The sequence below is a fragment of the Cervus canadensis genome, chromosome 1 (genome assembly GCF_019320065.1).
Source record: "Cervus canadensis isolate Bull #8, Minnesota chromosome 1, ASM1932006v1, whole genome shotgun sequence".
Taxonomy (NCBI): domain Eukaryota; kingdom Metazoa; phylum Chordata; class Mammalia; order Artiodactyla; family Cervidae; genus Cervus; species Cervus canadensis.
Genome location: NC_057386.1, coordinates 19,855,963 through 19,970,480, shown reverse-complemented (window position 1 = coordinate 19,970,480; position 114,518 = coordinate 19,855,963). Strand labels below are relative to the sequence as shown.

General features: G+C 45.3%; 4 protein-coding genes and 1 non-coding gene across 14 annotated transcripts in view; 4 read left to right on the top strand and 1 right to left on the bottom strand.

Moving 5' to 3' along the window:
* The window catches only part of CAVIN1 (caveolae associated protein 1), a 13,776-nt gene extending 6,723 nt beyond the window's left edge, over positions 1–7,053 (bottom strand). Inside the window, exon 1 of the mRNA XM_043468398.1 lies at positions 6,174–7,053. Coding sequence (XP_043324333.1) covers positions 6,174–6,842 — 669 coding nt within the window. The 5' untranslated portion in view covers positions 6,843–7,053. The remainder of the gene's footprint in view (positions 1–6,173) is intronic.
* A 35,198-nt stretch (positions 7,054–42,251) lies between these two features.
* ATP6V0A1 (ATPase H+ transporting V0 subunit a1) lies at positions 42,252–95,289 on the top strand. Of its 9 annotated transcripts, XM_043468357.1 has the most exons (23): positions 42,252–42,376; positions 44,308–44,471; positions 54,708–54,786; positions 56,230–56,327; positions 57,318–57,446; positions 63,091–63,194; positions 63,514–63,640; positions 65,495–65,577; positions 66,190–66,283; positions 68,464–68,676; positions 70,974–71,124; positions 71,993–72,132; positions 72,943–73,100; positions 73,546–73,636; positions 76,160–76,278; positions 77,070–77,286; positions 77,653–77,760; positions 78,570–78,644; positions 82,353–82,460; positions 83,425–83,442; positions 87,696–87,813; positions 88,102–88,273; positions 93,759–95,289. In XM_043468357.1, exons 2-23 carry the CDS (start codon positions 44,355–44,357, stop codon positions 93,850–93,852), a joined length of 2,613 nt encoding a protein of 870 aa, XP_043324292.1. In that variant the 5' UTR covers positions 42,252–42,376; positions 44,308–44,354; the 3' UTR covers positions 93,853–95,289. The 9 variants fall into 9 exon arrangements, with proteins under 9 accessions (XP_043324292.1, XP_043324256.1, XP_043324234.1 ...); XM_043468321.1 differs by lacking the exon at positions 78,570–78,644 and having other exon boundaries at positions 63,112–63,194; XM_043468299.1 differs by lacking the exon at positions 78,570–78,644.
* Positions 70,081–70,215, top strand: LOC122425508. The gene has a single exon (XR_006264885.1). It is a non-coding gene; the product is annotated as a small nucleolar RNA SNORA31 (small nucleolar RNA).
* A 6,791-nt stretch (positions 95,290–102,080) lies between the features above and the next one.
* On the top strand, positions 102,081–109,083 carry NAGLU (N-acetyl-alpha-glucosaminidase). Its single transcript, XM_043468369.1, has 6 exons — positions 102,081–102,543; positions 103,357–103,504; positions 104,742–104,888; positions 105,039–105,124; positions 106,230–106,486; positions 107,649–109,083. Exons 1-6 carry the CDS (start codon positions 102,158–102,160, stop codon positions 108,851–108,853), a joined length of 2,229 nt encoding a protein of 742 aa, XP_043324304.1. The 5' UTR covers positions 102,081–102,157; the 3' UTR covers positions 108,854–109,083.
* Positions 109,084–109,238: 155 nt separating this feature from the next.
* Positions 109,239–114,153, top strand: HSD17B1 (hydroxysteroid 17-beta dehydrogenase 1). Of its 2 annotated transcripts, XM_043468389.1 has the most exons (6): positions 109,239–112,336; positions 112,450–112,617; positions 112,759–112,938; positions 113,120–113,213; positions 113,637–113,814; positions 113,903–114,153. In XM_043468389.1, the coding sequence occupies exons 1-6, from the start codon at positions 112,240–112,242 to the stop codon at positions 114,137–114,139; spliced, it is 954 nt and encodes a 317-aa protein (XP_043324324.1). In that variant the 5' UTR covers positions 109,239–112,239; the 3' UTR covers positions 114,140–114,153. The 2 variants fall into 2 exon arrangements, with proteins under 2 accessions (XP_043324324.1, XP_043324314.1); XM_043468379.1 differs by having other exon boundaries at positions 113,637–114,153.
* Positions 114,154–114,518: the final 365 nt, after the last annotated feature.

Genomic DNA, 114,518 nt, shown 5'->3' with positions numbered 1-114,518 from the left:
TATTAAGATGGAAGCCAAGCAGTAGAGGAGCGCCCTTTCCCGTGACCTCCCACCCGATTGCCTGAACATTCCATAATGTGAGTGTTTGCACAGTACCCGTCACCCACTCACAAGGGGCAGTGGCTTAGAAGAGACTGGCCACTCCAGACTGGCCACTGCTAAGCAGTGAGCTGGTGGTGGACTGGATTCATGACATGCCACGCCCACGGCCCCATGTGAGCCAGGAGACCCTAAGCACCCCCACCGGCTGTCGGCTCCTCAGGGGTGGGCAGAGGCCCAGTGGGCTCTGGGTAATAGGGCAGGGTCCTAGGCGTCTGGTCAAAGGGTGGGAGCTCAGGCACTGTCTCAGGCTTCAGGTCAAAAGGCTCAGTCTCAGGCAGAAGATCAAAAGGCACGATCTTGGGTGTGGCCCGGTCTGAGGGTGCATTCAGCTTCTTCTTGGGCTAAGATGAGGAAAAGGGGTTTAAGTGGAGCTTGGGGTGGGTGCGGACAGGTGTGGGAGGAGGAGGCGTTGGTAGGCATGCAGAACTGGGGCTGGTGAGTAGAGGGGAGGGGAGCACACAAATATTAGGATGGAAAGACACCACACTTTCAAGGCTTCATCAAGAGGGCCCTGGAGTGGAAACAGGGGGGACAAACCCAGGCCCGTGAATTAATAAGCACCCAGTCCCATTCTCCCTCTAGAATCTTCCCCAGTCCCATCCTTGGTCTCCTGCCTGCTACCCCGACCCAGCCGTGGTCGTAGAAGGATGCTATGAGGAGTTGGAGTGATGGAGGCAAGAGGCTGCTGGGGGCAGGGAAGTTTTCTAAGAGGCCACTTGTTAGACTCCATCTGAGGAGTCTCCAAGGAGGAAAAGAGAAGGCAAACAACTTCACTGTCTTGAGTCAGAGGCAGCTGATCCCAGTTATTCCCTCAGGCAGGGTGGGCACGGGTGCCGCCCCGGATGAGAGGGCGAGGCATGGAAGAGGGACATCCTGGCTATTTCCCTTTGGCCTAATCCCCACCTCCTGCCTCCCTTCTACCCATCCCCCCCACCCACTCATGGGCTATCAGACACCCAGATGCACAGAGAAATCAGAATCAAAAACCAAGCTAATTTTGGGCATTCCCTAGCAGTCCAGTGGTTAGGGCTTCTCGCTTCCACTGAAAGGGGCACAGGTTCGATCCCTGGTTGGGGAATTAAGATCCCGCATGCCGTGTGGCAAGGCCGAAAAAAAAAAAAAACAACCAAGCCGTTTTAATGACCCATGAGCCTAGGTCCTGAGGCAAGTGCCCACCTTCCCTGTAGGATTCAGGGAGAAGAGAGGAGTGGCAGGGAGGCTGAAGAGAAAGGAGCCAATGTGGTCTCCTCCTGGCCAGAGAGCTCCACTCCGTACACCCTGCACCCCTCCCCTCCACGGCCACTGGGCCCACACATTGCCTCTGCTTCAGCACTATGAGGCTGAGCAGCTATGGCCACCCACCTTAGCCCCTCAGCTAACACTGTACACACACACCCTCACACACACACATTCCCTCATATACACCCTCAACACACATACTCTCACACAGACACACCCTCACACACAAGCCCTCTCACACACACACTGTCACACACCCCCAAACATACCCCCAACACACACACCCTCATACACACACCTTCACACACACTCTCATATGCACACACTCACACACACACCTTCAGGCACACACATCCTCACAAACACACATGCCCCCCCCTCCACACACAAATCTGTCCCAGTGCCAGAACTGTGCAGCTATCTCCCTCAGAGAATGAATAAGCCAGGACTGTTCTTGCTTAGGGCTAGCCTCCCCCCACTCCAATTTCTGCTGCATAGCCCAGGAAAAGAAGGAGGAAGCAAGGAGCAGAGAATATAGCAGAAGAAGGGGGTACACCTGGGCCCTTGCCTCAGCTTTGACCCCCAAGTGCTTGAGTAGCAATAGGTAAGTGACTTCCCCTCTTGGGACCTCAGCTTCCTTCACTACAAAATGAAACAGCTGAAGTTGACTATCTCCAAAGCATCTTCCAGCTCAAAAAGTCTACAGTGACAGAATGATGAACTATTCACAATGGTAGTTCAAAATAATGGAACAAACCACCACTCATCTTTGTGGTTGGTTGCCTAGCAACAATATTCCTTCTCCCTATCAATTGCCCATCTCAGACTTCACTTAAAAAAATCAGAGGTAGGAGTATGATTTCCTTTGGTCTTTAGGAATACCTCCCCATAAGAATATGCTCCCTGTTTTGGATCCACTGGTAGATTTTTGGATTCTCTGGTGGTTCAGACAGTAAAGAATCTGCCCACAATGCGGGAGACTCTGGTTCGATCCCTGGGTCAGGAAGATCCCCTGGAGAAGGGAATGGCAACCAACTCCAGTATTCTTGCCTGGAGAATTCAGTGGACAGAAGAGCCTGGCGGGCTACAGTCCATGGGGTTGCAAAGAGTCAGACACAACTGAGCAACTAACACTTGTATCCAGTGACCAGGAAAAACAACCCAAATTTAGCTTTTTGGAGGAAGCGTATGGAAAACACTCTCCACTAGGCCACCAGGGGGTGAGAGGGACCAGAGCCCCAAGTTGGGATGATTTTTTTGGACAAAAGTGTGGGGTTCTTCTGGAACCAGGTAGCCCTGATTTGCTTTGAGTCCAGGGAGGAGCTATAGTCTGGTTTAGGATTTGAGGAGGAGAAGCCAGCAGGCCCTCACGCCAGCCCTGGTGTCCACCCCTTTAATGCTCATGCTCCACATAAGCCCTTAAATGCGTCTGGTCCTGCCCTCAAGACCTTGGAGCAGGTCTGATGGGTCCAAATGTAGGTCACTAACTGCTTCATCAAACCTACTTCAGAACACGTGTATTTCCATTTTAGCCTCCCTTTCTGGATTCTACAATAACTCTAATAACATCCAAACTAGGATTGGATACTAGGATTAGGAGAATTGGCTTGGGAGAATTGGCTCCTTAATGAGCACTGTTGCTGCTGCTGTTTGGTCACTGAGCTGTGTCCAACTGTTTGCGACTCTTTGGTCTATTGCCCATATTGCTCCTCTGTCCATGCAAATTTCCAGGCAAGAGTACTAGCTAGCTAGTGAAGTCACTCAGTCATGTCCGACTCTTTGCGACCCCATGGACTGTAGCCTGCCAGGCTCCTCCGTCCATGGGATTTTCCAAGCAAGAATACTGGAGTGGGTTGACATTTCTTTCCTGACCCAGGGATCGAACCAGAGTCTCCTGCTTGGCAGGCGGATTGTTTACTGCTGAGCCATCTGGGAACCCCTCCTTACTGAGCACAGACGCTCCTATTTGCATGGGGCCGTAGTTGGCCTGGTCTTCCTGGCAGTTCTTGGTCCACTGACCCCTGGGCTACTAGGATTCACTTCTCTCCCTCACTGGCTGTTGCCTAGTGAGGTGTTGCCTGACAGGATGGGATGCCAAACTGCTGTTTTTGTTTGGGAGACAAGGAGGGAAATGCCAAAGAAGGACAATAATGACTCAGAAGTGAGTTCAAGGTGAGGGCTCTGATATCCTGTGATGGGAGGGGCTGAATTTCATGTGTGTGTGTGGGTGTGGGTGTGGGTGTGGGTGTGTGAAGGGGAGGGATGTCAAATGCAAACTTAACCTGTGAAATCGTTATGCCTAGCAGTTCCCTGAATTTGGGTGGGACCACACAAGGGATTCCCTCTGTTATCCAGCAGGAAAAAGGTGTGGGAAACCAAATGGCCTGATCCCACAGCTGGGGCCTTCCCACCCCTTCACGCTCCCTCCACATCCCCCTTTTGCCACATCATCACCTCCCGCCTCTGCAGTGGGGAACACCACATCCCCTCACCAACTGGAAAACTCACATCATCCCAGGGCAGCCTTTCCCCAGATCTCTCTGCCTGGCCACCCAAACATCCTACCCCCTCAGCCCAACTTTATCATAAATGTTGCTGCCCCCAAGCTTCCCTATTAGGTCTGCCAAGGCATGAGGCTATTTTTACCTCATTCTCTTCCCAGGCCTGCAGGCCTCAGGGAGAAGCAGCCTCTGCTTTCCTCCAACAGCTGAGTACCCCACCCCCTCACCCCCACCTGGAACATCTGCTCTGCAACTCAGGGAAGTTCCGCTGCCTTGGGCCCCACCCCTGTTGCTGGAATTTTTTCCCCCAGAGCTTCACCATGGGTTGGGATCACTTTAGGTATTAGTTATTTCCCCTGTGATTTGGGGGCTCAAGGTCTCGAACTTGAGTCATTCCTCTACCTCAACCCTCTGTCCCCCACTAGCCTTGATGCAATCAAAGCCACCCTGTGATTAAGACCCCCTCCCCACCGTGGATACACAATACACAGACACATAATCTGTGCCAACTGGCTACAGGCAGTAACAGACACGCCGTTGGGCTCTGCACAGAAGTCTCTCAGAATCTCCATCTTTGACACTCCAGTCCTGTGGTCTGGGACATTTTGAATGAGAAGGGTCAACCATCCAAGCCCTTCATGGCTCCCCTCTCCCACACCAGGCTCTGGAAAGAAGATAGAGGGGGCCCACTGTCCCAGAGCCCTGCCCTCTTCTCCTTCCTTTGATGCACCCCAGTGCTAGGCAGTTCTCTTAAAAAATCTCACCCACCCCCTCACCCCCCATTCTGCTTCCACGGAGCAGTTAAATTAAGTAGAAACAATTCTGGGCAAATGTTTTCTATCAGTTAGTGCTATATTGGGCAGGGGGGAAGTAAACTGTTTAAAGGTCGAGTACCTCTTGGGAGGAGTTCCTGGGGGGAGGAGAAAGCGGGGAGCAACCTTGCAGCCTCCTCCCAGCACCTTCTTCTCAGATGAGTGCTAGCTCACTTAAATCTACTGCTCCAGAACTTGCTTGTTTCAATCTGCATTTCTCTTAGCTCCACCACACATCCCTGACGGTCACTCAGAACACAGCTAGGGAGGGCCTCTGAGCTGTCAGTTGAAACCACATCTCTGGGACAGAGGCCCTCTCCCTCGGGGGATGTGGGAAATCGGGCCTTCTTTTTTTTTTCACATTCCCTTCGGTGCGGGGAGGGGAGAGAGGGGACATAGACTAACCCCTCGGCCCCCAGGATCTCACCTCCTTGGGATGGGAACATCAACCAGGACCGAGGGAAGCAGAAACACGAGGCTGGGCACGTTCCCACCCCGCCCAAGATCACCGAGCCCTCGGCTCAGACCCGCCCCTAATGGAATTTGGGCCGCAGAGTGGAGAAGAGCAGCGATCCTGAGATGCCTTGGTTTAGTTGGGGTTAGGATACAAAAACTCCCATTTTTTCTCCAGGCGGGAAGAACCCGGAGAGGTGCAAAGGAAGCAACAAGCTGACTGGGCGGAGCCTGCGGCGCGCCAGCCTCCGGCAGCTTGTCCTCCCGCTCCTCGGCCGCCCCCGCAGGCATGCGGGGTGATTCACCGCGCCCAGACCGCCGGGCCAAGGTGGGGGGTGCTGTCCCCTCCCCTCCACCAGCCCCTTCAGGACACCTCACGCCGCGGGCCACCACCCTCGCGCGGCTGCTTCCAACAGGCCGAGGGGTAGGGGCGCGCCGCGGGCTAGGGTGTCCCCAAAGGCCGAAAATGCCGGGAGGCGGGAGAGGATCGCAGCGAGGGGCGGCGTGGGCGGCCGAGGCCGTTGCGGGGTCCGCGGGGGCGTGCTGGCAGGCGCGTCCCTAGCCTGGCGCAGCCCCCGCGATGCGTGCCTGAGCCCTGAATCACCCGCTATATCTGGCGGGCAGCGCCGGAGGCCCCAAACCCGGGCCGCGCCGCCCGTGTCCGCTTACAGCGGGCCCCAGTGGTCGCCGGACACCCCGGCTCTCCCCAAAACTTTCTCCAAGTAGTAAGACTTTTGACAAGCCAGGTTGGGAACGACCTGCGGGGCGCAGTGTCCCTGAGTCCAGCCCCCTAACTAGGTTCCGCTACGCGTTGGACACCGGAGGTAGCGTCTGGGTGAAGAGCCGCGGTGTGCACCGCGCGCCCCTCTGAGCGCCCCAGGAGCCCTACCCCAACCCACCCCACCCCACTCCTCCCCACCCCACCCCAGCAGCGCTCGTGGAAAGAGGGCGGATCCCCCGAGCCGGGTCAGGCTGCCGCAAGAGCCGCGCCGCGGGCAGGTCTCCCCACCCTGAGCCCCGGGCGGGGGACGCCGGACCTCTGGGCGCGGTCCGCCCGCCGACTCACCTGGTAGATCATGACTTTAAAGTTGCGGCGCCGCAGCAGCTCGGCCTCGTTGACCTCCAGCTTCTTGATCTGGCCGGCCTGGCGCTCCAGGCTGCCGCGCACGGTCTTCACGTTGACGCTGACCTTGCGCACCTTCTCCAGCAACTTGCTCACGGTGTTGCTCGTGGTGGCGTGCGCCTTGCCCAGCTTGCTCAGCTCACCTTGGATGCTCTGCACGGCTCCCTCCATCTCCGCCTGCCGCTCCTCCAGCTGGGCTTGGGTCAGTTGGATCTGGTCGACGGCGCCGATGATTTTGTCCAGAAGGCTCAGTACCAGCACGCCGTTCACCTGGTCTGATTTGATCAGCTCCTCAGAGCCGGCCCCCGACGGCTCCTCGGCCGCCGGAGCCCCCATGGTGGAGGACCCCTGGTCCCCGGCGTCGGGGTACCCGGAAAGCGGCTGCTCGATGATGTGGAGCTGGGTGTCCTCCATGGCTGCCCGGAGCCGTGCGGGGCCGGCCGGGTGGAGCTGAAGCGGGAGCGGGAGACCCGGAGAAGAGGAAGAGCGAGAGAGAGCGCGGAGGAAACTCGAGCCACGTCCGTGCGCACCGGGATGGTGGCCAGAACTCTGGGGCGGGGGATCGGTGAGTTCCCCGAATCCCAGGCCAAACCCAGGAGTCTCGTCGCCCATTGGCTGGCCCGACCCCAGAAAGGGAGGGACCGGGGCAGAAGGGGAGACCGATGCTGGAGAAGGAGGGGCAGCCCAGGGGGACCCAAGAGCCGAGCGCCCCACCCTTCCTAGGATGGTTGGAATAGTTGGAACGGGAGACCAGGGCCTCCGCTGGCAGTGGAGGCGGCGGGAGCGGGACTGGGGCAGAGGAATGTGCGCTTGGGAAGGGAAGCAGGTCCTGGAGTGTTGCTCTGCTTTTCCCTCCCGCTCTTTTGTCTCACCCCGCAAACCCACCTCCGCCTTTTAAGTTCCAGAGCAGGTCGTCAGGTGGGACAGGATATCCTGAAATTACGTGCAAACTATTGTGTTTGCCGGTGTCCCGTTTTAGAGAGGGAAAGGATCTATGGCTTCCACAGCCTTTTCTAAGGGACCTCTGACTATCCACCCCATCAAGTTACCCAGCAGTGTTCGAAAAAGCTTGAGGGGTCCTTTGCCAAGGGAGGGAAGAACTTACACGTTAGAGCCACAGTGTTGGTGAGGGGTCTCCAAGCTCCTCAGATCCCTCTTAGAATTATCCTAACAGAGGAGGGTAAAGATGGGCAATAAAATAGAAACTAGAGGTTTTTGCTCACCTCTCTCTAAAAACCACCTTTCCCCGTGTTTCCGCCTGCCCCAGAGGCCTGGCTGACACCGAGTTGAGTGCAGGACAGGGAGTTCACCCATCTCTCTGGAGCCCAGAGACTGTGGCGCTTTACAGAGATATCAGATCCCACCTCCTCACTTGACAGACTGGAAACAGAGGGTCTGGAAAGAGCAAATGACTTGCCAGGAGGTTTGCCAGCAAGTTCACATTAGCTTGGAGCTCAAACCAGGTGTCAGGACCCCTCTCTGGCACTTTGCATCTTAGCAGGCTGTATCTTTCACCAGCACAGGGAGGGGCAGATGCTGCCACCCATGTATGCCGCCAGCCTGTCGACCTACAAATATATTTCCCACTATGATGGGTACCAAGAAGCAGGCAGTTCTGAACAGGATCAAGAAGTCCAGGAGAGAATGCCGATTCTCCCCAGTTTTACTCTTTAGCACAGCACTGGAGCAGTACCAGCCCCTTTCCCCCAGAAAAGCTGCAAACCTTTTCCCTGGTTAGGAAACCAACCTTGGGTTTCCCCAGCTGGATCGATGATCATCTTGGCAAAAGGTCACTTCTCATCTGGCATGCATTATCATTAGGAAGCGTAAAAAATTGCAAGGCCCTATTAATCCAGTCAGAGAAGCCACCAACCCAGAAAGAAGCTGAGGAACTCACTGTCTGGGATAGCCTGGAATCATCTGGAATAGTCCCAACAGCTATTGAACAAAATATTTCCCCTGACACTTCAATTGCTGTTTCCACAGAAACAAGTGGCTTTCTTGTCTGAGATTCAAATAGAATGAACTGGTATATAAAATCACATGTATTTATATACTAGAACTGACAAGAGTACCTGTTTATTTTAGAATTTGATAAAAAATGTGTTATAACAGTTTGAGTTCCTTCCACTGAGGATTGACAAGACTTCTGGAGAGAAAGAAGAGTGACAGTAAGGAAACTAACGGGACCTTCATCAGGTTCTTTCTTTTAGAAAATTGATTAGCTTTCATAGATGACACATAAGATGCAAATTGCAAATAGTGCACAAAGAAATATAGTGAAAAGAAGTTTTCTTTCTATCCCTATCTGAAGCAAACTTAATTTCTGGTTCAGGGGACAACAATTATTATTTTCTTGTGGAATCTTCTCTAGGAAGTCTTTGCACACCTACAAAAACTGATATATATATATATGTATATATGTATATATATATATATATATATATATCAGCACTTTGGTTTTTGTCAGTTACTAATGTAAAGGTCCATCTAGTCAAGGCTATGGTTTTTCCAGTGGTCTTGCATGGAAGTAAGAGTTGGACTGTGAAGAAGGCTGAGCGCTGAAGAATTGATGCTTCCGAACTGCGGGGTTGGAGAAGACTCTTGACAGTCCCTTGGACTGCAAGGAGATCCAACCAGTCCATCCTAAAGGAGATCAGTCCTGAGTGTTCACTGGAAGGACTGATGCTGAAGCTGAAACTCCAATACTTTGGCCACCTGATGCGAAGAGCTGACTCATTGGAAAAGACCCTCATGCTGGGAGGGATTGGGGGCAGAAGGAGAAGGGGACAACGGAGGATGAGATGGCTGAATGGCATCACTGACTCGATGGACATGAGTTTGGATAAGCTCGGGGAGTTGGTGATGGACAGGGAGGCCTGGCGTGCTGTGATTCACGGGGTCGCAAAGAGTCGGACATGACTAAGCGACTGAACTGAACTGAACTGAATATATATCTTGGAGATTGTTCATATCAGTACAAGAGAGGTCTTATTTTCCAATGTGCATGTGTGTGGTTAGTCGGTAAATCGTGTCTAATTCCTTGTGATCCCATGTACCGTAGTCCACCAGGCTCCTCTGTCCATGGGATTTTCTAGGCCAGAATATTGGAGTGGGTTGCCATTTCCTTTTCCAGGGGATCTTCCCGACCCAGGGATCGAACTCATTGGCAGGTGGATTCTTTACCACTGAGTCACCTGGGAAGGGTGTACTATACTTATTTTACCAGTTGTCTCTCAGTGGACATATACAGATTACATTGGGGGGTCCTGAAGATAAGTTTTGGGGGTTGATTTGTTTTTGTGGTTGCATGCATAAAAAGAATCAAGTCCATGCCATTCTGACTCTCCCATCAGGAAGGGATTTCTGGTCTTCAAAAAAGAATGTCCATATTTTTGGATGAATCAAATTATATCCCAGGGATAGTCTAGTGAATATGCTCTGACTCATTTGATGGCTCTTTGAGAATTTCACAGAAAGAGCCCTTTCGCTGCTTGCCTGTGTCCAACAAGTATTTGCATCAGACAGGATGCTCTCCTGTTCCTCTTGTTACTAAATGTCAGCTAAATCCAACAGAGGGCGTGCTGAGCCTGGGTGCAGCAGTTTTATCAACACCAGCACTCAGAATGGGAGCCAAATAATCCTTCCCAGAGGACTTCAGTCCGTTTCAGTGAAAATAAGCAGTTTCTCTTCATTTGGAATCGCGTCCAGCCTGCCACAGCTTGCATTCAGGGTTGATGCTTTGCATTTTCCATTGCTCACTCTATTTGCTGAAAGGCACACTGTTCCATTGTGTGCTTTCAGCTGGTGAGGCAGTCTGGAAAAGGGATAGAGAGGTGGAAACAAACAACCCTTTGGCCCAGAAAAAGAACACCAGGATGCAAACTGTCAGCAGCTGGATTCTCACAGCTCACTCTTGTGTTCCTCTATCCATCCTTCTGTTCAGCAAAGTGTGAGTACTTGCCAGGAGCCAGCTACCGGCCTGGGGACTTCAAAAAAGCCCAGTCCCTCCTGTTGAGAAGCTCATAGGGTAGCAGGGGTGACAGATGCATAAATAGTTTCTGATACAAAGTGGAAGATGCTCCAGGCAGCTCAGGGAAGGTTGTCCCCACTTCCCAGGAAGAGTAGGGAAGGATTTACAGGGTACAGCCTTCCATCCCTGTCCACCCCTCCCCTTTCTGCAGGGACGTGAGGTGGGGGCTGGGGGAGTAGCCAGGCATTCTCTTATCGAGGTTCAGCCTTAAATCTTACCAGCTTACCTTGAGGGAGCACCAATGAGGTGTGAGGGGTGCAGTGTATTCCCTTCCATTTTGGATATGTGCTGGAGAGTCCTAGGGAGACAATGTGTTTCGTTAATAATAAATGATTGGGATGAATGGTGTACCTTCACATCAGAGAAACCATCTCGAATGGAAAACCAGTCCTCAGCAGCTGGCTCACAGTCAGCAGTAATGTTTTTCTCCCTAGATTTATAGGCACAATTCTTGCCCCTCTGACGTATATGAAAAAGTGCCTGTAATATTTACATATTTTTCTCTTCTTCAAAAATGCCTGAGACTTCCTTGGTGGTCCAGTGGTTAAGACTTGGCCTTCCAAGGCAAGGGGTGTGGATTTGATCCCTAGTCAGGGAGCTAAAATCCCACATGCCTCGAGGCCAAAATAAAAACATAAAACAGGAGCAATATTGTAACAGATGCAATGACTTTAAAAATGGTCCACATAAAAAAAGAAAATCTTTAAAAAAAATCCATTCTTTCTTTTCCTTCAAACTTTAATGTATAGGATAGGTTTCCTGAGCCAGAAAGCAATTAAAATTATTAATTAATTAATTATTATTTATTTTATCCTCTCTACCTTCAGCACGCACCGGTCTCTTAACCTAAAAATAAAAAAACAAACACAGACAAACCAACACTGCAGTCTTAATTGGTTTTACCTCCCTGACCTTACAAGGCTGGGTCTGTACATTTTCTCCTGTTCAGAGTTCATTGTTTTCTAAAACTGCTTATCCCTTACTCCCAATTCAGTCCTTAAATTTCTTCAGTTAATCCAAAAAGGTGGCTTCCTTTCTACTAAAAGAGCACTTAAAAATCACTAATAAACTCCATATTCTACCAATGATCTCTTTTCTAATTTTATTTGAACTCTCCACAACATTTAGCACTAGTGACCAATTTGCCATTAAGACTGTTCCCTCTTGACCTTTGTGAAGCTGTATTATTATTTTTTTATAATTATACTATTTATTTATTTTAAAATTTTATTTATTTATTTTTTGGCCATTCTGGGTCTTCATTGCTGCTCAGGCTTTTCCTAGTTGTGGCAAGTAGAGGCTACTGTAGTTGTAGCCTCTTGTACAGGCTTCTCATTGCAGTGGCTTCTCTTGTTGTGGAGCATGGGCTCTAGGGCGCATGAGCTTCAACAATTGTGGTGAATGGGCTTAGTTGCTCTGCAGCATGTGGAATCGTCCCAAACCCAGGATCAAACCTGTGTCCCCTGCATTGGCAGATGGATTCTTAACCACTGGACCACCAGGGAAGTCCCTATTGTTTTTATTCACGGTATTTCTTGTCCTGTTTGCTAACTTTTTTTTTTTCTTTCTCTCATAGTCTTAAAAAAAAATAGCTTTTAAAACCAATTAAAAAATAAAAAAACAACAACCCCTAGCTTTATTGAGATATAGCTCACAGACCATGCAATTCACCTACTGAAAGTGTACAGTTTCAGTGGTTTTTAGTACATTCACAAACGTGGTAACCATAATCAATTTTAGAATAGTTTCATCACCACTAAAATAATATGTCACTTAAAAAACAAATCCGTACTATATAGAAAATAGAAAACTAATAGCACAAGGAACTCTACTTAATGCACGGTGACCTGAATGTGAAGGAAGTCCAAAAGAGAGGGACATTTGTGTATGTATGGCTGATTCCCTCTGCTGTCTTAATTCTATCACAACACTGTAAAGCAAATATGCTCCAATAAAAATTTTTTAAAATCCAGAGTTAGTAAAGAGAGACTTTATTAGGAAGGATTTTTACAGGGGAGGAAAGGGATTACAGCAGTCAGGGGTAGGGAGTCTATTGTAATAAAGAGAATGCCATGACTGTAAGATCAGCAAGTGTCTCGAGAGGTAGAGAGGGGAGTCAATAAGGCTGGAAAGAACCAGGATCAGGGGATGGGCTGGAAAGGTGGCATGATGAGAGAGCGAGCAGAGAATGCTTTTTCCTGAAGCCAGCCAGCCAGCCTCTCCTCAGGCCAGGTTGTATGTTGGTTCAGGCTGAGAGTGGGCCAAAAGTCAAGGGACTGGGAGGAGAGACGTTTAAGCAGAGTTTTGTTAATAAGCATTTTGTTCCGAGTGATCCGTGGGGACAAGCGGTTCGTTTTATTTATTTATTTGGCTGTACCAAATCTTTGTTGCAGCATGTGGGATTTAGTTCCCTGACCAGGGATCAGACTCCGGTTCCCTGCATTGGGAGCTCAGAATCTTAACAACTGGACCACCAGGGAAGTCCCACCCGTGGTTCAGTTTAATTATTTATACGGCAAAGATGGGAACGTGGAAGGTCTTGTTCTTGTCGCAAATAAACAAGAGGGTCATCAGTGAGTCAGAGGGAGAAGGGTGGTTCTTTGCAGACCACAAAAAGGGAGGCAGATTCCTTTAAGCCTCAGTGTTTTCCAGGCTCACAGGACTCGGATAAAATTAAACTTAGTCACCCCAGATCCACGAGCTGTCGCTCCCTAGGCCCTGACAGTCTATTTTCTATTTAAAGATTTGCCTATTCTGGACACATATAAATGGAATCATAGAATACATAGCCCTTTGTGTCTGGCTTCTTTCTTTTATAACATTTTCAAGCTTGACCCTTGTTGTATCAACACTACATTCCTTTCAATGGCTAAATCAAATCCTATTGTATAGATATGCTACATGTTTGTGTGGATGTTTGGACTGTTTCCGGTTTTTTTTGGCTGTTATGAATAATTCTATGAAAATTCATGCTATTTTCTTTTCTATTTTTATTGTTATGTTGTTCTTCGTTGTTGTTAAGTTGCTAGGCTGTGTCCAATTTTTTGTGACCCCATGGACTGCAGGACACCAGGCTTTCCTGTCCTTCACCATCTCCCGGAGTTTGCTCAAACTCATGTCCATTATTGTTATACTATTTTCTTAATGTAGATCTTTTTTCCTTTTTTAAAAATATTTATTTATTTGGCTGCACTGGGTCTTAGTTTTGTGGCATGCAAACTCTTATTTGCAGCAATGTGGGACCTAGTTCCCTGACCAGGGATTAAACCCAGGCCCCCTGCATTTGCAGGGCAGAGTCTTAGCCACTGGACAACCAGGGAAGTCCCTTAATGAAGATATTTAATGTGGAGTCTGCCTTCAGCCCTCTGTGCTGTCCCAGTCACTTTCCCTTTTTCCTTTTCATCTTCCTCTATGGCATCTTCTTTGTTATGACTCTAAAATCAGTGGTCCTGAAATGGGGAGATAATAATAATATTTAAAGCCAGTGGCAGAGACCTCAACTCATCAAGATGGATGCTGTCATCTATTGTGTTAAAACAGTTGTGGCCCCTGATATGCCAGGCATCACCAGGGGTCCTAAATGTGTTGCTGAATCCCTTGAGGCCAGGCAGAGCAGTGGTTATTTTCCAGTATGTATAAAACTATTTCAATATTTTAACAGTTGTCCTTGGGTTCTGACCTCTCTCCTAAATGCCAAGCTCTCATCTTACACTGCTTACAGCCCTGTTTGGGTATGCCACCATCATCCCAACTCAACACTTATAAACTACAGTTAGTATCTTTCCTCAAAAATCAGAATCCCTCATGATGTTCTGACTTCTGTCCATGTTACCATCATCCTCTCAATCACCAGAGTCTAAGACCTTGGAATTATGTTTAACTTCTCTCTCTCCTTCACCTCCCAAGCCAACTGAAATCCCAAATCCTGCTTGTCCCTTCCCCATAACTGTTTTCCTATCCTTCCCATTATCTGTCACGTCCAACTCTTTGTGACCCTATGGACTATAGCCCACCAGGCTCCTGTGTCCAAGGGATTGTCCAAGCAAGAATACTGGAGTGGGTTGCCATTTCCTTCTCCAGGGAATATTCCCAACCCAGAGACAGAACTGAGTCTCTTGTGTTTCCTGCATTGGTAGGTGGATTATTTACCCCTAAACCACCTGGGAGGCCCTGTATAGATGTAGTACACCTTTATCCGTTCCTGTCAATGGACATTTAGGTGGCTTGCATGTCTCGGGTATTGTAAACAGCGCTGTGATGAACATCAGCATGTATTCTTTCAAACTATGTTTTTCTCCTGGTATATACTCATCAGTGGGATTGCTGGATCATATGGTAGCTCTATTTTTAATTTTTTTTCAGTTTGGATATCATTAGTTTATTATTAAAGAGAAACATCTCTTATTATTAAAGAGAAAATTATTTACATGATGAAAGATTTCAGAACTTCAGTGGAATGGGCAGCTTCACGTGATGCCATTTCAATAGTGACTTATTTCAGTCGACATATTTCCCAAGAATGTCACCATCTCTAAATAAGAAATAATTCTTGTCATCTAGAACTACTTTGGTGCTTCCATATTCTGGGAGAGAACTTTATCTCTAACTGATTGAATCGCTTCCCCCTTTCCTTGAGAGCTGGGTCCAACAGCTCCTACTGTTGCTTGCAATCCTTTTCCTTGTGATTTTTCTGGAAGCATAATGCCTCCCAGGTGGCACTAGTTGTAAAGAACCCACCTGCCAATGCAGGAAACACAAGAGATGCAGGTTTAATCCCTGGGTTGGGAAGAGCTCCTGGAGTAGGAAATGGCAACCTGCTCCAGTATTCTTGCCTGGAACATTCCATGAACAGAGGAGCCTGGTGGACTACAGTCCATGGGGTCGAAAAGAGTCGGACATGATTGAGTGCATGCGTGCACGCACGCACACACACACACACACACACGTGCGTGCACACACACACACACACACACATATGAGTTTAATCTGAGCTCCCAGCAAGTTAAAGAAAATAAAGCACCCTGACCAAGGTAACAGCAAAACCTTATCCCAGTTCAAGCTGAATTATAATACAGTCCACTTATCCAAAAAATATAGAGTAGGACTCCTGTTAATTTGATATTTGGTTAATTCTAATCTGATTAGAATAGTTTACACATAATCTATTAGACTAGGAGAAATCCCTTTTACACTAAACATCTGATGAACAGTATATTTATTCACAACTCTGTTTCCAAATTGGTATGTGATTTCAAGTGAATGACTTTCCTTCTCTCAGCTCTTCACCTCTCTCTTAGTTCTTAGCGTCTTCATCTGAAAATGAAAAAAATAGGAGTAGATAAAAAAAAATAGGAGTAGATGATTTCTAAGATTCCTTCCATTTCTGACATTCTATGACTGTAAATTCTAATCTCTGATCACTCACAGACAACCTTTTGGGATCTTATAGTACTTTTAAATAAGTTTATTTTGAAAAATTTTTTTTTTTTTTTTGCTACTCCTGGTGGCATTCAGGATGTTAGTTCACCAACCAGGGATCAAACCTGCACGCCCTGCAGGGGAAGCAGAGTCTTAACTACCGGACCACCAGGGAAGCCCCTGAACATCATTAATTCAGGCAAACATTTAGCAGTACCAAGTGCCTATAAGCTGCTAGTTCCGGTGCTAGCAGTTGGGGAACTGAAGATGGAAAGACATGGTCCCTGCTATCCAGAGTTTACAGTGCAATATGGGAGCTAGATATGTACCCCAACAATTACAATTTAGTGGAATAACTACTGTAAAAGGCAACATATGCAAGAGTAATGAGCTCACAGGGGGAAAAGTGCTAACATTTACATAAGGGACACAGGAGATGTTTCAGAGGAGTTGAGCTGTGACTTGAAGAAGAAATAGACATTGGCCAAGCAGAAAAAGGTAGGTGGGGGTTGGGATTCTAAGTCAGAGGAAAGATCTTGGTAAAGGCATGAGCTTATGGAAAAATAGCTTATTAAGGCTGAAGGCTAAGGTATTTAGAGGTCTCAGAGAGGCTAACGTGGGCTAAGCAGGAAACATTGTTCAATCACAGAGCATCCTGAAATCATGCTAAGATGTTTGGACTTTATCCTAAAGCTTATCAGACACTATTTAAGGACTTTAATCTAAAGAGGGAGAGGAACTGATTTGTATTTTAGAAAGAAAATTGATTTGAGGAAATGTAATTGATAGGACTGGGAAAGGTCAGTTTTCATTCCAATCCCAAATAAGGGCAATGCCAAAGAATGTTCAAACTACTGCATGATTACACTCATTTCACATGCTAGCAAGATAATGCTCAAAATCCTTCAAGCTAGGCTTCAACAGTATGTGAACCAAGAACTTCCAGTTGTACAAGCTGGATTTAGAAAAGACAAAGGATCCAGAGATCAAATTGCCAACATCTGTTGGATCATAGAAAAAGTAAGAGAATTCCAGAAAAACATCTGCTTCATTGACTGTCTAGGTTTGACTTTGACTGTGTAGATCACAACAAACTGTGGAAAATTCTTAAAGAGATGGGAATACCAGACCACCTAACCTGCCTCCTGAGAAACCTGTATGCAGGTCAAGAAGCAACAGTTAGAACCAGACATGGAACAATGGACTGGTTCAAAATTGGGAAAGGATTTTGTCAAGGCTATTGTCAGGATATTGTCACCCTGCTTATTTAACTTCTATGCAGAGTACATCATGAAAAATGCTGGACTGAATGAATCCCAAGCTGACTGGAATCAAGATTGCCAGGAGAAATATTAATAACATCAGGTATGCAGATGACACCAGCCTAATGGCAGAAAGTGAAGGGTAACTAAAGAGCTTCTTGATGATGGTGAAAGAGGAGAGTGAAAAGGGAGGCTTAAAACTCAACATTCAAAAAACTAAGATCATGGGTTCTGGTCCCATCACTTCATGGCAAATATATGGGGAGAAAATGGAAATAGTGACAGATTTTATTTTCCTGGGCTTCAAAATCACTGCAGACAGTGACTGCAGCCATGCATGAAATGAAAAGACACTTACTCCTTGGAAGAAAAGCTATGACAAACCTAGACAGCATATTAAAAAGCAGAGACATTACCTTTGTTGACAAAGGTCTGTCTAGTCAAAGGTCCATCTGGCTTTTCCAGTAATCATGTATGGATATGAGAGTTGGGCCATAAAGAAGGCTGAGCACTGAAGAATTGATGCTTTCAAACTGTGGTGCTGGAGAAGACTTTTGAGGGTCCCTTGAACTGCAACGAGATCAAACCAGTCATTCCTAAAGGAAATCAGTCCTGAATATTCATTGGAAGGACTGATGCTGAAGCTGAAGCTCCAACTTTTACCACCTGATGGGAAGAGCTGACTCAGTGGAAAAGACCCTGATTTTGGGAAGGATTGAGGGCAGGAGGAGAAGGGATTGACAGAGGATTGGATGGTTCGATGGCATTGTCAACTCAATGGACTTGAGTCTGAGCAAACTCCAGGAGATAGTGAAGGACAGGGAAGCCTAGTGTGCTGCAGTCCATGGGGTCCCAAAGAGTCAACACAACTGAGCAACTGAACAGCAACAGTTGATAGTTTGGAAGAGCCTGAGGGTAGAAGCAGGGAGACCTATCAGGAGGCTACTGTAAGAGTCCCAGCAAGAGAAGATGATCATCTGAACTAAAGCAGTACAAGTACACAGAGGAAGAGAGCTGATGGGAGAACTCTGTAGGAGAGAAAATCAGCAGGGCTTGGTGTCTGATTGCATGGAGAAAATGAGGGGAAGGGAGGAATCTAAAATATTACAATTTTCATTATCTAGAGTACAGATGTATAAACTATAGAAGATTGGATTATATATGTACTAATCCTATTCTATTCCCTGGAAATCCACTTGTTTTTAAATTGAAATATAGTTGTTTATTGTTCATATTGTTCATGGGGTTCTCAAGGCAGGAATACTGAAGTGGTTTGCCATTCCCTTCTCCAGTGGACCACATTTTGAACAGTATGAAAAGGCAAAAAGATAGAACACTGAAAGATGAACTCCCCAGGCCAGTAGGTGCCCAATATGCTCCTAAAGATCAGTGGAGAAATAACTCCAGGAAGAATGAAGAGATGGAGCCAAAGCAAAAACAACACCCAGTTGTGGATGTGACTGGTGATGGAAGCAAGGTCTGATGCTGTAAATAGCAATATTGCATAGGAACCTGGAATGTTAGGTCCATGAATCAAGGCAAATTGGAAGTGATCAAACAGGAGATGGCAAGAGTGAACATTGATGTTTTAGGAATCAGCAAACTAAAATGGACTGGAATGGGTGAATTTAATTCAGAGACCATTATATCTACTACTGTGGGCAAGAATCCCTTAGAAGAAATGGAGTAGCCATCATAGTCAACAAAAGAGTCTGAAATGAAGTACTTGGATGCAGCCTCAAAAATTACAGAATGATCTCTGTTCATTTCCAAGGCAAACCATTCAATATCACGGTAATCCAAGTCTCTGCGCTGACCAGTAATGCTGAAGAAGCTGAAGTTGAATGGTTCTATGAAGACCTACAAGACCTTCTAGAATTAATACCAAAAAAAGTTGTCCTTTTCATTATAGGGGACTGGAATGCAAAAGTAGGAAGTCAAGAAACACGTGGAATAACAGGCAAATTTGGCCTTGGAGTATGGACTGAAGCAGGGCAAAGGCTGCCAAGAGAGTGCACTGGTCATAGCAAACACCCTCTTCCAACAACACAAGAGAAGACTCTACACATGGACATCACCAGATGATCAAGACCGAAATCAGATTGATTATATTCTTTGCAGCCAAAGATGGAGAAGCTCTATACAGTCAGCAAAAACAAGACCAGGAGCTGACTGTGGCTCAGATCATGGACTCCTTATTGCCAAATTCAGACTTAAATTGAATAAACTAGGGAAAACCACTAGACCATTCAGGTATGACCTAAATCAAATCCCTAACGATTATACAGTGGAAGTGAGAAATAGATTTAAGGGACTAGATCTGATAGAAAGAGTGCCTGATGAACTATGGACGGAGGTTCGTGACATTGTACAGGAGACAGGGAGCAAGACCATCCCCAAGAAAAATGCAAAAAAGCCAAATGGCTGTCTGAGGAGGCCTTACAAATAGCTGTGAAAAGAAGAGAAGCAAAAAGCAAAGGAGAAAAGGAAAGATATATCCATTTGAATGCAGAGTTCCAAAAAATAGCAAGGAGAGATAAGAAAGCCTTCCTCAGTGAGCAGTGCAAAGAAATCGAGGAAAACAATAGAATGGGAAAGACTAGATATCTCTTCAAGAAAATTAGAGATACCAAGGGAACATTTCATGCAAAGATGGGCTCAATAAAAGACAGAAATGGTATGGACCTAACAGAAGCAGAAGATATTAAGAAGAGGTGGCAAGAATACACAGAAGAACTATACAAAAAAGATCTTCACAACCCAGATAACCACGATGGTGTGATCACTCACCTAGAGCCAGACATCCTGGAATGTGAAGTCAAGTGGGCCTTAGGAAGCATCACTATGAACAAAGCTAGTGGAGGTGATGGAATTCCAGTTGAACTATTTCAAATCCTAAAAGATGATGCTGTGAAAGTGCTGCACTTAATATGCCAGCAAATTTGGAAAACTCAGCAGTGGTCATAGGACTGGAAAAGGTCAGTTTTCATTCCAATCCCTAAAAAGGCAATGCCAAAGAATGCTCAAACTACTGCACAATTGCACTCATCTCACATGCTAGTAAAGTAATGCTCAAAATTCTCCAAGCCAGGCTTCAATAATACATGAGCCATGAACTTCCAGATGTTCAAGCTGGTTTTAGAAAAGGCAGAGGACCCAGAGATCAAATTGCCAACATCTGCTGGATCATCAAAAAAGCAAGAGAGTTCCAGAAAAACATCTATTTCTGCTTTATTGACTATGCCAAAGCCTTTGTCTGTGTGGATCACAATAAACTGTGGAAAATTCTGAAAGAGATGGGAATACCAGACCACCTGACCTGCCTCTTGAGAAACCTGTATACAGGTCAGGAAGCAGCAGTTAGAACTGGACATGGAACAACAGACTGGTTCCAAATAGGAAAAGGAGTACGTCAAGGCTGTATATTGTCACGCTGCTTATTTAACTTATATGCAGAGTACATCATGAGAAATGCTGGGCTGGAAGAAGCACAAGCTGGAATCAAGATTGCCGGGAGAAATATCAATAACCTCAGATATGCAGATGACACCACCCTTATGGCAGAAAGTGAAGAGCTGAAGAGACTCTTGGTGAAAGTGAAAGAGGAGAGTGAAAAAGTTGGCTTAAAGCTCAACATTCAGAAAACTAAGATCATGGCATCCCGTCCCATCACTTCATGGCAAATAGATGGAGAAACAGTGGCAGACTTTATTTTTTTCGGCTCCGAAATCACTGCAGATGGTGACTGCAGCCATGAAAAAAAGAGATGCTTACTCCTTGGAAGAAAAGTTATGACCAACCTATTAAAAAGCAGAGACATTACTTTGCCAACAAAGGTCCGTCTAGTCAAGGCTATGGTTTTTCCAGTAGTCATGTATGGATATGAGAATTGGACTATAAAGAAAGCTGAGCGCAGAAGAATTGATGCTTTTGAGCTGTGGTGTTGGAGACTATTGAGAGTCCCTTGGACTGCAAGGAGATGCAGCCAGTCCATCCTAAAGGAGATCAGTCCTGGGTGTTCATTGGAAGGACTGATGTTGAAGCTGAAACTCCAACACTCTGGCCACCTGATGTGAAGAGCTGACTCATTTGAAAAGACTCTGATGCTGGGAAAGATTGAAGGTGAGAGGAGAAGGGGATGACAGAGGATGAGATGGTTGGATGGCATCACCGACTCAATATACATGAGTTGGAGTAAATTTCGGGAGTTGGTGATGGACAGGGAGGCTGAGGTGCTGCAGCCCATGGGGTACCAAAGAGTTGGATACGACTGAGCAACTGAACTGAACTGAACTGATAGTTGTATACAATATTATACAAATTTCAGGTGTACATCAGAGTGGCTCACAGTTTTTAAAGGTTTATATTCCATTATTAGAATATTGGTTATATTCCCTGTGTTATACAATATATCCTTGTAGCTTATTTCTTTTATACATAGTAGTTTGTAACTCTTAATCCCCAGCCCCTATCTTGTCCCTCCCCACTTCCTTCTCCCCACTGAAAACCACTAGCTTCTTCTCTTTATCTGTGAGTCTTTGTTGTTATATTCACTATTTTGTTTCATTTTTTTTAGATTCCACATATAAGTGATATCACACAGTATTTTTCTTTCTCTGACTTATTTTACTTAGCATAAGACCCTCCAAGTTCATCCATGTTGTTGCAAATGGCACAATTTTATTCTTTTTATGACTGAGTGTTATTCCTTTGTATATCTGTACACCACATCTTATTTATTCATTCATCTGCAGTTGGATACTTAGGTTGCTCCTTGTTTTTGTGGTTCAGTCGTGTCTGACTCTTTGCGACCCCACAAACTGGAGCACATCAGGCTTCTCTGTCCATCACTATCTCCGAGTTTGCTCAAACTCAAGTCCAGGTGAGTCAGTGATGCCATCCAACCATCTCATCCTCTGTTGCCCCCTTCTCCCCTTGTCCTCAATTTTTCCCAGCATCAGCATCTTTTCCAATGAGTCAGCTCTTCACATCAGGTGGCCAAAGTATTGGAGTTTCAGCTTCAGCATCAGTCTTTCCAATGAATATTCCAGGTTGCTCCTTGAAATGCTTTTTTAAAAAAATTCCTGATGTTAATTTATTTCTTTATTAACTAATCTCCTTCTTTATAGAATAGTAAAGTAGTGGAAAAGCATTGTTAATTTCTTTTTCTGGTTATTTGATTTCAGATAGTATATTAAATGTGTTTAAATTCATGAATTAACAATGATGCCAAACAAGCAAAAAACAAACAAAAAAAAACCTCCTCAGAAATCACTGTTGGAAAATACTAGATAACCAACTTATTATTCTGAAAACTGGAACTAAATGGAAATAAGTAAGCATTTACCCTACCCTTTTCTGTCTGAATTGTGCCTTAGGGTAAGCAAGTAGTTGGTGGGGGTAAGCTCTTATTTATAGAATTATTTCAGCTTATAAATGAAGAAGGAATGATAGAATTAGAATACCACTGTTTTGTACCCGCTAATGAAATAATGATCTAGAAAATTATCTCTAATGCCTGCTAAAAATATTAGGTGGAGATTGATGTGGCATGGCGTTTATTCACTAAGTTGTGTCCGACTCTTTGTGACCCCATGGACTGTAGCTCGCCAGGCTCCTCTGTCCATGGGATTTCCCAAGCAAGAATACTGCAGTGGATTGCTGTTTCTTTCTCCAGGGGATCTTCTCAACCCAGGGATGGAACCCACATCTCCTGCATTGGTAGGAAGATTATTTACAGCTGAGCCACCAGGGAAGCCTGGAGACTGATGGAGAACTCTTAATTGTGGGAAGCCCCTTATGAGACTGCTGCTGCTGCTAAGTCACTTCAGTCGTGTCCGACTCTGTGTGACCCCATAGACGGCAGCCCACCAGGCTCCCCCGTCCCTGGGATTCTCCAGGCAAGAACACTGGAGTGGGTTGCCATTGCCTTCTCCAATGCATGAAAGTGAAAAGTGAAAGGAAAGTCGCCCAGTCGTGTCCGATTCTTTGCGACCTTGTGAACTGCAGCCCACCAGGCTCCTCTGTCCATGGGATTTTCCAGGCAACAGTACTGGAGTGGGGTGCCATTGCCTTCTCCACCTTATGAGACTAACAACACCTAAAGTGAAAGTGAAGTTGCTCAGTCCTGTCCGATTCTTTGCGACAGCGTGAACTGTAGCCTACCAGGCTCCTCCGTCCATGGGATTCGCCAGGCAAGAATACTGGAATGGGTTGCCATTTCCTTCTCCAGGGGATCTTCCCGACCCAGGGGTCGAACCTGCGTCTCCCGCATTGGAGGCAGATGCTTTAACCTCTGAGCCACCAGGGAAACCCAACAACACCTAAGCCCACTCAAGCCCACTCATTAATCTTTTTTTTTTTTTTTTTGGCAGAGTTTGTGGGGGAAAACAGTCTGTTTCTTCTTTTATTTATTATTTTTTCAATAATTTTTGTTTTGTTTGTTCTAATATTTATTTATTTATTTGGTTGCCCTGGGTCTTAGTTGCAGCAGGCACGATCTTCAATCTTCCTTTTGGCATGTGGGATCTAGTTCCCTGACCAGGGAGCAAACCTGGGCCTGTGCATTGAGAGCACAGTGTCTTAGCCACTAGACCACCAGGGAAGTCCCATTCTTCTATTTATGGAATGAAAATTCAAGAAAATGCCCCCTCACCCCTCCTTCATTAATCATAACATCACAAAAAAGGAAAGGACTGGGCTTTCCTAGAGGTTCAGTGGTAAAGAATTCGCCTGCTAATGCAGGAGACACTGGTTCAATCCCTGATTCAGAAGGAACCCACCTGCCCGGGAGCAACTAAGCTTGTGCATCACAACCATTGAGCCCATGCTCTAGAGCCCAGGAGCCACAACTACTTCAAGAGCAGCCACTGCCATGAGAAGCTCTTGCACTGCAACTGAGAGTTGCACCCCAAGTCCCCACAACTACAGAAAAGCCTGCACAGCAGTGAAGACCCAGCACAGCCTAAATAAATAAATAATTTCCCTATTTTCTTTTAAAGGGGAAAGGACTGACATTGTGTGTGTCTGGGGTGTGATGTAATAGGAAGTACACACCAACACTTATGAAGTATTTTTGACAAAAAACAGCAGCAAAACAGTCAAATTTGCATCTGATTGGAACTCCAGATCTAACTTCAAGTTTGCGGAAAAGATGGAGGTCAGGGAAATATATTAAAACAACACCATAAGAATGCAGTAAGCGAAGACCAGAGGTGGGACATTCTACAGGACAAACAACCCAGTTTCTCCAACAGACAAACTGGAGACAGAATGAGGAGCAGGGGAAGAGGAAGAGGTAATGACAAAGAGGGAAAAACACCACATTAAAGGAGACTTCAAAAATCTCTTTGATAGTACTGAAACAGAGAAGGCCCTTGCCCCCTCCCACCATGTCTTCTGTCTGCCTTTTGTCTGTGGAAAACTTTAATCAAAGAATAAGTTTAATCAGAGAAGTGAGAATTGCAAAAACAAAGGAAAATAGTCAAAGGAGATAATAATGAGTCATCAAGCATAGTCAAGGACCTTTAGTTCTTTCTCAAGGGCTGTAGATAATATTCTGAGCCATATCCTGTGAGCCGTTTTATAGATATTAAAGCCCCAGGTGGAGAAGTTAACTACCTGAGGATCAGACTGTACCCAGGACATGATCTGCCAGAATTCTGAGAATTGGTCGCAAAGAAATGGGGACAACTGGACCCTGGAACTGAAGATGCACTGGACCTAAAACAACCAAGATGATGCTGATGACCGGTTTGAAGATGAGTGTTAGAGATGACTGTGCTGTTTCTGCATGTAGCTCCCCGGCCCCCACTCTGTCTATAAAAGCTCTCGTCCACTGGTTGCCATTGGTGGGGGGTGGGAGTCGGCCTTTGGACAGGTGTCTGCCACCCTCCCTCCACACCCTCACTTGCAGCATCTGAAATAAAGCAAACTTTCCTTTCCACCAACCTGGCCTGTTTATCGGCTTTTGAGCAGTAAGCAACCAGACCCACCACACACTCTTTCGGTAACAGTACCGTACTGCATATTTGAAAGTTGCTGAGGGACTTCCCTGGAGGTCCCAGGGACTTCCCTTGGGTTCCAGGACTCTGCACTTCCAGTGCAGGGGGCTCAGGTTTGATCCCCGGTCAGGGAACTAAAATCCTCAGGCCACGTGGTGTGGCCAAAAAAAGAAAAAAAGGTTGCTGAGAGTAGATCTTAAAAGTTTCTCTCAAGAAAAAAATTCTGTAACTATGTATGGTGATGCATGCTAACTAGACTCTGGAAATAATTTCACAATATATACAAATATCAAATCATTATGTTGTATACCTGAAACTAATCTAATGTTGAAAACCTTTTTGAATACCAGTTCTTGACTGGTTCAAGTGCACCAAAGGGAAAAAGGTTCTGTGCATTTCTTGCATCAATGGTAGGTCAACCATTCAGATATCTGCCTTTACACATGAGAATGCATTTCATCCTCAAAACAAGCTTAGTATATATTAAATACTTAAAAAACTTATTTTAAAAAAGAAGAAAAGAAAAAGTCAACTAAATACAGTATGGGCTTCTCTGGTGGCTCAGCTGGTAAAGAATCCACCTGCAATGTGGGAGACATGGGTTTGATCCCTGGGTTGGGAAAATCCCCTGGAGAAGGGAAAGGGTACCCACTCCAGTATTCTGGCCTGGAGAATTCCATGGACTGTATAGTCCATGGGGTTGCAGAGAATCAGAGTATATGAACTTTATTTAAATACTGATTCTTTACTAGCTGAGCCATCAGGGAAACCCAAGAATACTGGAGTGGGTAGCCTGTCCCTTCCCCAGAGGATCTTCCCAACCCAGGAATCGAACCAGAGTCTCCTGCATTGCAGACAGATTCTTTACCCGCTGAGCTACAAGGGAAGCCCTGATTTGAACACATTGTAAACAAAAACAAAAATGGTTTATGAGGCAATCAGGGAAATTTGAACTCTGATTAGGTATCTGCTGACCTCAAGGAATCATGACTAAATTTTAAGGTATGATAGTGTCATTGTGGTTACGCTTGAAAAATAATCCTTATATTTAAGAGATACACACTGAAGTATTTACAGATGAAATGAGATCACACCTAAGACAGCATTTAAAATAACCCTGAGGGGGGTTCCCTGGTGGCTTAGTGGTAAAGAATCTGCCTACCAATGTAGAAGCCACTGAAATGAGACACCCTCGCACTACAACTAGAGAGTAGCCCCCGTTTACCGTAACTAGAGAAAAGCCCAAGCAGCAACAAAGACCCAACACAGCCAAAAATAAATACATAAAATTATTTTAAAAATAAGAAATAATCCTGAGGGAAGTGGATGGGCCTATAAATGAAATGAGGTGGCCATATATTAATAACTGTTGATGCAAGCGACAGGTGCACAGACAATCATCATATTATTCTGTACTCTCATCTAAATTTGAACTTTCTCATAATAAATACTAAGGTTGTTTTGAGGATGAAATGCATTCTCGTGTGTAAAGGCACATATCTGAATGTTTGACCTACCACTGATGGCAAGAAATGCACAGAACCTTTTCCCCTTTGGTGCACTTGAACCAGTTAAGAACTGGTATTCAAAAAGATTTTCTGTTAAACCCATTCTGTTGCACACGCTAGGATCCCTCTTCCTTTCAACTTCGCAGTTGGAACAAAATCTAGATCTTTAAAACAAGACACTCTCAATAGAGCACAGTAAGTGTTTAGCAGCTGTGCATATTTAAGCAAACCATTTCATTTGTGCAATCTGGCTTGTTTCCCAGGAAACGATGTTTCCATTTCACAATCTAACAGAACAGGAAGAGTGTGAACTCTTGTTTGAATGTAGATTCCTTGTGCCCCACTCAGATTTCCACATTTCCATTGTAGTCTGGGTGTGAGAATCCAGCTGCATGTTGGTGGAATGACTCATTTTTCCACCAAGATGCAGACTTCTGTGAATCCCAGGGGCCACTGATTGGTGTGAAACAGCAGTCAGCACAGAATTGGCTCCTGAATCCATCATATGACTTGAGATATGATTTAAAGTTTTCTGCATGGGCTTAAATTGAAAGAAGCAATTCAGCTATTCAGATAATTCATGCTCCAAAACCTTTAATGTTTACAAGTGGTTATTAAGAGCAGCTACTTGAGGGACTTCCCTAGAGGTCCACTGGTTAAGATTTTGCCCTTCCCCTGCAGGGGGCATGTGATTTCTGGCCAGGGAACTAAGATCTGACATGCTGCACAGTGCGGTCAAAAAATACAAAAATAAATTAATTAATATTTTAAAAAGAGCATCTACTAGATACCATAAGGAAATACAAAGGTAATAGAAGCAAAAGTACATCCTTTGGGTGTTTAGTAATCTCATCAAGGAAATAAATGCACAAGAAGTATAAAGATTTCAAATGAGTCAATGATATCCAATACAAGTATACATAAAATACATCCATCAATGTTTTGGAGTCTTAGAATAATAGAGTTAATGAAATAAAATTTTCATTTTCAAGCAGGACAAGAAAAAAAAATTAAACAGAAAATTCTCTCTCCATGTTTGTTAGGGCCTCCTCCCTCCCTAATGTGCAGTGTGCACCTGCATTATGCTTTAACCAGAGCTCCTCCAACCATAAAGATGATTTTAACTTCTTAAAAGAACAGTGTTCTTTCTCAGCTCTGTAGGGAGTCATGGTGACTTGCTGTTCCACTTTGTAGGTGTTTACCTGGACTATGTATCCTTGGTGAACTTTATGTAAAACATCAGTATGTCATTTTGATGTATGATACGTTGTCTCAGAAGTGTATATAAAGCCTTCAGCTTCTAAGAGGTGAAACATTTCTCCAAGCTTTCTGAGAATCTGCTTCCCTGGTTATAGTCCTCAGTTTGGCTCAAATAAAATTCCCTTTTTAATTATTAACTGGATAGTTAATTGATTTTTCACTGATAGAGTGAGCAAAACCGAAAGAGTCTATCTATCTGCAAATTTTTAGAATTTACAAAATTTTAAAATTCTTTAAAATTTACAGAAAATTTCTAAGTACAAAAAAGGTTATATGTATTTTTTGAACCATTTGAGAGTAAGTTGGCAACATGATGTCTCATCACCCCCAAATACCTTGTTTCTATAAGCAAGGCCATTCTGATACATAACCACAGAATAGTCATCAAAATCAGGAAATTGATATCAATACATGCCACCATCTGGTTCTCAGCTACCTATCAAATTTCATTATTTGTCCTAATAGTGTCCTTTATCATTTAGTGATCCAATCTAAGTTCACACTTTGAATTTACTTGTCACCTTTCTTTAGTCTCCATGAATCACAAGAATAGTTCCTCATTTCTCATTTTACTTTCATAACATTGTCATTTTTTAGGATTACAGGACAATTATTATGTAGAATATTGTTCAATTTGGGCTTTCTGATGTGCTCTTTTTCCATGATTGGGTTAGGGTTTTAACTTTGGCAGGAAGAGCATGAAAGGGATGCTGTGTTCTTCTCATTGTATCCTATCAAGTGGTACATGATTTTGATTTGCCCGTTGCTTGTGTTGTTAACCTTGATCAGTTAAGGTGAGGTCAGATTTTCCAGTATAAGTGTTAGTCACTCAGTTGTGTCCGACTCTTTGTGACCCTATGGACTGTAGCCCACCAGGCTCCTCTGTCCGTGGAATTCTCCAGGCAAGAATACTGGAGTGGGTTGCCATTTCCTTCTCCAGATTATAAAGTTAGACTTTTCTTCTTTGTCACCCATAAGTATTTTGTAGAGTGGTATTTTGAGACTGAGTAAATATTCCATACACCAATTTCACACACAAACCACCAGAACTCATCTAACATGAAATAGCTTTGCTACCTCTATAACTGTAAAGAAGTTTAATTTGTAATTTAAAATCTAAAAAAAGGAAATATCCAGGTCCAGATGCTTTTAGTGGACACTCCACTAAACATACAAAGAATTAACACTGACTCTACACAGTCTTTTTCAGAAAGAAGAGAGAATCCTTCTTAACCCATTTTATGAGACCAGTATAACCCTAATATAAAAAACCAGACAGTACAAAAAAAGTAAGCCAATATCCCTCATAAATATACATGTAAATATCCCTAACAAAGTATAAGCAAATAGAATTCAGCGTATGTAAGAAAGAATTATATATATGAGCAAGTGGGGTTTATTCCAGGGTTGTAAGGCTGATTCAGTATTCAAAATTTAGTGTAATTCACCAGGTGAACAAGGTAAAGAAGAAAAACCACATGACCATATCAATTGAGGCAGAAAGTACATTTGACAAAATTCAATACCTATTCATGACAGAAATTCTCAGAAAACTAAGACTAGAGTGGAATTTCCTTAACTTGATAAAAAACATCTACAAAAACAAAACACCACACAGCTTACAGCATATTTAATGATGAAAGACTGAATTATTTCCCCTGAAAATTGGAAACAAGTCAAGGATATCTGCTTTTATCACACATGTTCAAGTCAAGAAAGTACTATCCAGCATAGTAAGGCAAGAAAAGGAAATAAAAGGTATTGGAGAAGGAAATGGCAACCCACTCCAGTATTCTTGCCTGGAGAATCCCACGGAGGGAGGAGCCTGGTAGTCTACAGTCCATGGGGTCGCAAAGAGTCGGACATGACTGAGCAACTTCACTCACTCTCACTCACTCATAGTTTGGAAAAGAAGAAATAAAACTGCACCTTTGTGCAGATGGCATAGTGGTTTATATAGAAAATCCAAGGAATGTATTTTTCAAAACCCTAGAAATAGTACATGAGTTCAGCAAGGTTACAGCATATAAAGTAAACACATAAGAATCGATTGTATTTCTACATAGTATCAGTGAACACATGGAAACTGAAATTTAAAATACCATTTATGGGGATTTCCCTGATGGTCCAGTGGCTAAGACTCTATGCTCCCAATGGAGGGGGTCTGGGTTCGATCCCTGGTCAGGAAGCTAGATCCCACGTGCTGCAACCAAGAGTTCACATACCAGCAACCAAGAGTTGAAGATCCCACGTGCCACAATTAAGACCTGGCACAAGCAAATATATATAAGATGTTTAAAACTTTAAAAAAATATAAAAATAAATAAATAAACAAAATGCCATTTATCGGGGTTCCCTGGTGGTTTAATGGTTAGGATTTGGTGTTTTCATTGCTGTGGCCTGGGTTCAATCCCTGGTTGAGGACCTGAAATCCTGAAAGTGGGATGGCCCTCCCCCAAAAAAACAAAGCATTTACGGTTGCTAAAAAAATATGAAATATATGTGAATCTAATAAAACATATATAACAGAGTTAGTTTTGTTCATTTATAATTTTTAAAATAAAATTGCCCAGTCTGTTAAAAAGTTATTAACATTTATACTTATAAGTGTATGTACTATTTTCATGTTTTACATTTCTTCTATATCTGTGGTTAAAACCGATTCCCGTTATCATTGTATTTGTAGTCTTTCTCTCATCTTACCAGAAGTTTTCCTATTTTTATTAATAGTTTTCCTATTTTTATTAACATTAAAAAAGGACTACCTTTTATGTTTGTTATCCTTTAAGTCATTTGTCAAAATTTATTAATCTTGGACTCGTATACGGTACTTGGGTTTTGTGAAGGTTTTTTGTTTTATGGAGTGCTGGCTGTGATGTGTCTTCTTTGCAGTGCCCAGGCTTTCTCTGACTGTGGTGCAGGGGCTTAGTTGCCCCAAGGCACATGGGATCTTTGTTTCCCCACCAGGGATGGAACCTGAGTTCCTGGCATTGGAAGGTGGATTCTTAACCGCTGGATCACTAGAGAAGTCCGTGTGCTAGGGTATTTTTAAAGAATACATTCCTTGAGATTTTCTACATAGACCACCATGCTATCTGCACAAAGGCAGAGAGCAGAAAGGCAGAATTTATTCATTCGCCCTTTCTGCTTTATTTGGGTTTATCTTGTTGTGTTTTAAAAACATGCTGAGAGGGGAGTGGCCAAGATGGCAGAATAGGTCAAGATCCTGAGTTCACCTCTTCTCATGGGCAGACCAAAATGATAACTATTACAGAACAACTATTGATGAGAAAGACCAGAAGACTAGTAGAAAAGATCTTCCACAGTTAAAGATATAAAGAAAGAATCACAGTGAGACAGGTAGGAGTTATACGGATAGAATAGGACAGTTATATACAGGTAGTTGTAGAAGTTCAAGTGAACAGCGAAAGCGTTACTCGCTCAACCGTGTCCGACTCTTTGTGACCTCATGGACTACAGCCCACCAGGCTCCTCTGTCCATGTAATTCTCCAAGCAAAAATACTGGAGTGAGTAACCATTCCTTTCTCCAGGGGATCTTCTCGATCCAGGATCAACCCAGGATCGAACCCCAGTCTCCTGCATTGTGGGCAGATTCTTTACAGTCTCAGCCACCAGGGAAGCCAATAAGGGACTATAAATAGAGAGGGAAACCTAGGGAACTTTGAGAGAATACTGTAAGTTAATGATCGCTCAAGAAAGCTACTGGAACATCATGGATCAAAGCAGGCTTGCTTAACTAGAAAGCCATAAATAAAAGCACAAGATATGCCCCAGGCCATTTAGTGAAAGAAAAATGTTACTAGCTTTCTGATTATTTGAATAAGTGCTATGATAATCCTAGTTTGACTTCATAGGGTCAGAAACTCTCCTGCTCGACACAAAAGGAGGAGCTAGTGATGTAAGCCTGATGTCTACTCAAAGAAGGTGGTCTTTCCACTCCCCTCCCCGCCCCAACTTTCCTTGTCTTCCCTGGTGGCTCAGAGGTTAAAGCGTCCGCCTGCAATGCGGGAGACCCAGCTTCGATTCCTGGGTTGGGAAGATGGGAAGATCCCCTGGAGAAGGAAATGGCAACACATTCCAGTACTCTCACCTGGAGAATCCCATGGACACAGGAGCCTGGTAGGCTACAGTCCACGGGGTCACAAAGAGTCAGACACGACTGAGCAACTTCACTTTCACTTTTCCACTTTCCTTTGATTAAAAAATTTTAGCCCACTTAATCCTCAAGGCAGAGCCCACTTGCATCTCTCATAAGCGTCCTATATTAATAAATCCAAATCTTGCCCATCACTTTGCCTCTCACTGAATTCCTTCTGCACTGAGACACAAAGAACCTGAGCCTTCAGACGTCCAGACACCAGGAGAGTGACTCTATGTATACCTATGGCTGATTTGTGTTGATGTTTGACAGAAACCAACGAAATTCTCCAAAGCAATTATCCTTCAATTAAAAAAAAAAAAAAAAGGAAAGGAAACAGGGGGGGAAAAAGACCACAGGTTAGAATCCTAGTCAGAGTTTTGGCTGGCTTTGAGTCCTGGTCACATGGGTCTAAGTCTCAGTCTGAGGTGCACGGTTTCAGCAGAGACAGAGATGCAGTATAGTCCAGACCCGTAGCCCTAGGTGGGTGACGCACAAATGGGAAGATAATTACAATTGCAGAAGTTCTCTCCAAGGTTCGAGGGGTCCAAGCCCCACACTGCACTCTGCAATCTGGAGTTTCCACACTGGGAAAATGAGCCCCTGGAACTTTTGGCTTTGAAGGTCAATGGGCTTATTTTTGCGAGAGCCAGAGGAGTGTAGGAAATAGTCTCCAACTTTAAGGGGTGCACACACAACTTCACATGCTATAAGACACAAGGAAGTAGCAGTAGTTTGAAAGCAGCCTGGGCCAGACCCACTGCTGATCCTGGAGAGCCTCCCAGAGAAGCAGGAGGCACCTGGGGCTCACCCTGGGGACATGGATACTGGCAGCAGCCATTTTGGGAGCTCAATCTACCATGCGGACACTGGTGCTGGCAAGAACCATCTTAGAATCCTCTCTCTAACTTATTAGCCTCACCCACCAATAAGCAGGTGCCAGCCACAGGACCCCTGGGCCCTGGCTCTGCCCACCAGTGAGCTGACACCAACTCTGGGACCCCAAGGGTCCTGCAGTAAGAGACCCAAGGACCAAATCCACACACCAGCAGGCTGGCAGTAGCCCAGTATCCCCTGGGCCCCTGCCCCACCCATCAGCAGGCCAACTCCAGGACACTCAGCTTAGACCCCTCAGCCAGCTGCTCTGGGATTCAGCCCCACTCACCAGCAAGCCAACACCTGCGTCTGCCCACCACTGAGCCAGCACTAGCCCCAGGGCCATAGGGGCCCTGCAGCCAGCTGCCACCTGACCTGGCCACACCCACCAGTATCTGGCATCTTCTGAGCAAGGCAGGCACTGGCAACCAAGCAGACCAGGGACCAGCCACACCCACCAGACTGCTCACAGTAGTCAGCCCATTACAACAGAAGGGCTCTCACAGAGCCCACACAGAGGACACGCATAGGGGAGAGAGCTCTGGTGACCAGAAGGCCCCACATCTCCAAGCCTGGGAAGTATAACCAACCTACCAAATACACAGAAATAAAAGTAGCGAATTAGGCAAAATGAGGCAACAGAGGAATATATTCCACATGGAAGAACAAGATAAAACCTCAGAAGAAAAACCCAGAGAAGTGAAGGTAAGCAATCTACCCCATAAAGAGTTCAAGGTAATGATGACAAAGATGCTCAAAGAATTCAGAAGAAAGGATGAACAAAGTGAGAAGTTAGACATTTTTAACAGAGTTAGATAATACAAAGAACCAAATAGAGCTGAAGAATACAGTAAGGGAAATTTTTAATATATGAGAGGGAATCAACAGTAGATTAGATGATATAGAGAAATGAATCAGTGAACTGGAAGACAGAGCACTGGGAATCATGTACACTAAACAGAAATATAGAATATTTAAAGAATGAAGGCAGAATAAGAGATCTCTGGGACCATGGCAAATGGACTAATATTCACAGTATAGGGGTCCCAGAAGGAGAAGAGAGAGAAAGGATCAGAGAACACATTTGCTCAATGTTACTAATCATTAGGGAAATGCAAAGCAAAACCACAATGAAATACAATGTGAGAATGGTTGTTATCAAAAAAAGGAATAGATAACAAGTGTTGATGAGGATGTGGAGAAAATAGAACCCTCACACACTGCTGGTGGAAATGTAAATTGGTGCAGCCACTCTGGAAAACAGTATGGCGATTCCTCGAAAACTTAAATAGAAACTTCTCTGGTGGCCCAGTGGTTAAGACTTTTCACACTTCCACTGCAGGGGACACAGGTTTGGTCCCTGGTCAGGGAACTAAGTCTTTCCTGGTGGCTCAGACTGTAAAGAATCCGCCTGTGATTCGGGAGACCTGGGTTAAATCCCTAGGTTGGGAAGATCCCCTGGAGAAGAAATAAGCGACCCACTCCAATATTCTTGCCTGGAGAAGTCCATGGACAGAGGAGCCTAGCGGGCTACAGTCCATGGAGTTGCAAAGAGTTGGACACAGCTGAGCAACCCACACTTTCACTTCACTTTCTTTTCAGGGAACTAAGATCCCACACAGCACATGGGGCTACAAAAAAAAAACTAGGACTACCATACAGCAATTCCCCTTCCTGATGTTTACCTGAAGAAACGCAAACACTAATTAGCAAAGATCCATGCACCCCTACATTCATTATAGCATTGTTTACAACAGCCCAGATATGGAAGCAATCTAAATGCCCATCAATAGATAAATGGATAAAGAAGCTGTGAGATATGTATCAGTGATGTGCTGTGCTATGCTTAGTCACTCAGTTGTGTCTAATTCTTCGACCCCAGGGACTGCAGTCCACCAGGCTCCTCTGTCTATGGGGATTCTCCAGGCAAGAATACTGAAGTGGGTAGCCTATCCCTTCTCCAGGGGATCTTCCTGACCCAAGAATCGAACCAAGGTCTCCTGCATTGCAGGTGGATTCTTTACCAGCTGAGCTACAATGATATATTTTATATATATGCATAAAAAATATATATATATATCAGCCATAAAAAAGAATGTAACCTTGCCAATTTGACACAACATGGAAGGCCCTAGAAGGTATTATGTTAAGTGAAATAAGTTCAGATAGAGAAAGAAAAATGCTGTACGATTTCATTGATATGTGTAATCCAAAAATAAAACAAATGAGCAAACAAAATAAAACAGAAACAGTCATAGATACAGAGAACAAACAGGTGGTTTCCAGTGGGGAGGAGGCTGTGGGGAGAAAAGAAAAAGGTGAGGGAGATTAAGAGGTAGAAACTCTGGACTACAAAATAAATGAGTCATGGGTGTGAAATGTAGTGTGGGGAATATAGTCAACAATGATGTGCTATCTTTCTGCGTGACTGATTGTAATGAGACTTATCATGGTGATCATTTTGAAATACAGTAAACTCTCAAACTATTATATTGTGTAACAGGAACTAACATAGTTACCCTTCAAAAACAATCTTATAGAACCACAAAAATAATTTATAGTTACCGGAAGTGGAACACGGAGAGAGGGGAAATTGGATGAAGACAGTCAAAAGTACAAACTTCCAGTTAAAAGATATATAAGTGTTATGTATAAAAGTTCTTGAAAGTAAATCCTGAGTTCTCATCACAAGGAAAAAAAATTTTTTAATTTCTTTAATTTTGTATCTATATGAGATGTTCACTAAAGTTATTGTGACCATCATTTCATGATGTATGTAAGACAAATCATTATGCTGTATATCTTAAAGAATCTACCTGCCAATCCACCTTCCCCACCTGGGTGGGAAAGATTCCCTGGAGAAGGAAATGGCAGCCCATGCCAGTATTTTTGCCTGGGAAATCCAGGACAGAATGGACAGAGGAGACTGGTGGGCTACAGTCCGTGGGGTTGCAAAAGAATCTGACGTGACAACAATACCTTAAATTTATACAGTGCTGTATGTCAATTATATCTCAATAAAACTGGAAGGAAAAAACATGTCAATTTTATGCTTATTTAACTTGCCTTAATTCTTTCTTGCTTAATAAACACATTTAAAGCAATTGTTATTCTCATTCTAGTGCAACTTTAGTGAGCTCTCATACAATTTCATATGTAGCCCTGTCATTAAAAGATTGATCTTCAACTCAGTCTTGAAAGAAACAATTTGCAGAGAAGGGCTGGAATCATTCCCAGTGCAGGCAGAGAACTGACAGGTTCACAGTCTACTCACAGACAAATGCTTGCTCATTCTTTGAGACAACTCAAATTTCATCTCCTCTGTAAAGATTTCAAAGCACGGTTAGTGATGCCTTTATCGGTGAATCCATAGTACTACCTACATATTACTAATAAAAATCCATATTGTATTATAGCCTCTGTGCTCCTTCAGGTTAGGACCCTTGTCCAATTTTCTTTCTTTTTCTTCTTTTTTTTTTTTTTTTCTTCAGGATCTTAGTTCTCCAACCAGGGCTTGAACTCAGGCCCTCGGCAGTGTGAGCATGGAGTCTTAATCAATCACTGGACCACCAGAGAATTCCTGTCCTGTTTTCCATATGTAGGCCTGAATCATATCAAGCACAAAACCTTGTACTGAATTAAATAATAGAAGAGAGGAATATAGAAGCTGACTGGAAAGCTCCTAAAATTCACTTCCCTCACAGATTTTACTCAAACACAGTCTTGTCAATAGCTATTCATGTTGCCAGAAAAATTTAAGGGTCCAAAGTATACTTTTTTAAAACAGAAATAATTGTTAACTTGTATTCAGACTCTCTAAGCAAAAGGAAATTTGTAACGAAAATACAGCTCAAGGCAATATCCATCTGAAGGTTCCCTTTTGGATAACTTTCTGCTTCCCCTAAAAAAAATTTCTCCTCTAAAGATGACATCCTTGCATATTTTCTCTACAAGTTTCCTGCAGGCTCTCTTCCCCACCATTCTCCCTCCTTAAAAATACCACAAAAGCTTGGAAAGTTTTTATAACATAAAAACAACTCCAGTGTAAAGCATAGAAATCTCCAGCCTTAAGTAATTACGTGATTGCAAATAACCTTTACCAGTTCGTCACAAGTTAAACTGAATTCCCAGTTTTGCTTGCTTTCTTTCAAACATATGAAGTGTCTATTGAATGCCAGGCACCAGTGGACATACAACAGTTTAGGGTGAATCTATCCCTTGACCCTTAAATCAACCAGATTCAATAAATCTACTGGAATTTTCCCCATGTGTTTCTTTACTACAGATCTTACCTCCTTTCTCCAAGTCACTAGAAACTCAATACAGAAGCATTTGCCAGGTTTTCCACTTCAGAAATCTTGAACTTGTTTCTTGTTTACCTGGGCAAATACTTCAGGTCTAATTTCACAGAGAGGTTTCTCTGCTCTATGTCACTCAATCCTTTCTCTCCTTTTCATCTCCAGTTTTCTCGGTTTTATTTCTTTAAGAAGTCTCTTTCCGTGGCATTCTTCGCTCACACAAGTTAAGAGGCTTCTTGCCTCATGTGTTGGTCACAGGAGTCTTAAGCGTTGCATAAAATGTCACATTCCTTAGGTTTATTCATATCCCCTCGTGGATGTATTATTACCAGAGCTAAAGGAAGTGGACATTCTCTGAGCTTCAAAGGGAGACTCAAGATCTATTATGAATATATGTTTACTTAAAAACTTTTATCTGAAACATTGACGAACTCTGCAAATAACAGCAGAGTGTTTCTCCTTTGTTCTTGTATCTTGGCCATACTGTGCAGCTTTCGAGATCTTAGTTTTCTGACCAGAGATCAAACCTGCACCCTCGGCAGTGAAGGCAAAGTCCTAACCACTGGACCACCAAGGAATTTGCAAGAAGGTTATCTTAAGGAACTCAGAGTGCAACGACAAAAGTAAGTACATGTTTCTGTGGAAACAAACTGCTAATCAATATTTCAAGAACAATCGTCAAGGTCATGACAGGTTACTTAAAGATTGTGGCAGGAGAAATCTTTCATCCAACACTCAAATCAGATGTTTGGTAGAATCGTTTATTAGAGTTCATTTTCTTTAATATTATTTATTTATTAGGTTGTGACAGGTCTTAGTTGCAGCACACAAACTCTTAGCTGTGGCATGCAGGATCTAGTTCCCTGATCAGGAATCGAACCGGGGCCCTCTGCATTGGAAGCATGGAGTCTTAGTCACCGAACCACCAGAAAAGTCCCTAGAGTTCATTTTTATATAAAAGGGAAAAAATTATTTGACTATATATATAAAATCATTACACTGTGATACTATCACCTCAAAGAGTGCAGACAAGCAGAATGGACTTTTAAATCAAATTTTAGCTGCCAGCTGCTTGCACTATCACACAGAGCAAAATTTCCTCCTCAAAATTGGTAAGGCAAGTGTGCTGGGTTGAACAGTGCTTCTCCCAAATTTATGTTCACCTGGAGCTGGTGAATATGTCCTTACTTGGAAGCAGGGTATTCGTAGATGTGGCCAAATTAAGAAGTCATACCAGATTAAGGTGGGCCCTGATCCAATGACCAGTGACCTATCAGAAGATGTGGATGCATGTCCAGACACCCAGAAGGTGGAACGCCACGTGAAGATGAAGGCAGCAACTGGGGTGATGCTGCCTTCCCAAGGCAAGGAATGCCAAGGATTATGGGCAACCACCAGGAGCTGGGTAGAGGGAATGAAGGATTCTTTCTTAGAGCCTTTTGAAATACTGTGGCCCTGTGGATACCCTGATTTCAGACTGCCGGTCTCCAGAACTATGAGAGAGTAAATTTCTGTTGTGTTAGGCCACCCGGTTTGTGGTCATTTATATGGCAGTTCTAGGAAATTAATACAGGAAGCATATGGCAGAGAAAAATACTTCAGCAAATGTCTATTTCAAAACATTTGGTTTAACTTTAATACCCTCCTCAAGGCCCCATCTAGGAACCTAAGTTGGGTAAGCAAACAGGAGTTGACCTTTCACCGGTGGAAATTCAGAAAATTGCTGTGCATTCAAACTAAAAAAGGAAAAAGAAAAAGGAGAAAAAAAATATTTATTTTACTCACTCCAGTACAGTGACAAGTCTTTTAAATTTGATCACTCACTCTGATCTGTCCTTTGTCTTGCTCGTAGAACTGAGTGTTGTAACTATTGCATAGACATTTTCACAGATGCCAAGAAATAATAACTCAGTTTAGACACCCAGAAATGCATTACTGGCTATAGGTCATATGAAACTGCTCATGTCTTCTAGGGCTGTGTGGTGATAGATTGTTTATATTGGATCTTGTTGGACATATGCTGTACTTGTTCAAGTTACAGAAAGTTGCAAGTACAATTTCTTCCTTTCTTAGAGAAGCATACAAGTTAACTAGATAAAATCAACGTAAATGCATGATTATTCTGCATCAAAATATCTTAGCTTTGGGCTAAGTTGATGGATTTACTTATTGTGATGAAAACAAAATCTGAATTTAGTTTGATAGTAGTACTATTTCTGTTCTATTAGTCTTTGCCTTCTCCTCCGAACAAACTTCTATTTATCTTTTAATACCCATCTCACATGTTGTGTCTTCTTAAAGCCTCCCCCATTGGTAAACAGGATTAGTGAGTTTTCTCTGGGCTTACAAAGACTACTTCAATCATTGCTACATAGTATATGTTAGTTGTTTGTCTGTCTCTCCTGTTAGACTGTGAGCTCCTTCTCCCTTTTTGCATGGCTAACATTATGCTCGGTATAAAGCACGCACTTAATAGGTGTTTGCTGAAGGAATGATGAATTTTTGATGACTGAAAGCTATTTATTAAAGTATTCATCATTGAACTTAAAAGAGTGTCTTCCTCATAGGAATGTTCTGTTGTAGAATAACTTCAGGAATTATACATGGAATACAAGTTTCAGCACTGTTATTGTACTGAACTTGATGACTCTGCAAAATTTTCACTGACTCCACACACGTTTCCTGATTCTAGCTTCTGCTTGGAAACTTTCCCTCATATCTCTATTACAAAAATGCAAGCATCTGTCGTGAGCTCTCTACCCTCACAGATAATGAAGTCCATAAAATGAAGGGGACAGAGAAAAGGCAGGACGTTCCTTATGTTCCATATTCCTTTTCATTTATACCTGTGTGTGTTTTTTTTTTTTAATACCTGTGTTCTTTTGCTGATAGCAGGTTTCCATTAGGAGGTCTTTCCGAATCAACTACCCATTCACCCATTCATTCAAGAAATGGTACTTTACTATTGAATGAGCAGGCTCATAACTAGGGGAGAAATGTCAGGTAGGAAGTACTGTGTTTTATAACATGGAAATAGAAAAGCCCCACTAGAGTTCCAATGAGGAACATAAAGTTCAGTTCACACTTGCTCAAATTCCCACAACTTGTAACTGTGAGAGCTGAGACTGGCTCCTCTTGCATTTGCCATCAGATGGAATAACTGGAGGAATTGAGATTCAAGCCTAATTTGGATGGTACAAAAGCCTTGGGTCTTCTGCTACACTACACCATGCACCTCCCACAGGCTACTGTTTTAGTTCTCTGACAGATGCAAAGGTTATCTAAGTTATCAGCAATGAAAATAAAAAGGATCAAGGGGTAGAGACAAGATATAAATGCAAGTTATACAATGAGAATGACATGATAGCTGACTAAATTAAGAATGAGAGGGAAAAGAATAGAATTAAGGATGGCCTAAGGGAATTCTCTGGTGGTCCAGTGGTTAGGACTCTGTGCTTTCACTGCTAGGGGCCATGGTTCCATCATCCCTGGTCAGGAAAAAACCAGGATGGTTTAAGCTTGGAGTTTGAGTAAGTAGAAAAATAACGATGCCATTGGCAGGATTAAGGATCTCAGCAGAAGAGAGTTTTTATTCAGTGAGAGCCTTGGAGGAAGGAAATGGAGGGGAAAATAGGTATGAGTCCTACATATAGACATTTAAGCCTGACAATAGGCAAGACCTCAAAAAAAAAAAAAAAAAATAGGCAAGACTTCTTGGGAAGAGAGCATGTGGGGAAAAGAAACAGAACACTGGAGAAAGACTGATGGCAGGAGATGAAACGGAAAAGGAGCTCTGAGAGAATATACTTTCAAGGAAGCCATGAGAAAAAAGAATTCAAGAGAACTGAGATGAGACCAGATGAAAGGCTGTCTTAAAAGTAAGAGAATGAGAAAAAAAAAAAGAGAATGAAAATTTGTGGTTAGCAAACAGCTGACCCTGAGGTTTAAAAAAAAAAATTTTTTTTTAAGTTTCAAAGGAAGGAAATAACAGTCATTGTGTAATAGTTTTCTAAAACTTGGCAGGCATTCAAATGTGGGTCCTTATCTGCCTTTCCGGTTAAGGTGAGAGCTAGGGAGAACTAAGCTCCCAAGGAAAATGAGGTTCTGGGGCTCTCCAAGGTGCTACTTCTCAGCAAAATCGAAATGAAATCCTATCTTCATTCACACTGTGAGATGGAAAATGCAAATTAAGCGTCCGTTTTTGCCCTTATTTCCTTCAGGCTGGTAAAGCAAGACTGATGATGTTTTTGCCAGGTAGACATATGTCCGCTCATTAAATTTTAATCTTAATATGGTCCACCACCCACGAAATATGAATAACCGGTTTTCCGAGTTTTTCCTGATAGTTTTGGTTATGACAAACGATTTGGGATCCCCACTCTTCCTTACAAGTATGACAAGAAAAGGGAACCGACGTCAATCGTTGATAATGGCGTGTTTTTGTTTTTTTTTTTTTTTTATAAATAATGGGTAGGCATCACAACGCGGTTTTAAAAACTTAGGTTATTCTTTTACAGATTTTGAGGAAGAGAAAACTTTTAAGCCGTCAAGTGGGAGCACAAGTATGCAAACAAGATTCAAAATTAACTTTCACAACACATGGCCTAATAAGGTTTCTCCCACTGTTAATTGGAGAAAAACAGACCTTGGATAGTTGCTGGAGGGACTGAAACAATTACCTTTACAAAGAAAGGTTTCTCCATATTTAAACGAAAGAGCCCCCTGCTCAAGCCTATACCATAGGATCTAGCACCTTTAGCAAGTGTCTCCCCACTTTGGGACTCAAACTTTCTCCTCTGTAAAACAAGGGGGAAAGGTGTGTGTGCGTACAGAGGAGACTGGTGGAAGCCCTTTAAAGCTTCTCTCCAGCTCGCAAATTATTTCATAGTGATTTCTCCCCTTCATGCTATTTCCCTCGAAGAGGAAAAAGTTGTGAATTAATTCCTTGGATATGAAAATAAAAAAAGCAGATAGCCTGGCTTCAAGGAAACTTATTAGGGAAGACGGATTCTGAAGAGCTCAATGACTTAAGGCCACCAGAACCTGCGCCGCAGCCGGCCTTCCCTGGCCTGCAGCCGCTGCTCCGGGAACAAGATGGCGTCAGCACGCAGGCTCTCGCCCCCGCCCCCGCGACTCCGCAATGCGGCCTCCAGCTGAGGCCGCACCCCATTGGCCAATGGCAATGAGATCATCGTGGGGGCGGTGGCCGGCGGCGGCGCGGAGGCGGGGCTTTGCGGACGCAGGCACGTCGAGGTGCGGCTGCCAGGCGCTGCGGAGGCTGCGGGCTTGGTTTGCGGCGGGTGCCTTGGCCGCGGCCCCCGACTGGAGGTGAGCGAGGGCTGTGAGTACAGCGCGGCCGGAAGCGGCCTTTGAGGGGCAAAGCAAGCCCTTCTAACGGCCCCCTCGGTTGTCAAAGGAATTAGCAGGGGCTTCAAGTCTCTGAGAGGAAATGGGGGTTCACCCCTCCTCGGGTACCCCTCTTGTGGGCAGAGGAACGGGAGGTTCACTCTCTTTTGGAGGTCCCGATCCCTTCTCCCATTTACGTGGAAGGTGGAGAAACTGAAGGTTAATGGGAAGGAAGAAGAATTGGGGGTCTTCTTAAAGGAACTCCCATTTGAGGGTTCTCCCCTTTATTCCCCACTCCAGGAGGTAGGTGTGCCTGGGCCCGGAGAATTCCTGCCTGCTTCTCACTGGATAGACAGGAAATGAGGCAGGTGAACTTGAATACCTCGTTAAGGGAGGCGAGGACTGGATGGCAGTTGTGAGGCAGGAGGGCTCGGGAGCGCTTTATTTGGACTTCTCTTGGGCAGGATTACTGTTTCTTCCTATTTTGCTTTGTGACCCTCCCAACACCCCCGGATCGCTATGGCCTTTTTATTTTTCGTTTTGGCTCCAGTGGGACAGAGATGTTCTAGGGAGACTTGTAATCATTAAAGAGCAGAAACAGGGAGGCAACTCATTGGAGGTTGTCATTATCGCAGCCTCTGAACTATGCTGATCTGGCATAATTTTATGTGCTTAGAGGTTGTGGAATCTGTTCCTGTTGGGGGGTGGAGTGGGGACTGTTAACAGCTGTTTTGGATGAGTCAGGTGTAGGCAGTCTCAAAGTCAAGCTACATAATCTCTGGAGAAATTCTTGCTTCTATCTGAATGTGTTGTTTTGCTGCCTTGAATGTCATGCACAAAGGTTTTGTCATTCAGATTTCTCAAAATGTCTCCCAGGCTTCCGGAGAAATAGCTCTTCCTTTGATGCCAGTTTCGCCTATCATTAGGAATGCCCTCATGATACCAGAAATAACGTGCATTTTGTTGAGTTTAGATTCTGTACAGTCCGTGCCTTACAATAGCCGACTGAGAATAAATAATTGCAGTTTCAGGACCACTGATAGCGCCAATTGTCTTTCCTACCCGGTAACGGTAAGACCGCCTCAGAAGGATATCTTTATTGGCTCGTTCAGGAGAAGCTTTAACAGATGGAAGAATGTAGTTAATCTTGAAGGTAGGGATAAAAAACAGAAAGCTGGGGAGGTTGAAAGCTTATTCTCTGACGATAAAATTGCTTTATCATTTCATGTGTTCCCATCATGTTTGACTTGAAGTTGGGCTTAATGTGTAAGCTGTTTCTGTTTGTGTGTATGTAGAAGTTAACAGTTATGTGTTTAGATTCTTTAGGGAGAAAATGGTGTTTTGTGAGGAGTTCGAAAAGGTAAATCCTTACGTTGAGGGCAGTGCTGGGACTTTGGCTGTTAGAAATTGGCAGTAGAAGAAAAAAAAAGAAATTGGCAGTTAGAGGATAGAAAACTAATCTCAACGGAGACATTCTTTTTGAGAGGGGAATTGAAGTCTCTTCTGATTGTTTCCTGACACAGGCAAAAACAAAAAAAGATCTCTGTGAGTGTCACTGCCTTGTAATACTGTGTCTAGGGTATTTAAAGAGCTGTTGGATTCCCAGTTCCTGTTTTTAATCTGAATACATTCTTATGTATTGAGATGTCCCACATTATTGTCATCTGATCTTGATGTTGACTGCAAAGGAAGTGACGGCTCATCAGGCCCTCTTCACAAGAGGATTCAGTAACAGCCTTTGCAATTTCTTCTTTCTGTCTTTCTAAGCTAAGGATGTCAAAACAGTTGATAAAGATCTGTCAGCATGGAGTGGGAGAAATGAAATACAACATGGAAGAGGCCTCCTGGGGTGTTGTTTGCTTTCCGTCCTCTTGGTAGTTCCAAGTCCATGTGATTTTCTCTTTTTGCTTTAGGTTGCAGAGAAATCCCGGTACTCAGGTGACCGGTCCTTTCTGCCACCATGGGGGAGCTTTTCCGGAGTGAGGAGATGACACTGGCCCAGCTTTTTCTACAGTCAGAAGCTGCTTATTGTTGTGTCAGTGAATTAGGTGAACTTGGAAAGGTTCAGTTTCGTGATGTAAGTAGTTATGGCTCCGCTTCTTAATTACCACTGAACTTTATTTTTCTTGTTATGGCCAATTGCCTCATGACAAATGTTTTGCTTTTTATTTGCAAAAATAACATAGTACTGGCTTACTACTGGAAGAGTGTACATTGCAAGTTGTCTTTGCACAGGTGGAAGTGATTTGTGCTGATCGTTCCACACTTTTACTAGCCTACCCTGTGGAGGATAATCTGAAGCATTCTCAACATAATTGCTTGAAATGCAGATAGAGGACAGCCTCCATCCTCAGCCTTCAAAAGTTCAAGGCTCAAACTTCACTTTTGGGCTCCTTAACACCCATAGTAGGGTATTTTTAAAAAGTGTCATAGCAAAAAAAATAATAATAAAAAGTGTCATAGCTCTCTTTACAATAGGATGTATTTATTACAAAATCTGAAGCATCCAGTTACAGATAGATAGTGTATAAGGGTATACTGAATACTCACTGTTTTGAAGCATTATGCTAGGCACTTTGGAGGAGATAGCAAAAGAAAGTGGACAATCTAAGTATTAAAAAAAAAAAAAGTATGTACTATGAGGCTTACAATCTGATCAGGAAGGCATAATCTATGATGCTGAAAGGAGGAACCCCTGTTATGCTATCTCAAAGCTCCATGTACCTCTTGTTTATAGCATTCATCAGAGTCCTGATTTTCTGTTCATTCGTGTGAGTGACTGATGAAAGAATGTCTCTTGTACAGTGATCTTAGCACCAGGAAGATAGACATTCACTATTATATCCTTAGTGCCCACATATAAGATAATTAATATTTGTTGGAATGAATGAATAGATGAAAAAGGAGTGGTCAGAAAGGGATGGAATTAATCAGTTTTGACTTCCTGGAATCGGCAAGCTTTCTGGAAGTTCTCAGTCTGAGCTGAAATTGCACAAATATAATCCATTTACAAAGTCTCATTCCTTTTTCTCTTTGAACCCTCTTATATTACCTCTCTTCAGATGTTCTTCTACCTAACTCAACTAATGCATCAATATTCTTCCAGTTTTTTAGACTTGAAGGCTAAATCAAACCTAACTCATCCTTAATTTGCAATCCTTTATTTCGTCCTGTGGTATCTCCCTACCTAACACCATTGTGTGTATTCAGTGTTCTTAACTTGTACATCAATCATAAAAAAAATTAATAGGGATTAATAAAGTGAAAATTTATTTTAGTTCCAGACCACTACAATAAAGTATCTCAATAAATCGAGTTATACAAATGTTTTGGTTTCCCAGTACATTTAAAAGTTATGTTGGGAATTCCCTGATGGTCTAGTGCTTAGGACTCCTCACTTTCACTGCTGAGGGCACCAGTTCAGTCCTTGGTTGGAAGATTAAGATCCCGCAAGCAGAGTGGCGTGGCCAAAAGAAAAAGTTGTGTTTATACCTAGACTACACTAAAGTCTGTTAAGTGTGCAGTAGCATTATGTGTAAAAAGAAGTACATAGGTTAATTTAAAAACACTTTGTTGCTAGAAGATGCTAACCATCATCTGAGCCTTCAACAAGTGGTAATTTTTTTGCATTCAAAAGATTACTGATCACCATAACAGATACAATAATGAAAATGTTTGAAATGCTGGGAAAATTACCAAAATGTGACAGAGACAGAAAGTGAGCAGATGCTATTGAAAAGTGGCACTGATCAACCAACCTTCCTCAATGCAAGGATGCCACAGACCTTCAATTCGTAAAACAATACAATATCTGCAACGCGCAGTAGTGTGAAATACAGTAAAGTGAGTTACGCCTGTAACTATGTTTTTATTATCTAATTAAGAGAATTACTCCACAAATAATTGAAAATGCCTGTGTATCTTTCTTCCGTGCCATTCATTTGTCTCTCCTCCCCTACAAAGGTGATCTCTACAGTCATCTTTGCTTTTGTCATTGCTTTGTGTTTTTTCCCCCACTTTTGCTGTGTGTGTGTGTATGTATGTATGTATTACTAAATAATAATATATGGTATGATTTTGTATGTTTTAAAACTATGTACATGGTTTCATATTGTATATATCCTTCAGCAAGTGGTTTTTAAATTTAACACTGTGAGAGTTAACCGTATTGATACAGGTAGTATCAACCTGTATAGGTTAAATTGCTGTGTAGTTATTGTAAGAGTATACAGTTCAGCATTTTTTCCTTCTGATGAACATTTTGGTTGATTGTAGTTGTTTGCTCTGTAGTGGTACAGTGAAGATTCATATATATATACATGTATATATTATATATATATTGTGGTATACATATGTGATTGTTTCTCCTCTGTATGTATTGTGTATATATCTTGGTATACATATGTGATAGTTTCTTCAGGGCAGTGGTTCTCAAACTTTTTGGTCTGAGGACCTCTTTACACTCTTAAAAAATTATTGAGGACCCTAGAGGGCTTTTATGTGAGTTACAGTTATTGATATTATTGCACTGGAAATTAAAACTGAGAAATGTTTGAAGTATTTATTTATTAAATCATTTAAAAATTATAATAAGCCCACTACATGTTACCATAACTTTTTTATGAAAAATAACTATTTTCCAAAACAAAAAAAAATAATTTTGAGAGGAAGGGGATGGCTTTTACACTTTTGAAAATCTTTTAGTGTCTGAATTAGTAGAAGACAGTCTGATTCTCACTTGTTTCTGCAGTCTTCTGTGATGTATCTTATGAGCCTCTGAGAAATTTCACTGCACACTCATGAGAGGATGAGAATGAAAAGGGCAAATAATGTCTTAGTGTTACATGAACATGTATTGCTCTCGTGGACCTGCTGCTGCTCCAGGGATTATAACCAGGAGGGGCATTGCTGAACATCGTGTGTGTCCCTGTTAGATGTAGTCAGAGTCCATACTTCACGGTGAATGTACCTGTTCGTGCTCCCATCGCTGGCTGAAGAGTTCATTTTGTTCCACAATTGTGCCAACACCTCTGTGCTCAGACAGAAAGAAATTTGCCCATGTGATGGTTATGAAGTGGTATCTTATTGTTTTAATTTGCACCTTTTAGATTAGTATATTTAGTATCTTATTATTTGTTTATTGAACATAATGGGTTTCATTTTCCATGAATGTCTGTCCATATTATCTGCCTGTTTTTCTGTTGAGTTTGCTTGTCTTCGGCTCACTGACTTGTAGGATTTTTTTTTAAAGTTCTTCTTGTACCGGAAGCTAATCTTTTTCTAATCCTCTACTGGTAACTTCTTCTAGGCTATGGCTTGTCTTTTCCCTCTGTTGATGGTATAGTTTGTCATATATGTAAAGTTCATTTTTCTTTTTTTGTTATTGGTATTTTCTTTTTTTTCCTAAATTTTTATCTTGAAAAATTTCAAGCCTGAATACTCCGATGTAGATTCATTAGTGGTTAATATTTTGCTGCAGTTGATACAGTCTTTTTTTTTACTGGACTATCAGAGTGAGCTGTCTCCTTCAAACCTTTTTTCTTTCTTTCTTCTTATTTTACCTTCAGTAACATGTTGATAAAGTGTAAGACCAAGCTGATACTAGTTAGGATTGTGTTCAGCTGTATGTAACTGAAAACCCAAATGATAGGGGTATACTTTTCTCATGTAACATGAAGCCCAGCTTCACGCTGTCATCAATGTCCTAAGATCACTTTGTATTCCTTTTTGAATATTCTTGAGCACTTGGCTTTTGTCCTTACAGATGATCACCACAACTCGCAGCATTTCTTCCATGTTCTAGGCAGGAAGAAGGAAGTGCAAGGAGGAAGGGGAAGTACTTACATATGGAGGAAAACAATTTTCCCAGAAATCCTCATCAGACTTTGCTAATTAATCATTGGCCAAAATTATGGTGTAATTTAGCTGCAAGGGAGTTTGGGAAATATGGTTGCTGTTGTTTTTTTTTCAACTGATATGCTACTGCCCTGAACAAAATTGGGATTTTTGTTAATAAGGAAATAGAGCAGAATGCTTTGTGTCTTATCACACAGTATGCTAGTCTTGCTCCTAACTTTAAGGGTAATCTTTTAGATGTTTTATAGTTTAAATAGGATGTTTATTCTTAATTTTGGGGGGAAAATTCTATTAGATTACACAGATTCCTTTCCATTTCTGGTTTTTCTGAAGTTGTCACAAATAGTTGTGGAATTTTACTGAATGCCTTTCATTTATTGAGATTACCATTAAAAAATTTTTTTTTCTCCTTTAAATCTGTTAATTTGGTGAATTACATAGGCACTTTTTTCCCTACTAGTTTTTTTAAACAGCTTTACTGAGATAAAATCCACATACCATACAATTTGTCCATTTCAAGTGTACACTTCAATGATTTTTATTATATTCACAGAATTGTACAACCATCACCACACTCAATCTTGGAACATTTTCATTACGCCAAGAAGAAACCCTGTACCCATTAACAGTCTCTCCCCATTTCCTCCCAACCCCACTCCCCGCCTCCAGCCCTTGGCAACCACCAATCTTCATTGCTGTTTCTGTGGGTTTGCCTATTCTGGACATTTCATGTGAGTGGAATCATGTAATATGTAGTCTCTTGTGTCTGGCTTCTTTCACTTACTATAAAAGTTCAACTATATTGTAGCTTGTATCTGTTCTTTTCTTTCTTTTTTGTATCATTTTTTAACTATGAACATACACAGCATATTAAAACGAGTGGTTTTAGTATAAGTAATTTTTACTTATCTTCTGTACAAAAGATATTGCCCTGGGTTTTAGAGAGAGAATTAAGACATGTTTCATTGCTTGACTTGTTCAAAGTCTTTTGTGGCTTCTCTGCCCTCATTCATTTTTTCTCTTTGACATACTTCTAGTCTATTCTTCAGGCCCTTACTGTCCCAATACTTAGGATCATAATGAAAACTTATATTTTTTTAACAGATGCCATGTTGAACATTTTGCATTATTATTGCAGGCATTCCTCCCAGCAACCTGAGAAGTAGAAGTATCAGTACTTCACTCCTTTTATGGCTGAATATTTTCCATTGTATGTATATACCACCTTTTGTTTATTCATTCATTAGTTGATGAACATATTTGAGTTGTTTTCACTTCTTGGTGGTTGTGAATAACGTTGCTGTATAAACATTTGTGTACAAGTATGTGTTTAAGTGCCCTTTTTCACTTCTTTTGGTATATACTTCGGGGTTTATTTTGGGTATATACTTAGGAGTATATACCTGGAGTTGCTCAGTCATTGGTAATTCTAACACTTTGAAGAACCTCCACACTGCTTTCCACAGCAGCCATACCACTTTACATTCCTACCAGCAATGTATGAGAGTTCCAGTTCCTTCACATCTTCACCAACACTTGTTATTTTTTTTTTAATATATATATATACATTTATTATAGCCATCCTAATGGGTGTGAAGTGGTATCTCACAGTGGTTTTGATTTGCATTTCCTTGGTGGCAAATGATGTGGAGCTTTCTTCACATGCTTCTTGTTGTTGTTGTTCAGTTGCTAAGTCATGTCCAACTCTTTGCAACCCCATGGACTATAGCACACCAGGCTCCCCTGTCCTTCACTGTCTCCTACAGTTTGCGCAAATTCGTATCCATTGAGTCAGTGATGCTATCTAACCATCTCATCCTCTACCATCCCCTTCTCCTTTTGCCTTCAGTCTTTCCCAGCATCAGGATCTTTTCCAGTGAGTTAGCTTTTCACATCAGGTGGCCAAATTATTGGAGCTTCAACATCAGTCCTTTCCCTGAATATTCAGGGTTGATTTCCTTTAGGATTGACTGGTTGGATCTCCTTGCAATCCAAGGGACTCTCAAGAGTCTTCTCCAGTCCCACAGTTCAAAAGCATCAGTTCTTTGACGTTCAGCTTTCTTAATGGTCCAACTCTCACATCCATACGTTGACTACTGGAAAAACCATAGCTTTGACTATATGGGCCTTGTCAGCAGAGTGATGTCTTTGCTTTTTAATATGCTGTCTAGATTTGTCATAACTCCTTCCAAGGAGCAAGCATCTTTTGGCTGCAGTGAATTGGGAGCCCAAGAAAATAAAATCTGTCACTGCTTCCAATTTTTCCCCTTCTATTTGCCACAAAGTGATGGGACTGGGTGCCATGATCTTAGTTTTTTTTTTTTTAATTGGAAGATAATTGTTTTACAATATTGTGTTAGTTTCTGCCATATATCAACATGAATTAGCCATAGGCATACCCATGGCTGATCTTAGTGTTTTTATTGTTGAATTTTAAGCCAGTTTATAGGCCATTTGTACAGACTTTTTTAAAAAGATAAAATTATCCTTGCAAGCCTGAGAAACTTGGTCATGAGGTGTACTTCAAAAGAATTTTGTGGTTCAATGTCCTGATAATTTTATTAGGATTTTTTCATTTATATTTATAAGTGATACTGAACTGTAATTGTCCATCCTGAAACTATTCTTATTTTGGTATTAAGATTATATTGGCCAATCTCACTTATTAGTTGAGGAGTGTTCCCTTTCATTTTTTTCCTTATTGGAATAATTTTTCTGAGCTTTGGGCATTTCTAGTCTTCGAAAGAGCCTATCGTTAAACCTTCTAGGCCTGGTGTTTTTAGATGGGTATATTTTAACTGTTGAAATTTCTATCTGTAGTGGACTTTTTATTTTCATGTTTATTTATGCCATCTCTTAGTCTTATAAAAATTTGGTCCATTTTGTCTTTTCATATAACCCGCTTTTAAGAAAAAATGATAACAAAATGATTAAGAGGAAGAAAAGAAAAAAATCAGCTTTTGATTTGGGGGAATCTTCTCTGGACTTTGTTTTGTCTGGAACTTTCATCCATTTCTGCTCTTTGTTATTTTTCTATGTCCTATTACCTTTTTTTTAACTTCTTTAATAATTAACACATTATTTTTTAGTCTTTCCTATTTGTTTTTAAGTCTGTAAAGTTCTTTTTAAATACCACTTTAACTGCATCCTACAGAGTTTGACCTTTACCATTTTCACTGTCATCCCATTCTAACTATTTTAAGATTTTCAGAAGCTTTCATGATATTCTAGTGATTAAGACTCTGCTCTCTCACCACCTGGGGCCTGGGTTCAATCCCTAGTTGGGAAATTCAGATTCTGGAAGTCATGCACCCACCCATATTTAGAATTTCCAAATATGTTAAGTTGTATTTTTTATATGGATTTCTGACTTAATTGCGTGGTAATCCAAGAACATTTTATGGTACCAGTTCTATACTGAGACTTGCTGAATGACCTATTTTGTGATTAGCTTTTATAAATGAACTTTTTAAAAAATTTAGTATTTTTTAAATTTATTTGGCTGCCTCAGATCTTAGTTGCCTTACACAAGATCTTTTGCTACTGTGCTTGGGCCCCAAGGCATGTGGGATTTAAGTTCCCTGACCAGAGGTTGAACCTGAGTTCCTGCATTGCAAGGCAGATTCTTAACCACTGGACCACCAGGGAAGTCCCTAAAAAATGAACTCTTAAAGAGAAAACTATTGGATGCAGTGATAGAAAATGTGTGTGTGTGTGTGTGTGTTAGATTAGGCTGATGTTCAGATTTTCTTCGTCTCTTATATTTGGTGAACTTGATATATCAATGGTTTTAAAATTATATTAAATTTCCCACTATGTGGACTGGTTTGTCAGTATCTCCTTGTAGTTCTGCTAGTATTTGTTTGAAATATTTTGAAGACACCTTGCCCAGATATTTCAGGAGTCCTTACCGAAACAGGCTGTGGTGTGGCTGCAGTTGAACCTTGACTCCTGATTATGAAACCAGTAAATTTAACCATGAGTCTTGTGGCTACCTTCACTTCAGAATGTCTTGTTTATTGAAATGGAAATTTCTGAATGAGAGAGCAAGGTATTGCCTGCTCAGTGAGAAAAAAAAAACAAACCCAAAACCCAAATAAACATTTTATTAGGGACACACATGTTTGGAATTGTTCTTTTCCTGAGAATTGTTCTGATTATCATTGTGTAGTGATTCTCTTAATCTCTAACAATGCTTTTTACCATAGATTCCATCTAACATTAATATGATACATAATACCAATGATTTCCTTATTAGTCTCTCTGTTACCAGTCTTTCTCTTACAGTTCATTCTTCACATACAATATTCTTTAAAACAGTAAATCTTTAAAAAAAAAAAAAAAAAAAAGTAAAAATCAGATCATTTGATTCCATCTTATTGCCCAGAGGACAAAGTCTTCCACATCCTGCTCCTTGCATTCCCCCATCTTCATCTGTAGAAAATGTCCCCCATTCTCTGAGAATATGATTGATTTATGTCTCTGAGTCACTTGTTGTGGCCTTTCTGCTTCCATTCTATTTCTGCTTGTTGAACTCGGCCTCATTGCCAGCTCAGGTGTTACCTTTGTGCATTTTTGCTCTTTGTCCCCCAATATAGAATTAGTTATGCCTTGTGTGTGTGTCTGTTTCCCTTTCTTTTTTTTTTTTTTTTGCCCTCATTTTTTTTTTATGGAGGTAAAGTTTTATGTTCAATGAAATGCATAGAGCTAGGAGGACAAGTTGATGATTTTGGTAAATGTATACACCTTTATAACCATTACCCCAATCAAGATACAGAATATTTCCAGCAGCCCAGAAAGTTATCTCGTGCCCACTTCTGGTCAGTCCCTACCGACTGATAGGTAGGTAACCACTACCTATAGGTAGGTAGGTAATAGGTAACCACTGTTTTGATTTCTACCACCGTAGATTAGTTTTGCCTGTTCTTAGACTTCATGTAAATGAATGATACAGTACAGACTTTTTTTATTACCCAGACTCATGTCTAACTTCTTTCACTCATTGAACTTCATGTTCTTAAGATTTAATCTCATTTTATATATATCTGTAGTTGATTCTTTTTTATTCCATGATATGAACATATCACAGTGCTTTTATCCAGTCTCCTGTTGATGGATATTTGGATCATTGCTAGTTTGGGGCTATTGTGAATAAAGCTGCTGTAAACATTCTTTTTCTCTTTGGCTGTACTGCACAGCACGTGGGACCTGAGTTCCCTGACTAGGAATCGAACCCATGTCCCTTGCTACAGTGGAAGCATGGTGTCTTAATCACTGGACTGCCAGCGAAGTCATTATGAACATTCTTGAACAAGTTTCTGTGAACATGTTTTCATTCTCCTTAAGCAGGTGCCTAGTGGTAGAATGCTCAGTCATGAGGTAAGTAGGTGAATGTTTATAGGAAACTGCCAACAACATTTTGCTTACGCTTTAATAATATTTTTCACAAAAGTTGAATTGATTGGTTTCTGCCTGTCTCTTCTGTAGGGCTGATAGCTCTTCAAAACTGGGACATATCTTACTGTTTGTATTTATACCAGTGCCTAATTCAGTGTCTGGTGCATAGTTGGTGCTCCACAAATGTTGAGTAACTGTTAGTTCTTTATTTGTATTACTTTTATGGAACTTATCACAGTCTATATCTTATGGGTTGTATTCATCTTTCTTCCCTTTTAGGTTGCAAGCTTCTTAATGAGTAGAAATTTGTTTTATTCTTGTTTGTATTTCTCAGAATATCTTGTGGCATTGTTTTGAAAATTACTTGTGATGGGTGGATGATTGAATAAACAGGCCTGTCATCTAGAAGGTGAAGACCCTGGGCAGAAAACTTTAGAGAAGTTTGCTTTCTCTCTCTACCGATTGGGAAGAAGGAGAGAAGGAAAACCAGGCAGAGCTTCTGTTATATCCATTGCTCTAATTTGGGAGGTGTTTGTGCTCACTGAGCCTGTTGGCCCGAGATGAACGTTTTGTCCTGCTGTGTTCTGTCGTGTTTGCCTCCATTCCAGTACTAAGGTTGCAGCAGTAGGAGAAGGGTTTTTATGTTTCCTTGGTGTGACTGGTCCTAAAGCGGGTTGTGTGGATCAGTAGAAAGTTTTTTAATAGCATTGTATTATCCAATACTTTGGCCACCTGATGCGAAGAGCTGACTCATTTGAAAAGACCCTGATGCTCGAAAAGATTGAAGGCAGGATGAGAAGGGGACGACAGAGAATGAGATGGTTAGATGGCATCACCGACTCAATGGACATGAGTTTGAGTAGACTCTGGGAGTTGATGATGGACAGGGAAGCCTGGAGTGCTGTGGTCCATGGGGCTGTGAAGAGTCGGAAACAACTGAGCGACTGAACTGACACATTGACATAGAATTAGGTTTTCACTTCACATAAGTGTGTTGCTTATGAAAGAGAGGAAATGGATACAGTATTTGAATATTTTGTATTCTGTTCTTATTTTGCAGTTAAATCCAGATGTGAACGTTTTCCAGAGGAAATTTGTGAATGAAGTTAGAAGATGTGAAGAAATGGACCGAAAGCTTCGTATGTGCATTTTGGTCTTGTCTGACGTTCCTCTGGTGACGCCTTTGTCTTAAATTAGAGTCCTCTTCATAAAGGAAGAAAATACTATGAAAGGAAAAGGAGAGAGGAAAAATCTTGCAGTCTAATGTGAAGATGAATTTCTTGTACACAAGTAGATGTGTGGTATTTGGGCTCGGTGGTGCTTAATAGAAGCTTTGAGATGACAGGACTGCAAGCTGAAAATACTCTTGTTTTGTTTTTTATGAGAAGGGTTTTATGGCAGTGTTACACTGTAGAATTCTGAGAGGTAGGACCTAGAACGCCATCAATTTTAGATGGCAGCATGCTGCTGCTGCTGCTAAGTAGCTTCAGTCATGTCTGACTCTGTGCAACCCCACAGACAGCAGCCCACCAGGCTCCCCGTCCCTGGGATTCTCCAGGCAAGAACACTGGAGTGGGTTGCCATTTCCTTCTCCAATGCATGAAAGTGAAAAGAAAGTGAAGTCGCTCAGTCGTGTCCGACTCTTAGCGACCCCATGGACTGCAGCCTACAAGCCTCCATCCATGGGATTTGCCAGGCAAGAGTACTGGATTGGGTTGCCAGATGACAGCATAGCCAGCTTTAAATTGTCTATTTATGCGGGAAGAACCTAACATTTATTGAGGTACTGTTGAGAGTTAGGGTGTTCATACACTTTATTTTGTTCATTCCTCACAACATTCCTTCAAGATGAGTATCAGTTTCTTTATTTAAGTAAATGAGGAAGCTAAAGATCAGAGAGGTTAAGTGACATGCCCAAGAATACACGTGGTCATGATGGGATCAGTGTTTGAATCCAGGTTGTCTGCCTCCAAAACCCAAGATCTTGCTGCTTATATTATGCCAACTTAGGTGCATTTAGTTAGTTAGGTGAATTTAGTCTCTGTGCTGAAAAATAAGTCAGTAGTTATCACCTGAAAACAGACTTTTCTCCTGTTTTGGGGGCCTTTTCTGTGCTTTGTTTCTTGTTTTGTTTAACTCAGAACTGACCTATTTTCAAATTTAACGAAACCCTCGTAGGTTGGAGTTGTCTCACTAGTGTGCTGAGTGTCAAATATTCTACTGAGTAACACTCTCCTGTAGCTCTCCTCTGCACCAATATCTGTGACCAGAGCCATCATACAGGGTTGAGAGCTGACACAGAACCAGTGTTAAGATCAGAAGAGGGAAAGAAGACAGTTTTTTGATAAAAACGTTTTGATAAACGTTTTTGCAGGAACTGTGCTTTAGAGAATGTGGGGTAGGAGGAAGAGGAATGTGAAGAAAAAAGGATTTACAAGTTCTGCTTCTTTTATGTGAAAAGTGTCTTTCTTAGAATGAAGTTCTTCTTAGCTAGGTTTGGGATCTTATTATTTTTTTCCTCAGATACTGGCAGTTCCAGACATGTGGAGCTAGGCATGAATGTTTTGATTCTGTCATTCTAGGATTTGTTGAGAAAGAGATAAGGAAAGCTAACATCCCAATTATGGACACTGGTGAAAACCCAGAGGTGCCCTTCCCCCGGGACATGATTGACTTAGAGGTAAATAATTCTTCTGAGGAAGCCAGATAAGTTTCTTTCTATTTAAGGGCAGAAATTACTTTCCTAAGTAGATGGAATGTAGAATAATTCTTGCTGTCCTTGTCTGTTGATTGCAAGTTTCTTGTGGATGGGATTAAAATGAATTTCCTTTTTTATGGTATAAAAATCACTATGGTATTAATATCTCCAATACTGTCACATACCACTAAATTAATGTTTATTGGCTTGTTGAAACTTTATTGGATTAATGTTAATTTATCTAGTAGTTTATTAATAATCTCATAAACTGAATAGCCAATAGACTTTTCAATCATTATTTTATCTAAAGTCCGCTGAGGGATTTAACCAAGTGTATAACAGAATCTACAGACAAAAAGAGACTATTTTAAGCAAAAAAAAACCTTCATAAAGAAAATTGCCCTGGTAAAAACACAGTACAGTCATCCCTCAGTAATCAGGGAAGATTAGTTCCAGCTCTTCCCTCGATATCAAAATCTGCTGGTGTTCAAGACCCTTGTATAAAATGGCTGTAGTATTTGCATATAACCTATGCTCATCCTCCCGTATACTATAAATCCTCTCTGGATTACTTATAGTACCTACTACAATGTAAATGCTATTGTAAATACAGTTATCATTGTATACAATTAATCATTGTAAATACAATGTAGATCACAGGTAAAATAGTTGCTAGTGAGCAACAGATGCAAGTTTTGCTTTTTGGAACTTTCTGGAAAATGTTTCTCCCCAAATATTTTTGAACTATGGTTAACTAACCATAACTATGATTAACTAAACAATCTGCAGATATGGAACCAAAGAATACACAGGGCCAGATGTATTGCTGGGTAGATACGAAGATACCTTTGAACATTCAGTGTGGCCAGCATTCTGGATGGATTATTTCATCTGTCTTTTAGAGCAAGCATTTTGAGCTTAGTGTGAGTTAATAGTTTGGTTGTTTTTTTTGTTTGTTTTGTTTTTCTATAGGCTAATTTTGAGAAGATTGAAAATGAACTGAAGGAAATCAATACAAACCAGGAAGCTCTGAAGAGAAATTTCCTGGAACTAACTGAATTAAAATTTATACTTCGCAAAACTCAGCAGTTTTTTGATGAGGTCAGACTACTGTTTCTTTCAGTATTTAAGCAGCTGATATTACACCAGGACTAATGGGCCATATTTTTATTCTGATAATTATTTTAATTTGCTATTTTGGAAACAATACCATTTCTGCACCCTGTTTTAGTTGAAGAAATGTCAGATTCTGTTCCATTTTCCATGCAGTACACAGCCAGCCATGGTTTTGTATATTTTTGCATTTTCAGCAGTTTTTCATCCCAAGATGAGGAAAGGAACCCTAAAGTAGTTGTATAAACATAGATGAAATTTTACATATGAAGGTAAGTATATGCTTGAAGTTGAAGCAGCAGGAAAAAGTTGTACATGAAATTGAAACAAAAATTTAATCTCCAAACCTCTTGTCATTAAATTTTAACTTGTATCCTCTATGGTTGCTTGTCAACCTTTGAGCATATTTTTAAGTACTCCAGATGGCAAGCACACTTAATTTGAGAGCTGTTTTTTATGTTGTATGGAAAATTGGTAGGATGCCTGTTTGAAATTCCTGGATTTTCCTCTAAACTCAACTTCAATACCTTGTAGGTGCAAAATGTTAATAATAAATTCCTGGGTTAAAAATGTAGTTGCCAGGGGACAGCTTGCTGAAGTGACCCCACCACAAGGATTTGGAACAAGGCTCTCAAAAGGCTTCCTTCTTCCAATTAAAGCTGGGGAGTAGTGTGGACATGCTTTTTCTGATGGCCTAAAATATGGGTAACTCTTCTTTTTTATAAGTTTCTTTGCCAACCCATTAGCTGCATCATACATTTCATAGATTGTCCCAGTCACTATTCAATATGCCTTCCCATCAGTTCTTTTTTTAAAAAAATTTTTCAGCCACACCTTGCAGCATGTTCCTTGACCAAAGATTAAATTCATGCCTCCTGCAGTAGAAGCACTGCACAGAGTCTTAACCACTGGACCACCAGGGAGACCACCCCATTAAGTCCTTTATTTCCTTTGCTCAACAAAAACTAGCAAAGTTTTTAAAAAACAAAAGGCCTACTTTAGTTAGTATCTGATAAGTCCTCAGTTTCACTTTTAATTTCTATGTTTTGAAGAAAAAATAACTCTCCCTAGTTCTCTAGCCTGGAGCAGGGGTTTGCCAACCAGCAACATCAGCCTCACCTGGGGACTTGTCAGAATGTCAGTTCTCAGTCCTCACTCCAGACTCACTGAATCAGAAACCCTGAGGGTGGGGCCCAGTGATCCGTTTTCACAAGGTGATTCTGAAGCATGCTAGCGTGAGAACCACATGGGGCTGGAGAAAGTCAACTGAAGACGTGATACATTCCTTAGTAAATGAAGATCCGACTCAGAGAAACCATGCTAATTAACAAGATCTACTGGAGCCAGGGAAAGGGGGAAAAGTTCCTAGGAATTAAATTGCCTGGTCCTCCTGAGAATCAGGATCTGGCTACATATCAGGAGAGAATTGGTGTGAATATTCAGTTTGCTCACTGAGTTGAGAATTTTGAGACTGACGGTAACTTCTTTCACCAGTCCCCGATATCATCACATTAAAGGATGTGGGACAGTGTAATTAACTCTTTCCAAGTGTTTCAGGTCTTTTGCAACAGGCATGGTCACTTATGTCAAGTGGTTTTCGATGAACAAATAATCTGGAATTCCAGTATACTCACTGCCTAAATATTATTATTATTTAATAATATTAAATAATAATTTAGTATTATATTTGATAATAGTAATACAACATTATTATTGTTGGATCATTTGAAGAGCACTTGCTCTTTGTGAGACATCAGCTGGGTGAGACATGGTCTCTGTGTTCAAGGGCTATATTACTTAGTCATGTCTGGAAACATCCATAAACACAGTGACTCCCTAGGCTCACATATGGTGTGGTTTTTATACGTGTCCAAGCTGCTGCCCACAGATCCAAAGTAAACCCGGCCTCAAGATCAAAGCTCAGTTACTTTTATCATTACTGGATACTTAGTTCTTTTACCCTCTACCTGCCTTTTTCCCCCTTTTGATACAGCCTTTAGTTTACTGCTGGGATGGATATTGATAAGATACATGAGAATGTTTTTCATATTCTCCTAAGTTTTAAGGATTGGGATAGACTTCCTAGTCTAGTTCATTCTGGGAGAGATTCTGAAAAAAGACTGACAAATGGACTCTCTTAAGGAAAATAGTTTTTTAAACTCTTTATTTTATAATACCAAAAAAAAAGTAATAGTAAAAACAGAATAAGCAGAATCACTTGGAAAGATGATGTAAGATTTTAAAATTGTAACTGTGGGTTTAGGAATTTTCTTTGTGGTTAATAGGTGTAAACATGAAATGCCCATCTTGAGAAGTCAGGCATGACCTTCACACCCTCTCCATTTTGCATCGTATTCCCCCTCCTATTCATGCAAAGCATTTTTTTGAGCTTGAGGCCTTGGCTGTGAGAGGCTCTTCTGCTGCGATCGTCATCAGTCCCTCTATTTCCAGTGGCAGGAACCCCTCCTTTTCTCTCCTAGTGCACAGTCAACATCGTGTCCACTCTCGCCATTAGATCATAGCCTCAGCCAGGTCCCTTTCAATAGCCCCTGCCCTGCTGAGGCCAGACAGCAGTCTCAGGTGTCGCTGCCAGGACAGGAGACAGAGCCTCACAGAGTTCAACACATCTCCACCTGCGAGTGCATGCTTCACATGGTGCAAAAGATCAGGAGACTTGGGACCTCAAGTCTCAGAAATGTAGACTTTTCATGAGCCTTTCTTCCATGCCTGAGATTATAATGTTTGCCAATGGCCTGAAACACTACCTATTTTAAACCCTTCTTTTGAATATAATTTGGTGAATATGATCAGTAATTTACAATAATGAGTTAGCAGAAAATGACTAAATCAGAAAATGATTTGCTGCATCTCCAGGCATAGGGGTTATGATTGGCTAGGTGTGGAGAAGGGGAGAGATAAACACATATTGAATAGTCTTATGATTTATGACGATTACAAATTCAACTTAGCCATTTCTTATCCAGAGCATTTTAAATGACTTGTTAATGATTATCCTTTTCTCAGTCTTCTTGCTTATGAAGAACTGTAAGAGCTGGAGAGATTTCTCTGCATCTTTTACCATAAGCACCATAACATATGAGAGCGTAAAGAAGACTGGAAAAGTAATGGTTAATGGCATGCAGAGCCCTGCCTTCCTTTCCTTCTGACTTTCCATCCATCTGCTTTCTTTACTTTTCTTTCCCATCTACCATCTCCTTTGGGGCTTGCGTGAATACCTCGGGTGATGAAATGTAATTTCTTTCTCATGTCGATGGAAAGAAAAGTGTTTGCTGTTGGTCATGTAGCGTGAACTGGATGTGCTGCTTATACTGAAGTGTAGAAACAGAACTATTTTTTTTTTTTTTGAAACAGAACTATCGAAGTTGTGCTGCTTCCTCTTTCAAGGCGTGGTTTTAGTGTTCTGACTGGGGAAGGGGTAAACCGGAGGGCAGAACAAGTAATGTAGAAGAACCGTGGTAGTACTTGTATGAGAGAACCCAGGTTAAGATTGAGATACTGGATGACATGGTTTTAGATATTGCTTTAAAGACCCTCAGTTAGTGGTTCTGGACAGTTCCTCATCAGGCACAATTATTTCATTTGAAGGATTCTTAAGTTTGAAATGGTGTAATTATTACTTAGAATATTGTTGTAAATTTGTATTTGATTTTAATTCTGCTTTTTTTTTTTTTCGTATTCCCAGAGATTCTAGATGGAGCCTGCTCCTTTAGAGGAGCACTATTTGCTTTTCCATCACTTCTCCCCTTTAGAGCACATATATTTGCACTGAGCTTTACCTTTACGGTTTACTTAAACCAGGCATTGTGAACCACGCAGGCTTGTGAGTAGTGGTCAGTTTCACTGGTTTTGCTAAGGGACATCCTAAAAGCAAGATGAAATGCTATAGTTACTCTGGATCCTTAAAGCAAGTTGCCTGTGGTTTGTAGTCAGTGGATTTGATTTTAAGTAGAAACAAGAATTGCTCACTTGAGAACAAGTGCTAACCCGTGCCCTCATTATCTCATCTTAAGGTTTCCCAAATCTCATGGTGGTATTTCTCTGCATTTCTGGTGTGCCCACTGCCTATCCTTCCTTTTTTTTTTAAAAGATAAATTTATTTCTTTTTTCTTTCAGTCATTGAGAGTTGATCCTGCGTCTAGAATTTACTTCCCGAACAATTGCTTTCACTTGTTTAGACTCTCAGACTTATCTGATTTATACTCAGTTCCCCACCCCCACCCTGTGACTTTACATTTATGGTCCTGTGACTATCAAGAAGGGATCCCCTGTGGCTTTTTTTATTTTTATTTTTTTTTACAGCAGGGTTGGTAAGAGTAGAATCAAATTGAAATTTGGAGTGAAGATGATGAGAAAAATTCTCCTGACTTCATTTTTATTTAGTTCTGCTTTTGAAAAGGAAGATTCCTCTGGCTCACTTCTAGTCTTTGGTCAAACAGATAGGGCATGGATATTGCAGCTGGGGAGATGAGGCAGTGGAATGGTCAGTTGGCCTTCATTTCTTAGGGCAGCTCCTCCTTCCTGCTGAGAGGAAACAAGGCGAGATGTATTGTGGAGAGAGAGGCTGAGAGGAAACGGGGCAAGAAGTGTTGTGTAGAGAAAGGCTGAGAAATGTAGGTCTGCATCTGAGAAGGCCCCGCTCCTCCTCCATTTTATTGTATAAACTGTCGTGGTGGAAATCATTTTAAATCTCAACAATCCAACTAGTCCGCATGTTCTGAATTGGCTTATTATCTGTTACTTTTTCTTCACTTGATTTAGATTGTTGGCTTAAGCTATGTTCTCAAGAATCCTTAAGCTGTAAAGCCCACAGGAACTTTTTACTATTCTGGATTCCTGGTCAGAAACTAGGACATTCAGGTATGTTTTCACTTTTCCTTCCCTTTACTGATGCAGGGGAGGCCCATGCCTGCCCAGCTATTGTGTTTCTTACGTTTTTGGACAAAGAATACTCTTTAAATCCCATGGTTTGGAGCATTTTTTTTTTTCTTTTAAATAGTGGGTGTGCTGAAAGCCCTCATGTTTTGACTTTTTAAGGGCATGGAAAACCTAGACGTCTGGAGACACCCCTTCTATCTTTCTCCTGTTCAGGACAGTGACAGCTCCTTGCTTTTCTTCCTGGGAAAGAGAGTCTCCATCTTTTACATTCTTACACAGGGAAAATTCTAATTTGTAGCTGCCTGGAAATTTGATATTGAATGTATCTGCTGAGCTGCCTTGTTTTTGCTCAAAAGGAAGAAATATTTCCGCTTCTATGCATATGCAAAAGTATTTTTGATACTTTCATGGCTTTTTCAGGAAAACATAAGAGAAAAAATGGTTTCCACCAAGTCACAGGTTTATACGGGTGTCACTCATTTAACGTCTTTTTCTTTATTCCTTATTTCTAAAACCATTTCCCCAGATGCTTCACTGGGGCATTTCTGCTTCCTTTACCTCTTGTTTCTTTTCTTTGTTTCTTCCCCTATTCTTCTTGTCTTCTTTTTGTGGGTATGTCTTCTCTTTTGGTGGTTTTCTTTTTTTCATCTTTATTTTCTGAACTTATCTCCTGGTTCCTCGTTCCCTGCATGCCACTAACTATTTTCATTAGATATTAATTGATTTGTGAATTCAGGCTGAATTGCATCATCAGCAGATGGCGGATCCAGACCTGTTGGAAGAGTCCTCGTCCCTCTTGGAGCCAAGCGAGATGGGAAGAGGCACGCCCTTAAGACTTGGGTAAGTACCACTTCGACCCTCTGTACTCAACAGAGTCATGTCCATTTTTGCTGTTCAGAAGAGCACTCAGGCTGAGCATTCACTGGCTTCCAGGATGCCCTCTCTTCTGAGCCTGTTGCAAGGTGTTGCTAACTTACTTTGGGTTCAGTTCCTGAGTTGTTCTGTCAACCCTCTGCTGAGTCCGGGAATCAGACTTTGGCAGCCATTTTGACATAGCAATGCACAGCCTCCTGTTTGACGTCTTTCCCCTCCCCTGCTCTTTACTTTCCTCCCATCCTGTGGTGTGGAACCGTTCCCAATCTGACTCTTCTCCCCACAGCTTCGTGGCTGGTGTGATTAACCGGGAGCGCATCCCTACTTTTGAGCGCATGCTTTGGCGGGTGTGCCGGGGGAATGTGTTCCTGCGGCAGGCTGAGATCGAGAACCCCCTGGAGGATCCTGTGACTGTAAGACAAGGGAATTGCGTCTGGTGGAGTAGGTCTGGTACAGGGAGCTCAGAGCAGTAACATAGCATGTGCCACCTGAACCTGACCCTCCCAAGAGGAGCCCTTACATTTACTCCATTTGGATCTGTGAATTTGAGGGACTCCTCTTTTCCTCTTCACCTCCATCGTATGTATACATACAAGGTATACATGATGTGTGGGATCTTAGTTCCCCTACCAGGGAAACCCAGGCCACAGCAGTGAAAGTGCCGAGTCCTAACCTCTGAACTGCCAGGGAATTCCCTCCAGTTATTTCAGCTTTATGTGTTTTCCGGTACTTATCTGGGACCAAAAAAACATTAACTCTTTAATGAAAATTAAAGCAAGACATCTGGTTCCAAGTTTGGTAACATCCATGTGTACAAGGAGGAGAGATTTCCCAAACTGTGGTCTTCATAAGTTGATGAAACTTTAATTGATAAAGTTTTCTATCTATTTGTTTGTTGGGAATTTTAGGAACTTAGTTTTAAGATTTATGTTGTACAAGGTAGGGTGACATTCCCCACCCAGTGCTTTGGAAAGCAGGAATAACTTAACATCTTGGCATTTGACATAAAAGGACAGAGTTCTTAGCATAAACCTACATTTATATGGTGAGTCCATCTAGAGATGACAGGCAAAGATGATTCACTGTTCTGCAAGAAATTTACTTCACTTTGGTACTAGTATTATTTAGAAGCCTGGAGTTGCTTATTATGTTCTCAGTTATCTTTTGGGTGTCTTAAATTAGTATTCTTTTTTTTTTTAAACCTAAGAAGAGAGGTTGAATTATGAGGGTTCTCAGAGTAGCTGGGTCCTTCAGCTAGAAGTAAATGGATCATGTCCTTGGGACCGAGTAGGAGGGTGGTGATGCTTAGGTTACAGTGAGTCCCCTTACCCAAAGTACCAGTTTTGTAGTCTCACTGAAGGCTGTCCTTGGGTCACGGAAACACCACAGTTAGCAGTTAAACCTCATGTGGAGCTATTCTCAGGAATATTCAGCAGGGTTCCTGGGCCTCAGAAGCATTATTTTTTATCAACGAGTGGAGTAAAGGGAGGGTCTGGCTATCTCTAACACAGCAGCTGCACAAAGAATGTGCTCCAGTTAATTCCTGGAGAACTTAGGAATTTAAGACCCATGAGCCTTACTTACTCCTTCCCTCCTCTTCCCTCTTTATCCCCCAAAGTTTTGTTTGTTTTCCTGTTATAAAAGCTCTGTAGGAACTGGAGAAAATACAGGCCACCAGAGACAGTCCTAACTCTAACATCCACTGTAGAGTCTTTTTCTGATCTTTCCTACTAACCTTTGCCTCAAGGCTTCAGGTATACACTTGGTGTTTGGATAGAATGCCTTCCTCCCTGCCCCCTGAGGTCTAATTCAGCATGAATCATGAGATTGTGCATCAACATTTCTCCCCAGCTGCTCAACTCCTTGTAGTTATTCAGTCCCCTTTAGCTGGAGTTTCTGAGCATGCAAGCAGGCAGGAATGACTTCCTTTCCTCTTCTCTGTACTTGAGTCATTTAGGCAATAAAAGAATTATTCAGTTTGAATAGTTGAATTGGTAGGTAGGGCTAAATTCTGCTAAGAAGAGAATCATCTTTGCATCTGTGTCAAGCTCCTTGTTGAGTTTAAAAACAAGTATGGAAAGATTATTGAGATTATAGAGCAAATGTTCTTGTGGAGCTTGAGAGATGGATTGAAGATAATGGTTAAAGTACATGGTTGCTAGACCCTTAAAGGATTACAGTTGTTTCTATGTCACCAAGAAAGAAAGGTGCTTAAGAAGTTTTCTGGATTGTAAGTCTGAATTCTTGGTTTTTGGTTTGGGGCCTAGGGAGACTACGTGCACAAGTCTGTGTTCATCATTTTCTTCCAAGGTGATCAGCTGAAAAACAGAGTCAAGAAAATCTGTGAAGGGTAAGAGAAACATGCCTCCCCCCAGGGTGCAGCCAGGCCACCTGTTAAGCCTGTAGAATAGTGACACACAAGCCCTGTAAGTCCACCTTAAATGGGGAATATATTTTTTAATAATGTTAAGGTTATCTTAAACAATCAGAAATGGCCTAAGTATTTTTTTTTATAGACCGTCAAAATCACAATTTCCTTTTCTTGGGAAAAGTAATTAGGACTCATGGTTTATAAATTCTACATTGTTTTGGGACAATGGGTTTGCATACCTAGCAGTGTACCATAGGCACTGTGCCCTTAAGCTTTTCTGAAATTCTGCCCATGAGATCCTTTCTCCACGCTGTTTTTCTCCAGCACTTTATAGTGGAATTTGTAATCACTGCTTCTTTCTTTTTTAATCTAGAGGAATTTAATAGCTACAGAGAATGCCAAGACAGTTCAAATGTTGCTTGATGCTCTACTGTAGGCCCCTTCCCATAAATAATAATTATTGATTAGTGCATCAGTCTGAACTAACCCTGTTTTGGTCCTTCCAGTATGTTGGGATTATGTTCTGAGATTACTTAAACTGGCTCCGTGAAGCAATGTCAGTGTTCCTCAGGCTGTGTCTGCACATTCCAGGTTCCGGGCCTCACTCTATCCCTGTCCTGAGATGCCGCAGGAGAGAAAGGAGATGGCTTCTGGAGTTAATACCAGGATTGACGATCTCCAAATGGTACACAGAGACCCGGAGGGAGTCTGTCTTTTTGAAATACTGCTATAGAAGACCTTACTTCTTCCGTGAAGCACTAACAGTTTATTAGGCACTTACGGCAGCCCAGGATACATTTGTTTTTTTTGTGTGTGTGCTATTTTTAAGTCATTCCCTGAAACTCTTCCCCATCCCCCACAGGGAATGATTTAAAAATGGCATGAATTATCTTCAAATGAGACAGAGACAGAGACAGCACCTGAAATCGTTGTTGCTTAGAATATTCAGTTCCCCAGCTCATGAGTCTGAAATACATTTATAATGAATGAAGTATGAGGTATGAATAATGACGTATGCTTACTTAAGAAAAAAATCAAATAATGTAGAAGTACATATCAAATCAATTCTGCCTCTCACAGACATGCTCTACCTCCAGAGGCAGCCACTCTTAATAGCTTGGTGTGTGTCCTCCTGGTCACCTTGAATCTGAACCACACAGTCTAGCCAGAGTCCTGGTGTAACTCTTGTACCCAGGAAGGAGCTTTTTCCCAGTTGCAGTGTGTGTAGTTTGCACACATGATGGCTGTCACAGCGTTCTAAAGAGGGAGTCATGATTTATACATACATGGAAGGAAAAGGGTGCCCAGCCGGAGCTTGGTTCCCTGTTGAAAGAATGTAATGATTGCCACCTTGAAACATTAAGAAACATGTTTGATGTGTGTTGAAGCATTTCAACCCCTGTTGTGTATGACCTACCACTTGACCTGCTGCTGGCCCCTGTTAGCTGCACTTATCAGTTTAACCAAGGGAAGAGAGTTTTCTTCGAACTGCTGATGGGTGATGAGCCATGTTAGTACATTCTGGCTTCTAGAACTGTTCTACCCCCTCCTTATGAGTAGGCTTGCAGTAGACTGTGAAGAACATGTGCAGTAGCCTTTATAAATGGCTGGAATTTGACTTTTAAAGCACCAAACTGTATGAAGTAAAATTTTAATGAATTAATTTCTTGAAGTAAAATTTTTAAAGGGATTAAATATCAATCAGTGAGATGTAGGGATGGGGGGCAAGTTTATTAGCATCCTTCCAGAAGTTTAAATAGTCATTATGAAATTGTCAACAACCAGGAGAGAAAGTATCCTTGTTCCTTTATTCTCAAGTGAACAAGAGTTTCCCTAGCATGCCATGGTTTTTTTTTTTTTTTTTTTTTAAACCTCTCATGGAAGTTACTTTCTACTGCCTAAGACAGTTTCTCAGGGAGCAGTCATGACTTGGAGCAGTCATGACCTTTTCCTGAACTGACTTGAAGAGCCAGCTGTGATGGAGTACTTGTGCTAAAATGATTAATATATAGTTTTTTCCTCTTCAAAAAGATGTTGAGATTTCAGATAGAGTCTTAGGCACAAATGAATGGTGAGTTGCTTGCCTAATTTTGGCTTCTCCCCTCTCCTGCTATAGACCTGTTAAATATTTGGTGATAAACAAGACAGTAGAATGTAAAGTGTCCCTGGCCCTTCTTCCCACCTCTAGTGGAAGCAGTATTATTCCTCCGAGGTAACTATTTGCTGACTTCCAAGGGATCGGGCTTCCTGGGGAGAAAACAAAGCCTGACAGAAAAATCAAGCCTTATCTGCTCTGTGATGACTGTGGTATGTGGCAGTCTAAATCCTCTCCAGAGGCCATGAGTCTCCTGTCTCTTTCCCCGGCATGGAGTCTCTAAGAAGCAGATGATGGAGGTCAGCAGCACCTCTTTTCCACCACTCCTCAATGCTGGCTGATGTTCAGGGGGGTTCTGCGGCCTGCTGTTCATAAGCAGGGATGTGACAACTCGGTCCCTTACTGGGCCTGTGACACTGACTTCTTCAAGTCAGAGTTACAGGCTCCATATGGAAAATCATTGCTCTTTAATAAACCAGATAAAAACCAGTGACCTGCGTTGTTCTGCCATGGATTTGGTGGTAAAATTAGAAAAGCTAAAAACCATTTCCTCAGGTTTCTCTTTAGCTTGAAGCTAAGTGAATATGAATATTAGTAAGTAGAATTCTTAATTTCTTTCAATTTGGCCAAAAAAAAAAAAAACTTCTAGCCAGAGGAAGAAAAAAAACAGATCCCCACATCCCTTCTCAGAAAGCTATTCCTTTTTGCCTTCGTGTCTTGAAAGAAGGGTGTTAGAAGGATCGATTTCCTGCTCCTTTCTTTCCCCAAAGGTTCTGAACCAAACAGAGGATCACCGCCAGAGGGTTCTTCAGGCCGCTGCCAAGAACATCCGTGTCTGGTTCATCAAGGTGCGGAAGATGAAGGCCATCTACCACACTTTGAACCAGTGCAACATAGATGTGACCCAGAAGTGCCTAATTGCGGAGGTCTGGTGCCCTGTCACTGACCTTGACTCCATCCAGTTTGCGCTCAGAAGAGGCACGGTGAGTCCCCCACAGCTGGCGGTGCAGCCTTCAGCCAGGAAGAGAGGTTTCATCAGTGGTAACAGGAATCAGTTACATTCTCATGGCATTTTTGTCTCAGAGTTCTTCAGTTTACCCATCTTGTACTCACCTTGCATCCTGACAGAACATCTCGTATATCCTTATTTTCAAATGTAGCAATTGTAATTCAGAAAAGATTAAATGATTTGATCATATCCCCGTGATCCTTCAGAGTTACACTCAGAACGTCAGTTTCCTGGTCCATTCTCTCTGTCCATTAGTCTAGGTACATAGTATAACCCTTGCAGTTCCCTTTAGTAGTTAGTTAGAGCTACTGCCCTGTCCAAGCCTCTGATCTAGGGGCCAAGAGGTACAGAGATGTAAAAAGGAGACCCTCAAGTATCTTCTGACTTGAAGAGGCTGATGTGCAGACATACAAGACAGTCTGCCAAGAGCAGTTTGTGTGTGGAGGGAAGGAAGGTGCTAGCTTGGGCAGCGAGGATGATCAGAAGCAGCTTCAGGAAGGTGGCATTTACTCAGTGCTTTGAAGACTGGATGAGATGGTCTGTTGGCAATAACAAGAAGTAAACAGTCTGGCCAAAGGCAAGTACGGTGTGACCATGCATGGTTGGGCCAGAACAGGAATTGTAACGGGTGAGCCGAAAGAGCAGGAGGTAAACCTGAGTCAGGGAGACAGGAACCTGATTATGAAGAGTCATTAATGCCAGATGGGTGGGTTTAAATTTTATCCTAGAGGGAGTAGAGGGACACTGGAAGTTATTTAGCAGTGAAAGGACATGATGATCAAAACAGTTTCAAGAGAATAATCCAGGGACTTCCCTGACAGTTTAGTAGTTAAGATTCCACGTTTCCACTGCAGGGGTTACAGGTTGGATCCTTGGTCAGGGAACTAAGATCTCATATCCTACATGCTGCATGACTCAGTCAATCAATCAATCAGTATCAATCTATTAAATAAAAGAGTAATCCATTGATAGCATGGGGGTTGGATTGGGGAGCTGAGAGAGCCTACAAGTGAGAGGGCAGTTTGGTTATTATAAACAGTAGTAAGTGATAATGACCTTGCAGTAAGACCTGGCAATGGGAAGAGCAAATAATGATGAATTTGTGAGACATTCTGAAGGAAGTATCCTTCGATAGGCTTGGTATTTAGCAACGTACAGGAGAAATACAAGGAGAAAAAATTTAAAATGTTTCTGAGGCATCAAAGCTGGGTGACTGATAGAATAATAGTTCCATTAATGGAAGTAGAGATTCAGTAAGAGAAACTTATTGATTGGAGAAAGCTGCTAAGCTCAGTTTTAGTCACATTGAGGGGTTGGACAGAAATCCATGTGGAAATGTAAAACCGACGATGAGATAGTTCTCAAAAGAAAGGGGGAAATGCCTCTATTTGACAGGCCTGGAGTAGTTACTGTCTGCTAAGGTTTCCACTACATACAGATGCAAGAAAAATATATCTTTGAGCTTTCTGTCTGTCTCGCTGTGGCAGCCCAGATTGAATGGGAGAATACATGGGGAGATTTTTGCACCTCTCAAATAACCTTGTGAACAGTAAAAGCCTGCTTTACTCAAAAAAAAAAAGGGGGGGGTGCAAAATGAAAGAAATGGGATACATGAGGTTGGAAGGGAATGAGACCTCCAAGAGAGAAAATAAGGAGTTAATGATAGAACCTTGGGGGCCTGCAGTGTTACAGGCAGGGGAGGAGGAACCAGCAAAGAGACAGGAAAGGCATGGCTGGTAAACAGAAGAGGAAGCTCTCCAGTGTCAGGGGCTTGCATGTAAGAGAAAAGATCTTTGGATCTGGTGATGAGCCAGCCACTTTGACCAGGCATGGTCTGCTAGACTCCAAGGATTATTAGAGAGTTAAGAGTAGGTGGTGAAGAGGGAAAAGTCAGAAAATAACTTTGCTTTCTTCATAAAAGCAGGAGAAAACAATGACACTTGTAGACAGATAAGGATATCTTCAGGGAAGAAAGGACCACATTTTCTTTGTTTATACATTTTAGACTTAGTTTTTTTGTTTCATGGTAAGGATATTCTTCCTAAGACTTCATTTACACGTGTCATCATAAATTTTATAGCTAGTTCTAGTGTCCTCAAAGACTGGAAAGATTTTTTTTTTTTTTTGAAAGATTGAGATATAATTTACCTGAAAGAAAATATACATATTTTATGTGTACTATTCAGTGAGTTTTGACAAATAGATATGCCTGTGAATCCACCACCATAAAGAAGGGTGACCTGATTCTTATCTGTGCTTGATGTTTCCCAGGAGCACAGTGGTTCCACCGTGCCCTCCATTCTGAACAGGATGCAGACAAACCAGACTCCCCCCACCTATAACAAGACCAACAAGTTCACGTATGGCTTTCAGAACATAGTGGATGCTTATGGAATTGGAACTTACCGAGAGATAAATCCAGGTGAAAAAGCTTGAATCTTTTCCCTCTGGAGATTTTATTCTGTTTGTTATTTTTTTTAATGCTTCACTTTGAATGTAATTGAACAACTGGCTCAAGACTGAAGATGCTGTCCAGGCCTCAGCTCTTGTAGAATTCCTGTGAAGAGGTGCCTATCTGGATGTAAGGAGTGAGGTTTATTGCCAGGTGGAACTCCTTTAGCAGGCAATTTTATAGGAATTTTATAGGCATGAGCTCCATAGATTGGGTTCCTCTGTCCTCACAGCTGTATAGCACCTGGCTTTTACTCACATGCCATTTGCTAGAACTGCTTTAAGTAAAAAGTTTTCCCAAGGTCATTGACATTTTAGAATAGCTTCCTGGTTTCAGGTTAGATAGAGAAAATATAGCAGTTGTTGACCATTTTAAGCCCAAGGCAGATTTCTCCTCTGTTCAGAGAGTTAGTGATTAAATCTAGAGTCAGGTAGTTCATGTTCAGTGGGAGTCTTCTGCAAGACATGCTCTGCTCCAGATTCTGAACTTTCTCCCACTTAACCTGGTGGCTTTATTCAGCTGGTTGCAGTGCACCGGGGAGGAAAGTTGGCCTGTCCTAGGAGCAGCGTCCCAGGGGTGAGAGAGAAGGAATCAAGGGACACACCCCCCTGGTGCCAAAACCTTCATTTCCTGTGTGATTCTTTGTTGAAAATACTGGTGGTAGTTTTGCGAGTCTGTGCAAATCCTGCTGTGGACATTATTTCCTGGGAGCCCCTCTGACCAGCAGCTTGGGAATGAGTCCCTTTTATCCTGATCTTAGATTATGGGGAGGGATGTGATGTGTTGGGAGCTGCGGTTTTCTGGAATTTGTCTTTTTCTCTCTTTGGTCTCTTTATAGCTCCATACACCATCATCACTTTCCCTTTCCTGTTTGCTGTGATGTTTGGTGACCTTGGCCATGGCATTTTGATGACCCTTTTTGCTGTATGGATGGTGTTAAGAGAGAGCCGGATCCTCTCCCAGAAGAATGAGAATGAGGTGATGTTTTGTCTGTCTGTTTTTGATAGAAATTCAGAAACATAACATAGTAGTATTATTTTCTTGACATATTTCTAATATTTTTCTTCTGTAATCTTTGTCTGCATACTGTTTTTGTCTCTCCATAGGGCAACAGGTTTATAATAATTTTGTACATACAGAAGGATAATTCAGTCTTTTCTCCATGATTGATGGAAATATATTTTCTTTTTACTTATTTGTTGAGATATTGTTGATTTATAATATGACATTAGTTTCAGGTGTACAGCATAGTGATTCCAAAATTTTATAGATTACACTCCACTTATAATTATTATAAAATGTTGGCTATATTCTCTGTGCTGTACAATGTATCCTTGTAGCTTATTTATTTTATACATAGTGGTTTGTACCTCTTGAGTCACCTACCCCGATCTGTCTCTCTCCCCTTGGCTCGCCCCACTGGTAACCACACACTAGTTAATTCAAGAATGAACTAATGTCTAGGTTACATCTGCGTTGGTCTGAAACTTTATAATTTCTCAAGCATCCATTATGAAAATTATGATTTGGAAGTCTTTGATCGATAAGAGAAATCTTAGAGACTATTTAGAGAATAGAGGAGCTATGTTCATTTTAACACTAAAGAGGCCATGTGCTGTGAAAGTACATTTCTTTTTAGCATTGTATTTTGGTCTTTACTTCAAGCTCTCTGACCCAGAATGGGGTAAAAGTGGCGAGAAAGGAAGGGGCTAGTATATTTTGAATGACATTGTCACAACTTGAGCTGCAGGGATTAGGTTTCATTGGCCTCTTTCTTCTGGCTCCCAGATGTTCAGCACTGTATTCAGCGGCCGGTACATCATTCTGTTGATGGGTGTGTTCTCCATCTACACTGGCCTCATCTATAACGACTGCTTTTCCAAGTCTCTTAATATCTTTGGGTCATCCTGGAGCGTACGGCCGATGTTCGATATATACAACTGGACGTAAGTTGCCAAGAAGCTGAAAGTCAGAGCTTATTCCTTTCATATCCAGCTCTGGATTTCCAGATAAGTGGTAAACCAGCACTTGTTTACGAAGTGTTTGACACTGTTTCTGTTCCAAAAGAATGTAGTGTCTCCTCTTATCTATGCTCCAGCCTGGGAAGTGCTTTGTGATTTGTTCAGTAGTGTCAAGGAACTGTAAGTTAGGTGCATTGATTCTTTTGTAAGTTAAAAGCAGGGCTCCCAATTTCCCTACCTGGTCTTGTATGTGTGTTTAATTTTTTTCTTTGTTATCTATGATCCCTTCTCACTCTCTAATGCTAATCCCTCCTCTGTTACTGAAAAGACAAGGTAGCTTATAGTAGTTTCTCTGGGGATCAGTTTCTGGATCCCAGTGATTCCTTCTCTTGATAAAAAAATAAATGCCGGTGTTCTCCTAACATGGTAGGGAAGAGACACTTCGGGGGAACCCTGTCCTCCAGCTGAACCCATCCGTCACTGGAGTTTTTGGTGGACCATATCCTTTTGGCATCGATCCAGTAAGAGCACTTCTTTTCTGTATGTCTGACATGAAGTTGTTTTTTTTAATTGGCCATGCCATTCATGGCTTTTGGAATTTTGGTTCCCCTACAAGGGATTGTACCTGCACCCCCTGTATTGGAAGTGCAGAGTCTTAACCACTGTACGCCAGAGTGTACACTCTAACACCAAAATTTTTAAGTGAAACCCAGAAGTAAAAGGATGAAAATGAAGATAAATAGTTTTTTTGGAGTTTTAGGTAACATATTTTTAGAAAACCTCAGTATATCTGTCCAAAGTACTTTAAAGCTGCAAGAGACCCAGATGCCTTGGGGAGCCATATTATTTTTCCTGTATGACTTACTTTAGAGATGGCTAATAATACTGACTCTGGGAAGATTGATTTTTCAAGACTCCTTCCCAGTTTATTTCTGTTTAACTTAGTTTCATTTTTATTTTTAGCAGATGTTTTAATAAAGCAAAAATAGCTCTTTTCTATGGAATTTAGGTTACCATTCTTATATTTACATACTTAAAAAACTTGTCCCAGAATTTTATTTTTTTCAAATGTGTAAGCAAGTAAAGTGTGATCAAATCTTTTGTGTTATGTGCTTAAACAGAGGAGGTAGGGGAGAATTTAAGCATTAGATTGTAAGGATTACAGAATTCCAGAGGAAAAGCAGATCATTGCCAGAAAGATTGAGGTTTCTCATTAAAAAAATAAATAAAGGAATTAATCTGGCCTTTGAAAAAATATTGCAGATTGTTATAGGTGAAGAGAAGTATGTGCAAAAGCATAGAGGTAAGGAGATAAAAAGTTAATTATTTTAATTTTTATAGAAGCTAATGTTACTGAAATGCTTACTATGGACCAGGTACTATACTGAACCCTCAGCATATCTTATTTATCCCCAAACAATTCTATCAGGTAAAGATTGCTGTCTGTATTATACAGATAAGGAAACTGACACTTGGAGATATTTTGTAACATTTCATATGTGCATTTAACAGATGTTTACTGAATCCCTATCATCTATAAGGCATAGCAGCTGCTGGGGAAACACATCATTCTAAGACATAGCTCCTGCCCTCAAACAGCTTGGAATCTAATAATAATACTATCTCACATTTCTGTAATGTTGTGTAGTTACAGAGGCTTTGTTGTTGTTGCAGACATTTGATGGCTTACAGGGAAGGTCCTGAGTTTAAAGTGCCTGTGGGTCACCCGGGTATAAATGTCCATCAGGCAGTTGGAGTTGCAGAACCTTAGGCCAGACTGGGACTACAGAGAGAACCAGCCAGAAGTTTTCAGGTTAGAGGTCATTGAGGATGAACTCTTCATGAAGAGGCTAGTTCAAAAAAAAGATGCTGGGCTAGATGGTGGAAGATCTGGCCTAACAGGTTACAGAGTTTACTTTTGGTCACAGAGGTGACAGGGGTATTCTTGGAGGTTTGGCATAGGGACATGGCTGCCTCAGAGTCACTACTTAGGAAACATACTCTGATGGCCAAAATGGAGACAGAACTGTCAGGAAAATTTTACAGGCGTCCAGGCCTTAAGCAACAAAGTGAAAGTGAAAATGAAGTCGCTCAGTCGTATCCGACTCTGCGACCCCATGGACTGTAGCCTACCAGGCTCCTCCGTCCATGGGATTTAAGCGACAAAGCTGAAGGCAATTAATATTTAAAAATAAATGGAAGGACAGCACCACTGGGTTTCAGCCAGCATCTACAAGATAAATGTCCCCAATTTCTTCAACAAATATTTTGTAATAAATTAAAGAGGAGAACTCCAGGGAGAAGCTATAGAGACTTAAAAACTGCATCAGCAGTCACGTGATATAGTGACTTATTGGACTCTACTTTGAATAAATGAATTATTTTTAAAAATATGGATGCAGTCAGGGAAATTTGAATATTAATGATTCCATGGTATTACAGAAATCATTGTTAATGCTTTGGGGTGTTATGACAGTACTGTGGTGATTTTTTTTTTAACTGCACCAGGTCTTAGCTGCAGCACGTGGGGTCTTCAATCTTTGTTGCAGCAAGCAGGTTCTTTTTTTTTTTTTTAAGCAGGTTCTTTTAGTTGTGGCATGCAGGATCTTTAGTTGCAGCAGGCAAGATCTAGTTCCCTGACCAGGGATTGAACCCAGGCCTCCTGCCTTGGGAGCACAGAGTCTTAGCCACTGCACCACCAGAGAAGTCCTTTGTGGTCATGTTTTTAAAATAAGCTCTTACCTTTTAGAGATCCATGCTGAAATATAATATGTACAGGTTAAAGGATATGATACCTGGATTTTCTTCAAAATAATATGGAGGTGGGGCATAGGTGAGGTAATAATGAAGCAAGATTGACGAGAAGTCAGTAATTAATCATTGCAGCTGGGCCATAGATACATAGGAGTTTGTTATGTTATTCTCCCTGCTTGTGTGTATGTTTAGAATTTTCCACAATTAAAAAAAAAACTTTCTACAGTAGGTAAATATTTTTCCATTTGAGAACTGTTTGTAATGCCTTCTGTCTTCTTGGGCTGTGATAGATTTGGAACATTGCTACCAATAAACTGACCTTCCTCAACTCCTTTAAGATGAAGATGTCTGTTATCCTTGGTATCATCCACATGTTGTTTGGAGTCAGTCTGAGCCTTTTCAACCACACGTGAGTTGCTCTGTTTTGTCCTAAGAATTCACACAGTTCGGACAGTGCTTTTGCCTGAAGAAGTCATAATACCTTTAGGAGGAAGTAATAACTCAGAGTACTGTTCTGTATTGAAGAAGTGCCTTTAAAAAAAATCTCACTTCTTCAAATGAAGCTTGCTTATTAATATTCGTGCCTTAACAATGTATGAGTTTCCCAGGTGGCGCTAGTGGTAAAGAATCTGCCTGCCAGTGGGAAGACACAAGAGACATGGGCTTGATCCCTGGGTCAGGAAGATCCTCTAAAGTAGGAAATAGCACCCCACTCCAGTATTCTTGCCTGGAAAATCCTATGGGCAGAGGAGCCTGGCGGGCTACAGTCCATGTGGCTGTAAAAAGTTGGACACGACTGAGCCACTGAGCAGACAACATACAATTGTTCTCAAGATCTTTGTTAAAAAAACAACACCTTGTGTAATTTTCATCAAAATGGAAGTTATGTTTTTTTCCCATGATGTGTAACTCTCATAAACTTGTGAATTGTTGTCTCAGAAGGTACTTGATTTTCCCATCTCTTTCTCACGAGGGATTGACGGGGATGGTATTGGAGCTGTTCAAGGCTCAAAAGTTTGGAAGTCATCGTTAATCCTGCCTGTGTCTGTTGCCTCCAGTGCTTCTGGCTGTCACTTCTTAAAATGATAAACACAGAATTGATGGAAAGTTAGGTAGAAAGTCTGGGGAGAGCAGTCCACTTGGTATGAGGTGACCCTGGGTCTGTTCAGCGTTAACATTTTTTTCTGTCTTAATTTTTAGCTACTTCAAGAAGCCCCTGAGTATCTACTTTGGATTTATTCCAGAAATAATCTTCATGACCTCTTTGTTTGGTTACTTGGTTATCCTTATTTTTTACAAGTGGACGGCCTACAATGCTAAGACATCGGAGAAAGCACCAAGCCTTCTGATCCATTTCATAAATATGTTCCTCTTTTCCTACGGGGACTCTGGTAATTCAATGCTGTATTCTGGACAGGTGCGTCAATCTGAGGTGGACTTTTCTCAGGTGGTTATCCTAGGTCGGGAAGCCAGATGTTTCTGTGACCTGAAAGAAGCCTTTAAAACTCCTTTTCAGTCCACACATTCAGATCTAAATTCAACCCAGTCTCATTCTTTGGGAGAGTCAACTGTAATTTTCTGTATCCAGGCAGAGTAGAATTTATAACTCCCATCCTATGGGACAATCCTGGGCTTTGCTGCAACATCTAGTTATTTTGAGAAACTTGATTATGTTTTTTATTCTTAGATCAGTAAGAAAGAACTATTTTAAGGGAAATCTATGCTAGAGTTGGAAATTGCATGTTTGACTAATACAATGTGCCTTTTCCTCCTTACTTTGCAGAAAGGAATTCAGTGTTTCCTGGTAGTGGTTGCACTGCTGTGTGTCCCTTGGATGCTACTGTTTAAACCACTGGTCCTTCGCCGTCAGTACTTGAGGAGGAAGCGTTTGGTGGGTATATTTCTGTTGCTGAAAGTTACCAGATTTTTTTTTTTTAATCAGTGCAATTCCTTATTGGATGTAATGAGTTGTGCATAACCTGTATTCTCTTAAAATGCACTTGTGTTGGATCCCAGCATGAGCCCTGGACCTGCTGAAAAGAAAAAAACAAACATGTAATTGCTGTTCAGACATCCAGATATTCAGCTTTGAGTAGCCCAGGTGGCAAGAACAAGTCATGGTTTTCACCTTTCCTGATGGCTCGTGCTGTGCTCAGCAGAATCCAGGTCTGGGCCCGTCTCGCTGCAGCATCAGCTGAAGCAAGGCTGCCGGAGCTGCAGGCAGCGAACCTACTCATGTGGTTTGCCTGGGCAACCACAGGGCTGACACCAAGACATTTTCTTTTAAAATGAGACCATGATACTTTCACCAGCCAAAACATCCGGTGTAGGGAAAGATTTGGTTTAAAGCACGTTGACGTTTTTTCTTTTTAAAAAAGCAGCATACATACTTGTGCTTACTTTATATATGTGTGCATCTGAATTACACACACACACACTTAAGTTGCCAAATATCCATTTCTGGCACTGCAGTAATGCTTACTTATTACATTGCCTGGTAAAGCCTAAAAGATCGTATTGCATGACTCTCATACGGCTGTTAGATTGTTACTCCGATTGGAGAGCAGCTGAGTTACCAGACCGTCCTTCTCCCTTTTCTGACCATCTCCATCCTTCCATGTGCCCTCCATTCGTCTCCCCTTTCACTCCCTCCCTCTCTTGTTTCCTTCTCCCTTCCTCTTTTCTCCCATTCACTATCAGGAAGGGCAACCTGTGGAGGCCCCAGTCAGCCCAACCCCGAGCCAACAGGGACTAGAGGCAGCAGCGGCTGCAACAGTGAGTGAATTAAACCAACAAACCATCACATATTGTTTAAAGAGGTGGCAAACAGTGCAGCAGAATTCTCTTGAAGTATGTTGAGAGCATGGGCCATGTGTGCTCTTGGGAAGTATGTCCTTGTTACTCATTGAGGCGCTGACAGAAAAAACCTCCACCTCTTAGGAACAGATTCTGGTGTCATCTGTACCATTGGTCCACTCACTTTCCATTCAGTGTATAAGTACAGTCATGTCTGTGAACGTAGGGCGTTTGTCATACCCTCTCCAAGCCCATCATCTTAATCCAAGAGGGCAGCTCTTGGACTCATCCATTGTCATGTGTGTATTTTGTGACCCTGTGTGGGATGATTTTTTTTAGCATAGAGTGAGAACATCTCTGTGATTCTTGAATTGACTTCCCTCCACTTTCAACATCTGCTTCAAAGTGATGCTTGGACATTTGGTCCACATTAGCTGTGACTTACTGTCTTTCCAGTGGAAGCTTGTATGTGTCTTCTTTTCTGTGAGAGACTCAGAAGCCCTCACATCCTCAGCTGTTCATTGAGACCTCATCCTTGCCATGTGTCTTGTGTACTTTCCACCTGGTGTAATAACAAAGTCATCTTCTGTTTCAATCTTTCCTTCTTCCAATGCTAGCTCATGATTCAGTGACAGCCGTTGAACCTTAAGCATTTCATTATTTGTCCTTAAAACATCTGTTAACCAAAATCTTATAATGCACTAGTACCAAATTAGCCCAGTCTATTCTAGGTAATAATCTGTAATATTTTTGAAATCTCACCAGTAGCGGTTCTTAATGTTCTATTGTATTCTAGTGGCATCATACTCTTTTAAATAAATTAAATATTTAGATGGTGACCATTTACTTCATTAGGTGTTCCTGATCCTTTTAACTTCGAAAACTAATTATTCTTCTAGAACTAGTCTCAAAAGGCTGATATCTTGGATCAGAAGATATTTAAATGTGGCTGCTTAAAATTATTTTCAAATGGGGACTTACTCTCTTTCATGAGAGGGGAAAAAAATACCCTAAAGCACTTACTGTCCATATACTGGCATTCTTCTCATGTGCTCTTCTTTCTTCTAGTCTTAGTTTGAAGTGTGCTTCTGCTGCATCAGTCTTGATGCTTTCAAATCTAGCATCCTCTTCTGTGATACTGTCCAAGTTAAAAGTCCCCGGTCGGGAAACCTGCTCATTCGGAGGGACTCCTTAGCCCACTGGTTCTTTAGCCAAACATCTATTTCTGGAGAGCAGCCTGAATGCATCAGGATGATCATTCCATTATGAGGGCCCTAGATTCTTGACCCCAAGAGCTGAGGATATGAACACAGATCTGGTTTTGTTCTGTCATCTGTCCTCTTGGTTGTCTGTAAGCAGTGTATCATAGTTTTAATTTTTTCTTTTCTTCTTTCTGCTGATGTGTGTGTCTCATCTCCCTTCCTGTAACTCACACTTCCTCTGTTCTGAAGGGACGCTTATTCTGTCTGGCTGGGAGGTTTAACCTGGCTACCCCCTCACTTCATCTGCTGGTTGGGGAAAACTTCAGAAATGACTTTCTGCTTTAGGCCCTAAAGCCTGCTTCCTCAACCCGGGCACCCAAGGACCCACCCCAGGATACTCAGGAATCCTGTCCTGTCACCAGTGTGGTGCAGAAGATGCTGCAGAGTGTAACTTGTGTTATATGTTCAGTCCGCCTCTCGGGGGTCATCAAGTGTAATAGTTATACAATCTGGAGGTGCCTGGGGCAGTTCCCAGATCTGACTGCACATCAGAATCACCTGGTGAACTCTGAACTTGTTTCTTAGGTGTTAAAACAGAACAGAGAAGTGGAGGAAGACATAGAGATTGCCCGTAATGCCATGACCCCTTGTGGCATTATGTGTCACCCCCTCCTGACATGAAAAACTAAAATCAAAGCAATAGGTGCACTTGGTTAGGGCTTCAAACAGTACTGATGGTGAAGCTTCCCCTACCTCCTCCTCCAGGCTATTGTTAGCAAGTGAGGAATTTTGCCTTTAAATTTTTTTCTGCCAATATCAGCATATATCTGTCATCTATTGATAGAAATATGTATATACATATGTACAGGTATATATATCTAAAACACATGGGCAGTTGGGTTTTAAATTGCAGCAGTCTTCTGCCCCTTGACTTACTGTTTCATCACAGTACCCTTAGAGTTGCCCAGCAGTCCATAGGACTGTCTGTTGGATGTGCTAAAATTATGTAACCATCCCCTTATAGATGGCTCTGGTGGTTGTTCCCAGTTCTTTGCTGTTCTGAATACTGTAACATCCTTGTCCTTGTGTCCTGATACAACTTTACAGGCGTAGATGTTCCTAGCAGCGGGCTTATTGTCTTAAAGGGTGCGTGCACTTTGGGGGGCACGCCCTTTCAATTTTGATAGACAATCAAAATGATCATACAGTTTGTCCTTGGGGAAATGTTTTTTAAGACACAGATTTTCTAGGCCCTATCCTAGACCCACTAAATTTACCATTTCTAGAGGTGATATTCGAGACTGTCTATTTAATGAAATGCAGCTTTCAAGGTGATTCTGATACAGCCGGTTCTCTGACGAGCATATGAGAACCATTACTAGAAGAAAAGAGAGAATCTGCCCAAACCTGGAGGGTCGGTGGTCGTATGCTGTGGTCAGAGATGCACACCAGAGGTGAAGCAATGAGTGGGGACCTTGGGGCGGCTGTCCCAAACCGCTTGCATATTGGCGGTGGTGCTGCTTGGAGGCCGTTTAGCAGGAGAGCAGCCTTTGAACTCTTGCCTTGTTTGGCTCCCTGGATGGCAGCCGCGTGAAATAGGTCTCAGAGCTCTTTCCTTGGTTCCTTTTCTCTCTGTGGCAGGTTAGCACTAATTGGTATCTGCCACACTTAACCCCAGTTCCGCCTGGTTTTTGTACCCAAAGAATCCCCTTGCCTCAATAAACCCAAACTTTTCCAGATCAGGCTGACTTAGAAATTCTGGTCCTGGGGACCCTGCTCAACATGGCTGTGGAGTGAGAGGCAGCTGGCACCTAGTCAGCATCTGCCCGCGTGCCTGTGAAAAAGTTGTGTTAGCACTCAGAGTCCTCCCCTGAAGGACAGGAGCCTAACTGGGTATTCTCTAGCTGCAAGCTAATGTACATTAAGCTTTTTTTTCCCTGTTCTGTGACCTAGAAAGTCCTTTGTTCCTGGGCAAGGACCCAGTATATTTGGGGGAGAGGTTGCTGAAACTGTCAGGCTCCTGTTGAAATCTTAGCCGACCAGGTTGCAATCACCATGTCATCTGACTCCCCTCCCTCTTAGAAAGTGTAATCTTTAGTTCCAGAAAAAGTTAGGTCATTGAAGCCTTTACAGATAGAGCCATGCTTGTTAGGAGGGTCTGTTCCTACTAAGCTTTTCACGCAAGCAGGATTCTCAGTTGGCGTTGGCTAAGGCGAAGTTGATGTCTCTTGGTGCAGCAGAAACTGCTTGTTGCCTCTGATCAGACTGAGGTGGTACATGTAGTTCGGGCTGGGCCTGGGCAGAGGTGGTTGGGGTGGGAACAGTGGCTTGATTTTACTTAGCTGTTCCATCAGTGGGGTTTGTTTTTGTTGTTAGAATATATGCTTTTCTGAGGTTTGTGTGTACTAACCATCGCCCTTCCCCACATCACAGAATGTCACATTAAAGCCCAGGCAAATTCTACTCTTTCTGTTCATCTATGTAGGGAACTCTCAACTTTGGTGGGATCAGGGTGGGCAACGGACCGACAGAGGAGGATGCTGAGATTATTCAGCATGACCAGCTCTCCACCCATTCAGAGGACGCGGAGGAGGTAAGATCAGTGGTGTGGGCTTCCTCTCCTCCCGTCTTGGTTCAGCCCTAGTCTTGTGTCCCCAAGTGGCCTCACTCCTGTCTGCTCCTTGAAAGATGAAAATACTAATACTGAGCATCCGCCTGCCTTCTGGACCTCTTAGGGCTCCTCAGCTTTTTTTCCAGTGGCCCCTGCTATAAACTCCAGGTGTTGCCTGCTGAGCCTACAGCAATTTTGTTCTGTTGTCTGGCTTCTTGAGTTCCGCGAGGCCTGCAGTAACCCTGTTCGTGAATCAGTTACTGACCACTCTCCTCAGACTGAGGCAGAGCCAGCCCCAGTGCCCCGGCTCTGACAGCAGAAACCCGGCCACTTTTGGTCGCCCCTTCGTCCCTTGCCCCTCCTCAGACTGGTTCCCGTGTGAACTTGAGTCACTGGGTTTTTGAAGTCCTGCTCCACTAATGTGCTCTTGTGGCAGACACGTTCCATGAGCCTTTTAAAGGACTTACTTGCCTACTTTTCAAAGGGAGGGTGAAGTCTGAACTTACTAGACTTTCCCTTAAACCACCACCTCCAAGCTATTTTTTTTAAATCAGTCTCCTTGCCTGACCATTTATACCACAAAGCCTCTGAGCTGAACTTTGAATCTCATCTATCCACTATATTCTTTTTAAAGCATAAGGAATAGGAATTGGATACCCAGGGGACTGAACTGTGCAGTATGACTGACCGCGTCTACTTTGTGTATGACTCTTTTAAAATAGAAATGGCAAGGCTTGGGATGCCTTTTCATAATAAGTACCAGCACTCCAAGCACTGCTGATTTTGCTTTCCATTTGTGCTGAGGAGGCCTGTCTCTAACATGTTAGAACATTTAACATTCACGGTCCCCCACCCCCACCAAGAAGCAGTGAGTAGCCTCGTGCTCATGACTTGTGACCTTGTGTGTGGCGTGGCTTCCCACTAAGTGTAAATTTGTGTTTTCAAGCCTGCCGAGGACGAAGTGGTAAGAAACCAGCTGGCTTTGGCTTCATGTCTATCTGGGGCTTCTCTTCCCGTCCTTGTCATCACTCTGCTGTCCCTGCCGCATCCTGGGGCCCCACGTGACACCCGTGTACCCTGCATCTCACTGGCCATCTCTAACCAGTCTGTGAATCTGTGTTCTGAAAAAGCTCATCTCCATTAACTGCATCTCATGTCAGTCACCTCTGTCTCTGTTTCATTGACTTTGCTGATCTAATGCCTTGAGAATGGCTTTACAAGGAGCTGCAAGTAATGTCTGCACTGGCATTCTTGAAGTGACTCCCCTTGGGAGTTAAACCCTGTTGGCCTCCGCCTTCCTCTCTGTGATGCTATGTATAGTTGCTCTGCCCTAGGGGTAACCATTTCCTCCTTGCTCCTCTGAGTGCTTATGGGAAAGCTCACCCTTCCTCCCTGAGATGCAGCCCACCTCTTCCTGCTGCCCTCATCAGCTTGATGATGCTTGGAGTGAGAATGCTGGACCTTTGCTGGGGGTCACCTTTACCTCCACGTGACCCAGTTGGAAGATAGACAGCTTTCCCAAAAGGAGGCTTTGCCTCCAGGATGCATCCTAGAAAAAAACAGTCCATCTGCATGCAAGGAGTTCATATTATCCCAGCCACACATAGAGAGTAACAGAGTAGAAAGAAAGTTGGCTAAATGTTCAGGCCACAGCCAGACTAGAAGGCCTTCTAGCTCAGCCGTAATTCACTTAGCCATGTACACATTTTAAATTGGGTTTTTAATAGGCGTTGCTGCACTGTTTGCATCTTCTCCCCAAATTTCTCTCTGAAATACCCAGACCTGTGACCCTTTCCCTTTTCTGGCTTTCCTGGTCCTCTGTAAGTGGGCAGTGGGATGGGAATGGGAAAGGCTCTGCTATTCTGTGTGAAAGCAGACAGCGTTCGGTCTTCCTGAAGGCCAGAGAGGCCCCTTGGCGGGCATCTGGGAGCTTCTGTTCCTCCAGACCACTCCTCTGTGCATGGCTGCAGGCTGGGCAGCCTGGAAGGGCCAGGTGGGAGCGCGTCTGTGTCAGTGAGGAGCCCAGCCCTCTCCCAGTAAGGCTGCCTCCAGCACCAGTGCCTCCAGCTCAGCTCTTCTATGCAGCCCTGTCCCAGGGGAATGGACATGCAAACAAGATGGACTGAAATTCAGCCTTCCCAGTCTCTGGCCCCACCCCCGACTCCCTCAGAGATTATTTCCCACAGCATCGTTAAGTAGTGAGGACATTCAGATAACTGTCTCAGATATCTAAATACGTCACAGGTGGAGGCAGCAGACTCTCCCTGGGGGCGCTCTGTCCAGCTGCACACCAGAGCCCGGCCCCTCAGTTGTCTGGGAAATCTTTGCAGGCTGTAACCACTCAGCAAGGGTCAGTGGGACCTGTCCCTACTGTGTCATTTCACCAGATAACATTCATCCACTCACTCATTCATTCACCCTCCATGTGCCAAGCACAGTGCTGCAAGAACTGAGAGAAGAAAAAAAACAAGTCCTTGCTTTCAAGGAACTCCCAGACTAATTGAGGAGACAGTCTGGGTGACAGATGCTATGATCAAGGTGTGCCCAGGATGCTGTGGGAACACAGGAGGAGGGCACCTGACAAAACACTGGGGTGGAGAAGAGGACCCCTAGAAAGGATTCCCTGAGGGAATTATTGCTGAGGTTAGCCTGGTCAAGCCAGAGTCCTCTGTGGAGGGAGGGCCAGAGGGAACACAGACCCATAGTATGTATAGTTACCATAAAGACACATTTTGGAGATAAACAAGTTTTCAGCTGCTAGAGCACAGTCAGGAGTTGAGGGACTGGTGAGAAGTAAGACTAGAGGTTGGCAGGCAGCAGCCATAGTAGAGTATTAGGCAAGAAGGAGCGCCACGGGGCAGTGAAACTGCAAGTAACCCAGTGTGTACCATTGCTGAAATACCCTAGGGGAGAAGGATGGAGGGTATATTGGGTGAGGAGGGGCACAGCCTGAGAGGGGTCAGGAAGGACCTGGGAGGCCTGGAGGGAAATCAGGCATTGGCAGTGGGAGTTGGGAAGGAAGGGAGCAATAAGAGATGGAGGAAGTAAAAGCTGCAGGCCTCGGGCCTTCGTGAATGCAGGCAGTGGGAGTGAGTGAGAAGTCAAGCTTGACTTCCAGGTTCAGGTGCCTGCAGCTCTAGTTATGACCCCCAGTTAGACATGGGATGAAGAGTAGAAGTAGGTCCGGAGGGTCAGAGGAGAACAGACAATGAGTTCAGTTTGGGTGGTGTGGAGTTTGAAGCACCTGCGCTGGGGCAGGAGATGTGGACAGCTGGTTGGAAACCCACAACATGGAACTAGAGGTGCCCATTGGGAGCTCCTCCCGGGGTGGCCGCTGAAGGCCTGAGTGGCAGTGCTACAGGAGAGAAAAACCAAGAGGAAGTGAGCGTGTCAAGGAGAGGAGGAGGACAAGGCAATGGTGACAGATGCTGCAGAGGCTCAGTCACAGGATATCTGTTAGACCTTGCGGCGGGAGCTAAGGGGAGTGAGCCCGGGAGGTATGTGGAGCTAAGAGGGCGCAGCAGGTGAGGAACGGGCATGGTGGGGTGGCCAGGAGGCGGGTAGAGAATTAGACAGGGCGTCTGCGGTGGCTCCTAGTCAGTCGTAGCTGACTCACATGGGGCAGTGACAGACTCCTAACTGCTTGGCTGGTTTCTCACTTAATCCTCACCCCACTTATTATCTCCCCCGCCCTGCCCCGCAGTATACAGGTATGAAAACTTGCCCAAGGTTACAAAGTAGGAAGTTGGGAGTGAAAGAGAGGAGAAGGCCAGGGTAATGCCTGGAAGGAAAGCTTCCTCTTCCATCTCAGTTCTTTTTTGGTTAATGGGAGAAACTCAGAGTGGAATAAAATTGCTGAAAGGATCTGGTTCTAGGGGAGCCCACAGTCACTGCTTTCACGGAGCTCTTAGTACTTGCCTTGCACTCCGTGGAGATGGGGACCCTGTCCTTCCTTGGAGCATGGACTGTGGGGTGATAGCAGTGGTGGCAAAAAGCTCTTAACAGCATTGTCAGGATTCAGGTAACTATGGTTACCCTAGTTTTCAGGGTAACTAGAAGACTTTGCAAGAGCCTATTTCAAAAGAAAAGCCCAGAAATACTCTGGGTATAGATAAGGGTGAGGGAAAATGAGGTGATCGCCAGAGATGGCGAGCTGGATCTGGCTCCCCTCGCCACTGGCCATTCCCATGAGGCCTGGGCTGTTAGCGCTTCACCAGCCAGCCCAGCCCTCCTCTTCTGCCCTCACGCCGTTTCTCAAGGCAGTTCTTTCTGGTATCTTTTGGGGGTCAAGTCATGTGAATCTGGAAAGAAACTGGTGAAAAACAGACTGACCTGCGGGCAGGGCAGGCTTGGAAAGCCGATTTGGGCAGTGGCCCTCTGCTCACCGGGTCTGGTCTGGGCCCTGTGGGGAGGGGCTGCCTGCCTCCTGGCCTTCAGTGGCTGTGGCTCCACCTGGGAGAGTGAGGCCCGGAAGCATACCTAGGGCTGGACTCCGAGCAGGCCTAACAGGAAGCTCCCCACTGCCCCTGCTCCTCATGCTGGAAATAATCTTTGATGTTGAAAGGAAAACCGGAAGAAAGGGAGCGTGAGGAAAACAGACCAAAAAGACAATGCGTGTTCTGTTTGACCTTCATCACCTGCCCAAGTAGGAATTTGTAAAACTTTGCCAAAACGTCCCTGTGTGATCTTTTCGGAAGTCTCTAAAGTAACAGGAAGTTAACTTGCTGCCCACATGTTGGGAAAATAAGAAGGGGCTGCAGGGGTTTAGTCTTCTCCAGGTGGTTTCCAGCCTGGTGGCCTGTCCCCTGATCCCATCCCAGGGAAGAGCCCTTCCTGCCCTCCTGGCTCTGAGAGCAGGGTGCTCTGCTCTCAGGCCCCACAAGGTAGAAGTCAAGCCAGAACAGAGCTGCCAGACAGCTCTTAGCCCAGCATGCACCCCACTCCGGAGCTGACAGCCTAGTGGGGAGAAAAAGCAAATGTGTTGAGAAGAGCCTCATTAAGAAGTAGTTCATTACAATGTAGTGTTTTGAGGAGAGGGGGGCACCCAGCTTGGGGCCCAACCAGGCAGGATTTCCGGGAATGGCCCCACCGAAGTGTCTCCACCAGGAATTCAGCACCAAGGGCTCTGGGTCCAGGTGGCCATTTGTGCCAGCACTCAGACCCCTGCACGCTCCCCGCCCCGCCTCATTTCCGCTGTCTGGTTTCCTCCCCTGACAGTTTGATTTCGGGGACACCATGGTGCACCAGGCCATCCACACCATCGAGTACTGCCTGGGCTGCATCTCCAACACCGCCTCCTACCTGCGGCTCTGGGCCCTGAGCCTCGCTCATGCACGTGAGTGTATTTCTCTCAGGCCAGAAGCCATGTCTGTCCCCCTTGCTTGGGCTCTCCCTCCAGTGGGGGCTTAAAGAGAGTGGAAATTACCTTATGGCTCTGGAATTATGGACTCCCAAATCCCGGGAGAAAGACATCCCGCTGGGAGTGTCCATGCTTTTGCCAGGTTAGCTGTTGAGGTCGCAGGAAGCCGGGGGGCAGGGCATACTGCGGTGGGGAGATGGAGAGCGAGGTGCACAGCCTGCAGCACCCCTGGCCTGCCTGAACCGATGTCCTGTCTCTCCCCAGAGCTATCCGAGGTGCTTTGGACCATGGTGATCCACATCGGCCTGAAGGTGAAGAGCCTGGCCGGGGGCTTGGCGCTGTTCTTCATCTTCGCCGCCTTCGCCACCCTGACCGTGGCCATCCTCCTGATCATGGAGGGCCTCTCAGCCTTTCTCCATGCGCTGCGGTTACACTGGTGAGGGGCAGCGTGGGCCGGGGCGGGGACGTGTCCTTAGCTGCACAGAGGGCGGTTTTACGCCAGAATCCGAAGACGCTAGGAAGTGTCTGCTTTCACATCCTCATGCCCAAGGACGTACTTGGTAGTGAGCCTCAGGAAGTGTCCTCTGAATAGCACAGCTCACTTTTCCCAGCCTCCAGGGAGGAGTCCCTGTTGTGTGCTGTCAGAGTCGCTCTCCTGTGTTCAGCCTTCTTCAGTGTCTTGATTATGGCTTCAGAGTTCTTCTGGGGTCTTTGGGGTGTTTTGCACTGGCATTTAACTCTTTCCTGTCCTCAGAGCAATGAAAGCAGCTGTGGAGTAGATTCTAAGTCCAGGGAGGTGCTGGAGCACACTCTGCCCTTGTCTTGTCCACGTATCCTATCATGGCGCCAGCGTCTTTAGGTAAGACCCTGGCAGCTCTCTGTGAGTAGGGGGAACTCCTGTTCCAGAGCATGTTGCTCGGTACGCTGAAGCCACCTCTTCAGAAGGGCAGGTTTTGGATTTGTTTGTTTTCTTTCTTGAGTGTTGTCTGTGGCTCTTAATGGCTGTGGATGGAGCTGGCTCAGGTCCTGCAGAGTGGAGAGCTGAGGTCTGGTCTGGACTGTGACTCCACAACTTCAGAGTAAGGTTGGCAGATTTAACAAAGTTACAGAGCCCTCAGTTAAATTTGGATTTCAGATAAACAATGAGCATTTTTTTTTAGTATTTCCCAGATGTCCACGGGACATGTTTATACTGAAAACTGGCCGTACTGCACTTTATCTGGCTACCTGACCCCAAACTTGCCTCCTTGAATCTCCATCTCTCCCTTCACGTTATGATTCTCCCTCTCTTTTGGGGTCCATCGGCTCTGGAAGCTTTAGGCCTGAAGTGTGCACACACAGTTGTGCCAGTTTAGGGGTTCACAGACTCACTGTCCTGCCCTTTGGGCTCCCTAGACGAGATGATCTGCAGTGTTCATGATCTCAGGGTCAGGAGAGAGGGCTGAGTCTTTCCGTTGCTTCTCAAAACCTGAAGAAAACTAAAATCTGAACCTGAGAAATCTCTTCCCCACTCCCCTTATCTTTGTTTTTTTCTTGTCTGACTTGTTTTCAGCTGAGCCGGCTCAAAGATTCCGTTGTCATTTGTTGTTCTGAATGACAGAGGGGAAAGTGAGGCGGGGGAGGGGGAGCCGTGGCCGGGACTGACTCTTCCCTCAAAAGCTCCTTTAGGAGAATCCGCGTCAGGACACCGTGCTTTCTCAGGCCTGGCCCTCTCCTCCCCCACGTCCCCTCCCCGCCCAGCTGTTGTTTACTGGGAGCCAGGAGTCTGGCCCGGCCGAGTGGCCGACTGCTGGCGCACTACCCGCTCTCAGCTTATCAGCGCACGCTCGCCCCAGCACACTTCCTCACCACCCGGTGCTGCCAGCCTGTGGTGACTCACTTGTTCTTACCCTCTTGGCTTCCTTCCTTTCCTGTTCACTTCTCTGTCTCCTGAGCGCTGGGCTCCAGGGAACAGTGACCAACCTACCTGGACTCCAGCCTGAGTGGGGAACCCGTTACCTACCCCCAGGTCAGTGGGGAGCAATCAAGGAGCTGGAGCAGACCTGGCGGAGCAGTGAGCCAGGCCCATGTGGAGCAGGGAGGGCCGCCTGGGCCCGGTGTCCAGAGTGAACTGTGGCGATTGGAGGTCACGCTTTGCTACCAGAAGGATTCATCTTCCTCAGGCTTACCTGTGGGCTTCGAGTGAAGGTCCTCATGAATGAGCCTGAGGAAGTGACAGGTGGCGAAGAAGCAAGCTTCAGAATCGGGTAACCCGAGTTTAAATTCCAGCTCTGCTGGCACTGGCTGGGCGACCCTGAGGACAGCACTTGCCTCTCTGAACCTCACTTTCTCTCCTGTGAAAAGAGGATGATGTCCATGTGACAAGGTTGCTGCAGTTAAGTAGGAAGTAATGCACAGACCAAGTGATTGGCCTGGTGCCCTGGCACATCAAACCCGAGATCAAATGCAGATGAGGCTGCCCTGAGGAGAGGGTTGTGGCCGGTGTAAGCGCTCCCTTCAGTCTGTTAGAAGAGAGACCCCAAGGGGAAGCACATGAGACCACTTGAATACCTCGGAGAAGTAGTTTGCAAGGGATAGGCTCATCAAATACTGTATCATACTTGCAGGGTGGTGGTTGTTTGGTAGTGGAAATTTTGGATAGGAGAGGAAAAAAACAGCAGTGAAAACTCTGGGCAACTTTGAGAAACCCATCCCTGGAGGCCTTTGTTTTCCCTGCCACTAAAAAGGAGTGAAAGAAGCTGGTGCTCGTGCACCCCCTCCTGGCTGAGTGTGGACGTGCCCCGAGGATCTCCGGATATTATCAGTCCAGCAGGACTGCAGGCATTCTGAGTTATGACCATCCTGTGAGGGGTGGGAACAGCTGGGCCCGCTGAAAATGGCTGCAGGGACGTTGCTGCTGTGTTTGCCTGGCTTCCAGCCTGGGCATCTTTATACCTGTCGCCTTACCCCTGGTGTTCAGCTGGGCTTTCTTGATTCTGCAAGGACTGTCCCATTACACAAGTTCTGGGTCTTTTTGGTGGGAACAAGAAGAAAAACATCTGACTTAATAACAAAGATAAACCTTGAGTCTGAGGGTCACGTAGGGACATGAGGAGGTGAAGGACATGTGGAAACAGCAGGTGAATTCATGCACCCGCCTGCTAACTCTGTCTCCTCCTGAGTTACATCTGTCTGTCCTTTCCTCCCACCAACTGTGCACAGTGTGGCCCTCTTGCCTACCATAATGAAAGGTCTTTTCTTCCTCAGAAAAGGCAAAGGCAGGGGTGCGATTTGTGGTTTGAACTGTGGACACTGGATTGATGTTAACAGAAAACTTGTTGCCCCATGACCTACCTTCACAGGAACCTCCTCCCTCCCTACCTAGCAGGTTCCACATGCACACTCAGACTGGGGGCTAAAGGGGCAGATTTGGGGGCCAGTTTGTTTGTAAGGAATACAATGGCACCACAGCCAGACACCGTGGGTGGCTGAGGGAATGGCTGCTCAGGAGAATGAAAACCCCTGAAATGTAGCCCCCTGGGCTGACCTCACAGCCCAGCACAGGGGTCATCGGCTGGCTGTGTGCTGCAGGCCCAGCACTGCTCAGATCAGGACAGGACCGTCTCTCTAAAACCGCCTCCCGTCGGCCACACCCCAGCAGGGAAGGGAAGAAGCCCAGGTTTTCTCCCTTCATTCACTCAAGAAAACAAGATTTCTGTCACGTAGCAGGGGTGCTCTCTCCCGGGACTCCCAGTCAGTCCTTCCGGGCCGCCCGGTGGCCTTTGCCAGGTGTGGGAGCTGGCAGAGTGACAGAACCCCGCCCGACTGCCCGAGGCTCTCCTCGCAGCTGCTGAGTTGGAGATGCATTTTAGTGGCCTGGGGTGTGGTAAGGCCCTGGAGGCGTCCCAAGCAGAACCCCCACCCCCATCCCCGCCCCCGAGAAGGAAGGACTTATAGGGCAGCCAGCAAGGTCCCGCCGCGCCCCGGCACAGAGAACTTCATGTCTGTACTTTCTCAGGAAGCACACAGTTCCTGGCTGGGGCCGGGGGGTGCGGGGGAGAGACCAGCAAGGAAACTGCTTTCCAGCTTTGTACTGGGAGGTTAGGGCAAGCACGACCAAGAAGTGGAGCCACACTGGCCTTGAAATACCCACAGTGTCCCCGGTGGGCACCACCCTAAGTCCTTAAGTGGCGGCGAGGGGGTATCAGGTGGTGTGTCAGGGGGACCGCCCATCTGCTCACAGAGTAGAGTTATGTGCCCCCCTCCCAGGCCTGGGTCCCCTGATATACATGAAGCAGGCAGGGTGATGGCAAGAAACCCCTGCCTCTGACCCCCTTGGGCCTGTGAACACATCTACAGCTTCTCCGCTCAGCCAGTTTGGATCAGAACTGTTTGTGTGATGAGTCAGCCAGAGGTCAGATACATCACAGACCCCAAGGTGACTTGCCCACCATCTGGCTGTACATGGTTGAATGACATGAAATGCTGTTGCCTGTACACACGCAGCCTACGCAGCATGGAGGATTCAGTCCTCAGAGCCGGGAGAAGCTGAAACCTACCCCCACCCCCACCACATTCCCCAGGGGATGTATCCGGAGCTGGACCCTCATCATGGGGGTGCTGGGACATGGGGCTGAGTCCTGCAACTGACTTCAGTTTGAAGCACCCCCTCCTGGATCCTATGCTCTCTGAGGGGACATGGCTGAGGCACTGACCGGACTCCTCCAGGGGTCAGGAGGCTCTGGGGACCTTGGCGTAGCCCCTGGAATGTGGGATCAGGGAGAAGGGCTGCCTCTTTTTGTGTTCACACAGAAAACCCTGTTTCCCTACTCTCCCCAGGGGATGGAGTTGGCGGCTCTGCAGTTGGTGTCCTCGGCCAGTGCCCCAGCTGAGGGGCCTCTGAGGACCTCTTGGGACCACCGCAGACAGCCCCCTTCCCACCTCCTTTTCACTGATTTCCTGCTTGGAGGGAGAATGCCCTGGCGGAAGGCTGAATGAGAGGCAGGAAGATGGAGAGTGTCTTGGTGCCCGCTGCCCACAGCCTGCCTCAGCCCCATGCGGCCCGCTGCTGCAGGGATCCAGGCCACAAGGGTCACACAGCATTGAGTGGAAACTATTCCTCAGGGCAGCTCTCCTTGGCTTTTTTATCCTGTGAATCACGCATTTTTCTGCCCATATTTGGTGGTGATTTGGTTGCTGGGCGGCCATCCAGGGCGAGCTTGCAGCCGGGCCCTGCTTCCAGGCGTGGACGCCTTCCTGCCCCCTCAGAGCTCGAAGTGCCCAGGGAGACCATCAGGGATGGATGCTGAGCTGCTGGGGAAGGGAGCTAAAGCTGTTTTTCCTTTCAGTCCCCAAGAGAAGAATTCTTTCTCAGATGTTTTTGCAGTTGGAGAATATTTTTGCCATTGCTTTGAGAAGACTTCCCCTCCTAACTTCCCCCTTTCCTGGGAATTTCCTCCCCTAAATCGAAAGCCTTCACTGTTGACTCGCAACCCTTGCTTCTCCTTCCTCCCCTGAGAAGAGATACAAACAAGAGAACAGTGGTCCCTGCCAGGATTCCTTACACAAGTTCACACCACTTCACTTGGGACACTTCCATTGGAGGTCCACACCGGGCCCTGCCAGGAGCGGGTGCTGGGGGACTCTTCCCCATCACTGTTAGAGGCTCAGGCCAACCGAAGGTTTTCTGCACCCAGCTTTCTGCAGAGTTTGGCATATACACATTTTCCTCTGAGCGGGACAGAGCAGGAACTGAGACCAAATCAATGCATTGGTGTGGTGCGCCCTTGCTGAGGGCAGGCCCTGGGCATCTCGGGCTGGAAGCAGGCTGGGGTCTGGGCTTCGTGGGCAGCAGGGGGCTTGAGGAACTTGGGGCCGGGACATCTTTCTGTAGAGTCCCAAAGTTTTTGTGGAATGACCACTCTCCTCTTCCCATTCTCCAGGGTGGAGTTCCAGAACAAGTTCTACAGCGGGACTGGCTTCAAATTTCTGCCTTTCTCCTTTGAGCACATCCGGGAAGGGAAGTTTGATGACTGAGCCCCCAGGGGGCTGTGTGCCCAGCTGCCCTCTGCTCCCCGCCACGGTGGTTAGCTGTGCTCCGCTTGCCTGCTGGTTGTGATCCCTGGATATCAGGACTCCTGTGTCATCCCCATCCCCTCCCCCAAGCCACCTGTGAGGCATTTAGCTCGATCCAGCTCCCCCTGGTCCCCCAGCTCCCCCTGGTCCCCTGCCACCCGCAGCTGGTGTGTGGTAGTGTAGTGGTATTCTAGAGAAGCCGCGCCCTGATTGTCACTCACACCCACTCACCCTGGGCACCCGCCCTGCCCTCCCGGCCTCTGTCTCACTTTTTCTTTGCCCCCTGGTGGTGAACCTGTTTGTTCATTTACAGGAGAGCCAAGAGCACTTGGAGGGGGGCCCTCCACTGTCCACACCCAGATTTTGAGCCCCTGCTCCTGCCATTCCCTTTCCTGGCTGGGGGTGGGGTGCTCTTTAACACTCCCCACTCTTAGATTATCAGCGAGGGGTCCAGGGAGATGGTGTTTTTGTCCTCCACCCACCCCCTCTGATCTTCAGTGCTTGTTCATCAGGAATTCAGCTCAACCCAACTGCGCCAGCAAGCGTGGCTTCTCCCTGTTAGCCCGGAGTGTCCGCAGATACCCCACACCACCTTCCTAAGCTCACCCTAAACTCACACCTTTTCCTCCTCCCTCCCAGAACCCCCTTTTAGCACCCAGCATAACCTGCACAGCTGGGAGGACCCCAGACAGAGGTCCTGACTGGCTCCCTTGGTTGGCTGAGTCTCAGGCCATGCTTGAGCCCTGCCACAAGCACGCCCTCTGCGCAGAGGTTCCTGGTGCGGATGGGAGACCTTGCCCACCCCCAGTTACGAGTCTCAGAACTGTAGTCATAAAGGCGTTTCTGCCTGCTCTGCCCACCAGTGCCCCTCCCTACCTCCGTGACGACCCCACATCGAGTGAGTGGGTCCTGGGCGGGAAGGTCGATGTCATTTACCATTTGCTGATTGGAGGCAACCGGCAGGGCTGCCAGTGCATGTGGCTCTGAGCGCGACTTGGCCCTGAGCACTACTTCCCCTGTCACCCCCACAGCAGGAGGCGGATCTTGGGGCCTTTTCTAATCATGTGTTGGCACGGCAGCCCTGGCCGCTTCAGCTAAATTGATCCACAGACCTTCAGTGGTCGAGAGGACCCCCTAAATTGGTCAGCCCCCCGACTTGTCTAAGGGAGCTGCTCAGTGACTCCCCAGGCTATCTGCCCCACCCCAGCTTCACCCCACGCCAGCCAGTGTGACCTGACCCAGCCCGTGTGCAGAGCCCCTCCTGTGTGGCCCCTGTGGTTTACATGATGACCTTTGCTCTGTGGACAAGGGGGTTGGAAGCAGAGTTCTTTATCAGGAATCCTGCCGAGGTCCTCCTGTTCAAACATTCCTGTGTTGAATAAAGTGTGTTTGGCTCTATGAGGGAGGCTGCCGTCTGCATGCCCGCAGCGCCCGTGTCACTCAGCCCTCTTGAGCCCATCTAGTATCTTACCCCCCCCACTCCCCTTGCCAGCATTGCTGCCTTTTTCTGTGATCAAAGGCCACAGCTGCGGTGGCCCTGGCCAGGCAGTTTGTGAAATTCTCACCTTATCTCAAGTTTCCCAGGGGCCTTCTCACTCCCCGATCCCATCCACCCTGAGCCAAGGCAGCTTTGCAGACACCACCCATGTGGGGGAGGGGATTGGGGTCCCATCACCACCCCCTTTGCACCGCACACCCAAACAGCCGGGGGAAGCAGGGGCCTGGGCATCTGCCACCCTTCTCTCCCTCTGCTACAAGCATGCTCTCCAGGGCTCAGCCGCCTGGCTATTTTGAGCCCTGATTGCCTTTGGCCTTGGTATAGGTGGAACTCTGCCGGGGGGGGGGGGGGGGGCGGGGGTTGGTTCTTCAGGGCAGCTGGAGAATTCGAGGTGCTGAGGCAGGCAGCCCAAGGGCCAACAGGCTGTCCCAGCTGGCGGGGTGGGCAGGGCGGGCGTCTTCTCCCTCCTCACGGCCATGTAAGGCGACCACATTCTTTCTCAGCCCGCCCTCTCCATTCCTCCCTCCTCAAAGCTCCAGGGGAGGGGCTGCCCAGGAATGTGAGCACCAGGTTGACAACTACTGCTGCTCCAGGAGGGGCAGGAACACCCTGTTCGTGCCATGCTCCTCAAACCCTCTCCTCCCTGACAAGCCACCTGCCCTGGAATAGGCCTGGGCACAACACCCAGCATCCGCTCCTCAGAAAGTTGAGAGGGACCATTCAGGTAAATGAGCTCTTTTAACCTCTGCTCTGTTACTGACTCAAAGAGGGAGGGAGGCCTAGTGAGAATAGATACTTGGAATTAATGGAATAGAATTGAGAGTTCAGAAACAAACAGGTATAGTCAGCTGGTTTTCCACACAGGGACCAAGATAATTCAATGGATAAAGAACAGTCCTTTCAACAGCGGGTGTTAGTACAGCTGGGTGAAAGTGAAAGTCGCTCAGTAGTGTCCGACTCTTTGCGACCCCTATGGACTGTATCTCCAGGCTAGAATACTATCCACACATGACAAATTTGGACTGTGACTCACCATATACAAAAATTAACTCAAAATGGATCCTTGACCTAAATGTAAGAGAAATTTTAGAGGAAATCATAGGGGTACATCTTCCTGACCCTGGGTTAGGCAGTGGTTTTTAGAAATGGCATTAGAAGCACAAATGATAAAAAGAAGATAAAAGATAAGTTGGGTTTTAGCAAAAATTAAAAAACATTTGTGCTTTGAAGGACAGGATCAAGGCAACCCTCATGCTGGGAGAAAATATTTGCAAAGCATATCTCTAATAAGGGACTTATATCTAGAATATATGTAGGACTTTCACAACTCAGTGATAGAGACAAAGACTCAGTCTTAAAAAAGTGCAAAGAATTTGAATACACATTTCTCAAAAAAAAAAAACATGAGGCAAATAAGTCCATGAAGAGATACTTGACATAATAAGTCATTAGGAAAATGCAAATCAAAATCTCGAGACCTCACACCCCCTAAAAAGGCTATAATTTTAAAAAGACAATTACAAGTGTTGACAAGGTTGTGGGGAAACTGAAAGCCCCATCCCCTGCTGGTGGAAACAAAATGGTGCAGCTGCCTTGGAAAGCAGCCTGGCAGTTTCTCAAAATGTTAAATGTAGGGTTAAGTTAGGACCCAGAAATTTGAGTTCTAGGTATCTACTCAAGGAAAATAAAAAAATGTCTACACAGACTTGTGCACATGCATTCATAGTGGCATTATTCATAATATCCCAAATGGAAATGATCCAAATGTTTATTAGCTGGTGAATGGATAAACAAAAGGTAGTATATCTCTCCAGTGGGTATTCTACAATAAAAAGGAACAACATTGATACATGCTACATGAATGGACCTCAGAGTCAGACATAAGGCCACATAATGTATGACTCCATTTATGTGCAATGTCTAGAAAGGGCAGATCTACAGAGATGATGTAGATTGGTGATTGCCCAGTACCCGCTGCTGGGTGGCATTGCAGGCAGGGTTTCTTTGGGGAGGATGATGATATTTAGATTAGATTATGGTGACGGTTGCACAACTGTGGATATACTAAAAAAAAAAAACACTTGAGTTTAAACTGATAAACTTTCTGAAAAGATCAATAAAGTGGGGCTAGGAAGCGGGAACTTCCCCAGGAAGAAATTCCCCCCAAAAGATCTGGGTCAGTGGGTCACTAGCTAAGGATTTAGGATCTAGTGCCCTTGGGCTGATCCCAGCCCAGCCAGCTAAAGATGGGATGAAATAGAACTGAACCCTGATAGAGTAGGAATTCCCAGGAGCCCTGGGGTGGGGGTGGGGAACGGTGGTTCTGTTGCTCTTTTTTTGTTGTTGTTGTCTCCTTTGGTCCCTTGGCTTGTGGGGTCTTAGTCCTAACCATTGTACCCCAGGGAATTCCATTGCTCCTATTTTTAAGTCTAGACCTTTACCCTGATTCACCTTCTTGTGGAATCCCTGGACCCCAGACATCTGCTGAGTGAGTCTGTGCCCCCATCAGGGAATGTCCTTTTGAGGTCCTAGAACAGTGTGGAGAGGGTGGCTTTGGGCCTGCTCGATGTTATAAAGATAGGGGACAATTCCATCACCATCTTCAGGACCCGTCTCTTTTTCCTGTCCCTCAGTGAAGACCTGGGCAGGAAGGCACCTCTTTCTGCCCAGGAGCATGGGGTGGACAAGGCGTTGGAGCTCCTCTCTCTAGCCTTCCAAAGGCAAGGCCTAGGCATGGGCTGCTCCCTGGTGGCCAGACAGGGAAGGACTCATTCCTTCTTATAGGTAAGGCAGGTGGGATCCTAGTGGGGTTGTGACAGGTAGGGAACTGGCTTGGCAGGGCAGAGGGCCAAGCAATCTGGAGGGTACACAGGCAGAGGGCAGGCTGGCAGGAATGAAAGAGATAATATAGGAGTGGAGAGCATGGACAATTTGTTTCACACACAGTAATTGCAAAAGCAATGAAATGTGTCACGTGGTAAAAGGATCAAACCATTCAGTTCATTCCAATGAGTCAGCTCTTTGCAGCAGGTGGCCAAAGTATTGGAGTTTCAGCTTCAGCATCAGTCTTTCCAGTGAATATTCAGGACTGATTTCCTTTAGGATGGACTGCTTGGATCTCCTTGCAGTCCAAGGGACTCTCAAGAATCTTCTCTAACACCACAGTTCAAAAGCATCAATTTTTCAGCACTCAGCTTTCTGTATAGTCCAACTCTCACATCCATACATGACTCCTGGAAAAACCATAGCTTTGAATAGACAGACCTTTGTTGGCAAAGTAATGTCTCTGCTTCTTAATATGCTGTCTAGGTTGGTCATAACTTTTCTTCCAAGGAGCAAGCATCTTTTAATTTCATGGCTGCAATCACTACCTGAAGTGATTTTGGAGCCCCCAAAAATAAAGTCTGTCACTGTTTCCGTTGTTTCCCCAATAGCATAAGCCCTCTTGGAGGAGGTCGCCATTAACCCCACCATAGAGCTGCCAGAACTTAAACAGGACTGGGGAAACAGACTCTTGGAGGGCACAAACAGAACCTTGTGCACACCAGGACCCAGGAGAAAGGAGACTGCAGACTTCTCATTGCAGTGGCTTCTCAAACCGTACAAAAGGGCCTAATGTAAAATTAAGTCTTCCAGGCTTCCCTGGTGGTCCAGTGGTAATGAATCCACCTGCTAATGCAGGGCACATGGGTTCCACATGCCTCAGGGCAACTAAGTCTGTGCACCATGGTTACTGATCCCACACTCCTTAGCTCATGCTCTGCCACAAGAGAAGCCATCACAATGAGAAGCCTGCACACCACAGCTAGAAAACAGTTCCTGCTTGCCACAACTACAGAAAGCCCCACACAGCCACGAAGACCCAGCATGGCCAGAAATAGTTTTCTACCCCATTACCCTACACAAGGTAAGCACTTTTTACATAGCATTTAAAGAAAAAAAAGGCGGGATGTACTATATCCAGTGATTTGACCTTTTGAAAAAATATATATGTACTTTGCAGAACATTCCAAATCAGCACCAATACATCTTCCTCACTTTTTAAAAATGCAAATGATATTTCATCCTATCAACGCACCTTAATTTCTTCAGCCAGCCCTCTACTGTCCTCAAAGAGTTCCCGCTTGGCAGGGAAGATGAGAAAGACAGTGTGACGCACCAGACTAATCGGTGAGGCTCCTGCCACACATCTCATGAGCTCAGGCTGTGAATGTGCTACCAACCTCCGGAATGGTGTCCCCAACCTGCTGTCCCTGCCAGCAACCATCTGCCATTCTGCATGAAGGCCCCACAGAGAGGTAACCTGTGCCTGACAGTGCACCTGCAGCTCAGTTCCCCTAAGCAGTGCATTCCCTGAGACCCAGAGTGCTGCTAAAAACAGGTCCTTGGAGGAGAGTCTGATGAATCTCACCTGGAGCAAGAAGTGTTTGGAGGGGGTTTTGGAGTGGAGAGGGGCCTGGGGGGCTACAAGCTATAGCTCCACGAGGGCCCATCTCTCTGGGCAGGTCAAGGAGCTTCTTTCCAGAAAAAGCTGAAAAGCCTCCGATACTAGGAACTGAGTGGAATGGAACAGGGCTGTACCTCCTGCACTTGCTGCCCACTGAGCCAGGAACAAGGCCGTGGGCACCAAAGCTTGAGTCTGAACCTGGGGGCAGGGGGCAGAGTAGGCTCAGTGGATTCCCACATTCCCGCTGGATGTCCTGAGTTGGCAACCCTCCTCTGACCCCTTTCCTGTCTCTAAGCAGCTGCACTCAGGCCTGACAATCTGGTAAAAGCTACATCTGCCTCCAAAAGGGCTCAGGATCCTTTTAGAAAGTGCAGTCTTTCTAAAGGGCCCACCACTCCTGGCCACCACAAAGCCCTACTCAACCCCTCCCTGCCGGTAAGCAGCATGAAACGTTGCACCTCTCAGGGGATGGTGGCAAGAACACTCATCAGAGACTTAAGACTTCCTGGTTCTAGTCCTAGTCCTGCTGTCCTACTTGTCATTGATCTTCTCAAAATTACTTCCTTTCTCTGACCCTCAGTTTCCCAGTATGTAAGATGAAGATAATTCCCGTCCTAGAGAAGGAAACCCTCCTACACTGTTGGTGGGAATGTAAATTGGTGCAGCCACTGTGGAGAACTGTATGGAAGTTCCTAAAAAACTAAAAGTTGAGCTACCGTGGAACCCTGCAATCCCACTCCTGGGCATATGTCCAGAGAAAACATGGTCCAAAAGGATACATGCACCCCAGTGATCATTGCAGCACTGCTTGCAATAGCCAAGACACGGAAGCAGCCTAATGTCCATTGACAGGAATGGATAAAGATGATGTTGTACATATACACAGTGGAATAATACTCAGTCATTAAAGAGAATGAAATAATGCCATTTGTAACAACATGGATGGACCTAGAGACTGTCATACTGAGTGAAGTGAGTCAGACAGAGAAGGAGAAATATCATATGACATCCCTTATATGCAGACTCTAAAAGAAATTATACAAATGAAATTATTTACAAAACAGAAACAGAGTCACAGAGAACAAAATTATGGTTGCCAGGAAGGAAGGATGGGGGGACAGATTAGTTAGGGAGTTTGGGATGGACGTGTACACACTGCTATACTTAAAATGAATAACCAATAAGGACCTACTATATAGCACAGGGAACTCTGCTCAATGTTATGTGGCAGGCTGGAATGGAGGGGAGTTTGGGGGGAAATGGATACATGTATATGTATCACTGAGTCCCTTGCTGTGTGCCTAAAACTATCACAACATTGTTAATTGGCCATATTCCAGTATAAAATGAGAAGTTAAAAAAAAAAAAAAAGATAACTCCCGTCTTGTTCAGCAGCTGCTACCACTTACGGATCACATGAGAGCCCTCGACACACCCACTAGGCCCGGCTCCTCGGTCAGCCCAGGCTCTCATGGCACATCCGTCCTCCAACGTCCTGACCTTTTAGTTCCTCAAACCTGCTCACCTCTTTCCTTACCCTTCCTGGGTATTCAGACATGCATTTTTTTCCTTCGAGGAATGGTCTTCCCCTCCGTCTTCTCCTAGTCAATCCCGATTTAATTCAGATTAAATGTCACGTCCGTTTGGAAGCCTTTGGCTGGGTACCCAGCACGGAATCACAACTACAGTGGACCCTGGAACAACACCCATTTGAACTGCGCAGGTCCACTTACACAGGGATGTTTTCCCATAAATACGAGTTACAGTACTACATGATCTGCGGGTGTAGTACCCGGGACCGCGGGAGGGCTGACTGTAAAGTTTTATCTTGACTGCCAGCGGGGTCAGCACTCCTAACACACGCGCACAGTTCAAGGATCAACTGTATAATATAAATCTTTGTTTATATAAGTACTTGGTTTGTAGGTCTCCCCAGGAGAGGGGTGGTAGTGTCTGGTACAAAATCAATGTCAAATATTTACCAAATGGTAGGATGGATGAAAGGAAAGTGATTTGTACGTGAAAGCACATTATACCCAAAGGCGCTTGTGAAGGGCTGCCAGTCACATCCGGTCCTGGGCTTCTGAAATCATTAGAGTCACGCGCTCTTGGACCAAGTGTGGTCGGAAAACACCCACAAGAAGCTGGTGCGGGGCCCGGAAGCTGGGTCTCCCGGCCGCCGGCGGGTGCTTTACCTTCAGTTCCACGTGACCTGAGGCCCGCAGCTGATTGGGCAGGGCCGTCCCGCCCCTGGTCCCGACCAGTCCGGAGTCCCTGTGGGTGCCCCGCGGGGCCACAGCCGGGCTGAGGACCGCTGGATCATGGAGGCCATGGGGGTGACCGCGGCCCTGGGGATCCTGCTCCTCCTCATGGCTGGAGGTTCGACCGGGGACGAGGCCCGAGAGGCGGCCGCCGTGCGGGAGCTGCTAGTCCGGCTTCTGGGGCCCGGGCCAGCGGCCGCCTTCTCGGTGTCGGTGGAGCGCTCCCTGGCGGCCGAGTCCGGCCTGGACACCTACCGCCTGAGCGGCGGCGGTGCCGGGGCGCGGGTGCAGGTGCTCGGCTCCACGGGCGTGGCCGCCGCCGCGGGGCTCCACCGATACCTGCGCGACTTCTGCGGCTGCCACGTGGCCTGGTCGGGCTCTCAGCTGCGCTTACCGCAGCCCCTGCCCGCTGTGCCGGAGGAGCTGACCGAGGCCACACCCAACAGGTACCGCGGCCGGACCCCGCCTGTCGGCTCCCCTGCAGCTCCCGCTGCCCCCGTTCCCCCCCCCTCCCCCCACTAGGGGCGCAAACTCGGGCGGAAGTCCCCGCCCCGCCCCAGCGCCCGGCGGCTAGCCAGCACTGGCCTCAGACCCCAGCTCTGATTCTAAAAGCTGAGTATCCTTGATCAAGTCACTTGGCCTCTCTGAGCCTCAGCGGGAAACAATGGAAAAGTGGAAACAATGACCTCTACCGTGGTGGTGCCGTTCTAATTGTGATGATTTGCACGGTGCGGGGTGTAGAATTTGTGGTGCACAATCGGTGAGCAGTAAATGCCGTTCCGTTCCTACCCTACCCTCTATTCGAAGATGCTCCCTGAGGAGTGACACCCAGCCTGGCACAGTCCTCTGCTCGAGGGCTTGCCCCAGTGTCCTGAGATGATGGATTCACACAGCTGTCTCCCCATTAGACTGTGGGGAGAGGGATCCGCCTTACAGGACAGGGGCACACTGTACCCAAAGTAGGAATGAAGATGGAATGTGCCCTCTCAGATATATGGGAGGCTAGAGAGCTGAGTGCTGGGGATAGGTGGATGGACACCTCGGAAGCTCAAGCCTCAGAGTCTCTGCTCCACCTGGGTTGGATCCTGGAGTGACGCAGTAGACTAGGGGCCACACCCGGAGCCACTCCTCTCTGGGCTCCATCTGGAGTGGCAGAGCAGACTGCTCCCCCAGTTCTTCCCCCAATTATGGACCCTCAGGGCTGAGAGACCTCCTCTTTGCCCCTAGGGCCATGCCCCAGCTCCTGCCCCTGCCTGCAGGTACCGCTATTACCAGAATGTGTGCACACAAAGCTACTCCTTCCTGTGGTGGGACTGGGCCCGCTGGGAGCGGGAGATCGACTGGATGGTGCTGAATGGAATCAACCTGGCGCTGGCCTGGAGCGGCCAGGAGGCCATCTGGCAGCGGGTGGGTGCCCACCACACCCCAGGTATCCTGCCTCCCCCGCATCAGCTCAGTATCTGGCACAGAGACTAGGGCTCCAGAAGTGTTGGTAGCACGAGTGATGGCTCCAGCCTCCCAGCTTCCATGGTTGAGACACACACGTGGGAGCACTTCCCCAGGGCTGGACCCCAGCACCCCCTGTAAACATTAAGAAGCCAGGTTTCCCTGTCTCCCCACCCCAGCGTGGGTTAGTCAGCTTCTTCTCTGGATTCTGTTTCATTAGCAGCTCTTGCTCTCTCTTGTCCTCTTCCTCTCCATCCTTCTTCATGGCCCCAGTTCAGGCTCTCAATCCCCTCTCCTTGGTCACCTGCCCACCACAGCCTCTGAAGAGCATCAACCAAGAAATAATGCAAGAGGCTGCATATAAGAAGAGTTTATTTGGGAGACTTTACTAATTGCCATTTGGGAAACAGGCTCAGATACTTGAAAGAATGCTCTGAGAAAGAGAAGTAGGGGCTTTTTTTTTTTTTTTTTTTGAAGCCATGAGACTGTTAGAAGTTGCCTGATGAGAATTGTGACTGACAGACATTAATTGCAAGTTATTTTAGGGTAAGGGCCTGATAAGTATCTTGAGTTTCTAGGAGGCCTTTTGGATGACTTAATCAGATTAAAAGGTCAGATTCCATGCCGGCTGAGACATGCATAAATTACACTTCTTTAGTGACCTCCTGGTCATTAGTGCTTAGAGAGCTCTCTAAGAAATAGTTTCCTTTCAAAACAAGACTCCTGGCTCTCAGAGTTGTACCAGAGTGTCATTTCTGAAATGTGAATCTAGGGGAGACCTTCAACTTTGAACACACCCAGGAGTTCCCTGTTACCATCGGGCTCTGCCCAGCCTGGGAGCTTCCATGCCTGAGCCCCAAGAGCTCTGGCTGCACCTGGGGCTGCTTAAGCTCCTTGCAGAGCTGCCCTCACCCATCATGCTAGCCCTGCTTGCTCCATGAAGCCTTCTAAGCCCCTTCCCCATTTGAGGGAGAACCCCTTTGTGCCTTATCCCACCTATGCACCAAGAGTGACATTCGCAAACTCACCTGCTCACTGATCTGTTTCTTCTGGACTGTGGGCTCCTTGCAGGCAGGGATCAGAGCTTGTCTTAGGAACTCTAGGGCACAGAGAAGAGATGGATGTGTGTTTGTTGAGTGAATGAATCAGTGACTAGAGATGAGTGGTTTATATGTGTGGGGCTTGCCCTCCTCCTCAGGTGTATCTGGCCTTGGGTCTGACCCAGACAGAGATCGACGAATACTTCACTGGTCCTGCCTTCCTGGCCTGGGGGCGCATGGGCAACTTGCACACCTGGAGTGGCCCCCTGCCCCCCTCCTGGCACCTCAAGCAGCTTTACCTGCAGGTAAAAGGATGGGGAATGGAAGGGGCAGAATTGATTTTGGATAGTCACAGGTCTGGGGTGGGAGCAGGGGGACTCTGTGTGCCTTGGGAGAGAGGAGACCTCCCCCTGAGGGGGGGTCATGCTCACCACCACCCCTTCTGTTCCTCCCAGCATCGGATCCTTGACCGGATGCGCTCGTTTGGTATGATCCCTGTGCTGCCGGCGTTTGCAGGGCATGTCCCCAAGGCTCTCACCAGGTGATGTCCCGCCCTCCCCCCCTCCCCATTCAGCTCAGAGAGAGAATATATGTTCCCCTGCAAGACACAATTTAAAGAAAAACTCAAGCTCTGGATGTAGGCCTGGGCTTGATTCCTGGTTCTGTCACTGACTAGCCATGTGACCTTGACTGCTCTGGGCCTCAGTTTCCTCACTTGTAAAATATATGTATGGCTTGGCACAGAGTCTTAGCAAATGGCAGCTCTTAGTGATGGTAGGGGTGCTCCTCTGCTCCTCTGTGCTATACACCCATCCTCTCCTGTAGCTGGTCAATTTCTTCAAGGCCCAACTGAGGCCTCATCTCCTCTAGAAAGCCTTGCCAGGGGCCCCCAGCATCGGTTACCACCTCCCTTGGGCCCATAAGCGCCTGGTTCCCACTGCCCTCAGCGCTTAGCACATGCTGCCGGCCTACTGGCCACTCCTTGGCCTTCCCATCTCAGTGGCAAGAACCTCATTCATACATTCAGTCAACATTTGTCAGACTTTCTGGGCCTGTGCTGGGGGCTGGGAATGCAGCCACAAAGGTGCATGGAGGCCCTGCTCCTGGTGGGAGACATGTTGCCAAGGGCATACAACCCAGTGATAAGAAATGGATGTGGGCCCAATTCTCCATCAAGGTCACTTCTGCTTGGGGAAGGGAGGGGCACCAAGGGCTCAGCGCAGAGGTGGTGTCATTTGTTTCAGCCAGTGGGAGGGGGTGGTTGTTGTTCAGTTCCTCAGTTATGTCCGAGCCTTTGCCACCCTGTGGACTGCAGAACACCAGACTTCCCTGTCCTTCACTATCTCCTGGAGTTTGCTTAAACTCATGTCCATTGGTTGGTGATGCCATCCAACCATCTCATTCTCTGTGGGAGGAGGAGAGAGAGCCAAAGCTTTCCAGACAGGGGACACGAAAAGGATGTCAAGGAGTAACCAGATGCATCAGCAGGGAGAGGGGGAAGCGAGAGCTCCAGGCCCAGGGCACAGCATGGGCAAAGGCCCAGAGGCATGAGGGCTCCCGGAACTGCAGGTGTCAGAGAGGCTGGAGGAAGGTACTCCATCAGCCTCCGATAAATGTCTCAACTGTCACCCCCTCCCCGGCACTAGGGTGTTCCCTCAGGTCAATGTCACCCAGATGGGCAGCTGGGGACACTTCAACTGCTCCTACTCCTGCTCCTTCCTTCTGGCTCCAGAAGATCCCCTCTTCCCCCTTGTGGGGAGCCTTTTCCTGCGGGAGCTGACCAAAGAGTTCGGCACGGACCACATCTATGGGGCTGACACTTTCAACGAGATGCAGCCCCCGTCTTCGGAGCCCTCCTACCTGGCTGCAGCCACCGCTGCTGTCTACCAGGCCATGATCTCAGGTACGGTGCCAGCGGGAGGTGAGAAAGGGAAGCCCCCCCGGGCCCTTGAGATGGAGGTGGCAGAGGTCAGGGGGGTGGGAGGAGGGATGGGGAATCATAACACCTCACTATGACACACAGCACTTTACCGTTTCCCAAGCACTTATACACACACATCATCTCATTTAGTCATGCTGTGGTTGAGAGGTGAGCCGCGGAGCGGATACCCTGCTCCCTTGACAGCCCTGCCACTTCCTGCCTGCGAGACTTGCAGAGCTTCCCTCCCTCCCAGTGCCTTGGCTGCTTCATTTGCCAAAGGGGCTCGCTCATAAATAGACTGATGCCCGGCCCAGAGTAAAGTGTCATTAAGTGCTGGCTATTGAAAATATTTTATTTGGTCTCTACGTCCATGATGAGGGCTTCGCAGGTGGCACTAGTGGTAAAGAACCTGCCTGCTAATGCAGGAGACACAAGAGATACAGGTTCAATCCATGGGTTGGGAAGATCCCCTGGAGGAAGGCATGCATATCCTCTCCAGTATTCTTGCCTGGAGAATTCCATGGACAGAGGAGCCTGGAGGGCTACAGTCCACAGGGTTGCAAAGAGTTGAACATGACTGAGTGGCTTAACACACACACACATCTGCATGCTGGTAGGCTAGAGGTTAGAGATGTGCCCCCAATCAATAAGGTGCCCTTCCTGGCACACAAATATGAACACAGCACTCCTCCCTGTCACTAACAGGGGAGGGCAGGAGAAGGGCCAGCTCAGGAATGGCTTGGAGAGGCCTCTGTGTCAGCTGGGAAGGGGCAGATTGGGGTGAATTGGCTCAGGCTTCCTTGAGCAGCAGTGCTCCAAGTGTGGTCTGGGACCAGCAGCGTCACCCCAGGGTGACTGCAGGTTCTCAACCTCCCCCATCTCCTGAATCAGAATGAGGGGGGCTGGGGCCCAGGCCTCTGGGTAATTCTAATGCTCCCTGAAGCTTTGCAGTACTCAACTGGTAGTCCCAGGGGGAAGGGTATGTGTGATGGACTATCCCGATGATGGGGGTGGGGGGGATGATTTACAGGGAAATGATAGAGTGTGATAGAGTCATTCTCTGGACCTCTGTTTCTTCTGTAAAGTGGGGTGAATGCTCCCTGTCCCCTCTCTCATCACCCTCCTGTCCTCTGCCCCACCACAGTGGACCCTGACGCCGTGTGGCTGCTCCAAGGCTGGCTCTTCCAGCACCAGCCTGAGTTCTGGGGGCCCGCCCAGGTGGCGGCTGTGCTGGGGGCCGTGCCCCGTGGCCGCCTCCTCGTTCTGGACCTGTTCGCTGAGAGCCAGCCCGTGTACGTCCGCACGGCCTCCTTCCAGGGCCAGCCCTTCATCTGGTGCATGCTGCATAACTTCGGGGGCAACCACGGCCTGTTCGGGGCCCTGGAGTCTGTGAACCGAGGCCCCACAACCGCCCGCCGTTTCCCCAACTCCACCATGGTAGGCACGGGCATGGCCCCCGAGGGCATCGGCCAGAACGAGGTGGTCTACGCCCTCATGGCCGAGCTGGGCTGGCGAAAGGACCCAGTGGCCGATTTGGGGGCCTGGGTGACCAGCTTTGCAGCGCGGCGGTACGGGGTCTCCCATGGGGATGCAGAGGCAGCGTGGCGGCTGTTGCTCCGGAGTGTCTACAACTGCTCGGGCGAGGAGTGCCGGGGACACAATCATAGCCCGCTGGTCAGGCGACCATCCCTGCAGATGGTCACCACCGTCTGGTACAACCGATCAGATGTATTTGAAGCCTGGCGGCTACTGCTGGCAGCCACCCCCACCCTGGCCAGCAGCCCGATCTTCCGCTACGACCTGGTGGACGTGACCCGCCAGGCAGTCCAGGAGCTGGTCAGCTTGTACTACGAAGAGGTGAGAACCGCCTATCTGAAGAAGGAGCTGGTTCCCCTGACAAGGGCAGGCGGCATCCTGGCCTATGAACTCCTGCCTGCCCTTGACCAGGTGCTGGCCAGTGACCGCCACTTCCTGCTGGGCAGCTGGCTGGAGCAGGCCCGACTGGCGGCGGTCAGTGAGACTGAGGCTCATTTCTATGAGCAGAACAGCCGCTACCAGCTGACCCTGTGGGGGCCGGAAGGCAACATCCTAGACTACGCCAACAAGCAGCTGGCGGGACTGGTGGCTGACTACTACGCCCCTCGCTGGCGGCTCTTCTCAGAGACGCTGGTGGAGAGCCTGGTCCAGGGTGTCCCCTTCCAGCAGCATCAGTTCGACAGGAACGCCTTCCAGCTCGAACAGACCTTTGTCCTTGGCACAAGGAGGTATCCTAGCCAGCCTGAAGGAGACACGGTGGACCTGGCCAAGAAGCTCTTCCTCAAATATTACCCCCGGGCTGGCTCCTTCTGACAACTCACCACCCTCAAGCCACCTTCTCCCCAGACTCCAAACCTGGGCAGGTTCCCAGGGCCTGGGGCTGGGCAGGCGTCATAGGAGCGCCACAGGCCTGAGTGAAGGAACTCACGCCCATGGGGCAGGCGCGGACTGTCTGGAGGGGCTGAGCTGCCTTCCTCCACATCCCAAATTTGGGATCAAAGCACTATTTTAATACAACTTAATAAACTGGTAAATCACTTGGATGGGTGTGTCAGAATGTCAGTGCTGGACTTCCTTGCGGTCCAGTGGTTAAGACTCCCTGTTTCTACTGTAGGGGGTGCAGGTTCCATCCCTGGTCAGGGAACTAAGATCCCATATGCCATGTGGCACAGCAAAAAACAAAACAAAACAAGAATGTCAATGCCATGATGCCAGGGAGGACTCGGGGCTGTGGCATGAACACTGATGAGGTCAGGTCTCCCTGCCCTCTTGCCTTGGCTTCTTCTGTGTTTTGTTTTTAGTTTTATTGGTCAAACATCCAGAATTGATTATATAAATCTTTCAAAATAATGAAATATGACAAGAATAGAATATAATTCAGCTCTAGTTGCACAAATACTTGAGACGGAAACCATTTTTACAAATACTTATTTTTCTTATAAGAATACTTCAGAAAACAAGCCTCTATATAGCTTACAGCAAATTTTATGCAACTTTTTATCCCCTTCAACCATCATTTCAGCTTTCTTATCACAGCACTCTGACAGGCCATAAACCAAATTATAATCAGCTGCTGCTGCTTTGTCTAGTCTTTCCTGATCTGAAAGAATTCATGTATTCAGGCTAGAAGAGGTAATTAAAACATTCCTTCCAAATCTAACTTATATCAGGTTAATCACTGTACTTAGTGAAGAATCTTTTCATTTTTCACTTAGGCTAGTCTGGCTAGTGTTCTGCTGTTTCAAGCAAAAGGGATAGTCTTTATATTCCTAAGAGTTTCTAACTGCAAAAACAAAACCTTAGAAGCAACAGTTAAATACAAATATTTAGAAAGCTAAAACATTTATTAATGATGAGAAACAGAATACTTTTAAAATTTAAATAAATTTAAATATACTTAAATTTACATATACTTAAAATAAAATTTTAATTTAAAAGTTTTAAATTTATTTGGCTGCGCTGGGTCTTAGTTGTGACACAGAAGATCTTCAATCTTTAGTTCATAGATCTTCAGGTCTTTAGTCATAGCATGCAAACTCTTAGTTGTGGCATATGGAATCTAGTTCCCTGACCAGGGATTGAACCCAGGCTCCCTGCATTGGAAGCAGGAGTCTTAGCCACTGGACCACCAGAGAAGATTTGAGAACACTCCTAGTTGAAGAAGAAAATGTAAGGACATGGCGTGCTCAGACGTGCTTAGTCAAGTCCAAATCTGCCACCCCATGGACCGTAGCCCCCCAGGCTCCTCTGTCCGTGGGATTCTCCAGGCAACAATACTGGAATGGGTTGCCATTTCCTCCTCCAGTGGATCTTCTCTACCCAAGGATCAAACACGCATCTCCTGCGTCTCCTGCATTGGCAGACACTGAGCCACCTGGGAATTCCAAAGGATGTGGCAGTGGTTTTATATTGATAAAATATTGAAAAACCGAAAAGGTGAATCCCTTATATCAGTGGCATATCATTTCTAAAGTGCCAGGGCATACAGACTCTTAAGAGACTGTGTGTAGCTGAACTATTTGACATTTTTCTGATGGTGTAGCTTTTTCTTTTTTGGCTGTGCTGGGTCTATTGCTGCGTGACCTTTTCTCTAGTTTCGGTCAGTGGGGGTTATTCCCCAGTTCCAATGCACAGGCTTCTCACCGTACTCACCTCTCGTTGCAGAGCCAGGACTCTAGGGCACATGAGCTCAGTAGTTGTGGCTCCGGGGCTTAGCTGCTCCAAGGCATGTGTGATCTTCCTGGATGAGGGATTGAACCCATGTCCCCTGCAGGAGGATTCTTTACCACAGAGCCATCCAGGAAGCCCTGATGGTGTCACTTTGAAATAGTCTAATAAATACTCCTTTGTCTGGAACAAATAATCATTTAATTTAGGCCAGGGGAAAACTTACAGAATACAGACCACATTTCCCTGAAGAGACAGGACATCCCCAGGGGAAATATCTGGCATTTATTCCATTCTTTCTGTTACTGAAAAAATGTGTCTGGTTAACAAAAGCTTGTTATACTTTACACGTAGCTTAAATTAAAATCAAGAGCCTGGCAGCATTCTCCAGTCCAGTTTCTGAGTGGTCATCTCCAAGTATCCAATATTCTTAAAAGAACTCTTTGATCAGACCCTTGCCCAGTTAGAGATTTAACAGTACTCGGAGACTACAATATGTCCCCTTTCTCTGCTTTTTTATTTCTCTTTTCTCACCCTAATGTAACATGCTGCTACAGGTTTTTACCAAAATACCTGTTTGGTATTGTTTTGAAAGTGGGTTATTCTGCATTACCAAAAGCCTTCCATCACATTAGAATGGGTCACTAGCATCTAACTAGCACATGGCCACATCATGTCTGTGGCAGTGATTTTTGCCACTCAGTATAGTTCCTGTATCTGTCATGTTCTTGTCTCTCAAAACACCATCTATTAAGTTGATCAGCTCATCTTCACTCATTGGTGCCTGTTCACTCCGTTCCTCCTCCAAGGTTGGATCACAGCCCTCAGCAGTCAAAGCCAGATCAGGCTGCTTCCTGGTTGACTCAGCCACCAAGCTTCCTCAGATTTAATATCAACCCCTGATCTTTGAGGCTTTCCAGGTGATGCAGTGGTAAAGAATCCATCTGCCAATGCAGGAGACAGAAGAGACATGGGTTGGATCCCTGGGTCAAGAAGATGCCCTGGAGTAGGAAACGCAACCCACTCCTGGAGAATTCCATGGACAGAGGAGCCTGGCGGGCTACAGTCCACAGGGTGGCAAAGAGTCGGACACCACTGAGCAACTGAGCACACATATACGCACCTGACCTTTCCACCAAGAATGCCCTTCCAAAACACTTCCACAACCTCAGCCGGAAACTTTGGCAAAAAACTGTCCCTGTGGTACAGAGGCTTGCCAGGGCAAGATCTGCCCAGGGCACTCGGCGCCCACATGGGAGCTCATACCTCCTGTTTGCAAAACTTCACCCTTCCTCTGACTAACAGCTTAAAGAAGGGGCTTTCTAAGCCAGGGGCCCTCTTCTCTGCCTTGACCTAGAGTAGGTTGAGGAGAGCAGGCCAGGGACCCACAGGAGGGCTCAGCCTTGAGATTGTGCTGCAGACATAACAAAGGGGTGGGGACCTCGGAGGGCAGGGGCGGAGCGAAGCAGGTGATATCCATCCTCGGAGACTAGAGCCCAGCCTTGCCGGGATCTCTCCCTGCGCACATCCCCATGGACCGCACCGTGGTACTCATCACCGGCTGTTCCTCCGGCATTGGCCTACATCTGGCCCTGCGACTGGCGTCCGACCCGTCCCAGAGCTTCAAAGGTACCTGATGGAACGGGGTGGAGAGATGGGAGCAACTCCTTCCCGGCCTAAGGGGGCCTAAGTAAGGCTGAAAGACCGAAATTCAGAGCCTTGTCCTCTCCCTGAATCTCCAGTGTACGCCACGATGAGGGACCTGGCGTCACAGGGCCCACTGCTGGAGGCCGCCCAGTCCCGAGGGTGCCCTCCCGGCTCCCTGGAGACGTTGCAGCTGGACGTGAGGGATGCAGATTCCATAGCCGCTGCCCAAGCACGCGTGACGGAGGGCCGCGTGGACGTGCTGGGTGAGCCTCCCCGCAAAACAAGCCCAAGAGCCTTCCTCAGTCTGTGTCCAGACCAAGATGTCCCGAGGCCCACGGAGCACGAGGGGACGGGCCGGAAGGAGGGCCGTGCGTGAGGCGGCGGGGTCGGGTCTCTCCCCGCAGTGTGTAACGCAGGTCGGGGCCTGGTGGGGCCGCTGGAGGCCCACAAGGAGGGCAGCGTGGACGCCGTGCTGGACGTGAACCTAATGGGGACCGTGCGGATGCTGCAGGCCTTTCTGCTGGACATGAAGCGCCGCCGGTCGGGACGCATATTGGTGACGGGGAGCGTCGGCGGCCTGATGGGTGAGTGGAACGCGGCCTAGGGCCAGAGGCGCGCGGGGCGGGGATGGCTCAGCCGGAGCGGTGGGGAGGAGGGTGTCCAATAAAAGGGGAGGGGCCTGGTGAGGCTGCCTCGGGCCCCTCCGGCGCCCCTCCCCGCGGACCCCCTCCTGGACGCGCCCCAGCGGACTCCTCTCCCTCCCAGCGCTTCCCTTCAACGCCGTTTACTGCGCCAGCAAGTTCGCGCTCGAGGGTTTGTGCGAGAGTCTGGCGATTCTGCTGCAGCCCTTCGGGGTCCAGTGAGTCACCGCCCTGCCCCGGGGGCCCCCTGACCCCTGACTTTGGGAACCCCAGCACCCCATCTTGTTGGAACCGCTCTCGGGCATTCTCCCCAGTGCGGCTTCCGTTGGATTGCGCCAGGCACAGGACGGAGCGCTCGGCACGCGTCCTCTCGTTCCACCTGTCCACCCTGCTGCTGAGGCGTCGGTATGGGGCAGCTCAGGCCCAGAGAGGTTCGGTGACTGACCCAAGGTCACACCGTTGTAAGTGATCCGTCCAGGTTGGCATTCTGACGCCAGAGCCTCTCTCACACCCTCCAAAGGATGTGGGGGCGCTTTTCCAACTGTAAGCCCGCTTTCAATGCTCGCCGCCCGAGCCCCGCTCTGGCTCTCCCTTCCGGGCTTGCATCAGCCCGCGCTCACTCGCCGCTCTCCGGCCCGCAGCGTGAGCCTCATCGAATGCGGCCCAGTGCACACCCCCTTCCCCGAGAAGCTGGAGGGCGGCCTGGGCGGGATGCTGGACCGCGCGGACGCCGAGACCCGCGACCTCTTCTACCGCTACCGTCGCCACTGCGAGCGGGTCATACGTGAGGCGGGTCAGGACCCGGAGGAGGTGGTAGAGGTGAGCGCCGAGCGGGACTGCGGGAGCTGGGCGGCCCCCGGGCTCCCCAGCCCAGCCCGGGCCAGCTCGCCTCCTCCCGCCGCTGCAGGTCTTCCTCCAGGCGCTGCGCGCCCCGCGCCCGGCCCTGCGCTACTTCACTACCGAACGGTTCCTGCCGCTGGTGCAGCTGCGCGTCTCCGACCCCAGCGGCTCCAGCTACGTCGCCGCCGCGCACCAGTCAGCGTTCCACGACAAGGCGGCCGAGGGCTCCGACGGCGCCGGGGCGGAGGCCGAAGCTGGTAAACTGGGGGCATCTGAGCTCCGCGCTCCTCTCGCCCCTCAATAAAAGGCCTAATCCGCCGCTGTCTCCCGCCCTCTCCTTTGCGGCCCCGGGGGATGGCGTGCGTTTAGGGAACGGAAAGGGGCTTTGACTGGGCTGCACCTGCGTGGGTGCGCACAGTGGGTGGATGATCCCGAAAGACGGTGTTAGCCCGAGTGATAACTCCGGAAACCGAGGCCCAGAAAGGGAAAGAGCTAGCTCCAGGTCAGGCCTCAAGTTCGCTGGAGAGCAGGGGGAGCATTCCCTGTATTCTTGGCCTAGGGGTGTTTGCAGCCATCAGAGTTAGGTGGACCTGGCAGGGGAGAGTTGGCTTGTGACGTGGCTCCTGAGAGTCACGGAACCTTAGGCAACGTTCTTACCCTCTCTGAGTCTCTTTTCTTACCTG

Coding starts and splice junctions, on each gene's coding strand:
- ATP6V0A1 (XM_043468357.1), top strand. CDS start 44,355: ATGGGGGAGCTTTTCCGGAGTGAGGAGATGACACTGGCCCAGCTTTTT. Junction 56,328..57,317: donor GGGACATGATTGACTTAGAG/GTAAATAATTCT, acceptor GTTTTTCTATAG/GCTAATTTTGAGAAGATTGA. Junction 63,195..63,513: donor GGCACGCCCTTAAGACTTGG/GTAAGTACCACT, acceptor TTCTCCCCACAG/CTTCGTGGCTGGTGTGATTA.
- HSD17B1 (XM_043468379.1), top strand. CDS start 112,240: ATGGACCGCACCGTGGTACTCATCACCGGCTGTTCCTCCGGCATTGGC. Junction 112,337..112,449: donor CCCGTCCCAGAGCTTCAAAG/GTACCTGATGGA, acceptor CTGAATCTCCAG/TGTACGCCACGATGAGGGAC. Junction 112,939..113,119: donor GAGCGTCGGCGGCCTGATGG/GTGAGTGGAACG, acceptor TCTCCCTCCCAG/CGCTTCCCTTCAACGCCGTT.
- NAGLU (XM_043468369.1), top strand. CDS start 102,158: ATGGAGGCCATGGGGGTGACCGCGGCCCTGGGGATCCTGCTCCTCCTC. Junction 105,125..106,229: donor GTCCCCAAGGCTCTCACCAG/GTGATGTCCCGC, acceptor CCCCGGCACTAG/GGTGTTCCCTCAGGTCAATG. Junction 106,487..107,648: donor CTACCAGGCCATGATCTCAG/GTACGGTGCCAG, acceptor GCCCCACCACAG/TGGACCCTGACGCCGTGTGG.